The following is a 144,179-nucleotide window of genomic DNA, read 5'->3' as shown; positions in this document are numbered from 1 at the left end:
AATGGTGGTAAGAAGAGTAATTAGACCCTGGTAACATAAAGCCCAGTTTAGGAAACCCTAGCAAAGACCCAAAAGAGATGATGAGGACCTGGACTTAGGCAAGGCATTAAGGGAAAGACAAGTCAGATTCAAGACCTTATTGTCCACACTAGAATCCTCAAAGCTCACTACAGAGGTTGGCAAGTTGCAGTTGCTGAAAAACAAACAAACAAAAAAAGGCTGCCGATCTGAACTCATTTCATTTCCCACCTGCCTGTCACTCAAGAGCTTATAATCCATTTTCAAATACTCCATTTCACTTTATTTCCCCAGACAATTCTATGATGACATTTATTATTATTATTATTATTTATTCTCACTTAACAAGGGAAGGAAAACAAGAGTGAGTTAGGTAACTAAATTAGTCATAACCAATGGGCGGGCCAGGATTCAAACTCAGGTCTTTTGACTCTCTGTGGCATTTTTTCTTAATAAATTATTTTGGGATAAAGGAGAAGTCTTTTGACTAAAAGGTATTAGTAACCCTGCCCCTCCCAAAGCAAGTAAAAAGCATTTTTTAAAAGTATGCAGTGACAGTGGCAGCATTCGGAAGAGCCAAAGCGCAGAGAAGAGGAAATGCTGACCAGGATACAGAACATTCTTACTACCAATCCTAGTCCTATCTATCTCTCCCATAGGAGAGATGCTGTCTATAGAGTCTAAGAGAAAATTATAACTATTTAAAATATTCCCTTTAATTAACAAATCTTACCATGACTGATTCATTATCCAACAAAGCTATGCTCAAAAAAGAGAAAGTAATATGTTGAGAGACAGAGAAAGAAGATTATAAAGCACTCATTCAAGAAACACTTGAGCGTTTACCATGTGTCATGCAATAGTCTAGGGGATATAATGATCAAAACAGAACAAAGTTCTTGCCCTCATAAAGCTAACATCCTAGTAAAACAGATAATAGACATATAAATAAGGAGGCCAGTGTGGCTAGACATTAATAAGAGGGGAAATATAGGAGAGAAGGCCAAAGAGGGACATACAACTATAGATAGGACTGGAGGAACTCTGAGAAGGGAAGTGATAGGACAAAGGAGAACCTGATGTGACTTCTGTTTTAAAAGGATCTGATGGGGATGCAAGAACAGAAATGGGAAGGCCAGCAAAGAGATCAATGCAATAACCAGATGAGAAATGATGAGGACAGGAACCAGGTGGGGATAGTGTTAAATCAGGATTCTGGATGAATTCTAAAGGACCTGTTAATGAATGAGATATAGGATGGGACAGAAAGATAGCAGTCAAGGATGAGGCACAGATCTTACCCTGAGACACAGCAAAGATGGAGTTGCCCTTTAATGAACTGAGGAAGACTGCAGGAAGTCAGGTTTTGGGTAAGATTAGGCGTGTTTAGTTTCTGATACGTTAAGTTTAAGATGCCTACTAAATATCCAAGTGGCATCCTGGGTAGGCAGTTGTGTTACTAGTCTCAGGAAGGGGTCAGAGCTGAAGTGTAAATTTGAGAATCATTAAGTGTTTAGGTGTGATTTAAATCCATGAGCCCAAAGGGGATTACCAAAAGTGTGACTGGAAACAAGGAGGTGTTACACCATTTTTCATAGAATTTTACATACAAACACACATACAGAGAAATACATATGTCAAAACATTAACTTCATCTATAAATGAGTGGTATTATAGTGCTTATATGTTGTTTTTTGGTTAATCATATTTTTCTGATTTTTTAAAAGAAGCATATGTTACTGTTGTAGGCAGAAGCTCCCCGCCCCCCGCAAGAGATGTCCTTGTCTTAATCCCTGGAACCTGTGAATATGTTACCTTACATGGCAAAGCGGAATTAAAGTTGCAGATGAAATTAAGGTTGCTAATCAGCTGACTTTAAGATAAAATGATTATCCTGGATAATCCAGGTGGACCCAATATAATCACCAAAGTCCTTTAAAATGAAAGAGGGAGGTGGAACAGCAAAATGATGTCACGTGAGGAGGACTCAGCCCACCCTTGCTGAACCTCTAGGATGGAACAAAGATGCCTTGATTCTAGCCCCATAAAACCTAAGTCAGACTTTTAACCTACAGGACTCTAAGATGAATAATTCGTGTTGTTTTAAGCTATGAAGTTTGTAGTTATTTGTTATAGCAGCAAAAGAAAACTAATACAGTTGCTATAGTAAAAAAAAAAAACCGTTTTAAAGATAAAACACAGAATTTGTATACTTTTAATAAGAAATGTCTAGTAACTACTCATGATTTAATTTTTACTTTGTCTGTATCTGTAATCTGTAACTTGCTTCCTTCTGCACTGAGATTTCATAATGTGAGAATCAAACCTGATGAGTCCTTAATTTAAAGTTACTATGACCAACAGCATTACATTCAATGTATATTTATATGTCAATTTCTCAATTAAACATAAAATTAACATATATACTCAAAAACCTAGTAAAAAGAATTATTTATGAGGTGAAAAAAGTGATAGTCATATTTTAGCTATGCTTCTGTGCACAGGTTCTATCAGAATTCTCATATTAAGATATGAGGTTCAACATAATATTAAGATATGAAGTTCAACTCTGAAATAATGTGATATATGTGGGCTACTAACCATTTTTGAGGACGGCAGCTTTAAAAAACAAACGCAAAAATTCTATATGCTATAATAAAAATTCTGTGGAATGCTAATTAAATTAGCAGAATGCTTATCTTCCACATTTCTGCTTGACAAACTCCTACTCAGTTCAAACATACCTCTTCTAGGACACATCTTCCCCCACCTTTCCCAGGCAGTCACCTGTTCTATCTGCAAAGCTCCACAACGTTTTATTCATCTTTTCTGATTTATCTATTTACAGATCTCTCCCCACCAATTCTCATCCCTCAGCCCAGCCAATGATTGTCCCAGAGAAGAGACAGTGTCTTATTCTGTTTCCTCGGAATCCAGCACAATGCCAGGCATATAGTAATCGGTTAATTTTTTTAAGGTTCCTGAGTGGACTCTCTACTTATGTTAATCTAATATACTTGAAAGGAAAGTGTGAGTACCTCCTTAACCTGTGTGATCTAAAAACATTCTACCTTGTAAGTTCCCTGTTTTGAATCAAGGCACCTTTGACATCTAACTAATCTTCCAAAACAGAAAGATAAATTTGTAAGGAATCAAAACCCAGTAACAAGAGTTTACTAGATGAAAATATGTCCACTTCTAATGATGCAAACAAACAGTATTCCCTAAATAAATGAGATGAAACTAAAAACTGTCTAATAAATAGTAATATACGTTGCTCTAACATTAGAATAGTTATTTCTTATAATAATTTAATCAAAGTCTTTTTCAGAAAATCCAGACCAACTATCTGACAAGCTTATGGTTTACACTGCAGAGTTTATCACAATTTGGGATTATGAAGTTCTCTGTCCTTTGATGCCAATACAGATCTCAAATGGCTTTTAAGTGACAAGAATCAGGAAAAAGATGATATCCTTTTCCCCCATTCTTTTGCGAAAACCAAAGAGCTACCCAGATGTATATAATTCAAGGTTTTTACACCTTCAAATCTCTGGGGGCTGATTTTCTTGCTGCCCCCAAACCTTCTGGACCATGTGAATAGCAGAGCAGCAGCTGTTACCTTTCACTGAGCGTTTATCATGTGTGAGACATTCCTGTATACATTTCCTCAGCTAAGCCTCACAATAGCAGACAAGATTCTATTTTATAGGTGAAGCTCAGTAAAGTTACACTGATTGACTTAAGGCCTCACAACTAATGGCAGAACTTGGGAAAAACTATGGATTTGAAAAATCAGATCTATGGGGCACCTGGGTGGCTTGGTCGGTTAAGTGTCCCAATCCTGATCTTGAATCAAAGGTCATGATCTCTCGGTTCGTGGGTTGGAGACCTGTGTCAGGCTCTGCTCTGATGGTGATGGTGTGGAGCCTGCTTGGGATTCTGTTTCTCCTTCTCTCTGCCCCTCCCCTGCTTGTGCTTGCTCTCTCTCTCTCTCTCTCGATAAACTTAAAAACATAAAAATAACAATAAAAAAATCCAGATCCATATGAAGACAGGTGGTGTCATGTCACATCAAGAGAACACCAAAAAACCCTTTACATTTAAATACAGCTGATTATGGCAGGCTGTTTATCTTCATTTTGTTTTTTTTTTTTCTTTTTGCTTAAGCCATAATGAAAAATTAGTTTACATCTTCTGTACAAACCTTACCAGTAGGAGATCCCAATAGTATACTAGGTGATAGAATAAGCCAAATTTATACAAGTTTTAAATGTTTTTCACTCCACAAATAACTCACACCTCATAACTCAGTGTATAACATACTTAAACCCATTAATTTAATGAATCAACCAGATTTTGAGGAAGTCCATAATTTCTTTTAAAGCCAGTGTAATTCAGCCTTGTCTGAACAACCCTCCACCATTATAATATGTCACCTACAGAACAGACTAAGCCTCTAGAGTAGCAAAATTATGGAGGTAGGGAAAAAGACTTCCCATCTGCACATGTAACTAAGCATCTTCTCCTGCTTTCTTAAGGAAAGAAATTTTAAAACTTGGCCAATAATCAAATTAAACTGTTTCAATGAATTTTCATGATTCCTGAGAATCTTGGAGGTCTCATCCTACAATTTTAAGCTGTGTACTACCAAAATACAAGATAAATTTTGCAGCATTTACAACATTCAGTGAGATCTCTCAAAGCACTGCCATTTGTAATAAACCAGAATGTCAATTTGTTAATATACAGTGAAAAACACCAAGTGGGCAAAAATACTAAAATGAGTTGGTAAGTGAACCCCCTCTCAAGCAAAAGGTTCACGTGGACAGCAACATTTTAAGAATCACATTTGTTTTCCTCCAATACTTCTTTTATATCCATTCCCTCTACACCACCCTCATTCCCACCCTTACTATAATGGCTTTCAAGCTTTGATCACGGTCCATGGGAAGAAACACACTTACATCAGGCAACAAATAGGAATATAGCTGAAACAAAAGTTTCATAAAACATTTCTTACTGCTAATTCACGTGATACACTCTAATGTTACCTTTTCTATTCTGTTTTCTTTTAATGCAGATTACAACCTACCACAGGTACAACCTTACGCCTGAAAAACGCTCATCTACTATGACCATATTACCACTTATCATCATAATATGTAAGTCTATTATACTCCTCTGTTTAAAATACTTAAAAAGTTCCCTCTGCCTTATCTGTAAAAAAAATAAATAAAAAGTTTTCCTGGGATTCAGCCATTCATTTATTCAGCAACTATTTATTGAGAACCTACTATATGCCAGGCACTGTGCTATACATTGGTATATGGGTCCAACACAGCTTCTGACACCATAAAGTTTATAATCCAGCTAAGACAGTTATTACATAAATAATAATAACACTCTTTATGAGTGCTCTTATCTACCTCTCCAACTTAATTCATTCCCCTCCTCCACTTTTACCACATGGCTATAACTATTCTGATCTGCATGCAGGTCCCAGAAAAACCACTCTTAAACATCTTGGCCATTGTCCATTATGTTCCTTCTGATTGGAATCCCTTCTCTCTTTTAATCATCTCACAAATTCCTCTTCAGCCTTCAAAAATCAACCCAAGTGTCTCCTCTATAAACAGTTCTCTGCCCCTTTCCATGCCCTTTCAGTTGTCACTCATATCTCTTGTCATCCTACGCAGGCTACATCCCTCAATTATAATGCTGGTCACATTGTTAAGTTGTTAGTCTTGCCTAGACTATGAGTTATCTTTGTACCCACAGCATATTTTATTGCTCACAGAATAAAAGAATGTGTACTAGAATTTTGTATGGGTCAATAACTCCATTATGCTGATTACTCAATTAATCAATGTTTGAAAACATACATTTTGCTAGATTTTACAGTAAATATATATTTATTTAAGGATTCTCTTTTTAAGGTCTTATTTCAATATATGGATGTTTTCCTTCATTAAACATTTGCTCAGCAGCAGCCAGTCTGACTTGGGATATTTGTCTTGAAATTGATCCAATGAATATTCTCAATAACTACCCTGGCAAGAAAAAGCATACAGGATTTCCAAAATCAATACCTTAGGTCAGTGTCTGCAGCAAAGCACAGTTCATACAGGCAATGCAGTGTTACACCATGTGTTTCCATTTCTCAAGGGTAATCATTTTTGATTAGAAGATAAACTGTCAGGTGCCATTAATCTGTTTACCATCTCCCACCATCCCCCACAGGTTTTACATTCTCCTTTTCAAATAATCTCAGGAAATTTTGGTAGAGCAGAATGACTTTTTAAACAAGCAACTTTTAAATAGGTCATTGTTATATAAGAGTAATACCGAACACATACGGAACTCATGCAGGAAATACTCTAAGGTTCCCTGTCCACTATACCTTTTATCACATTTCCAGTTACGACTCACATTTCCCAATTTCCACTTTTAGGTTTCAATCTGTTTGGGAAAGTCTATTTTTTAAAATTTCATCACCATTAAACGTTTTCATTCACCCCGATTGCTATCACCCAAGTTCAAATCCAAAATGGTCTTGGGGAGCCCTATGTACATCTATGTATGAGGGACCCACATGTCCTCATACATGACTATATGAGGCAACAGTCAGCTAACAGGCAAATGTTTCAAGCAGTCGCCAGTCCTTCCCATGCCAAATATAGGTTTTCTTTAGTCTTCAAATATCTCAAGATGATATTTACATTTCTTATGGTTACATAACTTTTAGCATTTGTTTTGCCTCTAACAGAACACAGCCCTAAAAATAACTGAATTGTTCCCTTTTTAAAATTCTTACTACCTTGAGCACAAAACAATATTGTTTACTAATAAAAGAATATTTGGGGGGGAGCCTGGGTGGCTCAGTTAGTTAAGCATCCGACTCTTGATTTCGGCTCAAGTCATGATCTCATGGTTCCTGAGGTCAAGCCCCAGTCAGGCTCTGCACGGACAATGAAGAACCTGCTTGGGATTCTCTCTCTCCCTCACTAATAAACTGAAATAAAATAAAATAAAATAATACTTTGTGGACATTGCAGATGACCCAAAATGATTTAGTGTCTTCACAGGCCTCCAAGAAAGTTGATTTCCTACCAACTTGGAAGAGCTATAATGATCAGTTTTCCTATGTATATGTACTAGGGCACAACTCTTAAGAAAGATAATAAAAAAATTTATCATGACATTTTTGCTTAGGTGGTCTTTCATTTGCTAATAAGAAATATAAATTATTTGAATACAGTATGTCTGCTAGAAGAGACTTAGCCCATGCCTTTCCAGAGTACTTGACAAAGTCTAGGTACTCTGACTTTCAGTGTGAACCTACTTTACATCCTAGATTATATTCCATACAAGTTTTAATTTCACTCTTTGATTGTAGCTACACTGGACTATCGTGCCTTTTCCCTCTCCATTCTTTGGTTAACCATTCACCAAGTTTGTCATCGGCAAGGAACCAGCAACCTCACCAAAATTTCCTTACTGTGGCACAACAGTAAGCTCACAAACCTGACTAAAATGATGTAAATTTTAAAATATTGTTTTACAGCGCGACCCTTCCCTTTGAACCAAACTTGCCGACGCCTGCCTGTCAGCACATACCCCGCATTCCCAATATAGCCCAATCCAACAATATTCTCCTTTTCCCTCCCCCACCCCAAATCCTCCAGGAGGCGCCCCCGACGCTGGGGTTGGCCCCCACCGGCGGCCGGAGGCCAGAGCCCAGCTCTGGCTCCAGACGCCTCGCGCAACCCCCACCCCGCACTCACCCTCCCGAAGCCACGGAAGTGCGGCTCTGCCCCACCCCTTCCGCCAGGCACGGTTCGCCCCGCCCCGCGCTGGCCGCGACGCGCAGACGCAGGACCCGGTGCCGGACGCGCGGAGCCCGGAGGGCGGCCGGGGGCTGGAGGGCGGCGCGGGGCGGGACTAGGGTCCTGGCGGACGTGGCCGCGGAATGCCGTCGTGTGCTGGAACGCGTGTGCTTTAAGGCCTGTGGGCCTGCGTCGGGGTGGGGAAGTTGGTCGGGCGCTGGGAATCTGCCGAGAAATGAAGCAGGTCCGTATTGGATCGTTCGCCTCCAAAGCTGGAGAGTAACATTCATACCCTTCCGGCCTTGGCACTTTAGTAGTCCGGGGAACGGAGCCAGGGTCCAGCCCCGGGCGCCCGCGGCGTGCAACGGCCCGCGAGCGCAGACCGCTTTTTTATCTCCCAGAAGCTTCAAATGTGGGGTACACACAAACTGGGCCTTTTAACAGACTGGTGACATCAGGAAGACTCCAAACTCCGCCAAGCAATTTCCAGCCTATTGGAATAACTGTTCAACTGAAATATAACTCAAGTGTTTAAGGCATGGAGTAGCTTTTTCTCTTAAGTTACCATTCGTATTGATTAACATTTTAATTTGTACTAAAATTAGGGACCCACGCTCACTGCCCTCGAAGTGTCACCGACCGGGAAAGGCTCCCAGCTGAAATGGAAATGGAAATGAACGTGCTTAATATTTGCTACCTCACAGCGGGGCCGGAATGGTAACTAGTTTCTTGAAAACCTGTTGGATTCTGTAATAAGTTGTAAATCCTGAGTTTTACCTGCGTGTAAGATTTTTAGGGGAAAAAAGTCTCCCAAATGTATGCTGTAATGTAATAAAGACAGCATCAATAGGCAATAAATAGCAAGGTTCAAATTATGGCAAATAGAAATGGCCATAACGGAGGGCTATGTTATAATTAGTATCTGGAGCCTTGACCCCAGTCTCCCCATATGATAAGCATAATTGCATGCATTTGTGAGAGGTTAGGCCTTTCTCAGCTATTTGTGGGTTCATTCTTGTTGAACATAGAACAATAAAAAAAACGAATTGGTCTTCCTTAGTGTCTTCATTATTATTCAGACTAAAAGACCACCACTTTTACCCCAGAGTAATTGTAATTGACCCAAGTACAATGAATTACAGAAAAAGAAAACTAAGTCTGAGTGAAGTAGAGGGCCTTGTGGAAAACATGGAAGCAGTCAGATCTGGTTTCATATCGCAGCTCCTGAACACACTAAATACAATAAGGATAAAACTTGGTAGAGGTTACTTCATTTCTTTAAGTTTGGGGTTATTCATCTGTCCAAATTTTTTTTTTTTTGATTAGTGTTAAATTTAATGAAAGCTCTGTTTGCTTTACCTAAGGAAATGAGGACTTTGTTAATTTAAAAATGATTTTTAATCCTTACCTGGTTGTTATTCTTCAAACTTAAACACTTTAGTTCATTTCCTTCTTCCTTCTCCCTTCCTCCCTCCATCCCTCCCTCTCTTTTCTTTTTTCTCTTTTCTCTTTTCTCTTTTCTTTTCTTTTCTTTCCTTATCCAGGTGTTTCCTAAACTGTTCTTTGAACATTCGTCCTTTGCAAAACGTTAATAGATGCTTTGTGGAAAAAACGCTTAGAATCATCACTGGGGAAAACACAAACCTATTGCTGTGAGGTTATTTAAATTTCTAGCATTCTTGCGAAAAATGTTAGCGTGAATCTGTGAGGAACACTCAGATAAATTCAGTGTGATTTATTTGGACTTTTCAGTAAGGTCAAAGGACAGAAGAATTTTTTTTTTATTTTTTTTTAAATTGTTTTTTAACGTTTATTTATTTTTGAGACAGAGACAGAGCATGAACGGGGGAGGGTCACAGAGAGAGGGAGACACAGAATCTGAAACAGGCTCCAGGCTCTGAGCTGTCAGCACAGAGCCCGACGAGGGGCTCGAACCCACGGACCATGAGATCATGACCTGAGCTGAAGTCGGACGCTTAACTGACCGAGCCACCCAGGCGCCCCCAGAAGAAATTTTTAAAAGACTGATCTGCATTTAGGGCAACTGAACTGTATAGGATTATAAATTTTTTTTTTTTTTTTAAGTTTTAGAGGAATTTTGTGGACAATTGAGCAAATTTGAACATGGAAGCAAAGTAGATCTATTGTTGACTTAAATTTCTCAGGTATGATAAATTGTGTTATTACAATAATGCTTTTATTCTTAGGAGACACATGCTCAAGTATTTAGGAAAGACATCATGAAATCTGTCTGGGAACTTCCTTCAGATAATCCAGGCCAAAAAAAAAAAAAAAGTGTATATGTAAAGAGAAAACCTGGCACTGTGTTAATTGTGGTTCTAGCTGAATAGTATACAAATGCTCTTTAAACTTTTCTATAGGTTTGAATTTTTTTTTAATAGTTGTGCGGATGGGGCGCCTGAGTAGCTCAGTCGGTTGAGCATCCAGCTTCGACTTTGGTTCAGGTCATGATCTCACAGTTTGGTTCATGAGTTCAAGCTCCGTGCGGGGCTAACTGCTGTCAATGACCCCACTTAGGATCCTCTCTTTCTCTCTGCCCTCCCCTGCTTGTACATGCTCTCTTTCTCTCTCTCAAAAAAAAAACACAAAAAAAACAAAAACAAAAAAAAACCCCACAAAACATTAAAAATATTAAAATTAAAAATTAGAGAAGAAATTGTAGCTAGCAATTACTAGCTTTTACTTTTTTTACGAACTTTTTTTTTAAAAAAATATGCTGGTAATGCTTATTTATAGGAAAATACAGAACTCATTTATATACTAATTTTCTTACAATCTGACCTTAAGAAATGGTGTGCCATGTCTAAGAACTATAGGAAATCACTTGGGAAATGACCTCATTCTCAAGGGTGTGATATTGAATCCATTGAGGCATATTTGCCAAAGTAATGTTCATGTATATCATCCAAAGATCCCTGCTCTATGTTGTGTATATTGCATTAGAATTTTAACAATATTGGTGAATTCTTATAATCTGTTGATAGTTTTTAAAATGTTCGCTTATTCCTACAAATATTTCTTTACTGCTATGTGCCCATGTACTCTACTAAGTTCTAGGGAGAAAGCTGCCATCAATAATGTATAGATAAAGCTCCTGCCACATACAGCAGTACATTTGGGGAGCGAGAAAGAACATTGAGTTTGAGGTTAGTGTTGAGGAGAAGAGCTGCCATGACTTCCAGTGCTTTGACAAAACCTCAGGTGCAAGGCCTTGTGTCCAAGTGTCTGCAATTTCATATTGTTGAAGCATTTGTTGTATCCCTAGGGGTTGCACCTTTCTGTAAGTTTGCTGTGGCCAAACCAAGAAAGAAGGCATATGCAGATTTCTACAGAAATTAGGATTACATGAAAGGTTTTGAGGAGATGAGGAGGACTGGTATCTTTCTGAGTGCAAAGTGATTTGGAATGTAAAGAATTTCTTTGGGTTGAGTTCCGTGGAAGTTTGTCACTGACCTGTGTTCCTGAATATTGGGTTATGGAATAGTTTCTCTTGATAAACAACTAACAAATACTGTGGACAGAAAAACAAAAAGAAACAGTAAACAAGCAAATATGTATCAAATGATAAGGGCTATGTAGAATAATAAACTAGGGTCAGAGGTTTGGGGATACCAGGTAAGGGTGGGGCACATAGTACTCATATAGGGTCAACAATGAAGACCTCACTGAGAAGATGACATTGGAGCAGAGACCTGAAGGAAGTGAAGGAGTGGGTTACGCGGAGCTAAGGAAAGTGGGGTTTGAGAAAGGGCGGCGGGCTTACCATGTTTCAAGAATAGTAAGGAGAACAGAGTGAATGATAAAAAACAGGAGGAGTTGTAGGAGATGAGGTCAGAGAGGTAGCCAAGGCCAGATTATGTAATATGCTTTCAGAGGTGTTTTAGCTTCCTTTTTAGAGAGAGTTACCCAGGAAGCAGAACATAGTAACCCCTAGCTGTTCATATTCATTTTCTCTTGCTGTGATAAGAAATTACCATAAACTTAGTGGTTTAAAAAAAGGCAGATTTATTTTCTTACAGTTCTGTAAATCTGAAGTCCAACACAAGTCTCACTGGGGTAAAATCAAGATATCAGCTTAACTGAATTCCTTTCTGGAGAGAATCCTCTCTAAGGAAAGATCTGTTGCTTTGCGTTTTCCTGATTCTAGAGGCCGCTTACATTCCTTGGCTTGTGGTCCCTTTCTGTCTTCAAAGTCATTAACATTGGTCAAAAAGTCTCTACTTTTAAGGATCTTGTGATTAAATTGGACCCATCCAGGTAATCCAGGATAATCTCTCCATCTCAGGGTTCTTAACCTTAATCACATCTGCAAAAATCCTTTTATCCTTGTAATATTCACAGACTCTGGTAATCAGGGTGTGAACATCTATGAGAGAGGCATTCTTCCTCCCACAGGCCATCCTCTAATCCCCAAAGATTCAAGTCTGTTCACATGCAAAATCTATTCACCCCCTCCCTAAGTCTCCCCAAAGTCTCAACACATTGCAGCATTTCATCTGAATTTCAAAAATCCCAAACCACATCTAAATTATGTATAGGTGAGGCTCTAAGTATAATCCCATCCCTGGCAAAATCCCTTTCCATCTATAGACCTGTGAAACTAGAAAACCAGATGTCTGCTCTCAAAATGCAATGGAGGAGGAGGCTCAGGAGAGCAGTTGCAGCCATTCCCAATCAAAAAGGGAGAAAATGGAAGAAAAAAAGGAGTCACCAGACCCAAATAATTTCAAAGACCAATCAGGCAGTCCCCATTAAGTTTCAAGCCAAGCACTGATCTGTGGTTTTTGTTTGGTTCTGCTCTCTGGGCTCACAGCTCCACTCTCTGGGCACTGGGAATCAGAGTATGGACATCTTTGATAGGCTATATTTCTACCCATCATAAGCATCGTTATCATTAGATTTAGTATTGTTTTTTTACTAATCTTCATTTAGTTGTGGTTCTTCAGCTCTGAAGTTTCTCCATTAGCACCAGTCAAGAGGTTAATTACTGTTACATAAATATACAATCAGTACTTGAGGAACTCACCATTTTAAGGAACTTTATTGTACATCATTTCATGGTAAATGCAAATGTACCATCTAATTTCTCTTAGATGGAAAAGAGTGCACTCCCATTTTTGTATACAGATCATATTTTCTTTATACACAGTTAATGTATTCAAAATTACTGATTTCTAAAATAGACTAAAATAAAAATAAAATTATTGATTTTTTTCAGGCCCAAAAGTTCCTATATTATGCTTCATTTTATGAGATAGGCAAAGTTTTACAGCTTCTAAGGTCATCATTCTTGCCCTTTAAGGACACTGGAAACTCCTGCCTCCCAGCAGGTGGCAGCAAATCAATATTCGATAAGGTCTGGTAAAATTATTATATTCTTCTTGTCCTAATAGATGTTCTGGGTGGTGCAGACTGCGGCTTCCCCTAGCTGCAAGAGCAAGAAGGCTATTGTCACCAGATGGTAGGAATTTATATCAATTTATCAACTACTTGGGAGAGTGTATTTAATTTATGTGACTAAATTTTATTATATCGTTATATTAATTGTTCTTCATTGCTTGTCTCTCACAGAACCAAAAGTCCATTTGTAAGCAATTTTGTTCGAATAACAATAATGATCATATGTTATCTTCATAGATAAATAACTCTCCATAGCCATTATTTGGCTAATATCCATCAACACAACACAGCATGTCAAAAGGTATGGGATACAGATAAAGTATTCTTAGAGGAAAAATGTATACCTTTTTTTATTACTTTATGAAAAAAGAGTAATCAGTGCTCTAAGTCAAGGTCAGTGAAATGGTCCACAGGCCAAATTTGGGGCAAAGCCTGCTTTTGTACACCCTACACAGCCCTTAACAAAACTAATTTAAAAATGGAGACAAATTACCAGTATCTAAAATGGAAAATCACTAAAGATCCTACAGACATTAAAACCCTGGTTCTCAGCTGGAGATGTTTTGTCCCCTAGAGACATTTTTGGTTCTCACAATGGGGGAGGCTGCTACCAGCATATAATATATAGAAGCCAGGGCTGCCGCTATGCACAGAAGAATTCCCCATGGCAATTTTCTGGCCCCAAATAGCAATAGTAATGAGGCTGGAAAATTCTAATTAAAACCATCAAAGGAGAATATTACAAATTTAGCTTAATAGAATTCGATAACTTAGAAGAAATTGATAAATTCTTGGAAAAACAAAACTTAACCAAAACTGACTAAAGAAGAAGTAGAAAAATCTTAGTAGTTGTACATCTATTACAGAACTTGAATTCATAATTGAACACTTTGCAAAGAAAACTCCAGGCCCAGATGATTTCACTGGTGAATTCTATCAATATTTAAAGAATATAAACTGTCAATCTTATATAAAGTCTTTGAGAAGACAGAGGAGGAGAGAATAATACCCCACTAATTTTATAATGACAGCATAACCATGATAGAAATGTCTGACAAAGACATTAGAAGAAAAAGATCACAGACCAATATCACTCATAAATAAAACTGCAAAAATCCTATATAAAATACTAACACATTGAACACAGAAAAAAGGATAAAATACAGTGGCCAATTGGGGTTTTTCCTAGACTGCAAGATTTGCTCAACATTTAATGAATCAAACAAGGTAGCTTGCCATATTAATAAAAAGGAAAAAAATCATATGATCATTTCAATAAACACAGAAAAAGCATTTGACACAATTTATTGCCAATTTATGCTGAAAACATTCACAAAAATAGAAAGAGAACTGACTTAGTTTTATAAAGAGCATCTAAGAAAGACCTGTAGCTACTATCATGCTTAATGGTGAAATATTCAATCCTAGGATTGGGTAAAAGGTGAGAATGTCTGCTCTCACTACTTCTATTCAACTTTATGTCCTCTTAGATATTGCAATAGGCAAAAATAAATTAAAATTATAAAACATGGAAAGATTAGAAAGGAAGAATAAAACTGTCTATTCACAGAGGTCTGCATAGAAAATTATTCTTTTAATGTTTATATTAGAGAGAGAGAGAGAGACAGAGCATGAGCATGAGCAGGGGAGGGTCAGAGAGAGAAGAAAACACAGAATCTGAAACAGGCTTCAGGCTCTGAGCTGTCAGCACAGAGCCCAATGTGGGGCTCGAACTTACAAACCAGGAGATCATGACCTGAGCTGAAGTCAGACGCTTAACTGACTGAGCCACCCAGGTGCCCCAAAAGTTATTTTGAAAAACTATTAATTACCTGTCTTTAGATTAATTACTGTCCATGTAGAAAATCTTGGAGATCTACTGGAACGAATAATTAAAGTTAGCGAGCACAGGATAACAGATCAGTATATAAGAATCGGTATTTCTACATATTAGCAAGCACCAATTAGGAAATGAATTTTTAAATATAACATTTAGGGGCGCCTGAGTGGCTCAGTCGGTTAAGCGTCCGACTCTTGATTTCGGCTCAGGTCATGACCTCATGGTTTGTGAGTCTGAACCCCATATCGGGCTCTGTGTGGGCAGTGCTTGAGATTCTCTCTCACTCTCTCCCTGTTCTCTCTCTCTCTCTCAAAATTAATAAATAAACTTCAAAAAATTATTTTAAAAATTTAAAAATAAATATAACATTTAAAATAGCATTATAAATATCTAGAAATAAATTTAATGAAAGATATATGAAGACTGTACTACTGTGAAACATTGCCTAAATGGATATGTATGTGTATATATAGACAGACAGACAGATAGATACATAGATAGATAGATCTCCTATATATATCTCCTATTTGTGCACCCAGAGCATACACCAAGAAAGATCATATTCTTGGCTTTAGAACAGCCTCAATTAATTTTTAAGGATTGAAATTGTGCAAAGTATGTTCTCTGACCACAATAAAATTAAAATAGAAGTCAATACTAAATTTCTGGAAAATCCCCAAATCTCAGTAATCAAAGGCATAGACTTTCTAAACTGCTAGCCACAGAAGTTCATGTTGACACTAAAGACGTTTTTCTTCTCTCCACAGCCAACTGAATCATGTAGGAATTGATTATGGATGTATTAGTGCCACATTCTAACCAACTGTGCTAACCTGGCAGTGCCCTGAGATTGGGGTATGCTGTGAGCAACTACAGACGGCTGTTATATACTTGAGTATTGCACTGAAACAAGAGTTACAGCATATTTAAAATTCATGAAATCATTCCCATTTCTTGCTTTCTTTCCCTCACAGTCTGAAAATACTGATGAAAAATCTGGGAACAAGACTGTGGGTGTAGTTGACAAAACAGAAAATCTGTTCCTGGACAGCTTTTGATGAATTTAATAAGTAGAAAGATAATGAACATAGACTGCATTTGCATAATGGCATAACGAAAATTCTTTGAACCATGCTAACTATCTGGGAAAACTACACTTTGGAAACTGAATGTAAGATTCTTGTCCTGGCAAGATTACCCATACTATTTAATGGTGTGCATGGTTTTAAAAGGGTAGGGGGGAGGGCATGGCAAATATCCCACATGCTTTATTCTCATTGATCTTAAATAACTTTTCATCCAGTTTTTCTAATGAAATAATTAAAATTCATTTTCAAATAGAAAAATTTCCAGCATCCAGATTTCATCCTAAGTGTATCTCTTTTAAGGACTTATAAGAGCATACATTTTGGGGGCACCTGGGTAGCTCAATTAGGCATCTGACTCTTGATTTCAGCTCAGATCATGATCTTGCGGTTTGTGGGATCAAGCCCTACATCAGGCTCCACAGGGAACCCACTTGGGATTCTCTCTCTCTCTCTCTCTGTCCCTACCCAGCTCATGCTCTTTCTCAAAATAAATAAATAGACATTAAAAAAAATAACCTTTAAAAGGATATAGGACTATAAATTATGTTTAATATTAAAAGGTTTTTTTTTCTACCCTTGAAAAGAATTTTAAGTTACCTCCCCCCACCAATAATTACTTATTTTGACAGTCAGTTATGGTTAATTCAACCAGATAACTTTCAAATTTCACTTTGTAAGAATAATTTAGAAGACCTTACCAGAAGTTTCCTTCCTTTTTTCTGAAAAGACATTTTTTGTGTAAATGTTCTTTCAATATCTACCTTTTGCAGTTTTTAACTTCATGCTACTTCCGATCATTCTGAAAATAATTCTACCATTTTAGCATAATTCTCTAAAATCTCAGAGGAAGTCTTCTTCTTTGGTGCTCTTTCTATTCTGGATTTGAACATAAAGAAAAAATTGAATGTGATGGTTTGTTAACAGCTAATCACAACTGATATTATTGAGCTATTTGATGGCCATTGTGCTATTGTCATATTAGTAATTGTTCCTCACGACATTCCTGTGAGATAGATGCTACTCGTAGCCCCATACTTATGAGGAAATGGAGACTCAAGGAGATTAACCATTGCCATATCATAATAAATGGGAAAGCCAGGGTTTGAGCTCTTCGACTGCAGTGTCCTCATAATTAATCATTGGTGTTTATTAGCTCTCATTTTGCTGTGCATTAACTAAAGTAATAGGATTGTTTCAGATCCCCCACCTTATTATGGGCTCTCCAGTTCCAGTGTTATCTCTATATAATGTGGCAGGTTTTCCACTGTGATACACAGTTTCGCCACATGATGGTGCCAATGAAGTAAGAAGCCCTTGTGCTGCTAGTATTTGACATTAGGCTCAGACCTAAATATAAAAGTCAACAGAAGATAATTAAAGGTGTTAAAAAATAAGATTGTTTTTGAAAAAAGCGACCACAAGAATTACAGTGTAGAATGTCTTTTTAAAACATAAGGAATGAAAAGGTCGTAACTATAAAAAGGGTAAGAGTAACTGACTCATAAAAGTTAAAAATAAGATAAAAGATGAGCCTTTGTATTCATAAAGAAGTATGTGGGACAGATGTCAGAGACTTCCCACAGGAAGGAAAACACCAAAGGAAATGAATTAAATGAGAGCAGGTGACTTAAAAAAAAAAAAAAGAAAGAAAGAAAGAAAGAAAGAAAGAAAAGAAAAAAAGAGACCAGCTGTATAGTGATGTAGCTCCAGGGTCAAATGGATAAGTGTTCCAGTAAGATTCCACAGTAAGCACAAATACGTTAGCAAAAGCCTGTGAGTAAAGATTTTAGAGGCCTTTTAATACACATCAGTATTTCTTTTTCTAATCAAGATAAGTGTTACTATTTTTTCCTCTGCAATATCAATGATATAACTTACTGTGGAAGGAAGAAGCACTGTTTTTAGAAATTTATTGAAATCAATCTGTATACATTCTGTTAATTACAGCTATTCCAGTGACTCAAAATGTCACTGGACAATCAGCATCACCTAAAGTTGTTACAAAAGCAAGTTCTTTGGCCCCACCCCAGACTTACTGAATCAGAAACTCTGGGTATGGGGCTCTTCAGGTGCTTTGAATGCATCTGAAAGATAGAGGTCCAACAGTATTAGTTAAGAAAAATAAAGAAAAAAAGAAAAGAAATCCATCTAAACATTGTTAATGCAAAGATATTGAAAATTATAACATTAAAGGAATATTAAGTAAATAATGGAATGTTATCAAGGCATTTAAACAATTCTGATGGATAGATTTTAATAATGAAAAATATACATGATATAATGGAAAAGTCAATACAAAATCGATCTGAATCATGTAAAAACAGTTCTGGAAAAAACAGAAGGAAACAAGCAAGACTAGTTAACAGTGGTTGCCTTGGAGTGATGGAATTATATGCACCTTCTTTTTCTGCTTCTTTATATTGCAGATGCTGTTTTTAAAATTTCTGTGAGGAGCCATTTTGCAAAAAAAAAAATCTTATAATGATTAAAAAAATAAAAAGAGAAAGAGAGACTTTCTAAAGTCAAAATACTACATACAAATTATATTCTTGCCCATTTGTCCCTATATATATGGTTAATTAGGAAAAAAATTGACACAGTAACAGTCCAAAGCATTAAGAAGAAGCACAGTTGTGATGTTGCTTACTGGAGAGACAAAAAGACACAGAAAGACCACAGAGTTGATGTATTCAGTGTTGAAAGTGGTACAGGAAATTACATTAGAGAGTGTGAGAAAGTAATCGGTTTACATACAATAACCACAAGCTTTACTCTTTCAAGTACATTAGTCAAAATATTAAGCATTCTAAAGTAATGTAAAGGAAAATGCCTTCAAATTTAAAAGAGAGTAGGTTTAAACATGTTACCCCTAAGAAAGATTCCTATTTTATACCTATGTCATTTGAATGAATGGCCGAATAACTCAAGTAGGAAGAAAATGTCTCTGATATCACTATAATTTTAAAGATTAATATCTATGTTTATGTATATCTTGAATGTTAGACCCTACATATTCTTTTTTTTTTTTTTTTTTTTTGACTAGCATCTGCAAAATATATAAAATTGAGGGTTGCCTGGGTGGCTTGGTCAGTTGAGGGTCCGACTTTAGCTCAGGTCATGATCTTACAGTTCGTGAGTTTGAGCCCCACATAAGGCTCTGTGCTGACAGCTCAAAGCCTGGAGCCTGCTTCAGATTCTGTGTCTCCCTCTTTCTCTGCCCCTTCCCTTTTTGCGCTCTGTCTCTGTCTCTCTCTCAAAAATTAATAAACATTAAATAAATTTAAAAATATATATAAGATTGATAAGTATACTAGGCCATTAAATCTTATTAATTTTTTAAATCTCAGTAAATTTTTTGAAAATCTGAAATTAAACAGACCACATTCTCTAAAAATAATAAAATACAATCAAAATCAATAATAAATGATCAAATAAAAGGGAAAAAGGAAACAAAAACTATAGGCCTTCAGAAAAAGAGCATGTGAAATAATAGAATGGGATACATCCAAAATTGAACTAAAAAACAAATTTATAATTTAAATCTTTTCATTATTTGAAAAAGAAAACCTAAAAATAAATGAAATATTCAACTCAATAAGTTAGAATTTTTTTAATGATAAGAAAGCAAATAAAGATAAAAACAGAAATCAAAGAACTATGAAATAAAAACTAATAGAGGTATACATGGACCAAGAGTTGTGTCATTGGAAGAAAAGTACTACAAAAATGTCCTGGCAATTTCGAATTAAAACACACACACACACACACACACACACATTAAATATGAGGAAGGGGACAGAAACACAGGTTGAAAATAATTTTTTAAATTGTAAAATAAAACCTACCTTTTCAATCATGACAGATTACATTATTCAGGCCAACCCTCTCAGCTGGAGGGAAGAACAACTTAAAATAGCACAAAAAGCAAGTTTTTAAAAGCAACAAAGATCTGATGAGACAGTAAGGAATTTCCAGGCCAAAATCTAAATAGAGAAGGAATCCTAGAGATGTTAGCAGAGCACTTCAGTTGCTTTTGCACTAGAGCGTTTGCGAAACTAGGCAAACTTTCACTTTAAGTGGACTTGGGGAGGGTGGACAACAGAAATCAAAGCCCAGGGTTTAACCAAGGTGAAGATCTAAAAGGAAACTCTTCCAGAATAAAGCTAAGATACTCAAACCATATTCCCTCAGTCTAAGGATGAGCCAAAGGTTAACCTACCCCCATTTCTTCAGGAAGGCTTCCTTAGCTCTGAGCAGAGCAGGGAAGGGAAATAAAAACCATCCCTGAGAAAGTTTTAACTAGATGGATGCTTCAGGAGCTTGCATACCATATTCACATCACTGAGATGGTTCCGAACCCCTTAAGCCATGAATTTAAGCTGTTTCTGAACTGATAGTGTACCTATGTATCGGACAGAGGCGAAGATATCTTTACTTTAGGCCAATGGGAATCCTCAAAAATAATTTTCCAAAGGAGAACAAAAAGCAGCTTACAGTCAAAAGTAACAGAGTACCCTGGGGAAATCCTCAAGAATGAAAATCAGCAGAAACAACAAACTACAGAAACAAAAGAGTACGTTGAATTCGACTTTTTCAGGGATAGATAATATAATTACTATGCTCACTACGTTTTAAAAAATGAAAAGCAAGTTTAAAATATCTTCAAAGGATAGGAAACTATAAAATATAGGCTAGCATATTTGCAAGAAAACTAAACAGAACTTCTAGAGATAAAAAAATAATTAAGATAAAAACTCAATTGGAGATTTAGCAACATATTAAGAAATATTTGAATAAAGAATTAGTGCGTTTGAAGATAGGGAAGAGGAGATTATCTGAATGCAGAGATACAAAGAGGTGCTAGTTATGAACAGGAGTTTATGTAACATGGGGCTTAGAGTAAAAAAGTCTACCACATGTCTAAAAACAGTTCCATTTAAAGAGGAGAGAAAAAGAGATGTGGCACAGAAAGTGGATGACAATTTTCCAGAAGTACCCAAAACATTCAAAATAAACCTCCACCTGGAACCATAGTGTAATAGCAGAAAGCAAAATCTTAAGATTATTTTAAAAGAAGCCAGAAGAAAAAAAAAAGACATATTCAAAAGATACTCAGTTAGATTGACAGCAAATAATGAAAGTCACTAGATAGTGAAATATCTTTAATATGCTGAAAGGAAATTACTGCTAATCTAAAATTCTATATCCAGTAAAACCATCTTTCCAAAATTGAGGGTAAAATAGAGACATTTTAAAACAAAAATAAAATGGGGAGAGTTTATTACCACTGCAAAATCCCAAAAAAGAAATTATGAAAGATAAAATTTGGATTGAAGGGAAAAGTGATTTGAAAGGAAGAGTCTGATAGGCAAAAGGAAACAAAGGGCAGAGGAAGGGCTAAATGGTATGAGTGAATGTGAACAAATATTGCATGTTTCAAACAAAATGATAATGTCTAGTGGCATGAAAAACAACTTAGACTTAAAATCTGTGAAAATAATTAAATGTTATTTGGGGACAAGAAGTAAATGGACTTAAAAGTGTGGTAGGTCCTTGTAGATAAAAGTATTAACTTTAGGCTTCAATAAGTTAAGTGTTCATATTGTAATTTCTATGTCAAACACTAAAAAAAATGGGGGAAACTGGAGTGATCAAAATAACTAAATCGACCCAAAAGAAGACCCAAACATAGAGAAAAAAAAAATAGAAGAAACAAATGCAAAGCACAAAATAAAATAAAATGGTAGGTTAAAATGATTTACACAGAGAAGCCCTTATCTATTAGCAATTACATTTAATATAAATGGATTAAATACTTCAACTTAAAAAATTGTGAGACTGGGTTTTTAAAAATCAAACTATATGCTGACCTGAGACACATCTAAAACATAAGGGTACAGAAATGTTGGAAGTAAGAAAACTGGAAAAATTCAAATAAGGTGTGTGGTTAGTTTTATTGCATAAATTTTATTGCATAAATATTAATATCCTCTTTTTGATAATTGTACTATGATTATGTAAAATGTTATAATTAGGGAACTCTTAGTGAATGGTATATGGGAACTCTGTACCATTTTTGCAACATTTCTAACAGTTCAAAATTATGTCAAAATAAAGATGTACATATGCACATGATGCAGTAATGCCACTCCCAGGTATATACCACAGAGGAATGTTGACCCTCATGTGCCTGGAGAAATGTGTGAGAATGTTCATAGAGGCATTATGCCCTAAAACAGAGAGACACAAATGTCCATTAGCAGAGGAATAAATAAATTGTGGTATTTTCAATCTTTTTTTAACGTTTATTTATTATTGAGAGACAGAGAGAGACAGAGCATGAGCATGGGAGGGGCAGAGAGAGGGGGAGACACAGAATCTGAAGCAGGCTCCAGGCTCCGAGCTGTCAGCACAGAGCTCGACCCTGGGTCTCGAACTCACAAACTGCAAGATCATGACCTGAGCCAAAGTCGGATGCTTAACCGACTGAGCCATCCAGGCTCCCCAAACTGTGATATTTTCAAATAATGGAATATATAGAACAATGTAAATAAATAAACTACTGCTACATGGATCAACACTAATGAGTCACAACAACAAAAAATTCAGTAAAAGAATCTAGGCATAAAATATGCTACATGATTCCATTTAAAGTTCAAACATAAACAAATTATAATGTTTATGGATACATATTTGGGTGGGGAAACTAAGGGGAAAAATAGAAAAGTGATTATTTTATTTATTTTTAAAAATTTATTTTAGTTTTTAGAGATAGAGCACATGCGTGTGAGCGGGGGTGGGGGGGAAGGGGAAGAGAGAGAATCCCAAACAGGTTCTGCACTGTCATCACAGAGCCCAATGCAGAGCTTGAACACACAAACTGTGAAATCATGACCTGAGCTGAAACCAAGAATCAGATGTTCAACTGACTAAGCCACCCAGGCACTCCAAAAAGTGACTATTTTAAAAGTCACCATTCTGGTTACCTTTAGGGGTTGGAGGGGGTTGTGTTTGGGAAGAGGAATAAGGGAGCTAAGAGAAGGCATAGAAGCTCGTGTCCCTTACCCATACTCTGCTCTATGCATCTCCTCATCTGGCTGCTGATTCATATCCTTTATCGAATCTTTTAATACACAGACAAACTGTTTCCCCTAGTTCTGTGAGCCACTCTAGCAAATTAAAAGGACCTAAGGAGGAGGTTGTCAGAACCTCCAATCTGTAGCCTATAGGCCACAAGCACAGACAACAGCCTGGGACCTACTTGTCACTGGCATCTGGAGTGGGGAGTGGGGAGTGGGGCACAGTCTTGTAGACCAGAACCCTTAACCTGTGGAATCGGATGCTGTTTCCAGGTAGATAGTGTCAGAATTGAGTGTTTTGTGTGGGGTTACCCCTAACTCATGTTGGACTAGGGTCTGGGGAACCCAAAAATAACTGGTGTCGTTAGAGGCAAGAGACAATGGAAGGAAAACTGAAAGTATAGAGAGGAGATGAACTTATTTAAGAGCCCAGAACAGGAGAGCATCTAACATGTTTACCCAGTTTTGTTGTTATTGTAGTTTGTCCCAGAGAAATCTGTTTCTAAAGAACTCCATTGGTAGATAAACGACTTCGTTCCAGATAAATTTTAAGCAAAGAAAAATTAGGGTTACTGGATTTAGCAAATAAAAATGCAGGGTCTTATGTAATATTCAGGACATATTTATATTCCAATACTAAAAATATATTTATTGTTTATCTGAAATTCAAATATAACTAAGCATCCTCTATTTTATCTGGCAACCTAACCTAAACTGAAATGCATTTTGGACTTCAAGTTTGATGGTTACTTGCCACAATTATTATCTTAGGACAGTGGTTCTTAACTTTGATGGCAGATTATAATCAGCTAGGGAGCTAGTCTCAGGGGTGGGAATCGGGCATTGATATTTTTACAGTCAACCCTCTCTACCCTCCACCTCTCTCCCAACCAGGTGATCCTAATGTGCAAGATGTAGAAAAATTGGATCAATGGTTTCAAATGTTTAAATATTCTCCAGTTTACACAAAATTTCATAATGTGAAAAATCAAATTTCCAAATAGTTACCATAATCTAATTTAATGTCTTTAAATGCATCATCTTAACTTGACAGCAATATATGCAATATATTTGACATGACCACATCACTTTACAGGGATCCTGGTTTTTTTTACTACATTTCTCCGGAAACGTTCAAGCTTCTTTTCCTCTCATTCAGGAGAAAAATTGCTAAAAATTGCTATGGTATAAAAGTGAGCTAAAGGCTCTTCCCTAAACTGAGATGAAAAGCAATTCAATGTATTTTTTTAAATTGTATTTGGTGGTGGACTTTTATTTCAAAGGAGAAAGAAAGAAATTTTTAAAAAACAGGTTATATTAAAGTATGAGAATTGCCTTAAAGCGTAATTCAATATTTATCAAATTGTGTATTTCTGCTGAACTCAGAAGAGTAGCTCTGGTCTCAGAAGACTAATATTAAACTGTTCATGATAAATATCCTTAGTCCCCTTTATACCAAATTCAAATGTTTCTTTGGTTCTTTTTCAATCTCACAAAAAAGGGAGACAAGACTGAACTGCTGAATGATTTTTTTTTTTTTGAAATCTCATACACTATTTCAGCTTGTTAGAATAAATAAGAAATGTCTGTTTATTTAATTAAAGGAACTCCATTGGCTGTGTTAGCCTGTCTTCCTACTGATAGAAAAAGAAACTATACTTATAAAAGGAAAGGATCTAAAGTTGTGGGTTCAATTTCTCTTACGTTTTTTAGTCTATTTTGACAGTTGTTAAGAGTATCAGTCAATGTTTTGAAAATGGTTTATTCTGAGCCTTGAAATAACCATTGCCAACCTCACATTTTAAATCATTATTTCCGGGGTTCCTGGGTGGCTCAGTCAGTTAAGCATCCCACTTCAGCTCAGGTCACAGTGTTATGGTCAGTGAGTTTGAGCCCTGCGTCAGGCTCTGTGCTGACAGCTCAGAGCCTGGAGCCTGCTTTGGATCCTGTGTCTCCCTTTCTGTCTCGGTGCCCCTCCTCCCACTTGTGCTCTGTCTCTGTCTCTCAAAAATGAATAAACGTTAAAAAAAATTTAAAAAAGAATAAATCATTTCCTCCCTAAAGATAGTTGATGGAGTGCCTCCAAAATATCTCATGATTATTTATTAATGCAAATTGCTTATTGCTTACCCTAAATCCCGTAGTCTCATGTAGAAAGCCTGCTGGTCACCCCGACAGGGGTACTGGGTACCTGTGGTCAACTGCTGCACTCTATCTTCAGCCTGGCAGGCTCACACTTGACTTAGGATCTCTCAGGTAGAGACTCATTTTAAACACACTCATGGACACTAATGGGTGTGACCAGAATGCCAATTTATTGATTGGTTATGAAAATACATCAGATACTTGTCAATAATTCTCTCTACAGGCCAATTTCCCTTTGAGGCCAAATTTCAGTCAGAAGAGGAGTAAGATGATTTTAATGGTTAGTGTCATTGATCTATAACACCTGATACACCAGCTTCATTTTAAGGTTTTATCCCCTATATTGTTGATCACCAGTTTTTATCAATATATACTTTTTTATTTTTTACATATATCTAAGCATTCAGTCAGATTACAGTTGAGTGTTGGTGGGCAAGAGTACATTTCTTTATCTTGTGTTATTAATAAAATGATGCTTCATAAGCTTTTTTAATGGCTTACTCCAGAGTTTACCCATCTTTTTCTCTTTTCATGTCTTGAGAGGCATCTCAACACTGAACAAATGCTGTACAAGAACCAAAGTCTTGTCTGTCTCATTTACAACTGTAACTTCAGAGCTTAGAACAGTGCCCGTAATGTAGGTAAGCGCTAATAATAATAGTAATAGAAAGAACAAATGCTGTCTTTAGTTATTTCTACACTTCACAGATGTTCTTAGAAAAAAGAACATGTCCTAAGTACTCATGGCTGATTTCTCTTTGAGGATCTCAAAGGAAATAGCTCACGCAGCACTTGCCTTTGACCCATCAACTTAAATGAGACCTTTCAGCCTCCACTTTCTTATTCTCTCTCATCTTTTTTTGTCCTTCAGCACTTACCACAGTTGGTAGCTTGCAATTTATTTGTGTTTATTTCTATAATCCCCAGAAGGTAAAGACTGTCTGTTTTATATATAGTCTATATCTACAGCCTAACTGTATGCTGTAGGCTTAATGCTATTTTATAACAATCAGCCAGATCTATCTTGAAGTCATGGGAGGAATAATACATGGCTTGGGGATTTGGGATATCAGGCTAGTTGGATGCTGAGCTATTTTGGCAGGTAGCCATCCCAACACCCCAAAGTAGTACCTCCTGGGGAAGTGCTGCTCACAGACAAACCAGGGGTCATTGGTAGGCTCCCGGCCATATATAGAAGGAAAGAGCAAGGGAACAATTTAATGTTCACTTGGTAAATTTGAAAGTTAAGATTAATATTATATTTTCTATAAATCTAGTTGCATACCTAATAATCACTGTGTGCCTGAAAGTTGTTCATCCCGGCTATGGTGCATAGCATAAGCATCCATTCATGGTGCACTTTGCCTCAACTATTGAATTTTATACATTTAAATGCTATTTACATCTGTAACTTTTACATCTTTCACTGCATGCTACGATAGCCAATTCACAGAAATAAATCAAATGCTTACAGGTACTGAAGTGTAAAAGTAATGATGCAATGATAGTGTAAATATAACAGAACTCTGAAAATGTAAACAGTGAACAAGAGCCCGATGCAAAGCTCGAATGTGAAACTGTATATGCGAGAACAATTGAATCTTGATGAATACGTGAAAATTGGATTTTATCAGACCAGCAATCAATTTGCTTCTAGTCTCTATTGCATTGTCTGTTACAAAACTTTGTTAAAGAATGGCAAGAAGCCACAGAAGCTTTTGCATTGCTTTCAAAGTACCGTGACCTTTCTGATAAACCAATTGAGTTTTTCCTGAACAAGCACAAAATAATGCTTTCTAATATGAAATGGATAAATTCTGTCATTTAAAGGTGAAGGGACCCAAACTAAAGAAACATTCGAAATTGCACACCCAAAACCAAAACCAACAACAAACAGATAAGGAAGTCACACTAGTGCAAAAAACTTACGATCCCAACTATGAGGGTAATGATAATTACCAGGCTCAGGAAGAAACGTAAATTAGCCATTGGGAATTTCCTAATCAAAGAGGGCCATTGTGCATCATGTAATATTAATGGCATATAGCGCAGAAGGGCAATGTCTATCACGAGTGCATGCTAGCAGACATTTGGCTTACATTTGGAAAGAATCACAGATGTGCAGAGTATCAATCAACACTTGGCAGAAATGTGCAGAAATGTAGAAAAGGGAGGCGCTCCGGGACTTGTGAGTTTGTTGCTTCACCCTTGTGCTTGAGGAGATTTTTCATGTGCATTTGGCAATTGTTTTGTGAGCCATGATGCAGGCTGGGAAGACACCGACAGCACCAGTAATGTTTTCAATAAGGAAGTGTTTGCCTATTTGGATAAACTGTCCCTTTACCTATTGCTGCATCTTAGAACACAGTCGGTGAACGTGGTTAATGTGTTCAAACTGTGGTCACTGAGTGTTTACCTCTGAAGCGTGCTTTGTGAAGAAACTGGCAGTAAGCACAAGCTGCCTTTTCCACGCAGAAATAAACTATTTATTGAGGTGAAAGTGTTTAGACAAGCTTTTGAAATCAGGGATGAGATAAAAGCATTTCTTCATTACACTAGTAATGCCATTTTTTTTTTTAAAGTAGGTTTTTCAAGTGGCACATTTCAGTGATATATTCCACTTTTAATAGCCTCAGGCTATCATGTCGGAATGTAAATTTTATCATTTTAAATATTATCACTATCAGGATTTCTTAAGAAGACCAAGCTATGGTATAAATATTTTAATCCACAAGTTTGATTTTAACACTTGATTTTTTTCATTCATTGGAGAAATCCAAGATAGTATGGTACTTACCTGTCATGCTCCCCCCAAATGAGATATATAAGAGAAAGTAATCCAAATGCTTTTCCCAAACCTAGAAAAACACTTTTTAGAGCCAAATGAAATCAAAGTGGGGTAAGATTCCATTTACCATCATCTCTGAGGTTGAAAGAAAACATTCCAAGTATTAAGTATGGTGTGTTTTTTTTTTTATCCTAGTGCCTGACTTATCACCGAGAGAGAAATCAGAGCATACTTTCTGGGTATATGTTTGAGCCATATATTTAGAATTATTAGATGGAGGTCCTGAACAATTCTGCCAATCTTGATAACCAATAATTATGGTTAGTTCTATTTCAGTAGAAATACAGTAAGAAAAGACACTGACTGGATGTGAGCTCTAACCTATGCCTCAAGCCTTCCATCTTTTAGACAGTCACAAAAACCTTGATGAAAGATGACGAACAGTATCATCTTCTTCACTGATATAAGGTGATTATTATTAACTGAACACTATCTTGTTCTGGATGAACCTTGGAAACATTATACGAGGTGAAATAAAGCCAGATGCAACCATGCAAATATTTCATGGTTTCACTAATCTGAAGTACCTAGAACAATCAAATTCATAGAGACAGAAAGTAAAATAGGAGTTACCAGGGATTCGGGGGGCAAGGAAGAAGGGCAATGGGGAGCTGGTGTTTCATGAGTTTCTTTTTTGGGGTGATCAGAAAGTTCTAGAAATCGATGGTGGTGATGGTTGCATAACAATGCAAATGTACTTAATGCCATTGAATTATACACTTTAAAATGATCAAAACGGTAAATATTATGTATATTTTACCAAAGTAAAAAACTGCTTTTTTGCTATTTTAAAATTATAATGAAAACATATTTAAATATTCTCCAAATTGTTAGTCTTATGTGTGCCAACATCCAGCAGTGGTCTGTGCCAGCTCTGGAAATTTGTCTCATTAAGGACATTCGAAGCATCATTTCTACAGAATAGAGGAAGTGAGAACCCACTGAAAAGGCCAAGAGGAGGCCTTGAAGAAGTAAGGCCAGGAGGTGAAAGTTGGAGCTCCTTGTACTTTGCTGTGGGAGAATCCACTCTTCTTATCTGAGGAGATAGAGTCCAAAGAGAAATTTAACGTTTGGGTTTCTTCTCATGGAGTACAACTCGGTCCACTGTCAGGCAATGGAAGCATATCAGTGGCTGTTTATTTGATAGTTCTGTATTTATTTTGAGTTTTAACTCAGGCATATTAAACTGAAAGCCTTTGGTTGTGGAGTTCTTCTCTAGGCACAGTAATCAAAATAAGAGGCCTTTGGGACTCAAAGCAAAGGTCTTCTTGGACTTTACTGGAAGTATGGTATTTCCTAAAGTGGGCCTTGGAATGTTCATAAGTGTTCCATGAAAATAGGTATCTGGTAACTAAGCAATTGCTGCCACAGGTTTCTCCACTGCAGAACTTTCCAGAGTGCATTTTGAATCAACAAAAGAGTCCTTTTTTAAATGTTGCTAATATTGCCATAGGTGTTAAAATTGACCTCTTTTTTGTTTTTCACACAGCATTTTGTGGGACCTGTGTTCTGGGAAGCACACTTTGGGAAAGGCTGGTCCTGCAGAACTGTGATATTGTGAATTACAATACGAAAAACATACTTGGTCTGCATCCCTATTTCTGGCACAGAGATCCTAAAACCCTTGGAATTACTAAGTGATAAGAGCAATAAAAGTGTGTTGACATGCATAACAAACCCCTTTCAACCTCACCTAAGTTTATGTTACTGGGGTGACTTTTGGAAAGTACCTAAGGCTGGGTGCTGGTTGCCAAGGGGATCAACCAGTTGATTAGAGTGTTGAAACTTCCTGTTCCATCACACTGACCTCCGGAGATGGGAGAGGAGCTGGAGATTGAATTCATCACCAATGGCCCAAGATTTAAATCAATCATGTCTATATAATGAAACTCCCGTAAAACCCCCAAAAAGATGGGGTTTGGAGTTTCAGGGTTGCTGAACACGTGAAGGTGGTAAGAGAGAGGTGTGTTCACAGAGCATGGAATTTCCACCCTTTCCCCCACACCTTCCCCTATGCATCTTTCCCTCTGGCTGCTCCTGAGTTATATCCTTTTATAATAAACCAGTGATAGAGTAAGTAAAGTGTTTCTCTGAGTGCTGTGAGCTGCTCTAACAAATTAACTGAACCCCAGGAGGGGATCGTGGGAAGCTTTGATCTATAGCTGGTGGATCGGAAGGAAGCACAGGTGACAACCTGGACCTGGATTTGGCATCTGAGGTGTGTGGGTGGGGGAGGGAGGAAGGAACTTTATAGGACTGAACCCTGAGCGGGTGGGATCTGATGTGACCTCCACACAGATAGTGTCGGAATGGAATGGAATGGAATGGAATGGAATTGTAGAACCCAACTGGTGTTGGAGAATTGCTTGGTGGTAGGGAGAACACCCATACATTGGAATTGTTGTCAGAATTAAAGGAATCATTCTTACTGCCATTTCTTTGCTTCTTGCCCATGTTTTACATGATCGCTACAGGTTATCAGCAGCTCAGTTGCTGTCAAATGCCCTTAACACTTTTTGTAATACAGTAGGTTTAAATAACATTTATTGTTTTTTTTTCTTATTAGGAAAGCAATATGATCTTGTTGAAGAAAAATTGGAAAACACAGACCAACAAAAAGAGTAAAATAAAACACCCATGGTCCCACCATCTGGGAGTAATCGCTGTTAACAATTTCTAGGTATCAATTCAGCCCTCTTCTTATTATAAATATACACATCTATTTACTACAAGAAGACTATTCAGTATACGCTTTTTAAAACCTGATTTATAAATTTAACAGTCTACCACAAACTTCTTCCCATGCCAATAAGTGTTTGTCCACAGTATAATTTTTAAAGGCTAAACAAATTCCATCTTTGTAATTGCATAAATGTAATATTAAAATGCAGATCTGAACTATTGGCACAGACTTTGTAAGTTCAGGGAATACATAAACGCCTTCATTTTATCTCTCCTGTGTTGCATTTTAGTGCAATTTTTAAGGAAGGATTTGGTCAGCTTTTCCTAATCCCTTCACAGCTGCATTTTGACTATTTAGATATAGTCACAGCTGATCAAGGTTATGTGTGTCACTAACATATTTGCCTATAATGTAGTTCTTAGATGAATCCTGAAAAATGACTATAATTTCTAGAGACACCTGTTAGCAATTTACGGATATTTATTTATGCATTGACTGTCATCTCATTGCATACTCTGGACTACCAATGGTAGTTAGCAACAGAAAAGCAAAGTTTAAGTTAGGGAATGGGAAAAATGCAAACTTTCTTCTAGGAAAGGGATTTGTCTTTTGAATTGAAATCTATAGAGAAATCACCATCTTTTCCAAAGATGATGCTACTTAAGTATTTCCATGTGCCACCCAAAACCTTACGTGTAATTATGTTCATATTTCAAAGGCCCTCGGAGATCAAAAGGGATGAGGACTGCATTCTGCTGGCGGAGCCACTGTTTTCAGGAAGGAAAGGATATGTCGGTGAAAGGGATAGCCTTTTTCAACAACTCCAGTAAGGCCCCTCCCCACCATGTCCTCATGTCTCCTTTCTGACTGCCTCAACACCACCCAAAGAAGTCATAGTACAGCAAAGTTTTCTGTGAGCTTAACTATCCCACACCTGAGTTCCCCGTCTGACTATGATGAGAAGGACTGCTTCTCTGGTGAAATAAGAAACTCTCTTAAATCTGAGGACCAAGTGGGTCACTGACTTGAAGATCCTGAATGCTAGAGGTTTACTCCAAAGTAAGAATCAAAATTATGAACACAATTAGGGATACTTTGAAATTAAATTCAAAGATGGAAGTGTAGATCTTTATTTTAAAAATATATGGCAATAGGGAAATTATTGTTTCTAAACCATAAGAAATTTTTTTTAATGTTCATTTTTCATTTTTGAGAGAAAGAGAGAGAGAGAGACAGCACGAGTAGGGGACGGGAAGAGAGAAGGGGGACAGAGGGTCCAAAGTGGGTTCTGTGCTGACAGCAGAGTGTGGAACGTAGGGCTCCAACTCACGTATTGTGAGATCATGACCTGAGCCTTAGTGGGACACTCAACCGACTGAGTCACCCAAGCGCCCCTGAACCATAAACATTTCTAATCAAGTATAAGAATAAGCACAAACTAGTAAGAGAATTAAAGATCACACCCTTGGTTTATTGATCACATACAAGTATTCCCTTTCAATTTGCCAAATCACTCAGGCCATTTCTAAGGATATTTCTATGGACCTAGAAAATAGATTTGTGTTTCTGCCAAGGAGGGCTTTTATTACCAATAAATAAACTACCTACACATGCACATGTGCACATGGACATAAGCTTCCATCTAGTTTCATAAATAACATTTCAAGAGCAGTAAACACTATTGTATATTAGTGTTTATATATTATATAACATATATAAGATACTATTGTATATTAGTTCTAGAAACTTTCTCAATTTAAAATGAAGCCAGGTTGGGGCGCCTGGGTGGCTCAGTCGGTTAAGCGTCTGACTTCAGCTCAGGTCACGATCTCGCAGTCTGTGAGTTCAAGCCCCGCGTCGGGCTCTGGGCCGATGGCTCAGAGCCTGGAGCCTGTTTCAGATTCTGTGTCTCCCTCTCTCTCTGCCCCTCCCCTGTTCATGCTCTGTCTCTCTCTGTCCCAAAAATAAATAAACATTAAAATGAAGCCAGGAGCAAAGTCCCAAAGAATCTTTAATTAATGCTCAAAAAATAATTGTTGATTGAAACTCTGTTCAGTCAACATGCCTCTAAGAAAGAAAATATATATTTGCTGACATAGAAATATATTTCTATTTTCACTTAAAATGACTCATCTTACTTGCCTGTGCTTAGTTTTTCTCTTGTCTTTTCTCTACACACACACACACGCACACACACACACACACAATTAGATAATAAGTACTCAAAAGATATTTCTTGAACCAATGATCCTTAGAATTGGAAAGTATATGTAGATGACCTGAGCAGAATTATTTGTTAAGTCAAGACACTCAAGGGAGACAAAACTCTTAATGAAATGTATATATTTTGAGAGACTTTTAGATCGGAAAATGACCTAACAGATCTTTCCATCCAACCCCTTTATTTTACTGATAAAGGGACTCCCACCCTGGGAAGTGAGGTCCAGCCGTCCAAGGCCAGAGAGCCATCTGTTGGCAAAGCTGATCCTCAAAGACTCCAGGACTCCGAGGTCTCCCAATACTTAGGCCAAATACTTTTCACTCCTACTGTATCATTTCTCACCTGGTGTGTACTTAATGAAATCTACACATGTAATAATAATATACATACATGTTTATAAACTATACACTGGCATTTATTGAAAGTTATGCTACTCATAAATCAATTCCTCACAGAAACCTTCACCTATCCTTCAGACTTGTCAAAGCCCCCATTCACTCTCATAGACTAATGTCCCGCTCATTCAAAGGACTAACTCCAGGCATAATCTTACGTTTTCTTGTGTGATCACAAGACTGTTAACTCTGTGAGGGTAGGAAATACATCTATTTTTGCTCACTGTCATATCCCAAGCATCTAGCACAGCGTCTGGCACTAAACAGATGCTTAGTTAAGGGGCACCTGGATGGCTCAGTCGGTTAAGCATCCGACTTTGGCTCAGGCCATGATCTCACCCTCTGTGGGTTTGAGCCCTGTGTCGGGCTCTGTGCTGACAGCTCAGAGCCTGGAGCCTGCTTCAGATTCTGTGTCTCCGTCTCTCCCTGCCCCTCCCCTGCTTGCACTCTGTCTCTCAAAAATAAATAAATAAATGTTAAAAAAAAAACAACAACAGATGTTTAATTATATATTGAGTGAATGGTGATCATTGGTGCTAATGACTGAAAAAAATGGGGAGTTAGTGTACATATGCATGTCTGTGTGTGTGTATACACACACACACACACACACACACACCATTATATATCTACCTATATGTATATAATTTATTATAGGAATTGGGTGACATTGTGGAGGTCGAGAAGAGAGATGTGAGATGAAGAACCAGGAAAGCCAGGGATATGATTTGGTCCAAATCCAAAGGCCTGAGAACCAGGAGCACCAGTGTCAGGCAGGAGAAAATGGAGGTCCTACCTCAGGCAAAACAAACAAATTCATCCTTTTGTTGTTGTTGTTGTTGTTGTTGTTGTTGTTGTATTTAGGTCCTCAACACATTGGATGGTGCCCACCCACATTGGTGAGGATGATCTTCTTTACTTAGTCTATGGATTCAAACGATAACCTCTTCTGGAAACATCCTCACAGACACACCCTGAAATAATGTTTTACCAGCTCTCTGGGCATCCTTTAGTCCAGTCAAGATAACACATAAAACAAACCATGATCATGATGTATGTCAACACTGGGGTGCTTCTAACTCCCTTGTCATTCATGGGCCACTTAAAACTGTTCTTTTATTTTAAGTTAATCCATTTATTTTGAGAGAGAGGCAGAGAGAAAGGGAGAGAGAATTCCAAGCAGGCTCTATGCTGTCAGCGCAGAGCCCAGTGCAGGGCTCAGTCTCATGTACCGTGAGATCATGACCTGAAGTAAAATCAAGACCCAGATGCTCAACTGACTGAGCCACCCAGGTGCCCCAAAACTGTTCTTAATATTTCATATGTATAGGAACCTCATGTTATTTTGTCTGTGGTTATATTTCCTGTCCTTCAAGGCACAATCAAGCCCATTTGCCTCAAGTTATGCTTTTGTGGATTTTCCTTTCACCACATTCTGGCCCACTTTTTGATGTGTGAGAATTCCACAGGAGACCTTATTCAAGATGGCAGACCAAAGCACACACATGGAGCTCCACTCTCCCTTCAGATACCATTAATATTGTCATAAAGTAACCTAAAATTAAAAATAAAATCTCAGCAATAAAAAAACAAATGCAAGGGATCCATCAGCAGATAAGAGAGCTCAACCCATTTCTGGAATTTGTGGGAAAGGATGAAGACTGTGACCATGAGGCTGAGAGGAAGCAGCAGCTGCCTAGAACATAAAAGGTGAGAGAGCTGTAGCTATGGGAAGGGACTGGCAATGACAGACATCACAGCACAAGGAAGAGAAGTGAGGTAGAGAACAGAAGGACTAATATTTAGAAGAGTTCTGTCATCTCCCTCTCCAACTTTTGCTTGCAGAACTGCTTCAGCCTGGCCATTACTCTAAGACACAGAAATTGGAGGATTGTTCCCCCAGCAAACTCTCTGGGAAGAACTGGGGTAGCCACTATGGTCTTGGACTCCAGAATAAAACCCTGCTAATTTTGGCATTTAGGATGCTGCTAACATACAGCTAAGAAGGATACCTGCTGAGCAACAAGCCCATTGCTAACACTCAGAGGGTGTTAGGCTTCTAATTGGCCTTTTTATTGCCTTTTTTGTCAGGATGAATGGAGAATAAGAGGTCAACATTCATTGGAGAAAAGCAAGCACCATGATGTAGAGAGTCCAAGATTAAAAATCCACAGCAACAACAATGAAAACCCAGAAAAATCTATAGCAGGAAAACATTAAACAAGGTATTTAAATTTTTTTCAGAAAAAAAAAGATATTTTGGAAAATAAAAGGTATTTCAGATTCACTTTGCGATAATCTACATGAAAAAAGATACATGTTCTTAAAATAAAAGTATATCCATAAAATAAGAATAGGATCCTAGTGAAGAAAAACAATCAAGAAACAATAGGTCTTGAGGGGCGCCTGGGTGGCTCAGTCTGTTAAGCGTCCGACTTCGGCTCAGGTCATGATCTCACGGTCTGTGAGTTCGAGCCCCGCGTCGGGCTCTGTGCTGACATCTCAGAGCCTGGAGCCTGCTTCCGATTGTGTGCCTCTATCTCTCTCTCCCTTCCCCACTCATGTTCTGTCTCTTTCTCTCTCTCAAAAATAAATAAACATTAAAAAAAAAAAAAGAAATTTATGGTCCAAATAAAAAGTACGCTAAAATCAAATGTTATTTTGATTACACAAAAGGAGAACCCATTTGAAGTTGACTCTAGAAACATTTCCCTCCAAGGGAGGAGGTTGTTGTGATGTTAGAACCACAGAGTCACTTGGCTCTGGACGGATACTTTCTATGTAGTTATAACGTTAATGCTGTTTATTGGTTTGGAACATTTAGAATCAACCTGTGTGCAAATCACAGCAGACTTGATTCTGTTTAAGGAACGCAGTGTAAACGCCATCAACCTTGACATTGTACAAATAGAGGTTCTGGTTACAAGGCCAGGAGGAGAAGCTGAGGGCAAAATGAAGGAAACAAGAATCATGAAATTGCTACCCTGGGCGGAGGCAGGAAGGGGATGTGGGAGCCGTAGAAGTTAGCTACGTCATCTATCACAGGGCGGAATCAATAAAAGAGGTCTAGAATCGATAAATCAAGAAATAGAAGTAGAAGCTTATTATTTAGAGCTGCAGAGATGGCAACAAAAAGAAAAACAATAGCAGATGACAATGGGTGCCTCAGGGCAGCCCAACCGAGAAAAGGGAGAGCAGAAGGGATTGTTGTTTTGCAAGAAGTCTTCTGTACTATTTGTTAATTAATCACAGGAACGTCACCTTTATGAAAAATTTAAACAATCATATTTGTAAACAAAATCTCAAACAAAAACGAAAGGCTGCATGAGCTACGTAAAAGATGCAAGTTAGACAGAGGGCACTGTAGTAATCCTATTTACAACAGAAATTCAAGATTACTATCCAGCCTCCTTCTCCTGCCTACGGCCTCAGTAAGGCCTCCCGAGATTTGTGTTTGGGGGTCAACATTCAGCACCGCGCACACAGCTGGCCTGGCGACTGGGGAAGAATGCTGGAGGACAAGTCAAGTATCATGTGGTAATAACATCTGACCCCTAATCAATAGCACAGGGCATTTCTCCAACTTGCCTGGCTTCTCAGGCCATCTGCCTTTTGGCCACTCACATGTAGTCAGCTCCCATCAAACAGCGGCTTGGCCACTATGTGAAGGAACCCGGAGGGAGGAGACTGTTCTGCCAGTGACCCCAATTCTATTAGAGTGTCACCACACACTGCAGGTGATTAAGGCTTGTGTTGGAACTGTCCCAGGTTTTTTTACTTCCTCGTCGCAATTTCCTGGCAGCTGTGCTCCAAGGCTAGATGAAATCTTGACTCTTACCAGAAGCCACTCTCAATAAACATTTGCTGAATAAATGCTTGCATACATGAATGAATGATTAGAAGCCAGAGGAAAAAGCCTCCAAGAGAGGCTTGGGGCGAGCAGGACAGCAAGCGGGTACTCGGGATCTTTGCAGGTGGGGGAGAGGGGTGGGCATGCCAGGCGGCATGTGGGGGATGTGGGGGCGAGAGCAGGCCACAGACAGCTGGCTTTTCCTATTAGCTTTCTCTTTGTGCCGTTTGCTCTGAACTCTTCTTTCTCTCCTGCCTTGTGCCACTCGGCCCCGGGACCTGGGCTTTCATGTGTCCTCCTGGCCACCCTTCGGTTCTGTTCAGCATCTGCAATGCACATCCTATGTACATAATTCTAATACTTGGCTTCTCCACATTCACAGAATGTTCCTATCATTTCCCTTCTTGCGTTTCTTCCTGCATAGTGTCTAGCCTTTTTTAGGAATTACAACAGAGGGAGGACAGGTTACCCCCTACACACCACTCGCCCCCCAGCTGACTCTTTCATGCTAGATGTACCTCATTGAGCTGTTCTGCATTTGGGAGCTTTCTCTCCCTCCCTCCCCCAGTAAGCAACTCTGAATAAGACTTTTTCAGCAGTAGTTCCAAGCCTCAAGGATAATCACCACAGGCAGTCGTGCAACCTGGGAAGGACCTCCTGTTCTTCAGTATTTAAAAGCCGGGAAAATGGATACACCATAATAGACTGTTCTTGTCACTCTCCACAGCCATTGCATCAAGGCAATAATACTTTTTTTTTTAAATTTTAATGTTTATTTATTTTTTAGAGAGAGAAGGAGAGAGACAGAGTGCAAGCAAGGTTAAGGACAGAGAAACAGGTTAAGCAAGCAAAGTTAAGGACAGGGAGACACAGAATCCAAAGCAGGTTCCAGGCTTCGAGCTATCAGCGTAGAGCCCGACATGGGGCTCAAGCCCACGAACCGTGAGGACGCTTAACTGAGCCACAGGCACCCCAAGGCAGTAATTCTAAAGAATTTTTCATGAGAAAAAAATAAATAACCTTTTTTTAAAATTTTTTTTACCATTCCAAACCAAAGTCCTGTAATGCTTCTCTTCTAAAAGCACAAAAATGGAGTTGAAACCATACTTTTCAAGGGAACTTCTAGTTGTCATTCCCTATAGGGAACGCGAAGTAACAAAACATTGTCCCTGTAAAAAATTTAAATAACTTGGCCCATGTATAAATAAAGCAAGGCATCACAATTTTAGAAACTAAGAGCCTATGAAACTGCAATTTCAGGAGCTCCAACACAGCTCAGTAATTTTATTATAGAATTTGCATTCTGACCTGCAGTACCAATTTGAACAAAATTTAAAGTATCTCCAAAGGGTGTGTGTTGTGGGGGACAAATGAAAGTATCAAATAGCGCTCAGTCGTAGTAGTCACACAATCTGGTGTAAAACAGAGATCAAGTGCAGTAAGTATATGCCTTAGCCCTAGTTTTAAAGTGGTACCCACTGATATTGTATTCAATTTAGGACAACTGGGATACTGCCATCAGTTTAAGAAGCCTTTCTAAGAAAACCGCCGGAAGCATCAGCCCTCTCTGATGGGAAGGCAACATGGGCAAGCAGTGGAAACAAGCAGTGGAGACTGGGTTCCAGGCACAGCTAGGACACTAAGGTGCCACGCAGCCTTGGACAACTCACCCAACCTCCCAGGCCAGAGTTTTCTTTATTGAGGGAGGAAAGTTCATATTGGGCTACATTTATTTTATTTTATTTTATTTTATTTTATTTTATTTTTATTCTATTTTATATTTTATCTTACTGTAGTTTTGTTTTTAAGTGAGCTCTCTATGCCCCCCCATGACCCCAAGATCAAGAGTCATATGCTCTACCGACTGAGCCAGCCAGACACCCCAATATTGGGCTAGATCTTAACCTTTCGTTGGTCACAGATGGTTTTGAGAATGGGGTGGGCCCATCCACCCACAGGGAAAATATACCTCGCTACATACACAAAACATTTTACATGCAGTTTTAGGGGCTCATCGCACCCCCAACCTCTCCATCCCCCCGCCCCATGCACATGGATGTATGAGGGCATGTGGGCTAGATGTTCTCCCTGGTTCTTCAAGTTCTCTCCTTCTTGAGGCTGCTGGGCTGCCTCCCCTTAGCTATTCACCAGGCTGGGCCACATCCTCCACTCTTAGAACCCCCTATTGTAGTCTTACAGTCAACAAATGCCCTTGATGAAAGATGGAATTTCACATCTGTAAATATTAACCTGCCTTCCTGAATCCTCTGTGTTGCTACTGAACACTATTCTGAAGAGGTAGAATATAAGAATTCCAAGGAAAGGAAGCTCAGATCTCACATTCAGACTCAGGGTGAGCCTTCCCTATGGAAAGAGCAAATCATGTTCAACTGTGAAAAGATAAAAATCATATTTAGAATAGCAGTTTCTGAAATATCAGATCATTATCAGCTTATTCCACCAAAAGATCATTAAATCTTTAGGTAAATTCATTGTTTTTTTTTCAGACCAATGTACACTGAGTGTCTATCGTGCTCCGAGCCTCGGGTAGTGCGGGAGAGACTAACATAAGTGAGATACAGTCCTGCATTCAAACAGCAGCTAGTCCAGTGGAAGAATAGGAAGAGAAAATTGCACTAGGAACATGCATCACTTTAAATGGAAATAAGCTGAGGGTGCTATGGTAGCATAATGGCGGAGGGGGGATGGGGTTCCACCACTGCCCAGGACAGTGGCTGTCATGGGTGAGGACAACAAATTTTCCAGAGTGACTAGAGCTTAGGGCCTGCGAGGGGACAGGCTAGCAGGTGGGAGCAGTCAGACTATGCTCTGCAAGTAGGTGGCACTTCTCTGATCTCATTATTATACATGCCATATATGGTGATGAAAACTTACCAGAGGATTTTCATCAGAGTAGAGTGATAACCCTGGAATTTTAGCAAGCGCATGTAGTGGATGGGTTAAAGATGGGGGAACCTGAGGCAGGTTAGTTAATGCTCTTTACACACATCTCTCTTTGGATGCTCTCCTGATGAAAGTTTCATTCGCCTAAGCCCCATGCTTATATGCCGGTTTTTGTAAACATTTCTCCTTGCTCAATAGGTCATCAAGGTTTGCTGGGAGATGTTTGACCCCATGTTCCTCCATCATGATTTTGTTTTTAACCTCAGTTTGAACAAGAAATCACTTATATGGGCTCTTATACCCTGCATATGTGACCACAGATATGTTTTAACTGAGAAATACCACACCTAACTAGAAAGAGCTCACAAATCTATTGTGAATGTACTTGCAGTTGGTACTAATTTGCAGTCTTTGAAACGGTGAGCATGGGTGCTGGCAATGCCACCATATTGGTTCAAATGTCTTAACGTTTTCTTTTAGAATGCAAGCATTTACAGTTTTGTATGTTCAGAGTTATGAATGATATTCATATGTTACCACCAAGATGCTTTAGCTTGCCTCCCTCTACTCATGCTTTAATTCTAGAAACATTTTCTGGGCCCCTACCATATTCTCAGATAATGTTCAATGTTCTGTTGTGTAAGACAGAGAAGGTCCCCGATCAGGTGGTGATCTCTGGCGATGTGATGGAGAGTGCCTCGGGCGAGCAAGGATCCAAGGAGGTAATACCCAAGCAGGAGCCATTGTGCAAACAGCAGGGAGAGGAGCACTGGAGGGAGGGAGAATTAGTGGCTGGTGCAGAGGTACTCAGACGGGTAAGAACTTGGTGTGTCTGAGAATTTGGATTGGTGTGGGAGGAGGTCAGACAGGAGAGGTAAGCCAGAACCAGAGAGCATGGGACACCAAATCTCAAACCTAAGACCCAATGCCTCTTTAAAAAAGAATTGTAGTGCCCCTCCTGCGGCTCAAAAAGGAAATTCCTTTCTATGTTAATTTCACCTTCACTGTTTTAAAATTTAAAAACATATTAAGACTACAAAAGCTATCAAATTTCCCTAGGAACAATAAGAATGGTATTAAACCATGAATTCCTGCCCCTAGTTTGTAGGTGGCCAATGAATTGATGGACCTCATCTGCAATTTTTCCCATGAGAAGAGTGAGACCTCTCCTCCATGGCCCATGTTGATTATTACTTATTTTGTTGTAAGATTGCCATGGTAACCATAGTCTATCATTGGGAAATAATTTTTGCTTCGTATAGAAGTTCCCTCATCTCATCTCTCAACAGATGAGTATCATTAGTTCAAAATTTTTGCTCGTAAGTCCAAACTGGTATCATCAATCAACCATTAATTCCTGTTAAAGGAGTAATTTTAAAAAGCAATTTATAATAAAGTGCTTTGTATTTCAACACGTAAATGTTTAGGCACAACTCCGCTGGAAGACAGAAGTAAGCAGATAATGGCCCACTTAGGCAGAATCAACGTGCATGTGAAGGGATGTTGCAGTAATGATTCAAACATGGTCAGTGGCTCCTTCAGCAGTGAGGAGATTTTCCGAAATGGTGAACATTTCTAGATAAAATTTGGAACAAAACACAGCACATCCTTTTCTATTTTGTACTTAATATGTAATATCAAGTCTGGATCCAGGCTCAGGTAATGATCAACAGGCAGAATGAAGGCTCATCCTGGGGCGCCTGGGGGGCTGAATCAGTTAAGGGTGGGACTCTTGGTTTCAGTTCAGGTCATTGATCTCCTGGTTCCTGAGTTTAAGCCTTGTGTCGGGCTCCATACTGGCAGTGCAGAGCCTGCTTGGGATTCTCTCTCCCTCCCCCGCTCATTCTCTCTCTCTTAAAATACATAAATAAGTTAGAAAGAAAGAAAGAAAGAAGAAAGAAAGAAAGAAAGAAAGAAGGCTCATCCTGTAGCTGCAGGACATCTAGCATACTTACCCCGCCCACTAAATGCCAGTCGCAGCACCCCCTCCCAATCACTATGATAATCATAATCCCATAAAACTCTAATCACCCCCTAGGAATGAGAACCACTGAGGCAGTGCCTCATGAGCCACAGGAGGGTTTGGAATTGATGCTAAGCACCTGTGGGAACTCAGTGAAAGCTTTTGTGCTAGGAAGTGACATGAACTGATTTGCATTTTTATTTTATTTTTTTAATTTTTTTTAACGTTTATTTATTTTTGAGACAGAGAGAGACAGAGCATGAACAGGGGAGGGGCAGAGAGAGAGGGAGACACAGAATCTGAAATGGGCTCCAGGCTCTGAGCTGTCAGCACAGAGCCCGACACGGGGCTTGAACTCACAGACCGTGAGATCATGACCTGAGCCGAAGTCTGATGCTTAAGCGACTGAGCCATCCAGGCGCCCCCGATTTGCATTTTTAAAGGTTTTCCCTGGTGCCATGTGGAGAGTCAATTGTAGCAAGAGCAAGATTAGTGACCCGGGAGACCAACCAGAAAGTGATGGTTGTGGTCCAGGCAAGAGATGATGGTGCCTTAGGCTAGGAAGGAAGGAGCAGAGATGGAAAGAAGTGGAGAAAGATGTGTTTTGAGGGTAGAGGCAATGGGATCTACAGATGGGATGGATGTGGGATGAGAAAAGATTTGTGGCTTTAGCAACTGCGTGAATGATGGTGGTCTTTACCAAGAAGGGGAAGAGCATGTGGGGGTGTGGCATGGGATCAAGTTCAGTTTTGGCCATGTTAAGTTTGAGATGTCACCCATGTGGAGATGTCAAGCAGGCACTTGGATATCTGAGTTCCCAAGGGACGCCCCGGCTGGAGACACATCTGTGAGTCAATGGTATATAGAAGGTAATCAAAGCCATGGGATTGGAGAGTGGAAGAAGTCACCTTGGGAGGGAGGTGTATAAAGAGGAGAAGGACAGCTAGGACAGAGCCTTGGGGCCCTCCAACACCATTAAATGAGGCCTCTACTCTATTAATTATTCCATTAAGAGCAACACTGAAGTTTTTACATTAATTTTAATGGGAATATTTAATGATTAATGACACCAGTTTTGGCTTATGAACAAAAATTTTGGAACTAATTATACTCATTTATCAAAGCATGGAGATGTACTTCTTCATGAATTTCAAATTATTTCCCAATGCATAGAGTATGATTATCATAACAGTCTTGTGATACAAAAGTAGTAATTAATGTTTGGATTAAGGGCAGTCTACATAAGGGAGAACTTGGGCTTGCCTTCTCATGAAAAACTACAGATGAAGTCTATTAATCAATATTTATTGGCCCCCTACAGAATAGGCACTGAGGTTTTTCAGCTTAAAAATCACTTATATATTCTCTAAGGGAATTTGATGGATTCCTTTTTTTTTTAATTTTAAAAATCTTCCTTTTTTATAGCTTTATTAAGATATAACTTTCATATCATGCAACTTTATCGTTTTTTAATTTGAAGGCAGTGAAGGTGAACTTTCAAATAGACACATATAGATTAAAAAATAAATCACCCTGGCAGCCTAACCAAACATAAGTATGGCAACTCCTGTTTTTTGGGCACCAACTCAGGTACCGATATGACAAGCAGACTTGTCCCTCTTCTTCACACATCACTGAAGGGTGTGACTCCCATTTTACAGAGAGAAACCCAGGGTCAAAGGACTGGAGAACTTCACAAGGATCACCAGAGATCACCAAGGGCCAGAGTCTGGATATAGGTCTCTGACTTGGACCCTTTCTCTCTCCCTTACTTCCTCTTGCTCCAGTCTCCTGAAAGACAGAAGCTCCAGTCTGGAATATATATAGGAACCCTCCATCCATTTTAGAGATAGATCAGGACGCCTGGGTGGCTCAGTCAGTTAAGCATCTGACTCTTGACTTCTGCTCAGGGCATGATCTCAAAGTTCATGAGTTCAAGCCCCATTTGGGCTCTGTGCTTGAGATTCTCTCTCTTTCTGCCCCCCCGCCCCCACTCCACTGCTGCACCCCTGCTTGAACTTTCTCTCTCAAAATAAATAAATGAACTTAAAAAAAAAAAAAAAAAGGTTGATCAGTGTCACAACCTATTTGGATTGGTGTCTCAATCATTGAAATTTTAAAGCGTTTTACTGTCACATAGGGGCACCTGGGTGTTTCAGTTGGTTAAGCGTCTGACTTTGGCTCAGGTCATGATCTCATGGCTCATGAGTTTGAGCCCCATGTCAGGCTCTGTGCTGACAGCTCAGAGCCTGAAACCTGCTTTGGATTCTGTCTCCCTCTCTCCCTGCCCCTCTCCCACTCATTCTCTCTCTCTCTCTCTCTCTCTCTCTCTCAAAAATAAACACACACACAAAAATAAAGGCTCTTTACTGTCACATGAGGATTAGCTTTAGAGACATTTCTTAGTGGTGTTACAGTTAATGTCTTATGCTTAAGTAGAATTACATATCCTATAAAGGTTAAATGGGTTTATCTTGTCTCCTTCCTCTCAAAAGGACTATGCAAATTTAAATTTCTAAATATACTTAGTCAAGTGAGGGGATGGAGCTGGAAAATTGGTAGGAACATGAGTTAATGGATTTTACTAGATACGAGTGGGTTATTAATATACGATGACTGGTAACTGGTAGAATCTGCTGTGTATTTAGGCAGACACCCAGGGCACAGTGACTGCCAGTTCACCCAGTTAGGAATCATACGCTTCCAGAAGTAGAATAGGAGGCTTCCATGTCCTGACCAGAGGAGACAGAATTACACTACCAAAATAAATCCTTGCCTACACAGGGATAAACAAGAATTTGGAATGTTGGAACGACACAGAAAAAGAATGGCTAAGGTTGTGGGGAAGGCATACGCTGGATGTAAATTTCCAGTGGGGTGGCCTCTCAGCAGATGGAGGAGACTCTGGGTCAGAACTCTAGAGAAGCCCAAATCCTTTGGGATTAGTGACACTCTAAGGCAGGAGTTACGATTCTGAGACCGGGTTTGGCAAATATTCAAGGTAGAATAACGTAGGATGGAACCAGGAATAAAGACATTATTTTAATATTGGAAAACACAAGGGTAAGAGGTATCCTAATAAGTGGCTAGTCTATAAATTAAGGGTGGATTAAGGAGTAATGTAAATCAATATTTGTAAGTACTCTGAAAGCAGTTATTTAGTAAATAGAATAAAACTGGCAATAGTGTTACATCAAGAATCTTCTGTCAAGAATCTATAGGTGGGATTCTTGTTGGAAGCAGCAGGAGAAAATGGACACGATTTATATTTTATTAACATTAGCTGTGCTATACACACTGGCCACTGCTTTTTTTTTCTTTAATGTTTATTATTGTTGTGGGGATTTAAAAAATTCTTACTGGGTTTCAAATCATCTATGATGTCCCAGAGATAAGAGTTGATTTATTAGGCCTGGGGCACATGGGTGGCTCAGTTGGTTAAGCATCTGACTTTGGCTCAGGTCATGATCTCACGGTTTGTGAGTTTGAGCCCCGTGTCGGGCTCTGTGCTGACAGCTCGGAGCCTGGAGCCTGCTTCGGATTCTGTGTCTCCCTCTCTCTCTGACCCTCCCCACTCATGCTATGTCTCTCTATATTTATTTTTAAATTTTTTTAACACTTATTTTTGAGAGAGAGAGAGAGAGAGAGAGACAGAGTATGAGCAAGGGAGGGGCAGAAGGAGAGGGAGAATCAGAATTCGAAGCAGGTTCCAGGCTCCAAGCTGTCAGCACAGAGCCCAATGCAGGGCTCGAACCCACTAACTGCGAGATCATGACCTGAGCTGAAGTCAGACCCTCAACTGACTGAGCTACCCAGGTGCCCCAAACATTAAAAATTAAAAAAAAAAAAAAAAAAAAAAAGAGTTTATTAGGCCTGTATTGATGAAGCCCTCTAGGTCATCGTCACCATTGTACCCAAGCCACTATTAAGCGCTTACTGTGTGCCTGCTTCTGTGCCAAGTATTTAGTGCACATCACAGCATCACACAACCTGTGAGAGTGTGACTATTATTCTTCCATTTACAGATGATGAGACTGAAGCTCATACATTAATTCGCTTGCCTGAGATGACACAGCTGGAAGGTGACAGAGTCAGCATTAAAAAAAAATGTCTATAATAATTCATGTGCCCAGACTCTTTATCACATCTGCAACATAACTATACATCCATGCAATGGAAATCCATGCAATGGAAATATGGTGGAGGTGAATTTATTCTTTTGTCTCCATCTGACCCAAGACTAGAGGAAAAAACAAAATTTTCTCTCATGTTCTCACAAAATATCTAGTCTTAAGGAATAACAGCAGCTTGATTTCAATTTGTTTTTTTTTTTTTTAACCTTTTAAAAACTTACTCTCCAAGGCTATCTTACTTTGATTTACTTGTCTTTGAGATCAAGGCAGGGGAGGGGGTAATTTACACATTGTCAGCTTTTCACAAAGTCTTCCTTAAAGCCATTCCTGAGCTTTTAAATATAACAGGACCCTGCCTTTTAAACTGCGAATTGCATCTCGGTGAGAATGTATTATGGCTTTTCAGTTGCTAGCACTGAGCTTCCAGATCTTCCGTGAAGAGATTTTCAGTTCCAGTGCTTGGAAACTGTAGGCCTGAGAATTCCCTCCAGCACCATCCTTGGGGACCACTGCCTTAAAAACCACTTAAGAATTGTGCAGATTTTAAAATTACGGTCAACAGACTCAATTAAAAAAAAAGAGTTTCCAGTAAACTGCCTACAATCCCAATTCTCCCAGAAAAAATAAGAAATGTGTATGCAACAAAGAAATCAATGCACATTGAGACCAAACAGCTCGTCTTCTGCGTTGGGTGAAACCTGAGTTTTGAGATCTAAATCTGGTACAGTAATGTGCCAGGCATTCGGCACCATCCCCTCTGAGAAGTCTTCCCTGAGTCTTCGGGTCCAGTTTATACTCCCTTCTGTGCCCTCTGCTGTCACAGCACAATGTTATTGTGTCACTTATCTTCCTTTCTCATTAGAGTGCAAGCTGCGCAGGTAGGGCGGGGGATTTATTCGCTTTTATCACTCAGCACAATGGTTGGCACAGGGTTGGTGCCGATAACTGCTTAACAAATGGAGCCAATCACCTTGATGCTAGTGACTAACCTTTAGACCTGAATTTCCTATAGCATGCCGAATATCTCTATGCCGGGTTGTCATAACCACCTGGTTCAAGGATAAAGTAATTTAATCACCAACGGTTAGTACAGGTGACTTTCAGGTTCTTCCTTTTGTTTTCCTTAGACTTTAAAAATCTTTAGCGAACCAGTATTGTTTGGTTAAAAGAAAATTACCTATAGAAATGGTGTATCTTTAAAAAAGTCAGGTATGGGGCTCCTGGGTAGCTCAGTTGGTTAAGTGTCTGACTCTTGATTTCAGCTCAGGTCATGATCTCATGGTCCTGCGGAGACTGCTTGGGATTCTCTCTCTCTCTCTCTCTCTCTGCTCTTCCCCCACTCCTGCTTACTTGCACTCTCTTTCTCAAAATAAATAAGCAAGCATTTTTTAAAAAGTCAAGTATGTTCAGGGTGCCTGGGTGGCCCAGTCGGTTGAGCGTCCGACTTCAGCCCAGGTCATGATCTCATGGTCTGTGGGCTCGAGCCCCGCATCCGGCTCTGTGCTGAGAGCTCAGAGCCTGGAGCTTGCTTTGGATTCTGTGTCTCCCTCCCTTTTTCCCTCCCCCGCTCACGCTTGGTCTCTCTCTCTCTCTCTCTGTCAAAAATAAACATTAAAACATATAAAAATAAAATTTTAAAAATAAAAAAATAAATAAAAATTCAAGTATGTTCATACCGTATTGCTTAAACCACGTATTCTTGCAGGCTGACAAAAACTCAAACTACATGAAGTGAAAGAGCGGATTAGCCATAAAGATTCTGGTGTCGCAGGATAACCATTAACAGGAATGTGGCAGCGCTTGGTAAGTCCTACACCCTACAGTCTGGATGCCCTTAAAACTCTCTCTTATGTTCTCATCCCCAGCCCATAGAGCCAAAGAGGTGGTAGGGGCAATCCCAAGGTTTACCTTAGCTTCAGCCAGACACAGAAAAACTCTTCTAGTCTCAGCATTCCTACAGAACAGGTCCCTACGGAGACCACCTAATAGTGGCCAGAGGGACTGTTTGATAAATCCCACGGTAATCCTGTAGGTTGGAGGAATGTCTTCAGAAACTGGTGGGCAGATGCCGGGGTGGACCAAGCAACAGGTTATCTGTCACGTATACTTCTACTCAGACTGTTCTCTTGCCCAGAAGTTTCTCCAATTATGAAAATGCTTCCAACCTTCAAAGCTCAACCTTAAATACCACTTCCTCTGTAAAACCTTTATGGATCTCTTTACTCACTGAAGTCTGAACTGTATCTTCTTTCCTTTGTGCTTTTCCTTCTGCCTTATTTTATACTGTTTATATGTCTGCAAACTAACAACAGAAACATATATAATGGAATTAACTCTAAATTTTTAAGTCCTACCCGAATTGAAATTCTGATTCCCAGACTAACTAGCTAGGTGACTTTGGGCAAGTTATTTAGCTTCTGGGCTAGTTTCCTCATTTATAAGAAAAATGACAGGAGTTGAGGATAGAGTATTCTTTTATGTTCTTGTGTGGAAACTGCCTCACAGTGCTTGGCGTGGGAAGCCTTCACAAATCGCTAGCTTTCTTCCGTTGGGTTTCTCTGATCACTAGACTACATACTCCCTGAGGTCAGTCAGGATTCCCCACCATGCTTCTTACATATTTTAAAGGTAAGTAGTCTTCATCAAATGTTTGTTGATTTGAACTCTTTTCTGATTGCTTTCCCAGACAGTGAATTGGTCGTATTATTATCTATTGAGAAGTTCTAAGTGCTTCGCGTGTATTGACTTAATTTCCATGGTAACTCCATGAGATAGGCTTTGTTGCTTCTATTTTATGGGTGATTAAACAGGTGCAGGAAACTTAAGGAACTCACTGGATGTCGGAAACGAGGGAGTGAGGAGCTCTAGGCCCTCCAATTCTAATCATCCCCGTTTGTGGTTTCTTGGTGGCAGGAAATAGGTCTACTATGAAACAGCTCACATTGCTTTTTGTTTGAATTTGTTGAATTTAAAGTAATCCAAACAGTTGCTCTTTTTTTTCCCCCCTTAATCTGAAACTTCCAGGAGACTCAATAGTCTCCTATGACGACAATGACCTCTATCAAGATTTTACCAAAAACACAAATAATTGCACTTGAGCAGGAAGGACTCATTTACCATGCCGCAAATTCCTAGGGTCCCCCCTTCCAGTAGGTTTCAATCTTCTGGATTATTTTGGAGTTTGACCCAGTCTATCTCCAAGCTGCCTACTAGTGTGCTACACCCAGTTAACAATTTGCATAACTGTACCAGCAAGCAGCCATGGGAACTGGGGGAAACAAAAAGTAGCTAACTGCTAGGAAGAGGGTGAGAAAAATGACCCTGGCTCTTTATTGTTGGACAATTTTCAGCGACACTTCGTTGTTGAAGCTCAATAGTTTTAATTTATTCATCTTCTCTAACGTTATTGTATCACACTAATCCCCATCATCACTCCTGATCACCCGTGAGAGGAATGACTTAGGGAAATGGGAAAATAGCACACAGGGGAGGGTTTAACAGTGACTCCCGTACTCACATGCAGTAATGTTTCCAGGGCATTTTCACACCTTTTTCTTCCAAAAGAGCTTCACCTCAACTTTGTGATAAGGAAACAGTGTCTCCTTTTTACAAGTGAGGGACCAGAGGTTCACTGAAGTTAAGTGACCCAGCAGATGCCCATAAACGTGTGCACTAATATAGGTATTCTATCCAGGGCTTTCTCCACTGGCACAATGTTTTTGGAGACAGCAAGATGCAGCAGAAGTTTCTGTTTGGTCACAGTTCGGGGCAGAAACGGGGCTATGGTAAACAACTGTGGGAAGGACGTATCAAAAGAAGAAGGGGTGGCATCGATGTGGCCAAGGGAAGAATCTAAGTCTTCTCAAGTCTGTGTCCTTCATGGGCAAACTGTCTGGGGTTGGGGTGGGGGATGGGAGAGAGGGCAGAGGATTCCCGCAGGAGGTGGATGGGCAAGCGAACACCGTCTGGCTGCAGTTTTGAGCTCTCCTTCCGGGCCAACGTTACACTTGCTTTTTTGTGTGAAGCTGAGATGCTGTAGAGTGTTGTCCATCTGGAATTGTTGGTGCTGCAATTCCTCACATAAACAAGTTTATACGGTTAGGTCTAAAATTCCAAATTTTGCTCCTTTTTTCTTAATTTCCAAAGTTCCACACGTCCTTTTCTGATTTACAGGGATGCTGCCCTCTTCATGATTCAGTTTCCCTGTCTCTGTATTAGTAATTTAGTTTTTTATGTTTGGCAAAGAATTATTTGAGAGAAATCTCTCCGAAGATTCAGAAGTAAATCTGATTGATCCTAAAATCTAGCATGTGAAATAAGGAAATGACAAATTTTTAATCAAAGTAAGCAATAATGACAGGTTTATTTAAAATTTCCAGTAGAGAAAACCCACTAGTTTTGGAATAAAAGTACTCAATGTACGAGAGCATAAGTGAATATAAAAGATTAGCAGAAGAAAAATAAAACCAAACACAGTACAAAAAAAATCCTTAAAAGTTTGAAATGGATTTAAACAGGGATGTTCTTTAAATCCTCCAAATATTTAACAGTTGGTGAACAATTCACTTGAAAATTAAAGCCTGTTTCTGTAAACTCCATAAAAAACTGCTTATTAAATTGAAGCACTCCATACGGTTGGTATTGAGACATATAGGCAGTCGATTTCAGAGTAGCAGGAATTACTCATTTGCTCTCACAGTTACATGAATTAACCAGCTGCACAAATGCTTTTTGGAGAGGATGGGATAGAAGGCGCCCAAAAAAAAAAAAGAAAAAAAAGAAAAGGATAAAATGTCTAAAAAATTGAAACACAGCAAAATTCAGGCATCAGTTTGTTTCTTGAAAGTCACAAACTGACTTTTTACAGTATATTCTACATTTGCAGTTGTCATTTCCCTCTCCCCCACCCCCTCAAATACTAAGTCCACTAGTCTAATCCATTCTTAACTTCCAAATATTCTGTACATATATATTTAGCAAAGAGCATATACCTAACATTATTCTGACAGCAGTATGGTCAGCGTACAATTTTAGAAAGATTACTATGTATATCATCAGGTTAAACTTTACTTAAAAAACAAACAAAACCCATTACTAAACAAATAGTTTTAAAATATTATGAAAACCCATGAAAATAAGACTCAACATGGGTTCTAAACCTGATAAAAACACACTTCAGAAAGACTATTAATGCTAAACTTCTGCCAAACGATGACCTTAAAGTGCCAAACACAAAAGAATCTCTTAGGACCATTTCTCTTAGGACCAAATAGATAATTTGTCCCTGGCTTGGCCATCTCTCCTTTAACTATACAGGAAGTCCTGCTAAAAGTATGCATTTTAGTTGATTTTACAATAGAATGTTACAATGTAAACTAAACAGGTTCTCGATATCGACAGTATGTTACCAAGGCTTTTGTTTTTTTTTATTTTTTTAATTTCTGAATCCAACAGTTGGTCACAGAGGTCAAGTATTATCAAGGCTCCTTTGTCAGTTCTTGATCGTGTCTGACTCATCCATCCTTCAAGTACATGCAAGGCTCAATAGTTTTCAAGAGGCAGAAGCCTGAGGCTGTTTAAGACACAGATGAAATAGGATTGTGAGGTGAACCCATCTGAGTAAGAACTTTATCCAGCCACTGGAGGGGGCCATGCAGGTGGATCTCAATCCAGCAGGGGGTGCTAGTAACATCCTGGCGGTGATATTCTGCTCCCCAACCCTAGAAGACACAGTGGAGGTCATTTAACTTGCTTCACTCCGTGATTAAACTTTTTAAGTAAGAAGAATTCAAGTAATCAGACACTCTTGATTAAAGACACAGATGCCTTCCATAAGACAGATGCTTGTGTGCACAAACACATACAGTATGGCAGGCAGTTTCAGGTGATGGGTGTGTTCTAGGCTCCCTAAGTTCCCTCCACAGAATCAAAGTTAAGAAGCACTGGTCTTGGGGAATGAAAGTTTCAAATATATTATAAGGCTGTTTCATTTAACGAAGGCACCTTTTAACTTTTTATCATCAAGAAAATAAAGAAAAAGTCATGTTAGCCAAACTGACTTTCTGCTTCTTCCCTCCTCAGCCACTGAAGGTCCTCCTACCAACACAGAGCTCTTGATCTTTCAGTCTCTAAGCAAACGGGCAGAGGCACATACATATCCAGAAAGCTATTATGGACACCGAAGCATTGCTTTGAATCAATAGATTCCATTATACATTTGTACAAGAAGGTAGTCTGCCAGACATCTTCAGTATGACTGAATCGGGACACTAAAGTTGCAAAAGACAAAGGTAATTTTGCAACTGCAATGATCAAAAATTCACTAGTGTGGTGGGCAATGGAATATAAAGCTCTGATAAACCCTTGTTTCATGAGGAATGTCAGAGAAGGCTGGGTTCTATTTATCTGATACCTATCTACTCCAGGAATTTCAAGAAGTACATATAAATATCAGAACTCTCAGGAAGAAGGTGTGATATACGAAGTGCATATGTATATACATTCATACATTTGTACAAATATCAATACACTGCTATGTTTAATTTAAAGGTATGTGTGCCTGTTTCCCCCATTAGACAGTAAGTTCTTTGAAGGCAGGGATCAGATCTTATTTATCTTCATCTCAAACATCTAGCACAGTGATTGGCACAAAGCAGAAGCTCTAGAAATGCGTGTTCAGCTGAATGGACTTGGAGTTTTCAGATATATGGGGAATTTACTGTGCAAATAATTTAGAAAATGTATGTTTTAAAGTCCAAGATAATCATCTTCAAAATGGCAAAAAGACTGGCTATTAAAATTAGCAAAATGACCTATATAATTTCTCTAAGATGCTAAGTGTGCAAGGGCAAGGTATAAAACCCTTATGGTTTTAATAAAGAACAATACCATATAAATACTATGCAAACTTGTTGTTGCAAATGTATGATAAGCAGCTGCCCTTCATCATGTCAGGAGTTTTTTTTTTTTTTTTTTTTAATTTTTTCTAACGTTTTTTATTTATTTTGGGGACAGAGAGAGACAGAGCATGATTGGGGGAGGGGCAGAGAGAGAGGGAGACACAGAATCGGAAACAGGCTCCAGGCTCCGAGCCATCAGCCCAGAGCCTGACGCGGGGCTCGAACTCACGGACTGCGAGATCGTGACCTGGCTGAAGTCGGACGCTTAACCGACTGCACCACCCAGGCGCCCCATGTCAGGAGTTTTAAAACAAAATTTGTTCACCCTTAGCTTTCCACATCCAGCTTCCCAGCTATGTCTATTATATCTTATATTAGCCTCCATTCCACTATATATCACGTTATTTTATAATTAAGCATATACTAGGCTGTAAGCATTTGTGAAGCTAGAAACTTTAAGGTGCTTTTTTTCATCTTTGTATTAATTCTCTGGAATAGTGCTAAAAATATTTGCTGAATGAATGAAATCCAATACATTTTTAATGCATATCCTCGTATCATAAATACTTTTTATTAGTATCAAGTTTGTTTTTACTTGTGTGTAAATAATTAAAAATCTATAAAAGTAAAACCATTAAAAGTGACAGGGTAAACAATATGAAATGAGTTTGAAGAGAAATCCAACTGGAGCAGTAGAGTCATAGATTCTTCTTGAGTGGCCCTTCAAGAATAATAGACTCATCAAGGGAACTCTGTAATGATTACCACAGTTCCCAACTCTATCCACCCATTTTAAAGATGAACATGAGGAAGGGCAAAAGATCCCTGTGCCTTAATCACACAGTTAAAATAGCAGCTAAGGGGCGCCTGGGTGGCTCAGTTGGTTAAACGTCCGACTTCGGCTCCGGTCATGATGTCACGGTTCGGGAGTTTGAGCCCCTCGTGGGGCTCTATGCTGACAGCTCAAAGCCTGGAGCCTGCTTTGGATTCTAGGTCTCTCTCTCTCTCTGCCCCTCCCCCCACGCATGTTCTTTCTCACTCTCTCAAAAATAAATGTTAAAAAATAAAATAAAATAAAATAAAATAAAATAAAATAAAATAAAATGGCAGATAAAACTAGAACCTGGGTTTCCTGACTCTTAATAGGTATTCTTAGGCGCCTGGGTGGCTAAGTTTGCTAAATGCCAGACTTCAGGTGAGGTCATGATCTCATGGTTCGTGCCCTGTGTTGGGCTCTGTGCTGACAGCTCAGAGCCTGGAGCCTGCTTCAGATTCTGTGTCTCCCTCTCTCTGCCCTTCTCTCGCTCACACTTTGTCTCTCTCTCTCTCTTTCAAAAATAAATAAACATTAAAAAAAAATAGGTATTCTTTCCTCAATACCAATAAAACAACAAATAAGGGGCACCTCAGTGGCTCAGTCAGTTAAGGGTCCAACTCTTGATCTCAGCTCAGGGCACGATCTCATGGTTCGTGAGACAGAGCCCTGAGCTGGGCTCTGTGGTGACAGCGCAAAGCCTGTTCGGGATTCTCTCTCTGCCTCTTCCCTGCTTGTGCAAGCACGCACCCTCTCTCCCTCAAAATAAATCAACTGTAAAAAAAAAATTAAAAAAAAAAAAAACCCAACAAACAAAAACCATCGCTGGCAAGTCAGAGTCTTCATTTTAAAATTCATTTTAGCCAAATGCAAAGTCAAAAATTAAACCGTGAATGTTAATAGTGCATGAGAAAGATCTTTCCAGTCCCATAGGTACACAGCATATTGGTAAACTTCTTTAAAAGGTAAAAACCCTCCTTTAATACTAACAAGGTACCATACTCAGCCACACACACACATCACAAAACTGGTGAATTATGTTTCAAGAAAACCAACACCAGGAGAAAAAACTCAGAATCTGCTAATATGATTCAAGAAGTAAGAAAAAAATGATATTCAGGGAAAGGCATCTTTGATCTAAAGGATGATTAACAAAGTAAGGTTCCAAAATTACCCTCTGTAATACATACATTACAAAACAGGTTTCACGACAAGTTGGGTGAGCTTCTGAAGAGAGGACATAAAAGGTGATTGCCTCACCCAAATATATAATTAGTTTTGTTTCTCAAGGTAACAGAGGATGAAATTTTATCTTTGAGTATTTAGAGACAAGTCAGTTACTAGAATAAGTTACAACTCATGAAATCTAGTCAGATATTTGATATTTAATTTTGACATCTTAAAATTTTTTTATTTCTTGGAGGTGGAAGAGAAGGGAGAAAGAGATCAATTATTGTGAGCAATGTCTTTAACCTTCTCCATCCTCAACCCTAACAACAGTCTTAGAACGAAGGTATCTACTGATCTTTGGGCAAGGGTCTTATTAACTTCTGAATTATAGGAAAACCATGAGGTTTTACTGGAACCATTAAAAAAACCTGACCTATCACAAATAAACCCCAGCATGGTGAACTTTTATTTAAAAAAGATCACTCATTTATTGCTGAAACAAAAGCAACAAATGTTGTCATCATAAAGGTACTAAAAACGCAGAATGAAAAGGAAGGGGGGTTTGTTTACTGAATTAATCTTTTAAGAAAATCGTGCATTTAAATTATATATGTTAAATATACAACAAAACATATTCTTATGGTATTACAGTAGCTAAAATAGTGCTTATTTGAAGAGGAAAAAGTTATTAAAGCCTGCTACACTGTTGAGATTTAAATACAAACACTCCTATATTCTAATTGTATCCTAGTAACTGACACCCTCACTAAAGTTTAAAAAATGCCTAGGTAATATGTTGGCTTCTATGGACATATATCAAGAGGATATAGATTTATATACTGCGAGAAAGCACAGCAAACATGTTAAAGCCTAAGCAGAGGACTTACTTACTTTTACAAAGCTCATGCGGATAGTACACATTTTAGTGAGCTCATAGACTGTCTCGAAGCCATGGTTCACAGACTGTGCCAATAACTGAGCGAATTCTTGGTTATTAAAAATTTTCAAACTACACCCACTAGGGATCTTGCAAACAGTAGTGGGGTGAAATCCATGATGGTAGTTGCAGTTCCGACTTTGCACAAAGATGCTGCTGTCGCTGAGGCATTCAGCATACACTTCCCCTCCCACATAGTAAAGATGCACTCCTGTAGGAAGACAAGGGACGGGTCATATTCATTATCATTTCTCACAGCTGAAAGGCATCTGTGTCTCTTCAATATATGAATTCGCATGGATTTAAACTTTGGTTTTTCTCTAAATCTTGTACAGCTGATAAAATCTTAGTTAACCGTATTAGCTAATACAATGTCCTTTTGTTAACGTGTATGTCTAAGAGGTTTCTAAGAAATAATATAACAACACAGTCTCGTAAAAATTAGTAGCGAGATATAGCAAGTTCATTTTGATAAGAGTCTAATGCCCTATTTGGCCATGGGTTGAAAGCATATTCTCACTCTAAAAATACAGCACAATAAAGCCGGACTTATTGGATTCTACATATACTCATCATATGAGCTCTCTTTCTTGCATTTATTTTGTAGCTCAGCTCTTTGAAAATGTTAGGGTAGGAGAAGGGAGAATCAAAAGTAAAAGGGCTAGAAAACCACATGGAGGAAGTAGTGCTGAGAGCTAGAAGATGAAGGTCTGGGGGGTGGGGGGGGGGAACTATAAAAATAATTCATACTGTGTGGAATCTGATCTCCCTGAACTACCATCTGCTCCAAACTTCTTCCTGTGACATCTTGGAGTGCCAGGAGTGTTGGAAATTGATCCTACCCAGCCTTTAAAAAAAGGAAACGTGGCGGGGGGGGGGGGGGGGCACGTTTTGACAAAGCCCTACACCATTAAGGGAGATTATTATAGGCCATGCAGCAAACAGAGTCCCACGCCATGTGGCTTTAAACAATCCACCTTGCAGGCAACTCCAGCATGGCTCAGCCAATGCTAAAACTACGGTCTCCAATCCAATCCAAAATATTATGCATTGTGTTTACATGTACACACAATGTCTACGACTTCTGTGGCAATTAAATAGCTGCTGGAGCAGAAGTCCATTTTCCTGCTTGATGTAGAGAAAACAATTTGAGAGAGAGAGAGAGCGCACGCACGAGAAACTGTGTGTGTGCGTACACACACGTGTTTACTTTTTCTCCTGATTATAAAAATGAGGAATTTTCATTTTCAAAAATTTAGAAAGTAAAACAAAATATAAAGAATAAGAAAATATCACCACTTGTTTAGTGATGTAGAGGCAAAAGTTAACAGTTTGATGTGCTGTATTTGGTTTTGACTACTACTAAACTTTCTCTGTAAACATTTAAAGTTATCTACACGATTATATGGATACAACAATTTAGCGATTCTCCCGTTACTGGACCATAGTGTTGACACTAATTTTCTTCTGTTGTAACAATGCCAGGATGAATGTCTCTGGATAATTTTTGATAATATCCTTAGGAGAGATTCCTGGAAGTTAAATCACTGGATCGAAAGCTCTTGATTCACTTTGCCAAACGACTTTCCAGAATGCTTATATCAATTTACACCCTACCGGCAGTATATGAGTGCCTTTATCATTTTGCCCATGCCAGTACTGAGTGAGTTTAAGACAAAAAAAAAAAAAATTAAAATAAATTTTCGCTGAAAAACAATATTGTTTTCATTTACATGTGAGACTGGATATGCTCTCATATGTTTATTAGCCATCTGTGTTTCTCTTACGAACTTACTGTTCATATTTCTTACCTATGTATCCTACTGGGGTTCTAATATTTTTATTATTTTTTTATGAGCTGCAAGTAAGATATAAATAATTTATTTCCTATTTGTTTCCCTATCAGTCCTTTGTCTTTTAATTTTGTTCTTGGTGTCTGCTTTTTTTTTTTAACCTACAGAAGTTTGAAAGCTTTGAGTAGTCAAATTCTCTTGTGATCTTTTCTATTGCTTTTTATGCTTAGAAAATTTCTGTCTCCGATAAAATGTATTTTTCTTCTTGCTTTTTAACAGCTTGCCATTAAAAAAAAAAAACCCCTCAATTCACTAATCTATTTGCATATGTGAAATGAGGTCAGGGTTCCTCCCTACAGCCTCAACTAAAAACTAACTTTGTTACTGCAGGACCATTAGAAGACTACTGATTTGTTATGCTTCACTTAACATACATTAATTTTGAAATACAACATAGTCTGAGTTTAATTTATTCTACCATTTTGTCTATACCCTGACTTAATTGTAGTTTCATAATTAACCTAACATCAAGAATTTTTTCTTTACTCTTCCATTAAAAAAATTAGCTATTTTCACTTGTTTAACCTGCCAGGTAATATTCAGATCATATTTTCCGACTTTCAAAAAATAACACATTGTGATTCTGGCATAGATTATTTTAAACCATAAATTGAATTAGGAAGAAAGGATATCCTTAAAATATTCTCACAATATTAAGCCTTCTCTTTAAGGAACACAGACTGCTTATTTACATATCTAAATTTTCTGTCTCAGTAAAATTTGGTTTTCTTTACCTAATTCTCATGTATTGCTCATTCATATTATTTCCAAAATTTTACGTTTTCTGTTGATATTAGAAGCATGATTTTCCTTTACATTATATTTTCTAACTGGTTATTGCCAGATTAAAGAAAACTGACATAAAATCTCTAAAACTAAATTCTTTAAAGGTTTCTAGATAAACAACCATAACTTCTGAATAAACACAACAACCACGAGTATTACTTATGTCAGTAATACCTACATCGGTGAAAGAAGAAAGGCACTCATCCATAGACTTATGGTATAAGTGGAAATTAATAAAAGCTTTCTGGAAAGTAATTGGCATAATATATCAAGACCCTTGACCTACTAACTTGAGTTCAAGAATCTCTCCCAAAAATATTATCAATTAATCATATCATCTGCAATAATTACAATTTTGGCTTATTTCCATTATCAATAATTCTACATTTGAATACGCTAGTCAAGATATCTGGAACAATGTTAAGTATCAGCATTCCCAGAATCCGTATTTTCTTCCTAATTTTTAATAGAAATATTCTAGAGTACAATGGCTTTTTACTACTTTGGGGTAACGGTCAACTTTAGAACTTAATGAAAAATTTCTCCCTTGATCCCAAATATATGCAATATTGTGTTTATGTACAATTTTCAGGGTTTACAGATCATGGAAAGAGATCTATATGTTATGAACCTAGGTTCAAGCATTTCATCATTAAATGCGGAGTTTAGGATTTGGTTTTTTTCCCCCTTAATCATATTAAGGAACTATCAAGTCCTGTTTTAGGAGGTTTTTTTGTTTCTTTGTTTGTTTGTTTGTTTTTTCCAGGATCGAGTATTGAACTTTACCTCAAATGCCTTTTAAGCATTTACTAAATGACCTCTTAATTTGGTCCACTGTTCTAAATTTTATAGTAGGTCCTTTAAAAAAAAATGTTTACTCTGGAAATAATTTCAAATGTACAGAAACAGAATAGCCAAGAAAAACAAAAGAAGACCCATGTAACCACTATCCTGATTCATTTATTGTGACAATTTATTCTATATTTTTTATCATTCGCACCTCCTTCCCCTCTATTTTTTTCACACACTCTCATATGCATATATGTATATACATACATATGTGTATATGTATACATAAACATATACACACATATACATCCATATATATATTCTGACACAGATTTGTTTTAGATGGATAGATATTTGTATATGTGCATATATGTGTGTATTTCCTAAGAATAGGCATACTCTCTTACATAGTGACAATATAGTTAGCAATGCCAGTATATGTAACATTGATATAATACTCTCATCCAATCTACCACTCATATTTTAACTTTGCCTGCTGATCCCAATAAGGTCCTCTGTGTTATTTTTCCTGTCTGGCACAGATCATGCCCAGGGTCAGCTTATTACCTAGCTGTCATATCACTTTAATCTCTTTTAATTTGGAACATTTCACACCTTTGTCTCTTGACATTGATATTTTAGAAGAATACAGTTCCTCTTCACCCTTTTTAATAACATGTTCCTCATTTTGGATTTGTCTGAAATTTCCCCATGATTAGATTCAGATTTGCATTCTCAACTGGAATTCTGCACAGGTGATGTTACTTCTTTCTCAGGGCATCACATCTGGTGGTATATGGGATCCATCTGTCTCTCACTGGTGATGATAATTTTGATCTCCCAGTCAAGATGCTGTCCAATGTCTCCACTGTATAACTACTCATTTCTATTCTCCCTTGTTACTAACAGCCAGTCTGTGAGGAGACACTGTAAGACCATGCAGATATCCTGATTCTTGCAAAAAATTCTCTCTTTAGTATTCACTGAGGATTCTTGCCTGATGGCTGCAAAATGATGACTTTCAAACTCTAGCACTCACTGCACATTTGTGAACCAGCTTTCCCCATTCATTCCTTATCCTTATCTATGTATTATTGGCACGGGCTTATAAATTACTATGGTTTTTCAGTGGCTTAAAATCCATGACCATACTTCATTATTTTGTTACTCAAACTGTCCCAGAAGTGGCCAGGGGAAGCACCTCCAAGATGGCTCCTGTGACACGCCCCCATCACTTTCATTGGCATCTCTTCACTTTCTGATAGAACAAAATGTTCCAGGCTCAACTCTGTCTACCTGGTCCGGACTTGGGAGTCAGCCCTTTCCCTGAGGAGTCCTGACTCCTCTCAGTGGGAAATGGTGTTAGAGACGATGAGCTGAGAACCAGACGTGTTTATGGCTCCTGGGCATCTTTGCCTGCTGGCCCTTTCAGCAGACAGATCAGAAACTACATGCACGTATGAGCACATCTAAATATGCATACGCATACACACACACATCCACGTGTACACACATATGTACATGTATTATTAAGTCATGATTTCACCCTGATACCTCCACAGGGTGAATTTTTTGCCCTCCTCCATACTTGTATGTTTCTTACTCCACAGTGAAAATCCAGGCTCCCGGAAACATCCACATTCAGTCATTTGCTTAATCTTATAACTAAAAGTTCCATAACTTTTATTCATACTGCCACTAAGCAATCAAAGCCTACTAAAATGAGCTCGGGATTTGTTTACAAGCACTCTACCCTACCTGGCCCAGACTGAAGAAACACAGCCAAATACTATATTCCTAAGTTATTCTGGACTGGTTCTTTCTTTACTTTTCCCAGTGAGTTATGGTACTCATTTGAAACATATTATTTTACTTGTTTTAACTTGCATTTAGTTTTAGGTTGTAAGTCACTCTTTAACAGCTATTTTATTCTGCAGCAAAACACAAGATGGAAGAGTGCCCCCCCCCGCCCAGATCAATATTTCAGCTGGTTAATATCAATTCCTATGAGGTGGCAGGACACAAACACTGCTGACTGAAAAGTGAGTAGCGTCCTGATAATACAAACTGAAAAGCTATTTACAAACAGCAGCCAGTGTTTATTACCTGGTGTTTGCCCTGGTAGGCTGCTCCAGGAACAATTGCGTCAGTTCTAGGGGAACAGGGGCACAACAGACACATATGTGAAAGAGGTTCAAGTGAAAACTCACCTTTTCCAATATGCCGCCTGGTGTTTTCAATAGTGGAATTCCGGTTAACGTTGGAGAGCAGCCCAAGGCAGAAACGGTTCTTATTGTTGGAAGGATCGGTGAAACCATCCACCAACACACTTGTGGAGGAGGCATGGAACGCTTCGCCCACACGATTATTGAGCTCATAGTAGACAATAGAGCACCAGTGTTTTGGTTCCTCATAAGCGACCGCCTGAACATCTGTAAGAAAGAAAACCTTACAGTCAACCTCAGCGAGTGCCTGGGGCTCTCAAACACTGAAGCTGTGTTGTCAAACTGGCTCAGGACCCTGGAATGCAGGTACGGGAAGGCAACTGCTATTAGAATGTATACGGTTTCTCTAGGATATCTGAAACAGGTACTCCTCACCTCACAAAGTGTGACGTCCTCCTTCAACTGGAAAATAATTTTCTCCAATTACTATCAGATAACCAAAACGCCAGCTAAGCAAGCATACCAACAGCATTTGCTGCACACTCACAATATGCTACTTGCTCCGTAATATGCCAAAATGGAAATTACCCCCACCGCAGATGCTGGCTCACCATCTAAAGAAACACAAGTGGCAAGTGAAAAACAAATGGAAAGAGAACAATCGAGGACAGGAAATGTGCCAAAGGTGCTGGCAGAAAAAGGGTGACTTTCAACAAAGCCTTAGTAGGCCTATGCTTTTTCAAAGCAATGAAAATCGGTTTCTAATTATTGATAAGAAGTTCCCTTACTTCACATTAAGCTGCCAATAACTATCACAGCCACAGCTTTGCTCCAGTCCTTAAACTCAGGAAGAAATCTTGCCAGCTGGCCATTTTTACAGAATGAATCATATCTCTCTCATCCAGATTTCATGCTAACTTCCTTATATTTGCTTTAAGTCATGCAGAGCAGGTGTGTTTTGTCTCTCCATTCCCAGAATGGGCCAACAATGGAAATTACCCAACTTTACTGACAGGATGCAGCTTGTTAAGTCAAATCTCTTAAGACTAACAAATCTCCAAACAGAACATGCTTCTAAACATTTGCAACTAAAAGGTTCTAAAGATAAGTTCCTTCTGTAGTAAAACCTCTTTTACCACTGCTTTAGAGATTCCAGGAATATAAACCACGTATGCCCACTGTGCCAATATGTAATGATCTGAGGTTTACGAGGTCCTGAGCATACAAATGTACAAAGAGAAAGAATATCCACATTAGAAGCATAAACTGGACTGTTTAGGAAAAAGTACTTCTGTGTTCGCTTAACAACAACCTCCACAAATATCATAATGCACTTTATTTTAGAATTCGGTAAGGAAAACAGAACAATCCTTAAAAAAATCCACACACACATTAGCTGCTCTATACACTGGATCAGGTGAGCCAAAAACAAGCATACACTATCTTCCCTGCTAAGCAACTATCCCATGTCAATTTACTGTATTTCAAAGAATGAAATTTTAGTGATTTACATAGTGCTAAATCTTAAAAGAAAACTGTAACATCATTATAGAAGGCTTTTATCAGCTATCAGGATTGTTCAAAATACTACTCATTTAGGTCAGAAGATGACAACATTTTTCTGTAAAAGACCAGAAAGATTTTGTGGGGCATATGGTCTCTACTGTAACTATTCAACTGTGCCCTCGTAGTGCTAAAACTGCCACAGATAATGTGTAATGGACATAGCTGTGTTCCCATAAAAATTTATTTACAAAAAACAGGCAGCAGGCTGAATTGGCCTGTGGGCTGTAGTGTGCTGACTCCTGCTTTAGGAAAACCACCAAAGGTAAAAACAGTAACAGAAAGGCCGACATTCTTTCCTCATGAAGATATTAACTGTGAACTTATTTCTAATGGGGAAATTTTTAAAAGCTATTTAAAGGAAAAATTTTAAAGCAATTTAAAGGCCTGTTTCCTGAAATCAGACATTTTAGGCTTAACAACAATAGCTACAGGGTCCACACGCTCATAGCTGTAGAGCAGTCCTGTGTCCATTCTCTCCTGCGATCCTTGTTCCCCAAATACCAATTCCAAAGATGTGTGAGACACAAGTCACTTTCCCCAACCAGAAGCTTTATCTGTTGGTTCATAATTATGTTTGGGAAGATGTTCTAGAGATTATCAGGAACCATCAGATACAGAGCCAATGAAGATGTAAAAATATTTTACAGATGAAAAAGGTGTACATTCAGGGACACCTGGGTGGCTCAATCAGTTGAGCGTCAGACCTTGGCTCAGGTCGTGATCTCATGGTTTGTGGGCTTGAGCCTCGCATCGGGCTCCACGCTGACAGCGCAGGGCCTGATTCAGATCCTCTGTCTCCTTCTCTCTCTCTACTCCTCCTCCCCTCCCCAAAATAAATAAACTTTAACAATAAACAAATAAAATAGGAAGGTGTACATTTCAATTTATTACACTGCACATCTAAAAAAGGTTCTTTCATCATATTTTAAGAACTTAAAAGATGTAAGCAACTCTGACAAAGTCTGAGATATCTCCAATTTTAATAAAGTCAGAATGAAATGAGACCTACACCTAGTAACTAGATTGCCTTATAACTTCAATTTGCATAAAATTTACACAGTGAAGTTTCATGCCACGTGTTGAGTGCACCAGTGAAGCATCTTCCTCCACGAGAGGTTGTCTGGGAACAGTTTTCTTCCACCATTTGGTCATGACTTCCTACAGGTGCTCAGGGATTCTCCCGACACTCACTGCTCTCAGTTCTCTGCTCCGTTAGGCCTACCCCGCTAGCCACTGCAGACCTCGAAACACACCCATCCTCCACCAGAAAGGGAAAGGAATGACCCGACCTGCTTATAGGTTCTGCTTCTAAGTTCTTCCAGGTGAGAACAGGAAAAACACATGCCTCAACCCCTTTCTGTAACAAGGTTAGAAACAAGTAAATATAGCAAGAAAAAAATGTTAGTAGTTCTTTCCAGTTGCAGCTGTGTATGGATAAGGGCTAAGACTCTACCAACAAAGGAACCTTTGGGAAGCCTTGTTATATGAACTTCTAATTTTGGACATCACCAGTGACATCCCCACTTCAGTAAAGTTATGCTCACTGTTTCTCAATACCTACCTTTGTCCTTCACTTAAAAATATTCTTTTATTGCCAATTTAAAATTATTAAGTATTGTGCTCAAAACAGATGACCACACAATTATACACAGGCCTTCATTAGTCAAATCAGTGTGTTTGTTCTTCATATAAAAGACTTACTTGTAATCCAAAAAATTCTCTCTATCCAGCTTCTCTTATTGTGCTTTCTCCAATAGCTATCTTTTTACAGACTAATAAACATTTGTGAGAGAAAGTAACATTTGGACAGATAAACTTCAGACACTAAAAAGGGATAAACAGCAATTCATTTTACCTCCTCTGTTGATTTCTGAGGGCAGTGAAGGTGCCATCATATTTGTGTCCATTGGCTGGGAGCCATCCTGGGTCATGGGGTCCTCAGGAGGCAGGTAAGCAGGCGGGGGCGTATCAGCTACAAAGTTTAAGAGAAAGAAAAGATTTCTTTATCTTTAAATAACCACACACACTTAAAACATAAATTCTGTGAAATTCCTGAGAGTAAACTGCCATTTCAACCTCATCAGAAAATGGACGCTAGACACTGAACTCGGTGTATACTTCCTGAAAATGACCGGCATCTCGTGATTTTGTACAACCGTAGAGAGAATTCAGGGGGAGGAAAAGCACTATATGCCAGTTCCAGAAGTCGTCTGCCTTTCCAGGATCATGCTGTCTTGAAACAATCAGGAGAGCATTTAAACATGTTTTCATACAGTCCACTTTAAGAGGACCTCTGCATTTCATAGTTTCACTGGTGGATGGAACACCTTTGAAAGCTACGTAGGATCTCTTAAGAAAAGGAGCTTCAGGGTTTCTTACTTTAAACCCACAGGCTTTTAGGAATTTACCAACTGAGTTTCATTATCGCCAATTAGTTTACGGATTTAAACTGTTAATTTCCCATGACTTCAAGCAATCTGTTAGGACTACCTTACCCCTACCTGCTTAAATAATCACTAGTTTTAAAACCCCTAGTAGCAGAATAACAGGAAATAAATCAATTTATCACAGCCATCTTCTATTTCAGAATTTACATGTTTCTTCTAGAAAGCTCAAAGTCAGCTGGCAATAAGAGGCAAACAACATGACTTGAAACAAAGAACACTAATATAGGTCTTTTGTGTTTTCTTAAATAAAATAAGGGGTAGGGGTTCCCCACAAATAATCCTTTGTGATCAAAAAACAAGTTCCTCACTGGCTATTGTGAGCCCATCTAGCACACCAGACAGGGCAGGGAACAAAGTTTTACCTTAGGGAACCATGAATAACTTGGAGAAGTAGCCCAGATCACTCAGGGCAACTGCTGAACACAAATAGCTAATACTGCTGCTCCTTCACAGCTTTTCAGAGATTTCCAAAGACTGACTCTCCAGCTGAATTGCAACCCAGTAACTTCCACCATCCAGCGGCTAACAAGCAAGGACTCACGACACAAAGACAGGACTATGGGGACCTTATCTGGATGCCTTTTTCACCCTTTCCTCCAGCTTATTTTAATTCAGCTTCTTCCCTGCAGCTGTAACACAGACTCCACTTTGCTTCCAGCCAGGAATGAAGACCTAGAGCATCCTCCGAGACCAAATCCGATAAATTTCCACAAACGAGCTGGTGAAAATGTCCTCAGCAGCCTGTGGCACCAGCAGCACTGAGAAAGTGCTACCAGCTACCTATGGGTGATGCTCTACTATGCCCACAAGTGCCTCCTCCCACCCTTGGCGGCTTTCTCTTTTCCACATCACTTTTGCTTGGCCTGCGTCTTAATCCCTGACAGCCGGGAACAAAGTGTAAACTCAAGCAATAATCTTTCCGTTTTTCACTCCGGGGGCCCACCCTGGGTTTGCTGCTGCTCCCAAGCTTCTGAAACCATCTCTTCACCACTAACCTGTTTATCAAACCCAACAGTTCCGGGTGAGGGTGGGGGCAATAGGAAATAACCAGACGATACTTAGTTTGATTTCTAAACTAATCTATATTTCCCCCTCCCCTGCCCTTCCCACACACCCACACTGCCCTGTTCGAAGCAGTTTTGGATTGCAAAACAAAACGATGCAAAATAAAAGGCTGAAAACAAAAAAAGTAACAAAAGACAGCACTATCAAATGTGGACGCTTTTCAATTTTTGAGGACATAACCAGCCTGTTGTCAAATTCCCATTCACTTAAACCCATTTCAAGTTGCCTAATAAACTTGCTTGCCCACCCATTTTCCTTTCTTGAAATGTTAATCGATGTTAAGTACATCTTTGTTTACAGTATCCTCCTTGAGGTCTACTGGCAAGGAATTTGGCACTCATCATTTTTTGTGAGATGCTTGCTTCCTAACCTATAATTTGAAAAATATAATGTCCTAATTAATCATTTATTTTGATAAACATTACACCATCAGTTAAGTCTAAAAAAGGAGGATAATTGTTTTTGTCTTTGCTAAGTTAAACAAGCAGATGGTCTCCAGTACTTCTGTTGCATTTCCTTTGTTGCTAAAGTATATGTTTCTTGGGATTACATCACCACTTAAATGAATTTAATTAAGTGTGGGGGGGTGTGATCCCTCAGGAAATATCTTTTCTGAGGCTGCACTTATAACAGGAGTTTTTTTTTCACGTACAACAAATGTGCGCAGCACATTATTTTTCTCTTCCTCTCTTTTATCAAGAGCGAAGACTGTAACAATTATGCCACTCCCAGAAGGATGCAGCTGTTTCAAAAACCCTTCAAAATCAGAAATAAAACTTATTCAAGCATCTGCGCCTGACAAACAGGACATTTGCTTCCTTGACTGCGAGGTCTCCCTTCGCCCAGGGCGGTACCCCCGTCTGAGAGCCAAGTGCCAGGTACTAGAGCCGAAGAGCTCTCTGCGTACAGGTCCGCTCAGAGTTCCCCCGACTCCGCAGCAGCAGGGCCACTTGCGGGAACATCACTGAACTTTCCGACCTACCTGGCATCTGGAAAGGGCTTCCTGGGTCTGAGCTGGTGGGGGAGTGCGGGTAGGTGCCACTGCTGCTTCCAGGAGAGTTGGGGTAGCTGCTGCTGGGGGAGTGAGGGAACGGATGGCTATTGGGTTGCTGGAAAGAATCCGGAAAAGTTGCGTTGAGTGGCATGTGAGGCTCATTTTGTCCTAAGTTACGGAACTGAGCTAATAGGCTGTGCTGAGGATTATATTCACTGTGTCTTGGAACCAGCACTGGAGGAAGAACTAGAAAAGGGGGAAGAAAAGAGAGAGACAAAAATGAAAATGATGAAAATCTGTAATCACAGCACAATGAAGTAGAAAGATAATCTGTAAGTAACAACAAATTATCTGAACCCTGCCCCGCTGCCAACTCAAAAGCATCATGCAAATGAAGAGCCATTTTCCACTGAGGAATAAATGCAGTAACAAGTGGTCTCTTTAGAATCTGCCGTGACTTATGCCCCAGACCTGTAGCATTGACAGACTGCCCAAGGAAAGTCTGCGAAACACCTTTTAAGTTAAAAATGTCCACAAGGTTTCCCCATTCTTAATGTTTTCATTCACTAAAAACCAAAGCACAATTATGAACATGTACCACCACTGACAATTCCACTTTTCCAGCCCTGGTTGATAAGATGTTCCATTTAAGAGTTAATACTTATTGAATGGTATGAATTATTCACCATAAATGTTTTAAATGGACACATTAACTCACTGTGAAACAAAAGGAGGCACAGTAAATAACGTTCAGAGGATAAATACAGTGAGCAGCATAAAATCCAAATGCCATTAAAGGTAGTTAATTAGACAAAATATGATGTTTTGTGGGACAGACTTTATGTTGTGTCCAAGTCGTCCTACTTCACAAAACTCTGTTCTCTGATGATCTTCATGCATTTAACCCACTTTTCAGTAATCCATATTTTGCCTGACAGGCAAAGGAGGAAACAGGTCATATAAACCACATTTTGCTGATTGGATACTCAAGGTTTAAAAGCCAAAAACATACACACCACTAGAGAATGAAAGAAAACAGCTCAAGTCATGCCTGAAAGCTCCATTAGGTACCTAAGGAGTTAATAATTAGCATGGTCTGCAACCTCCAGAAACCTCTAGAGGCAAAGCCACTATAAATTATGTTGCTAATCGAAGTGAAGGACTGGGTAGTAAACCCTAACAGGGTTAGATCCTCAACTTCCCACCACAGTCCCCAGACACCTCCTCTCCAGTAACACGGGCCCTTGGAACCCCTACTATGCTCACAGCCTTGCCTAGAAAAACCACCCATTTGGAAATCTGCTTGGAGGAGAGAGGAGGAGATTTAAAATCTTCTATTGTTGTTGGGAGTTAGAACTCAAAATATATTCTCCCAAAGAAACAATATTTAGTGGTATTAGGAATTAAGTAGATTTTTGAGGGCTTTCCAGGGACTCTATCTATAATGTATACCATTTTTGCAGGAAAATGTGCCATGAACACTTGCATTATCACTTACTTATTCATAAGCTAAAAACTGTTTAAGTAAAAATAGGTTTCTGAAGGTCTTAAATGGTCTCTTATGTTATTATCTTAAATTGCTAATCTGTAGAAATAAGATCTACTAGTTTCTCTAAGCTGATCCCTTAGAAACAAGTCTTTTTAGTATAATAAACGTATTTCCTTTTCTGCACAGCAATGGAATCTGCCCAAATTAAGTCCCCAAAAGCATAATTCCTCCTTCTACCTTTCAATAGTCATCTGAAATGTAAATTATTTTGCTAAAGCAAAAATTCCCAGTTGTCATAAAGGCTCCTCCAATGTCAACAGAAATCTATATTGCAAAATAAACAAAGGCTCTGAAATAGCACAATACCTTTGAATTACCTATGCAATCATCCTTTTTCTTTTAGCTGCTGCGGCTTGAGTTACTACTTCCCAACTTGCCTTTCATGGTCATCTAGTGATAGCCTCATTTCTGACTGGTGCCTTAAAAGCGGGGCAAATACTGGCCTCTAAACCCTGCCCCCAAAATGCAGCACCAGACATAGCACCTTGAATCAATCCTCCGTCTCAACCCTTCGGAGGACCCACCTCCTGCCCTGTCCCCCCCCCCCCCAACCCCTGACTCTCCTTAACGGAGGACCCACCCCCTGCCCTGCCCCTCCCACACTCTCCCTATCGGAGGACCCACCCCCTGCCCTGCCCCTCCCACACGCTCCTTAACCGAGTCCCTGTTTCAGCACCTCTCATTGTCTTTAATTTTAGAACAGAGAATTTGTGGGGCGCCTGGGTGGCTCAGTCAGTTAAGCTTCCAACTTCGGCTCACATCATTGTCTCATGGTTCGTGGGTCTGAACCCCACATCAGGCTCTGTGCTGACAGCTCAGGGCCTGGAACCTGCTTTGGATTCTGTGTCTCCTTCTCTCTCTGCCCCTTCTCCGCTCCTGCTCTCTCTCTCTCAAAAATAATCATTAAAAAGAAAAATAACTTTTTCCTCACCTCTGATTATCAAGATGAATTCTGCCACTGATGACATACGCACAAGTATCTTTTAATAAACTTAAAAAATTGTATTGAGTATCACACATCTATAATAAAATGCACAAGTCTTCATATAAATTATATAATATGTACTCTTGTGCCTGGTTTCTTTAGTTCAACACTATGTGTGTAGGATTCATCCAATGTTATGTATACCATATATATATAGTAAGATGTTTACTCAGTCCCCCCACCTAACCTCCTCAGAGGATAATCAATTTCTTTTGTTCCTCTGGTTTATCCTTGTATTTCTTCTTGAAAAAATTAAGCTGATAAATATGTGCTTTCTTACTTTGTCTTTATTACTAAAAAGGAAAGTAGCCCACTCTATAGACTCTCTTGCACTTTGTACAGCACCATAGTTTATTCAACCAATCTCTTATGTCTGAGTAGTTTACACTATTTTACCATCACATATAATACTGCAATGAATAACTCCATGTATATACACTGCAGTATTGTTAAAGGATTATCTTCGGGGTAAATTCCTAGAAGTAGAGATACTGGGTTTTGAAAATGCAGATACAACTTTGTTATTGTCAAGTACCCATCATGTAAGAGAGCGATTTTCCCCCCACAATCCCACAACTATTTTGTCAAACTTTTGATTTTTTGGACAACTGGATGGGTGAGAAATGATATTTTGGTGCAATTTTTTTTTTAATGTTTATTTGAGAGAGAGTGAGAATGTGAACATGCAAGCGAGCAGGGGAGGGGAAGAGACAGCAGGAGACACAGAATCTGAAGCATGCTCCAGGCTCCCAGCTGTGAGCACAGAGCCCTACCAGGGGCCTGAACTCACAGACCGCCAGATCATGACTTGAGCCAAAGTCAGACGCTTAACCAACTGAGCCATCCAGGCACCCTTCTGGTGCAATTTCAATTTATATTTCTCTTTTTACGGTGAAAGTCCATCATTTTTTCATGTACTTCAGGGGACATTTTAATATATTTTTCTGTAAATGGTCTTCTTGTACCTTTTGCCCATTTTTTGGTCTTTTCATTATATATAGGGACTCCTGGGTGGCTTAGTCGGTTGAACATCCGACTCTTGGTTTCTGCTCAGGTTATGATCTCACAGTTCCTGGGATTGAACCCTGTGTTGGGCTCTGTGCTGACAGCGGGGAGCCTGCTTGGGATTCTCTCTATCGGTCTCTCTCTGCCCCTCCACTGCTTGTAATGTCTCTCTCTCAAAATAAATATTTTTAAAAATATTTAAAATAACATTAAAAAGAAAAAAAATATGTATTGGAGATATTAGCCTGTGTGACATTTTATATGTTACAAATATTTTATTGCAATGTGTCATTTGTCTTTTGACTTTCCTTATGTGAAGAAGCTTATTTTTTTATTTTTGGTAGTCAAATTTACCAATATTTTCCTTTATTGCGTATGCAGTTTGATCATAAAAAGGCTTCTCCTACACCCATAAGGAGGAATTCATCCATGCATTCTTCTAGTACATATAAAGTTTCCTATTTTATTTAGATCTCTGATCTGTTTGTAGCTCAGTTTTATTTATACTACAAGGAATAGATCTAATTTTATCTTTTTCCAAATGGTTGGCCAGTTGCCCCAACACCATTTATTAAAAAGCTCTTCTTTGTTCTAGTGATTGGATATACCACCTTTCTCATAAAGTTCCATATATGTTAGAGTTTATTTTTAGACATTCCATCCGATTCTATTCTAGTCTGTGCCCTGCTACCACTGTTTTAATTATAGAGGCTTTATGTTTTAATATCTGATAGGGCTAGTCCACTCTCACAGTTGTTCTTTTTCAGTGTTCTGCTTGCATGCTTACTCCTCCATATGAACTTTAGTTATTATCTTGTCTACCTCCAGAATAAAGAGATTTGGTACCTTTACTGAGGGTCACATTATATTTATAAATTAACTTAGTAAGAAAATCTTGATGATGTCAGATGTCCTATTTAAAACCCAGGAATGTTTCTTCTTTTGCAAAAGGCTACTTTTGCATCTTTTCAGAGTGTTCCATAGTTCTTGTATTAGCTCAGACCGCCATAAAAAAATATCACAGACTGGGTGGCTTCAACAACAGACATTTATTTACTCAAAGGGTGGCTGGAAGTCTGAGCTCAAGGTGTTGGCGGGCTCATGTCTCCTGAAGCTTCTTACCTTGCAGATGGCTATTTTCTTGTGTTTTCTAACATTGCTTATTTCCCTGGTGTCTCTCTGTATGTCCTTATCCCTTCTTATAAGGACACCAGTCAGACTGGATTAGGGCCCTCCTCAATGGCCTCACTTAAAGGCCTATCTCCAAATTCAGTCATATTCTGAAGGACTTATGATTAGGGCTTTGACATACAAATTTGGGGTGGGGGTGGTGAACAATTCAATCTAAAACACTGCACTTGGTTTTATACATTTATTACATTTATAAGTATTTTATTTTTTCTGTTCCTATTTTAAATGAAAGTTTTCTCTTCCATTATATCTTCTAGCTGGTAACTGTTTTTATATATGAAGGTTATTGATATTGCCATGCTTTTATATACTGCTACCTGGCTGGATTCTTTTGTTGTCTGAGTTAGTTTTATCATTGATCCTTACAGAGTTCTCCAGGTAAATGATCATGTCACTGAACAGTTAAAACACAATTTTCCTTTCCAATTGTTTTCTCTTGTCTAGTTGCATTGGCTAATAGTGCTAATATAATGTTAAAAAGTACTAGAGACCGTGAACTTTCTTGACTTATTCTTGACCTTAGTGGAAATGCCTCTAGTGTTTGTTTCCCCATTAAGATGCTGACTTTAAAACTCTGATACATATATATATTAATTAAGTTAAGGAAGTATTCATCCATTCCTGTAGTTCAGTGTTGTTATTAGGAACAGGTGTTAAATTTTCATTAGAGATTTTATAGCATTTCTTAAGATAGTATTGATTTTTCTTCTTAGAGCTAATTAATATGATTAATTATTATTCTTGCATTCCTGGCATAAAGCCTGCTTGGTCACGATGTATTATTTTCTTAACGAGGGGTGTTTATAGTAATATTTAGGAATTTGAGGCCAATATTCATAAGTGATTGTGATCTAAGTTTCTTGGTATGTTATTTTTATCAGGTTTCGATGTCAGTGTTGTACTTGTTTGATAACTGTTTCTGTGCTCAGAAGAGTTTATGTTGCTAACTAGTCTCTAAATGTTAGGTAGACTTCCCATTAAAATTATCTGGGCTTGGTGCTTTCTTGTGGAGCAGTTCCTTACTTTCTCTATTCATTCCATAGAAATAAATTTAAGCTTTCTATGCCTACTGAGGTTAATTCTGGTAAATTATACTCTCCCTCGAAAATATCCATTTTATGTGTTTTTCAAATTTACTTGCATAAAGTATGCAAAATAATCTTATAGTTAAGTTTCATATCCTCTGTATCAATAAGTATATCCCTCTTATTTCTTATTTTTTTATATTTGTGCTTTCTCCCCAGCTGACTTTTTTTTCTTTGTTCAATTACCTGATCCTTGACCTTTTTTCCCCCCTCCAAACCAGGTAAGATTTGTTGATCTTTTTTTTTTTTTTTACTTCATTATTTTTTGCTTCATCTTTATTATCTCCTTCCTCATACTTCCTTTGATTTACTTTGTTGTTCTTTTCCTAGCCTTTTTGACTGGAAGTTTAAAATTAATCTGTTTTTATTCTTTCATTTTTACTGATATAAGTGTTCAAGACTATGAATTTTCCTCTGGTCACTGGTTTAAATATATCCCATAGATTCTGATATGTAGATTGTGATCGTTATTTTCCAAAAGTCATGTAAATTTTGTTTATATTTGCCCATCCACTTATGGGTAATTTTTTTTTTTTTTTAAGTTTATTTATCCACCTTTTGAGAGAAAGAAAGACAGAAATCCCAGGCAAGCTCTGTGCGCTGTCAGCGCTCATGGGGCTCAAACTCATGAGTGAACTGTGAAATCATGACCTGAGCAAAAACCAAGAGTCGGATGTTCAACCTACTGAGCCACTGGGTGCTCCTCACCTATGAGTCACTTAATAGAATAGTTTTAAAGTTCCCAGGTAAAAGAGCTTATTTGCTTTCAATTTCTAGGTTTATGGTATTGTGATAAGACTGTTGATTACACTGTTTCTAACTTATGTAACTTGATATTTTCTTTGCAACCTACAACAGAATACATTTTTGTGAATGTTCTTTGCACTAGAAAAGAAGATATATTTTCTATCAAGGTACACTGTTAAAAAGTATCTTTAAGAGCTAGGTTATTAATAATGCTGTTTAGGTCTCCTGTAAAAGGTCAGCAACCTTCCTCTACAAAGGATTAGAAAGTAAATATTTTAGGTTTTGTGGGCTATATGGCCTTTGTCACAGCTATTCGACTCCACTGTTGCAATAAGAAAGCCATAGATATTATGTAAAACAAAACAAAACAAAACAAAACAAAACAAAACCAAAACTGGTTGTAGCTGAGTTAGAAAGCTTCACATTTTTGGTTTCTTCACAGAAACAGGGAGAAGAAGGGATTTGGCCTGTGGGCAGAGTCTGCATACCTCTTCTGATATCATTACTTATGTTTTTTCTTCATGACCAGTCTTATATTTAGACTGGTATGTTAAACTTCCTATTATTAGTGTGCTTCTATTTGTTTTTGCTGCCATATCCTATAGTTTCTGCTTTATACAGGAGGTTGCTATGTTGTTTGGTACATATATGTTCATTATGAAGTGTTCTTTGTGTCAATACTTTCTGGTCTGAATTCTACTTTTTCTGATATCAGACTCACAACTCCTACTTCTTGTTTCAATCTGCCTGATATACCCTTGCCAATCCTTTATTTTTAGACTTTTTAATCACTTTTCTTATCTTTTGAAGAGATGGGTCTCTTGAATACAGCACTGACTTCTGCTTTATGAACCAACTTGAAAATCTCTTTACTTGTTAAGCCCATTTATTGATATGACTGATATGCTTGGTCTCAACTCTTGTCATGTTATTGTATACAATAGTTATCGTCATATATTTACCATATTTCTCTATGTGACCTAATCCTTTTCTTCTAGATTTTTATTTTTTAAATGTTTATTTATTTTTGAGAGAGATAGAGGGAGACACAGAATCTGAAGCAGGTTCCAGGCTCTGAGCTGCTGGCAGAGCCTGATGCAGTGCCTGAACCTGAGCCACCCAGGTACTCCTGGTCTTCTATATTTTTAAAGAAAGTTCTAAAGATGGCCTTGTATTTCTGTCGTAGGATTATTTTTGTATTTGTATTTCTGGTGTCTTCAACCTTTGTTCTTTCCTTACTTAGCCATGTATTTTCTAGTTGGTCAGTTTTAAATGGTTATCTTTTGGTTCTCATCTATTATCTATACAATCAATGAGCTTATTCTACTTTCCCCTTTTTCTATTCTTCTATTCCATTTTTAAAAAATGCTTACTTATGTATTTTGAGAGCAAGTGAGGACGCAGGGAAGGGGCAGAGAGAGAGAATCCCAAGTAGTCTCCATGCTGTCAGCACAGAGCCCCATGTTGGCTCGAACCCACAAACCGTGAGATCATGACCAGAGTCAAAACCAAGAGTCACATGCTTAACTGACTGAGCCACCCAGGTGCCCCATCTTCTATTCCGTTTTTAAATTTGCACTTTCTACTTCATCAGAACATCTTAGGTTTACATACTATCACCATTCTTACTTTTGCTTTATCTCTACAATTTCATTGACAATTTTTTTCCCAGTCATCTCTTAGCTGAATAAGGTTACTCCATTAGATTTCTCAGGAAAAGCTCACTGTAACAGTATTCACTCTTGCATATTTAAAACTTTCTGTAGTTTTTTTTTTTTTTTAATGTTTATTTATTTTTTAGAGAGAGAAAGAATGTGAGCAGGGGAGAAGCTGAAAGAGAAGGAGACACAGAATCTGAAGCAGGCTCTAGGCTCTGAGTTGTCACCACAGAGCTCAATGTGAGGCCTGAACTCACAAACTGCAAGATCTATGACCTGAGCTGGTCAGACGCTTAACCTACTGAGCCACCTAGGCACCCCAAAACTTTCTGTAGTCTTGATACCTGAAGGAAAGCTTGGCTTGCCCTGGAATTCCTTAAGTTTTCTGAACTTTTTCCACTGTTGCCAATTTCTGTATGATGTTTTTGAGAAGTCTGAGTTCAGGACATTCTTGCCTTTACAAGCTATGTGCTCTTCTTATCTAGAGGCCCAGGGGACTTTTGTTTTGAAAGTCTAATATAGTTTTACTAAGGTATGTCTCAAAAGTTCATCATTCTAGGTGAATTTTCCCAAGTAGTTGGTGGGTCCTTTCTATATATAAATTTAGGTTTTCTCTAATTTCTGTTCCATGGTCTCTGGGAACTTAGGAGCTCCATTTATACATATATTGGATCTTCTTTGTTTCCATTCCAATCGCTTTCTCTCAGACCTTTTTTACCTCTTTTCAAATCTCCCATTCATTCTTTATTTTCCTGCTTTCTTCAGTGAGTCTTATTACATTTTTAAAATTTTTGTTTATTTTTTTGAGAGAGCAAGTATGAGTGGGGGAGAGGTAGAGACAGAGAAGGAAAGAGAGAAAATCCCAAGCAGGTTCTGTGACGTCGGGGCAGAGTCCAACATAGGGCTCGATCTCAAGAACCATGAGATCACGACCTGAGCCCAAACTGATTAACTGCGCCACCCAGGCGCCCCTTATTACATTTTAATAAGAATCTTGGGGCACCTGGGTGGCTCAGTCGGTTGAGCGGCCGACTTCGGCTCAGATCATGATCTGAGTAGCCTCCTCAGCTCCAATGGTCTCCTTTCTGCATCACCCTCCTCCTCACTCTCCCAGTCTCCCCCCAAGGACCCACCTGGATTCCCCATGGCTCCCCCCAATTTCTTCCTTCCTCCCTCATCTCCACCTGCCTTCCTGACCTTCGCTGGGGTCCTCCGAGCCCCTGGCCGGCTGGTGCCCCCCTCTTCAGCACCAGGAGGCAGCTGAGAGGGATGGGGGGGGCAGATCTCAGACTCATGCGGAGCGACCTCCCTGCCCTGTTGGGGTCAAGCCTCCTGGAAACTGTGAAAACCTCACTCTGCACCCCCCCCCCAATCTTCAGGACCAGGATTTGCACAGAGGCACAAGCATCTACCCATAAGCCCCCTCTTCCAAGCAAAGATATCTTCGCGCCCCATGCCCCCCACCCAGGACTCTTACACCTTTTATCCTCTGGCACCAGGCCCCTGTCTTGAGTTCTGCCCAAATTCCTTCTCCTCTCCCAGAGCTGGTGGAACCAGGGAATCGCCACTCCCCTCACCCCCTCTACCCAGATGGATGAGAAGGGGCAGATGGGCTGTAGCCAGGCACTGATAACAATGTAAATTATTAGGCATTTTGGTTAGATTTCTTTTGTAATAAACTATTTTTGTACCAAAAAAAAAAAAAAAAAAAAATTTTTTTGCTCGTGAGTTCGAGCCCCGCGTCGGGCTCTGTGCTGACAGCTCGGAGCCTGGAGCCTGTTTCAGATTCTGTGTCTCCCTGTCTCTGACCCTTCCCCGTTCATGCTCTGTCTCTCTCTGTCTCAAAAATAAATAAACATTAAAAAAAAAATTAAAAAAAGAAAAGAATCTATTCTCCCTTTGGCACACTGTAATTTATTCTTTACTTATGAAATGTTTTTGTTTTAAAATTTATTTTCTGAGTTCTAGCAACTGTCATTGACTTTCTTCCAATTTTTGTCCATTTATGTAGTTCCCAAATTTCTGATTTTTCCCCCAAATGCTTGTTGGAGGATATTTATTTTGAAGTGTTGTCTTACACATTCAAGCCACAGACTGAAAGAAAATATCTGCAAGTCACATAGGTGATAAAAGATTTTGTCCTGAATATATAAAGAACCTCAAAACTCATTAATAAAAAACCAAATAATCCAATTAAAAATTAGGCAAAAGATGTGAAAAGACTCTACACCAAAGAAGATGACCTTAAAATCATCGAGTTTAGTGAAACAGGCCAGACACAAAAGGGCAAATATTTTGATTCTATTTATATGAGGGACTTAGAATAGGCAAATTCATAGATACAAAAAGTAGAACAGAGGATTACCAGGGGCATGGAGAAAGAAGGAAAAAGGAGTTATTGCTTAATGAGTATAGAGTTTTTGTTAGGATGAGAAAGTTTTGGGTATGGATAGTGGTAACAGTTATACAACACTGTGACTTTATTTAATGCCATGGAATTGTACATTTACGAATGGTTAAAGTAGTAAGTACTGTGTTATACACGACCTACCACAATACAGTTTTTTTAAATAGGATCGACATACCAAGCGTTGGCAATAGGGATTCTCACACATTGCTAGCTGGAATGTAAAGTGGTATAACCACTTTCGTTAATATTTTGGCAGTTTCTTATAAAGTGAAACACACCTACCATTATGATCCAGCCATTTTCCTTCTAGGTTTTTACCCAAGAAAAATGAAATACAGATGTGTATTTTATTTGTGATAGCCAAAAACTGGCAACAAATGTCCACTGACAAACAAATGAAAAAACAAATTATGGTATATCAACACAGAATACTACTCGGCATTAATAAGGTATGAAATACTGATTCATACAACATGGATGAATCTCCAAATATGCTTAGAGAAAGCAGACAGAAAAAGTGCATACCATATAATTCCATGCATATAAAATCTAGAATACGCAAGCCAATGTATGGTGACAGAATGGGATCACAGTAACGGCTGATGGGAGAGATTGCAAAGGTGCAGGAGTAAATTTTTGGAGGTGATGTGTATGTTCCTTGACTGTCATGATACTCTCATAGGTATATGTCAAAACTAATTATATCATACTTTTTAAACATGTACAGTTTATTCTATATGAATTATTCCTCAATAAAACTGTTCAAAAGTAAATGTGAAGAGGCAATTTTAAATTGTCTTTTACCAATTTTTAAACATGGCTAAAATGTTCCATTATCTATTCCTTTTCCAATCCCATCTTCAAAGTTTGGGAACTATTAATCTGAGCTCTCAATAGTATATTAATACCCAACTAAAATGGCTTTACCCTAACATCTTTATTTCTTGAGACTATATAATGTGTATCTCCCAATGCAGAATCCTCATCCAGGAAAGGGATTCCAGTTGGTTATCACAGACATACCAGTTCTAACAGTGAAAACCAACTGAAGATATCAAAAGTAAGGAGCTGCAAGGAAGTTCCATGTTAAAGCGGTGATAACATTTAAGACATTCAATGTCTTGTATGGTCTGTTAGAAGTTAGTAAGAACTGCAAGGTAAAAAGTAAATGGATATCCTATGTACTCTTGAAAGATAACTTTTCTATCAAATTTATCTAAAGTTCCATTTAACTCTCTAACTAATGGCTGCCACCAGTGTTTCAGACTCTCTCACATTACCCTCAGAATCTCTGAGAGACATTTTCCCAGTGTTTCTTACCACTTTTCACCAAAGTAAACAGCAGTGACAGACAGTGAATTCATCAGGGGTCCCGGCAGCTTCACTGGAATTGTGAAATTTCACTGAAAATTTTGTCTTACCAAATTCAAACATATTTTATGCTCTACTCCTTAATACTTACCAAACATAAAGGTGATATTTTAAGTAATTTGGAATCAAGTGAAACTGATACTCCATGAAGACGTGCAGTTTAACCTCTGGCTCAGAGTACCTGGAATGGCACACTGTGCTGGGGTGGGTTGTAGTACCTTACTTTGAACGTATAGATTTCCTCTTTACTCGGTGTGACAATTCTAACAAGTTATTAACTTCTCAGAAAACTTCAGCCAAAAAGTGACTGGTAACAGCAAGAAGGGAGACAAATAATGTACAAAATAGATTCCAGAACTAAGAGCATTTATGTAGAAACAAAGAGACGCTCCTCAAATCAATTTTAGGTGATCACCATATATCACAGAATTTACATTAACACACCACTATCACCACAAATATTTGTTCTAAGCCTGGACCAATGCTGAGCATGTTCTATCCACTTTGGAAATAAGAGTGCTTAGAGGGGTAACTTACCTAAGGTCACACAAGAAGTATCAAGAATTAGGAAGGCACAGAGCACCCTCAACTATGATATTCTACTGCTTCAGTGACCCTAAGTCTCCAAGAATGTTAAATTATGTTCTATATAGTTTAAGAGATGGATAAGTAGAATAAATTCCAGAAGTGTTTCTGGACAAATTAAGGTTAATTTAAAGGGGAAAACTCTAGTCTAATTTAACAAGTTCAGTTATGGGAGACTTCTAACTCCCTGATGGTGCATAATAGATGATTATCAAACCTGATTTGTAGAGTTTGAAGACTTAGAAGTAGGATGTCTATATGTCCTGGCTTGCCTGGGACAAGTCCTGATTTGTATGGGCTGTCCAGTGGAGTTATAATAGGTGACCCATGTCACTCTCAAAAGTGTCCTGCTTTGGACAACAAATTCTATGGGCATCCAAAGTATAAACAGTAACTACTGAAATGCAGGAGGAGAAAGAGCTGGGTCTGGGATCTGAACAGGTGCTACCCCTAGGAAGAAGTGTTAATGGGGAAGAGACACGTGGAGGCTAGTGAGGCAGGGTCACGTCTACATGCACAAGCTCCTCTAGGATAACCAGGCCCAAGCCTCTGTGGCCTGGGTGGGCCCTAAAAGGATAATGCTGCTGCTCTTCTCTCTGATGTCTCTTCACTCTGCCACCCCCAGTCCTTGTTGCTTTCAGTCAGTAATATTTCAGGTAAGGAATGATTAAGATATCAGTTTTCTTCTTCTTTTTTTTTAGTGTTTATTTTTGTGAGGGGGGAGGGAGAGAGAGAGAAAGAGGGAATGAGCAGGGAGGGGCAGAGAGAGAGGGGGACAGAGAATGCTAAGCAGACTCCTCGCTGACAGAAGGGAGCCCAGTGTAGGGCTGGAACCCACGAACTATGAGATCATGACCTGAGCTGAAGTCCAACGCTCAACCGACTGAGCCGCCCAGGTGCTATGTGATCTCTGTTTTCTATTGGGAGAAAAAGGAAAGAATGAACATGCAGGTGAATTATCCATGTGTAAAGGCCCCTTCTATGTACAATTTCTATTTCTTAGGTGAAGGTTGATCAACTAGCTGAAAGAACTAGGATTTGCAAACTCTAGGCCTGACTCCGGTCAGGAACAGGAAGGGAGACAATGAGGAGGGTCTTCCTTTTAATATTTCTTTCCATGTTTCAGACTACTTCTATTTTATGGGAAACAAATATGCGAGCTCTGACTCTTCTGGGGAACCAAAGTTCTCTTCGGTGTACCAAAAAGGTTACTCCTACTTGGCATCTTCAAACAATGACTCACGTTTGCGGCTTCCCTTCAAGAGCTGCTCCTTTGGCTAATTTGAATTTCAAGAATCTCCTTGGAAAGAGGAGCCCAATGGTAAAACACCCTTCCTTACACACACTAATTTTTGATTTGAATAATTTAAAAATCAGACTGTGTTGTGTCATTCCTATAACCCTTGTAAAAACCCTGCCTGGCTCCACACCACCTCCTCAGGTGCATTCGGGGTGGGGAGTAGGGGTGGGGGGAGATGCCTAGGCAATTTCACAATGCCTCCTTCCACCCACTTGAAAATCTCTAATTGCTGTAGATCTTTAAAAGAAGGAAGCTCTCTTCCCTTCTTTTCCTGACTAATCAAGGCGGAGAAAAGTCAAATTGCTGCCTTTTCTTGGAGATGTACCTCCACTCTTCAAATTTTTAGATCTCTCCTTCAGTTAAAACCATAAAATCCCTTTCTCAGTCAACAGGGAAACCAAACTAAGAAAGTTTCAGGAGATATTTTCGTTTCGGGAGACAATTGTGACTCTGCTACTGGACTCAGCTTTTCTGCGTTGCCAAGACACAAGGAAAAGGAATGAGAAAGAAACACTAAAATTGGAAAAGAGGAGCTGAGCTCTGCTAAGCATTCATGCACACCCTCTAGATTTGTAAGCTTTTTCAAGATTTTGAAGTACTGTTTGAAATTCTATCATCAAATCAGTGGTAGCCTAGTAATGAGACTAAGGCTGACAAATCACTACCAAAGTTGTGACCCACTAAATGCTGGTGGTGAGTTTTTTTTAAAAACACACGAGTTCTGATAACAAAGCTGCCAGGCCCTTGCCTACATCTGTTCACATACACATAACGGCTAATAAGCTAGATGCTACCCAGTGGTATATAAATGTTTTTTTAGTTCTGAGGACTTGGAAAAGGCATTCAGGTAACAGTCAAGACATCCGAGTTCAGCCCTGGCTATGATAATAACTACTTTTGTGACTTTGAGCAAATCACTGAAACTTTTCAGAGTCTCAATTTCCTCATTCAAAAGCGCAAGGGATTTGAATTCCAAGGGATCTTCTGGCCCTAAATTCTGCAAGTCTTCTGACTGAAGATAATGCTGCTTTTTATATATCTGGAGCTTCACATGTATAAAATTCAGTGCCAGACCCCATCTCAGTTGGGTCTCAGGACGCCTCAGTGAGGTCACCTAAGGGCAGGAAGGTGGCCCAGAGCTAATGGAAGAATGGCCCAAGAGCAAGTTCAGTGGCTGCGGCTCTCCTGTGAAAACGAGGGACAGCCAGGCTGTTGAAGCAGCTGTGCCCGCTATAATATCTATACTAGACAGATGTCCCTAGATACAGTGTGTGTTCAGTGACCTTCTAAACAGAAACATTTCAAAAGTAGACAGTGGCAGAGAGGGTAAGACCACTTAAAAGTTAATAGTGTATGCATTTATGAAATAGAATTCCTTACTTCAGGATGTGTCAGGGAAACTCTACACTGAAGAAAAGATTCTGAGAATCTTTAATCGAGGTTGAACTTTAATAAAAATATAGCTCCAAATCCCTGAGTACTGACATTTTATCTTTGCTCAGTGGTAGACAGGCAACAGGAAGGAGGGTCTGAAATAATATTAATGTTCACCTAGCACTACATATATACCCAATGCAAGCAAGCATACAAGCAAGGCCCTGCACACGGTACTGTGGGTGCAGAAGTCAACAGGACAGCCACTGTCCCTGCGCATGTGGACTTCATGAGAGCTCACCGAGTCTTCACAACTGATGAGGGAGCAGGCTCAGCCTAGTTCAGTAATACATACAAGGTCACACCAGCTGCTAAATGGAGGGCCAGGCTTTGAATCAAGGCCTACTCATCACTACCAGACTGCATTGCTCAGTCCCATAAAACTGGAAAGAGATCTTGGAAGTTGTTTCCGTTCTTCTGTTTAGTTTTTTGGGAGAACATTTTTTTCTAAAGTTACTATACTTTTACCTAAAAGTAGTAACTTGACAGTATTTATTTTCCAGGAATATATCAATTACCCTAAAGTACCAATACATTAACAGAAAACAAGTAGGTGAACACAATTTGAATATAAGCAGAGAAATGAATTGCATTCAATAACAGTATCCTGAAGCTTAAAACAAAACAAAACAAAAAAACAGGCTCAGGTGGTTGAGCATCTGACTCTTGATTTCAGCTCAGGTCATGATCCAGGGATTGTGAGATGGAGCCCTGTGTCAGGCTCCACAGTGAGCGTGGAGAACCTGCGTAAGATTAAATTTACTTAAAAGTAGCCTAAATCTAACTCAACTTCTGAGAATGAAATTTCCCAGATAATTCCAGGCCAGTGATTCCTTTTGTACACTACAGCTGCTTTCCTTGAAAGACATCTTATCTGTGAGATTATGCACCCAGAATATATCTCCAGTAACCCCATGACCTAGTCCAGATTCCCGTTCCAACCTGTCTTTGGGGGTAGGTGTCCTCCCACACTCTCTTCGCCTAGCTGCCTCATGCTTCTTGCCGTTTCCATCTGCTAGTTGCATACTTCTGTACCTTTTGTTTTTTTAAGTTTATTTATTTTGAGAGGGCGTGCGTGTGCACAAGTAGAGGAGGGGCAGAGAGAGGAAGAGAGAGTCCCAAACAGGTGCTGCCAGAGTGGAGGCATGAGATCATGGAGCTGTGAGATGACCTGAGCCAAAAACAAGAGTGGATGCTTAACCGACTGAGCCACCCAGGCGCCCCCATACCTCTGCACCTTGGCTCACTTGACCATATTTCCAAGTTTCAGTTCTCAGTGTCCTCTCCTTTATGGGGCCCTTCTTGGTTTTTCTACTCACCCCCAATAAAAATGAATTCCTCTTTTCTTTGTGCCCCACTGCTGCCTACACAGACTTCCATCATAAGCCATCTGTAACACTGTATTGCTAATTTGACTTCACCTCACTCAGACCCTAAAACCCTAGAGGATAGAACTGAGTTTTCTTTTCCTTCTGTATTATTCAGTGCACAGCATGTAATAGATTCTTAATAATTAATGTGTTTATGAATTACTATTCTTGGACTGTTTATTATGAGTTGATTAATACAGACTGACCTTTCTCCAAGTCCTCAGACTACCTGCATCTTGAATTAGCAAGACACTTATTTAAAAAGGCAGATTCTTGTGCCTCATCCCACATACATAAAGTCAGAAAGTCTGGAGTTTGGGTGCAGACTCCCTATGTCTCTAAGTAGCTGTGAAACTTGAACTTCAGTTTTCTCGTTTTATATCAAATTTCTAGAGATTATTCCTCTTACCCCTGAAAACTCTATATAGTATCAGTTCTAATTCTCAGCTATACAGATTAAAATGACAATGATATAGAAGAGACCAGCAGGGCATTACACTAAGCTGACAGGAAAATTTATGAAGTGTCCAAAGTTTTGGCCAGGTGGCATGGTATGACAGAACAAGTGTTGGCTTTGGATCAAGACTGCCAAGAGTGCTGGGTGTTGAAGTAGACAGTGTAAGTTCTCACCAGTGTCTGTAGGGATAATGAAACAAGCCCCCCAACAGCTCTGTGGGGCTCCGGTGCTGCAGCACAGGGCAGGCTCTCAAACGCTGGCTCTCTCCCTGTCTCCTCTCTTCCCACCTTTACCCCAGGTACCATTCCGCTGCTGAATGTTTAACTACCACAGAAGGAAGGCGCTATGTTATTAGAGCTTCAGAGCTTGTTAGAGGAAGAAAAACTTCAGAATGTAAACTAAAAATAACAGGAGAAAAAAAAATCCTTCATAAGGTGTAATCAGAGGAGAACAACAATTAGAGGTGGGTTTTAGTTTTAGACTTCTGAAACTGGAACCCCTGCTCAGCTATTTACTATCCAATTATCAGAACTTCACTTCTTACAAGAAAATGGGAATAGTAGTACTTCTCACAGATTTTCTCTTTATTTAACATTTATATGGTGCTTATTATCTAGGCCAAGTGATGTAAGAAAACTCATTTGATCCTCCTAACTGTGACCTACATAGTCATTACCTCCACTTTATACAGATGGATACACAGGTATGGAGATTAACTTGCCTACAAGAATATAACCAGCCACCAGTGGAGACAGGATACAGACCTAGGCATCTGGCTCCAGAACCTAGGCTCCTAACCACTGTGCCATAGCGTCTCTCTGTGTGGCACAAGCAAGTTCCTGGGCTATGGAAGGCATTCAGTGAAGGGCAGTTACAATTACACAAGCAGCTGGTGGGTCATCGATTAGACACTATTGACATGTAAATGACCATCCCTAGGGGTCACACCAGGCTGTGTGGCTTAATTTGTAATTGCAGCTGAATGTAATTAGTTCTCATTATGAGTTCAAATTTGATTCCATTAAATATACTCCATGAAACAGATACTTGTTATCTAATGATGATTACTGACCAATGGGAGATAAACATAAATAAAGCCTCTATACACACCTGAAACACAGGGGTAGGCTCTCACTTTACCATTATGGACCCCAACTTCATGCAGCTGGTAAACAGCTGAGATTACATAGACTACTATTAAAAACATTAGATACCCCTCACCTTCGTTATATTGATTAAAGGGGAAAAAGCTACTTCTTTTGGAAAGCAGTGCAGTGTAGTGTAGTGGTTCGACCATGGATCTTGGAGTTAGACTTCAGTGTGAATCCCCAGATGGCCTGTTACAAGTTGTGTGACAACTTACTTAAAAGGCATCTCGGTAGCCCAGCTGGCACCTCCACAGCTTACAGCTGTGGTCAGTATTAAATGAGAATACATGTGATATGCCAGCACGGAGTCTGGCACAGAGCAAACATAAAAAGTTACTAATTTAATTTTCACTGTTACTATTATTATTACTGTAACTACAAGCATTAATTTTCCAAAGATGTGTTTAATGAAAATGTACTTACATTACAAATTTCATTTTTATTCTCAAAATGTACACGGAAATTATGTTCCTTACTTCAGCCAATGTTATGTTTCAAGAATGCATATACAGCCTTTTCACATTCATTATTTAATTCAATCCTTGCCACAACCCTGGAAAGTAGATACAATCACACCCTATCTCACAGGTGAGCAAACACCAATTCAAAGAGGACAACTAACTGGCCCAAGGTCAAAGATATCAAGTGTCAAAATTCTAGTCCAGGCCTTGTGACCCAAGACTCCTCCTGACCATATTTTAACTTTATAACTAAAGAGAAATAAATATCTGCTTAAAGAGAAATAAATATCTGCTTTAAATGGTCTTATCTGTCCTGAATATCCTAAGGAACTCCACTCCACATTTACCAGTCAGCAATTGGCATTCTACCATGAATAAGAGCCCCTCCCTTTCCCCTCGATTTATTTATCATCAGCATGGATTCCTGTTTTTATCCCTAAATGGTTTATAATTATTTTCAGTCCATAATTATTTTGTTGATCAATTTATCTCTGATTGAGCCAGGGGGCAGCCCCTTCAGACTGACCCCTGTGTCATGACATGCTCCCATCAGTTTGTTGGGTTTTTTTTGCTTTCCATAGCTCATTTTAAAATTAGCACTTCCTTTTCCAATTTAAAAGTTGCAGGTGATACTGTTTCAAAAGCATTTACCCAAAACTGTTCCCTAACTTGACCATCATACTTAAATATCTGTCTGGCACACCACCATACCCTGGATAAATTTCTTAGACACTCCAAGAAAGTGTCACAGAAAAAAATACTGCTGAATCTGTTACAGGGCTAGCTAGACATAACTGTCAGCGAAATGACAGGGAAACATAACGGAAAAAACATACAAGGCAACCCCACTCTGTTGTCTTACATAGGTTTACTTTTACTTTACTAAAAGCTGCCCCCAAACCATTTACAACAATCACAGGTTCTCCTTTTGCCTTACTGTAAGTGAAGATCCCAGACAGACAAGCAGGCAGGAGGTGGTCAGGGAAAAGTGATGTGTGACTCTATAAACAAGACCACTACTTGGATAAGAAATGCCTCCTTCGTGTGGAAGGGTTAAGAACTATGAACACATCTCTTTGAGAGGGATGTTAGAACTGAGGTGGTGAGGCAGAACGTAAACCTGACCTTCTTCCATTGTAAGGTCTCCTAAGATTCCAGGGCATAAAATTGATGATATAAAGAACTGGGGGAAATGGACACCTGGGTGGCTCAGTCAGTTAAGCTCCAACTCTTGATTTCAGATCAGGTCATGATCTCATGACTAGTGAGTTCAAGCCCCACGGCAGGCTCTATGCTGAGCACAGAGCCTGCTTGGGATTCTCTCTCTCCCTCTGTCTCTTTCTCCCCCTCTCTCTCTCTCTCATAATAAATAAGTAAAAATTAAAAACCAAAACAATACAAAGAACTTGGAGGAAAATCTGACAAACAGTCCTTTGTTGCCCTAAATCTTTTTAGTTAAACATGGCCTGTGTTTCCAGACTCTAGATCTTTTATCATGGAAGTTACAGTTACTTCTAGTTATACAACCCACGTCACTTACAACAGTTTTATGAAGAGCAGACTCACATTAGAGTATTACAGGCAGGCTTCGGTGCTAAGGTCACAGGAATGGAGAAATCCTGTTGAGGGCACTGATAATTAGGAATGTGGAAAGGGTGAGCAGCAAGTGAAATGTTTATCTGCCCACCTCCCACACATGGGGAAGAATCACTATTGACACAGTGGAAGCCCAGACCAGACTAAACTCAGGGGAAACAGAAGTCTGCAGCCTTTCAAACCAGTCCTAACACCGTATCTAAGAACTACACTAATCTCCTGCCAAGCTGGCAAATTAACAACATTGGGTGTTGGTTTTTCATTTTTTGTGTTTTTTTGCTTTCCTATTCTTCAGACCCTCTGAGATTTTTTTTTTTTTAAACGTTTATTTATTTTTGAGTGAGAGAGAGACAAAGCATGAGCAGGGGAGGGGCAGAGAGAGAGGGAGACACAGAATCTGAAGCAGGCTCCAGGCTCTGAGCCATCAGCACAGAGCCTGATGCAGGGCTCTAACCCACAAACAGCGAGATCACGACCTGAGCCAAAGTCAGACGCTTAACTGACTGAACCACCCAGGCGCCTCTAGATCCTCTTAGATTTTTCACACTGTGCTCGAGACTATGGTTGCCCAAAGTACCCCAGCTCTGCTCTTTAAAATAAACATCTTCTCTTTCCTTCCCAATCTCTTCCCCAAAGAAACTCACTTTTCTAACTACTAGGACAGAGGTCTAATCATTTGGCTAATTCAAGATTATTAGGCATGATGTTGAGTTTTTCAGGAGAATATTTCCATTTTGAAGTAGAAAAAGACAAAGTGATGAGACATACATTTTGGGGAAAGAAATCTCCAGTCTTCTTTGAGCCTCTGGATATCTAATACCAAGGAGGCTAGAAGTTAACACTGAGATAATCAGCCTAGGCATTAAATAAGCCAACCTTCCCTTCTGTTTCTCTCATGTTTGCAAGTATCCATCAAGAGCAAGAGCACAGGGCACTCCAACATGGGGCAAATCACCTGTCACTCCTGTACCCAACCACATAAAACATTCGCAATCCTACAAAAAAAAAAAAAAAAAAAATCACCCTTTGAAGATGTTCCACATGTGGGGATAAGAAGCCAAAAAGCACAACTCACAGGTCTCATTTTATTTCACCCAAAGCTAGCTAGCCTTCCTTGGAAGCCAAGGTTTTCCTTTTAATTTAAAATATTACTTTCACACAATTGCAATTACTGTATAACTACATCTTTCACTTATTATGACAAACTTTTTATGGCTTTCAAAACTGTTTTTTCTTCATCAGCCATGCTTTTTGTGTGTTTTTTTTTTTAATTTTTTTTTTTTAACGTTTATTTATTTTTGAGACAGAGAGAGACAGAGTGTGAACGGGGGAGGGTCACAGAGAGAGGGAGACACAGAATCTGAAACAGGCTCCAGGCTCTAAGCTGTCAGCACAGAGCCCGACGCGGGGCTTGAACCCACGGACCGTGAGATCATGACCTGAGCCGAAGTCGGACGCTTAACCGACTGAGCCACCCAGGTGCCCCTGTGTTTTGTTTTTAACAACTGCTAGTGGGCGAGTGTTCCTTTGGCCCTATAAACTAGCAATGGCGAATGGGAGAGTGCCAGAATCTGAATGAATCAGAAAGATGTGAAAATACCTTCTCTTGCCCACCTAATGTTGCAGAGACAGAAAAAGGATGAAGTGGAAGATAATGGTCAGGAAAGCAAAAGGATGAGGAAGATACTTTGTATAATCTGTATAGTCGTAATTATTTCCAATTGAAGTGTATTTGTCAACAGAAAATCCCATCTAGAAACAAATCACATAATTGTCCAGTTATCTACCTCAATTTATGTAGTTTTACAATTTTTGTAAAAGTAACCTATTGTAACTGCTCTTTCTTATGTTCATCAATTAATAAATAGCACAATACCAATGCCCCCAAATAATGCACTAAAAACAGTTGCTCAGGAAAAAAAAAGAATTAGATTAAACTTCACATTTTGCCTTTAAGAATATGGAATCTGCTAAAAGATTTGGGTATAAAATCCTATGCATAATTATACTACTTCATCTGTTTCTAGTAAGATGGTAGATGCCAATGATAAAATTATCAAACACAAGTCAAACACCAATGATAATATCTTGGAGAAAAATTCATCATCTAAACTCCATGCCCCCTTGGTTGTGTACTGAGCTTGTACAGAAGCAGAATTTTCAAAAGAGAACTTCCACATGGACAAAAGAATGGAACCCTGAGTAGACTCTGAAAGAGCAACTGCAAAGGCCAGGGACATTCTCCTTGCCCCAAGGTATCCTTCCTGCACACAGCCTCTGCTAAGGGCCTCAAAGTCTCTTCCCCACCACCCCCCTTCACAGGTACAAATGCTTTGCTTTGTTCCTCTTACAGCTTTCAAAGCATTCTTCTTTCACCTAAGCATTATATACATCTCTCTCCTACACCAAAAGTATTACAGAACCACCCAGACTAAGACACAAACATGTAGAAGCTATATATAGCTGTATATCAATCATAGCAACTCTTATGGAATGCATATGTGCTTATTTTCCTCTTAGTCTTGACCTTCCATTTTATTTTGTTTTCACTGGTCTAATACTTTCTACTTTAGTGTATGTCTTCTTATAAGCTGATTTAAATCCTGGGTACAATGAAATATACATATATATCTGCATATATATCTGCACTACCACACAGTCTGGAACACAATGTCAAGATGTGTTAGAGATGAATGAGCTTTTTTATGACCACTCTCAGCCTTTTAAGAGTTAACTGCATCCCCCTGCCCGACTTATACTATTTGATTTAGCAACCTGTGCTATCATCACATACCAGCCTTTCTTGGGCAAACACGGTTCGTGAGGAGTTGTATATGTGCCATAAATGTTTAAATGAAGAATTTAGATGCAGATAATTATAGGGGAAGATGGTTAATTTTAGGTGTCAGCGTGCCTGGGCTACAGGATGCCCAGATAGCTGTAAAACATTTTTCTGGCTGTGTATGTGAGTGTGTCCCCAGAGGAGATTAGCATTTCAATCAGTAGACCGGGTAAAGATGGTTGCTCTCACTAATGCAAGGGGGACATCCTCCAATCTGTTTAGTGCCTGAATAGAACAAAAAGGCAGGGGAAAGGCATGTGTGTGTGTGTGTGTGTGTGTGTGTGTGTGTTTTAGCGTAAACTGGGACACCCATCTTCTGCCCTCAAACAATCAATGCTTCCGGTTCTCAGACCTTTGGACTAGGATTGAGACTTCTACCACCCACTTCCTGGCTCTTCAGCTTATAGACAGCAGTTCACGGGACTTTATGGCCTCTATACTTGTATAAATCAATTCCTATAATAAATCACTTCTTATATGCATATATCTATATATATCCTAGTGGTTCCATTACTCTGGAGAACCTTAATACACACATCATAATGCTTTATTTTAATTTTTAGACTTAATTTTGTTAATTAATCCAAAATCTTCAGGATCGATGATTATATCTTGATATCTGGCTTACAACTTCAGTTATCAGACTCCTATGTATCACCATTCAGATAAACTTGAAGGAAAAGTCAATACTTCTCCTCCACTCCAATCTTCCAAATGAATATACTAACACAACCCTAAAAAGGAAAAATTTTTACTTGTATGTAAGTTTTTGTCATCATTGGCTCAAGTAAAACCACATTTGCAGTATGAAGAGACACAATTAAAAAATTTTTTTCATTTTGGTTTTTTAAAATATTAATTTTATTAAATCTCAATCCTTAAGTATATGTCTTTTTAATAATCTGTGTGTAAAATAACAAGTACACATAAACATCTTTGCTGCATTTACCAAAGTACAATGGTTTTCTTGAGGAAAACCAGTAGTGTGATTGAGTACTGAGGTGAATTAGGGGCTTTTTCACGGTTCACTATTTTTTATTTTATTTAATTTTTTTAAATGTTTACTTATTTTTGAGAGAGAGAGAGAGAGAGAGAGCGAGCGACCGGGGAATGGGCAGAGAGGGAGACACAAAATGTGAGGCAAGCTCCAGGCTCTGCGCTGTCAGCACAGGGCCCGAAGCGGGGCTCAAACTCAGGAACCATGAGATAATGACCTGAGCCGAAGTCAGACGCTTAACCGACTCAGCTTAACCGACTGTAACCCAGTTACATTGAAGTAACTGTAGACTCATTCACATGCAGTTGTAAGAAATAATTCAGAGAAATCCTAACCTTTATCCAGTTTCATCCAATGGTAACATCTTGCAAAACTATAGAATAAAACAATTTCAATATAGACATCAATACCATTAAGATGCATAAAATTTCCATCAACCCAAGGATCCCTCATGTTTTCACCCTTTTACAGTGACACCCACTTCCCTCCTGCCCTCCCCCTTCTCAGTCCCTGGCAAACACTAAATTCATTCTCCATTCCTAGAATTTTAAGACTTTCTGAGATAAAATTTACCAAGCCACGAATTACATGGTGACTGAGGCAGATAAAGAGTCAAAACTCTCATACAGCCAACAGGTGAAGAGGCTTTTAGGTATATTTTAACAGCTGGGAGCCATTTTACCAAAAATGGAAGCACCAGAAGGTTAACTACAGGGTGTTAAAGACTGAAATAGAAATCTCAGAATTTCAAATTCAGGTTTAATATGGCCTTTCAAGTTGATTAAGTTTAAAGTACAGAAAACAGTTTTCAAGAACAATGTGAAAAACATAAAAAACAAATAAGGCTAATGACAGGAAGTCTCCATAAAGGCATGTTAATATCCACAGATAGCAATTGAATGGTCTTCTTAATACCACAGTTAGATGACTTACTTTACGACTGTCAGCATTTAGTTGGGTAAAGAAAAGGAAAACCTATATTTAACCCAACCACTAATAACTAGCCTTAATTCTAAAGGCTACTAAAAGTCCAAATAAACAGTCACCTGTTACATCATCAAGAGGGTCACGGTCAGAAACTGCATGAACTTTCTTTCCTGTAACTGTTCACACACTGTAGAAAAAGAAATCCTTAATATTTTTTTACTTTCCCAAAGATAAATTTTTCAGTGATGGTCAAGGTAGTACCTTTCACCAACAGAAAGGTTCTTTCCCATTTCACACTCTTTACCATTGTTAACTATGATGAATACAAGTCTGCACAGTGCTTGTGTAACTTCTGGTTTCCCCCCACTGTAATTTTTAGACTTCTTTATTTATAACAAAATAAATGACATAGGTTAAAGAAAAAACACAATTCCTTAAATCCATGAAAGTATTTTTGGGGGCGCCTGGGTGGCTCAGTCAGTTAAGTGCCCAACTTCGGCTTGGGTCATGATCTCATGGTTCGCGGGTTCGAGCCCTGCGTCAGGCTGTGTCTCCCTCTGTCTCTGCCCCTCCCCTGCTCCTGCTCTGTGTCTCTCTCTTTCAAAAATAAATAAATATTCAAAAAAATTAAAGAAAGTATTTTTGGTCAAAGGAACATTAAAAGGACAATTCTAAAACCTGCACTGGGCCAAAAACAAAGCATTCACAATTCTAAAACCTGCATTGGGCCAAAAACAAAGCATTCCTTTCTCCTCGACTCCTCCACCTCCTTAAATACACCTTATGACATTTTATCAGAGTGCTGATCTTAATGAATATCAGAGAGAAGGGAAGTCCTGGAAGATCGGGTCAATTTTATATCTGTAACAAAACATGCAAAGTTCAAAATGATGAACGAACAACTTCAAAGACAAACCCATTAGCATCTCTTTTCGATAAAACACAACTTCATCTAGTCAACTGGACTTGACTTGTCTAGGTACCTTAAACCAGTGGTTCTCAAACTGTAGCCTGCATCAGAATCACCCACAGAGCTTGTCAAAACACGGATTCCTGGCCCCATCCCCAGAGTTCAGTTCAGTAGGTCTGTGCAAGGGTCTAAAACTTTGCATTTCTTTTTTTAAATTTTTTTTTTTTTTTTTAACATTTGTTTTTGAGACAGAGAGAGACAGAGCATGAACGGGGGAGGGGCAGAGAGAGAGGGAGACACAGAATCGGAAGCAGGCTCCAGGCTCTGGGCCATCAGCCCAGAGCCTGACGCGGGGCTCGAACTCACGGACCGCAAGATCGTGACCTGAGCTGAAGTCGGATGCTCAACCGACTGAGCCACCCAGGCACCCCAAAAACTTTGCATTTCTAAAAAAGGTCCCGAGTGATGCTGATGCTGCTGGTCTGGGGAACACATACTTTGAAAACCACTCCTTTAAACTAGAGACACCCAGTTTTTGTTGAATTTTTCTCCAGAGATCTCAACAGGAATCTCTGCAGAAAATACCAAGTCTGGGAGACCTAACTAATGCTTAAACTGCTAAATTGCTCTTTGAAATAATTTATCTGAGCTAAGTTGTTACATAGTTCAAAGTAATTCCGTGTAGAGCTGTGTATCTGTAGCTTAGAATTCCAGACCCCTTGAGGTGCCTGGGTGGCTCAGTTGAGCGTTCTACTTCAGCTCAGGTCATGATCTTACTTATCTTGAGTTCAAGCCCCACATTGGGCTCACTGCTGTCATCACAAAGCCCGCTTCAGATCCTCTGTCTCCCTCTCTCTCTCTCTCTCTCTCTCTCTCTGCTCCTCCCCCCACAAGGTGCAGGGGCTGCTTCATAGTGGTCTCTGGAAAAAGGCCATTTGTTCTTATTCCCACATTAGTCACTTTATAATATGAAAAATATAAGCTAAATCCTGATGTGTTCAAATTCAACAGATCTTGGCCTCAGCCTCAAAGTTTTCTAGAACTATTCTATGCATGCCTCACAAGATTTTTGGCTAACAGTTGGGGGGGGGTGAGGGGGACGACAAAATGTCACCTGTAGTCTCAAATGTCTTATTTTAGCTGGTTTTCCACCCATCCCACCCCTGTCCCAACAAACCTTCTATAAGTAAGTTACTAAGAGCAACAAAATCATCTCAGTATTAATTTTTAACCTAAAGAAAAACTTTTCGTCATGTCAGAGGTGTTAGTAATAGTGTTATTTCATTGTTAGTAGTGAAATAAACGAACAAGGGAAGATGATGTTCAGAGGACATAGGCAAGCTGAAAACTCATTTCCAAAAAATGGACAAATGACCATACAAAGATATTACAACCAAAAAAATTTATTGAACTGTGCTAGCTGCTTAAAGTAGAAATGCTAATAATACATATGGGCCCTACCCTCACAGTTTTATTTATTTACTATCTTGCCAGGAAGACTAACAAAAAGACAAGTGTAAGTATGAGGAAAATTATGAAGAAATTCAGATTGCTACAGGAAACAGAGACTACCCTATCAGGAGGGTAGCAAAAGAGGAATCAAGAGAGACTTCTCAGCAAAGCTGAAACCCATTAAGCTTAGAACTGAAGGATAAATAAGAGTGAGCTAGACAAAGAGGGAGGAGAAACGAGTTACAGACAGAGGAAAAGAACAGAGTGTTCCCATATGACTCAAACACACAAAATATGGAAGAACGGGCAAAGAAGCTGGAACAGCAGGCAGGCAGGACCAGAACGTGCAGAGCTCTGTGTACTAGCAATGGGAAACAGGAAGATAACAGGATCATAACATGCATCTTAAAGAACTCTCTGTGTAGTGCAGATATTGGCCTGAAGTGAGTGATGGGTCAGGAGGCACAAGAGGAATTGCTGAAAGGGTGGAGAAGAGTGGCAGGAGTGTGGATGGAGAAGACATAGTGAAACTTAATTGTCTGACACACAGGTTACTTAAATTTATAGGGACTTCAGTTTCATCATTAATGAAGTAGGATTAGAATCTTCCCTGTATACCTCCTTAAAGTTACTATGGTGAATCAAAAAAAATCACACACCTAAATAATCTTGTTTGTACATATTACTTGTATACACTGTTTATTTCTTCTCCAAAACTCTTAACTCCATCTCAATTTCTGGCTAACAGCCCATGTATCTCTGTGTTGACTTTCTGCTTTTTAATTTACCTCACAGCACATATAATAGTTAGTAAAGAATGTCTGCATTAGAATAAGAATTCAGCAGGGGCGCCTGGGTGGCTCAGTTGGTTAAGCATCTGACTTCGTCTCAGGTCACGATCTTTCGGTTTGTGGGTTCGAGCCCCGCGTTGGGCTCTGTGCTGACAGCTCAGAGCCTGGAGCCTGCTTCAGATTCTGTGTCTCCCTCTCTCTCTGCCCTTCCCATGCTAACCATCTGTCTCTGTCTCTCAATAATAAATAAATGTTAAAAAAAAAAAATTTAGAATAAGAATTCAGCAAAGTTGGTGGAAAAAAGCAAATGCAGTCTTAGCAAAGATCAAGTCTAACAAAATGTCACTTTTAAATGGATACAATAAAAACCAACTAGTTATCTAGACATAAATCTAAAGAAAGATCGGGGCGCCTGGGTGGCGCAGTCGGTTAAGCGTCCGACTTCAGCCAGGTCACGATCTCGCGGTCCGTGAGTTCGAGCCCCGCGTCGGGCTCTGAGCTGATGGCTCGGAGCCTGGAGCCTGTTTCCGATTCTGTGTCTCCCTCTCTCTCTGCCCCTCCCCCGTTCATGCTCTGTCTCTCTCTGTCCCAAAAATAAATAAAAAATGTTGAAAAAAAAAAATTAAAAAAAATAAAAAATAAAAATAAAAATAAAAAAAATCTAAAGAAAGATCTACAAGAATTATATGGAGGAAACTTAAAGAAAAAGACCTAAATAAATGTAGAAAATGCAAAATTAAGTCAATCCTTTGCAAATGAAACCAATGAAATTCCAAAAAAATTTCCAGAGGATTTTTCACAGAACTTGACAAGGTAATCCAAAAGAATATAATACAGAAACCACAAAAATATAATGTTGAATGAACATAACAAGTTGTGGAAGGATGTTCCAATATCGGTAACTCTTCTAAACATATAAAATAATATTATGTGTTGTCATGGATTCAGACATACATAATAACAGTATAAAAATACACATGGGAATGATGACATCAAATTTTAAGCAAAAAATTCAGAATAGTTACTGAAGGGAAAAAAACTGAATCAGAGAGGCCAAACCTAGAGTTTGGGTTTTATTTGTAATCTTTTATTTCTTAGGCTAAGTGGATACAGAGGTGTTTATTATTATACTATTCCCTAGTCTTTAAACTCTTTTTGTAGGTCTTAAATATTCCATGAAAAACCAAAAACTTTTTTTAAAAAACCCACAAAAACAGAATGCCTTTTATTTGAGAATGTTACTACATGATCTAGCATAGTAGTTTCCAACACCAGTCCAATAGCTACTCGACACCATCTGAAATATTTGTTAAAAACATGGATTACAAGGCTGTGCCAGAATCAGAATGTCTGGGAGGGGAGCCATGTGATTCTAATGCACAGCTTCATTCAGGAACCCTTGGTAACCACAAATCATTAATAACTAATCCATCAACAAAATGGGTTCCAATCTGACAATGAGATATTTAAGTGCTTAAGACTGCCTAATTACTTTCCAATTGATGCAAACTGTCTAGAATGGGGATTCTAATTTGAGGGCAAAACCATACAAATTTTAACGCATATTATACCCTCAAAAAAGGTCATACACGTAAAAACTAGGAATATCCTCTAAAGTAATAGCATCTAATGATTCCACAGCAGATAGAATTCCCTCATATCCTCCACAGGGAGCAAAATTCCACCAGAGATGATAAAAGATGCTATCTTTTTTTAAATTTTTTTTTTAACGTTTATTTATTTTTGAGACAGAGAGAGACAGAGCATGAACAGGGGAGGGTCAGAGAGAGAGGGAGACACAGAATCCGAAGCAGGCTCCAGGCTCTGAGCCGTCAGCACAGAGCCCGATGCGGGGCTCAAACCCACGAACTGCGAGATCATGACCTGAGCTGAAGTCGGACACCCAACCAACTGAGCCACCCAGGTCCCCCAAAAGATGCTACCTTTAAAAATAAAGTGGTACAAGTCATTAGCAATTGCACTAAAGATGTATTTCCCTCAAGTACACAGGTGGCAACCCCATGTTTCTTCTCTTTCTGAATTTTATTCCTCTGTAATAAAATCACAGCTAAGTTTATCTAGAGAAATTCAGAGGACCAATGATAAACATAAAAAATAAATTTAGAAAGAAAACCATTCATTCATTCATTCATAATTAGAGTTTTCAGTATTGCTATGACAATTTTGCCTTGCTCCTAAGACACAAAATTAACTAGAGAGGACTAAGTCGTTAGAAAGTACAAAATCTTCAAGGGCTAGCACATTTTCCCCTAATATTTAAAAATCACAACTAGGGGCACCTGGGGGGCTCAGTCAGTTAAGCATCCCACTCTTGGTTTCAGCTCGGGTCATGATCTCATGGTTCATTCAAGCCCTGTATCGGGCTCTGTGCTGGCAGCACGGAGCCTGCTTGGGATTCTCTCTCTCTGCCCCTCCCACATGTGCTCTCTCCCTCTCAAAATAAATACATAAACTTTTGTAAAAAAAGTAATAAAAATCACAACTAAAAACATGGAAAGGGATTATTTTCGTATTTTAAACAACACGAATCTGCTAAATACATCAATATAAAAGGACTCACTTACCAGGACTTTCTACTCGCTTATAGTGGTAGGGATTGATGCACACTTCCTTCTGCTTGGAACCAAAAGGAAACTCACAGCATTCCAGTGGTTTTAGTTCATGGTGGCTCTGAAGATCAGGCCAACGCCACACTCGGCAGTAAATGACATGAGGCAGTCCCTTCCGGTGGGAAACTTGCAGCCTGCCGTCCAGAGAGCGGGGGATGGTGACACAGTTACTTGGCTGCCCTGGGCAGCTCAAGGCCTTTTCCAGTTCCTCCATGGCACCTTTCTTTTTCTTCAGTTTTTTCACCAAAGCATCAACAGCTTTCTCTGCCCATTTTTCTTCTTCATCACCCTGTTTCCACCCAAGAAGTCTCTTCACAGCTGGACTTGTGAAGGAAAATAAACTTGTCACGTTCATAATGACCACACTAGTTCTACACTCCTTGTGTACGGGGAAATACAGGAGTCTCCAAATGCAAAAGCACAATGGAAGAGATTTCACTTTATTGACATAGGATTCCCTGTAGCTTCTTGGTTTTGAGGTCCCAAAAAGTAGAAATTACCATGCCTAGTGCTTTAAAAAGTACTCCAAAGTCAGCACCTAGAAAAGAAAAAAGGGGAAAAAAATGTTTAAAATACTCGCTACTACAAAACCACAATTCACTGCACAATTACTATGGGCCAGGTACTATTTTAAGTACTTTTATGTATTACAATATGTTATGGACTGAATCATGTCCTCCCTAAAATTCATGTTGAAGCCATAACCCCCACTGCAACTGTATTTGGAGATGGAGCCTCTAAGGAAGTAACTAAGGTTAAATGAGGTCATAAGAGATGGGCCATGATCTGGTAAGACTGGTGGCTCTACAAGAGGAAGGGCTCCCCCGCTTTGCACACACACTGAGGAGAGGCTATGTGAAGACTCAGAGAGAAGACAGCAGTCTACAAGCCTGTGGCAGAGCTCTCACCAGAAATCAAACTGACCGGACCCTTGATCTTGGTATTCCCAGCCTCCAGAACTGTGAGAATAAATTTCTACTGTTTAAGCCACCCAGTCTGAGGTATTCTGTTGCGGCGGCCCAAGCAGACTAACACTTAGTTTTTTTAAACAGTCTTCACAGTGAGGTAATACGGTCGTTGCCATTTTACAGAGACACAGTTTAAAAAGTAGTAAGTTACTGTTCTGAGATAGAAGCAGTAGACACCTTCGTGCAAAAAAGTCCATGTTATCAACAGTATTGTAATGCTTTACACTCAGATTCATTGAGAAGCTCTAAAAATGTATTTCAAAACAGACCTCAAGCAACAAAAACTGAAAGTGACAGAAAAACATACAGTGGTCTTAACATCTGTTTTTGGTTTATTCTTCAAGTATCTTTATGCTGAAAGAGAAATTAGTTCTATTTCTACTATGTAAACATTATAAGATTTTAGGGTATTTGTTCAGTAAACAAGCCTGTGTCTATGGGCCATAGGACAAGTAAAGTAGGAAATTTGGTTTTTATTGATAGGAAAGGAATGGAGCACATGAACACATACTGTACCAAATTCTTTAGTCCAGCTGTCTCAATCAAGCCTTCCAGTTACTCCTCATCAGACAAAAACAGAAAAGGTGAGAAAGCTTAAAGAGGGAAACTTTGCACAAATTCCAGCTAAGATATAGTAGAGCATGTATCACACCAACCTCCTCCCAAGAATCACTCTAAAAGGTAATAAAATATAAACAAACAAAAACGCCCCACTTTAATTTTAAATACATCAAAGAGCAGCCAAGGTCCTCAGGACTAGAGGGCCAAGATGCTTAGAACAGAAAAGCAATGAAGTGAGCAGAACATTCTTTTCTGCTCCTCTTCTCAGGGCCCTTACCAATGCCTGCACTGTAAGTAGCAAGAGGCCTGGTAGCCGAACTGAAGGGGGCTCAAGAATGAAGCAGAGATTTCAGTGGCCTCATAGGGGGAGACCCCAAAGGGGCATGCTCTAGTGTAAGGGCAAAAAATGAAATGGACCAGTTTTTATACTGAAACATGGCCTGAATTCATCTTTTTTTTTTTTTAAATCATCTTAATTGGTGGGAATAGAGGAGAGAAAACTGTTGCAGAGGCAATGTTTGTAGATACTGGCCAAGGATTTTCCAAAACTGACAACAGACATCTAGACACAGATCCATGAAGCCCTACAAATCCCAACAAGGATAAATATAAAGAAACCCACAAGTTCTGATGGATCATATCACAGTAAAATTGCTGAAAACCTGTAACAAAAAACTTTAAAAAGACACCTTATTTTTCTACAATAAGTACAATAAGGCTGACAGCTGACATTCCAACAGAAACAATGGAAACAAGAAGGCAATCATTAACGTGCAAATGTAAACAAACAACTAGTAACTTAGAATTCTATACTTAGTGGAAAAATCATGCAATAGTGATTGTAAAATAAATGTGTTTTACAACATACAAAATCTGAGAGAACTGACTTCTGACAGGAATTTGTGAAACAGAAGGAAAAAGATCCCAGAAAGAAGCAAGGAATGGAGGAAAGAATGAAGAGCTCCAGAAGGATAAATAAAGGTAAGTCTAAATGAGTACTAACTTTACAAAAACAATAATAGGAATCTCTTGTGGTATTTAAAAAATAGAATTAAAATGCATGGAAAAAACAAAAAGAAACAGAAAGGAGTAAATGAAATTAGTGTTCTATGGTCCCTGTATTACCCAGGTTGTGATAAAGCACTGAATTATTATTGATAAGTCTTGTCATAATAATAATTTAAAAAACTAATGATAGGATAATTTAAAAAACTATAAAAAGGTAATAGAGAACTTATACAATATAGAATTCTTTTTAAAAATATGATTCATCCAGAGAAGTTAAAAAATACGGATTTTTAAAAAAAATATTACTGCAAAGAATTTAAGAGAAAAAAACAGAGCAAATACGTGGGACAAACAGAAAACAATAGGTTTAGATCTAATTCCAAAAGTATCATTAATTATTTAAATATCAACAGACTAAATATGCAAGTAAAAGATGGGTAGGGATGGATGGGGATCATACCTAACTCTACTATGTACTTACAAGAGGCACACATTAAATATAAAGGACAGAGAAAGGTTGAAAGAAAAAGGATGGAAAAAGATATACTATGCATATTTTAACCAAAAAAGCTGCTGTAACTATCCAATAAGAAAGAACAGACTTCAAAAATAAGAAGTATCACCAGATATTTAAAAAAGGGATATTTCATAACATTAAAAGAGTTGATCTAGGGGTGCCTGGGTGGCTCAGGTGGTTAAGCCTCCGACTTCAGCTCAGGTCATGATATCACGGTTTGTGAGTTCAAGCCCCATGTCAGGCTCCGTGCTGACAGCTCAGAGCCTGGAGCCTGCTTCTGATTCTGTGTCTCCCTTTCTCTCTGTCCCACCCCCACCTCCACTGTCTGTCTCCCAAAAATGAATAAACATTAAAAAAGAAATAAAAAAGAGTTGATCTACCATGAATATAGCATAACCTCAAATTTTCATGTAAAAAGTGTCAAAATACATTAAGCATAAGCTGACAGAATTAAAATGACAAACAGACAAACCCATAATCTTAGTGGAAGATTAAAACGATAACTGATATAACAAGTCAACAAGAATCAACAGACATTGAAGATTAACAACATTTGTAAAAAAACTTGATCCAATTCATGTACATAGATCACTGTACCCAATGACTGTAGAATATACTTTCAAATATACATAGAATACTTACCCAAATTGACCATATAAAGAGCTATAAAGCAAATCTCTATACATATCAAAACCAAACAATATGCCTTTGAGCACAGTATAAGAAATCAGTAACAAAAATATCGTTCTCTAAAATAATTACACTTAAATAACTCATGGGTCAAAGAAGAAACTACAGTGAAAACTGAAAAACATATTTAACTTAATGATTATAAAAATATGACACATCAAAACTTGCAGGATGTGGCTCAAGCCATGCTTAAAGGAAAATTTATAGTCTGAAATGCATATATTAGAAAAAAAAGATGAAAACTAATGGTCTATGTATCTACCACAAGAAAAAGGAAAGGAACAGTAAATTAAACTCAAAGAAAGTAGAAATGATAAGAAATTGGAAAAAAAAAAAAAAAAAGCCTAACAGAAAACTTACAAAATCAAAGTTGCTTCCCCAGAAATACTAATAAAATTGGACAAACCTCTAGCAAAACTGGTCAGTAAAAGTGAAGGCACAAATTAGTAACAATAGGAATAAAAGGGGAAATCATTACTGATCCTCGCAAGTTAAAAGGATACGGATTACTAATTGCTGTCACAGCAAATCTGCACATCTAGAGCTACTTTGTGGTAGTCTACATGCGTTCCTCACTACAGCAAAGTGACTGAGGAATTCAATCTTATTATCTTCCTATCCTCAGAGCCAGCACTGTACCTGGCACCCAGCAGATTCTCAATAAATGTTTAATAAATAATTTAGCTCCCTGAACAAATCAGAAGGCCAAGCGTGGAACTCCAACTTTACTCAATAAACTATGAGTAAATATTACTAAATAAAAATATCACTCAATGGGCTGTAGAGAATCAGTTATTTCCTTTTTCAAAGTAAAGAGTTTTACCCAAATTTGCCAGTTCTATTGAAGTTGGTATTAATTTCATTTAACAGAAAAGGAAAGAGAAAACAAAGCCATGCTGCTATCAAAAGTCACACTTGGTCAGAGTGTACCTACTGAAATAATCATTTACTTTTAGATTAGCTTTGCAAAAGAACAAGGACAACTTCTTTCTAGTCTTCTCATAACAAATTACGAAGGGAATGTATTTCTTCTTATTTTATATTGCCTTTTCTTCTACTCCAATAACCGCTTTTTTATATTTTAGCCAATGATTTTCAAATAGAATGGGGTGAGTTTATATCAAAATCACCAGGGGCTATTTCAAACACCGTCAGTGATGGGTTATACAAGGCAAGTATGTTGCGGGGTGAGATTAAGAACCACCATTTAAGACCTTTGTTTTAACTATTCAAACTGACACTCATTCAACAAAGCTATACTGAGTGCCTGCTAAGTGTTTGGCACTGTGCTATAGATATACAGGGACAGGGGCAAAAATGTCTGCATCCTAAAGGGGCTCACAAGCTGAGAAAAGAGCCAGGAAGTCAACAACGCTCTCTGCGGCAAGTTGGTGTCCATGCTAACGCTAAAGGATTGGGTTGAGAAGTGTTAGGCCATCTCCAGGGAGTCATCCAGAAGGATCACACTGTGACTATATACCAACGTAGAACATGAGCACAGGAGTAGAAGCGGAGGCCCATGTACTGTGCATTTGCCCACCAGGAACTAACTAGAACACTGTACGAGAAAAGCTCTAAAATGAGTGCAAACAATAATATATAAGAGAAGAAAACAATTAATTCCAAGGATTTCAGGAAGTTTTCCCAAAGAGGTCTTAAAGGATGAGTAGAATTTTATGAAACAACAGAGCTAACATTTTGAGCTATCGCTACCTGACAGACACTGTTCCGACAGTTTGGATCTACTAACTAGTGTAACCTTTACAACAAACCCTCTGAGTAAACACTATCGTTTCCCTCTTTTTACAGGTGAGGGAAGTGAAATACAGAAAAGTGAAATAAGTTGCCCAAAGTTTACAGACACAGCTGTAGGCCAGAGCCAGGGTCTGAATCTGTGCTCTCTAAGAGAGCCTCAATATTTTAGCCACTTGTCTAAACTGCTGGTTTGAGGGGAGAAAAAAAAAGTTACAAACAGAGAGGGAGGGAGGCAAACCATAAGAGACTCTTAAATACAGAGAACAAACTGAGGGTTGATGGGGGGTGCGGGAGAGGGGAAAGTGGGTGATGGGCACTGAGGTGGGCACTTGTTGGGATGAGCACTAGGTGTTACATGGAAGCCAATTTGACAATAAATTATATTAAAAAAATAAAACAAAGAAACTGCTAGTTCTAACAGACACAAAATAGAAATGCAGGGCTCAAGGTGGCTGGCGATGACACAGGGCTGATAAGAAGGGCAGGGGCAAGACTATGAAGGGCTTGTGATACATCTTATCCCGTAGACAAGTGGAAGGTTTTCTATCACAGCAATGCTGTGATTAGACCTACAGATCTAATCTGTGTTTCACAGAGACAGCCAAGGTGATAGCCTTAATACAGGAAGACTTCTCCATACAGAGAACAAAAAACAAACCGCTACCTCTAAACACTGCAGGAGCCAACTGGAGGGACTGTCCCAATGCCACTTCACAAAAATTAAAAGTGGCAAGATCACAAACCTTTACGTATAAATGTGCGTAGATGAAACAAAATGCCAGCCGATGACTAATATCTGTCTACTTGAGTTAAGTATTTTTTTAATATACAAGTCAAACAAGTCACCTACCAATGAGTCCATGATACTGTGGCCTTGGCAAGACAGCTCATTTTTTTTTCTGCCCGTTTTTGTACTTCCTGCTTTAGTTTATGTCAAAAGCTAAGTGGCCTTATCAGTTTAAAGTGCAAAATAAAAACATGAGTCAGCAAACAGAGATTTCCTTCCCTCTTCTCCAAATACAAACATTTCACACTGACAAAAAAAAAAAAAAAAAAAAAAAAAAATCATTCACTCACTTAGTAAAGAACCTCTAAAAGCCTTAAAAATACTATCTTTTGTTCCAGCAACTTCACTTTTCGAAACTTACTCTAAGGAAATATTCTGAACTAGAAAGGTAAAATGTTTTTGCACAAAGATTTTCATCAAAGCATTATCTTTTTTAGAGGAAAAAGAGAAAAGCTAATAACTAGAAAACAGGTAAGTAAGCTATGGTACAATCCACTCAATAGAATATTACGTAGCCCTTAAAAATTATGTTCATAAAAGCTATGTAATAACTTGGAAAAAACCTTAAGCACAAAATAACATGGGTTATGTAGCATGAACAACTATGTAAATACATCAAAATATTAACAGTGGCTGGATTTGGAAGGTTAGTAATATGTCTCTCCTACTTTTCTAAACTTTTCAAACATTTAATGAAAAACTTTAACTTCTGAATTAAAAAAAAAAGCCTCCATATGCAAATATTTGCAAATTACAAAAAAAAAAATCAATTTTATGAGGTCAAGCCACATACAAACTGCTTTTAAAGCCAGGTTGGACTTAGACTGTGATCTGATTTTGCAAATAATAAAAATACGTTTTTTTAAACCCTGTTTAAAACAGTGTTCTAAATTCAGATTTTTTCCTTATGGAGTGTTGCCCATGAGAAGGATTTCTATTAGCACTGCCAGAAGTCAAACGAGAAAAATACTCTTCTCATACTCCTTTTGACTTGGCTATTTAATTTTGCAACCCATGTACTATTCCTTAGTGTTAAAAGGAAAAAAGCAAAAAAAATTAAAATACCTTTAACTGCTGTGTAACTTGCTTTCTATTTAAAGGAAACCTAATTAGCCAATTGCACAATGGACATTTTCTTTATCTTGGCCTCATCTAGTAAAGAAGCATGTAATTATCCAACTGTGTGAATATAAACAAAATACATTATCTACTATTCAATACCTTTCAGATCCCAGATTCCCACACAAAGTCTTAAAATAATTATTCTAATTTGTATCTGAAAATACAATTAAAAAAGGGAAGAGGGAGAGTAGCTGCCAAGTGGTACAAAACAAGTACCTTTATAAAAGGATGGAGGAGGGAGGAGACAGATCATGACCAAATTAAATCCCTCTGTAGCTTCAGACTAGTGTGGCTTATAATTCTTGCACTTGCATGGAATTCAATGAAGTAGACAAAATAAATGGCTCCATTAAATATTGAGGGAATAATTAAATTATACAATAAAATAAATATAAAATACAGGCTGCAAAAAGTGACTGGGGAAAAAAAACAAAGACTCCTATCCTAGTACCTTAAAAAAAAAAAAAAGGAACTAAATAAAGATAAATGGTCTATTGTCAATGAAGCAAGCAACTTTTTTTTTCACTTCTCATTCTCTGGTTCATTACTTTGTCTTAACTCTAATGGTAAAACAGCATGGCATAAAGATCAAAGGAATTAAGGAACTAAAAGCACAGGGTATTGATTAACTTCACTTTGAAACTGTTTAACAGTTGGATAAGTTATTTAGGAAAAAAAGACAACTTTACAAAAATTACCTTTCTATAAAAATGCTTGAACCATTTTTTTAGGAAACCAGTATTTCCAAGTAACAAGCTGTGTGCATTATTTCCTGACTTATACCACTAAGCTTTCTTCTTAAGCAGATGATCTTGTGAATAAGCAGAAAAAGTTAAAACTTGAGCTCCCAAAGAAGAGCCATAATGGGGCTTCAGAGAAATCATAAGCCAACTGTATGATTTTTGTAGTGCACTAGTTTTTAAACCTAAGATGTTTCATTATATACCTCATTAGAATGCCATGGAGATGTAAAATACCTCAGAGATGTGTTGTACAAGTACTATGGAAATGTACGTGTCATCTATCCTTGCATCCAACTTTAAATAGGATTTAAGGCCTAGTAAGAATTCTTGCCTCCTCTGAGGTGCTTGACTAAATTAAGACATCATAAAGGGCTAAAAAGTGAACATGCCAGAGGATCTGTAATGTAACTTTCACTACTCCATTTTTTTTTAGTCTACCTGATTTCATTTGGGTACCCAAGTCAACTGCATACTCCTACCAAAGGCAGTATTGGCAAAACAGATCATGACTCTCAAGAAGGATAAAACAAAGATACCCTAAAACTTCCCGACACTCAAAGAAACCACAGAATCACAGAAGAGTAGACACAACAGATTACGGTTAAAAATACTTAAAAAACACGAAGGCTGCAAAGAAAAATACTCCAGAGATTCAATGCCAGTAAATATTTTAAACCATAAAGAGCAATTCATCATTAAGCCAAGAATTGCAATGAGCTTTGTTGATGGAAGAGTAAGACAGAAAATTCACAAAATGGCACAAGGGTGGGGGGGGGGGAAGAGAAGGGGATCACAACCATATTCATCAGACCTAAGTAAAATTAGGCTACAGAGTCAAAAGTCCTGAGGAATAGAGAACTTCTAACTTTTGGTAAAACTAAATTACCTGTTACCCAAGAAAGTAGAACAGCAGACAATCCGCATACTGGCTTAGCACTGAAGGAGAAGAAGGACATACACTCGCATTTCCGGGTGGAAAAACAATCCTATGAACAGTACCTGTTAAAAAGTTATGAACGCAGGTAGAGACAGTGCTCTGGAACAAGTAAAATACAACCATAAGCAGCATCAACTCTAAACAGTGCCTAACAAAAGCACAAAGACTATTATACTGCTCATTAAGGAAAATGATACATCCTTATCCACTGTTAAGGCAGACCAGGAAAAAAAACAAGTTAAAATTTGCTATACAAGTATAATGTCATTACAATGAATATAAAAACAGAGATGGGTTTTCTCCATCTATTTTGGTCTCAGACAAATACCTCAGAGTTATAAAGCTCTGTGATCTGGTTCCAAACAAAGATTTCTTTTCCCCAGCTACTTCATTAGGAACTAACTTCGTTTTGAGATATTAGACCTGTAGAAAAAAACAGGTGAGGTGCCCCTGGATTTATTTTTCCTGTTTTAAAATAGCAGTTAGCCCTTGATGTTCAGTTTCAAATGGGTCAAATGTAGCTAAATAAAACTCACACTAACCAAAATAATCCTAGAACAAAAAGAAAGTGAGGATGAATAACATCTCTCTCCAACTTTTGCAGGTTTGAAAACACTTTTTAAACTACCTACTCTGCTGCCAGGAACTCTACTTCAACTGAATCCTCAGAAAACGTATTTAAACAAATTCCTACACAAGAAAGTGACATGAAGATCCACTGGAGACCACAGAAGAATTCTGCTGGTCTTAGATCAAAGCATCAAAGTCCTGCCATTATAAACATCCAGAAGTCAAATTTCACCTTAGTGAGCCTCTTATTAAGCCTTGTTTTGGTTACTTCCAAACACTTCGCAACTTTCTAAGCATGTTAATTAATGACTCTGAATAGTTACGGCTGCCATTTTTTCATTAAAAATCTTTTTTCAGAGATTAATTTTCCAAATCCGGGCAACCGGTGTGTGACAGTGGGAGGGAGGATGAGCTCTCAAAAACCTATTTTTAGTAGTAATGCAATTACGACTACCTTAAAACACAGATGCTAACAGCCAGTCTCCCAGTCTCTCAGGTGCGACTTAGGAGACATGCAAGCAAGAGCTGCCATGTGGTCTGTCACCAGTGTTAACCGAGTGGGAAACTCCGGAATCTAAAAGGACAGGAGTAACACACAGACTGAAGAGCAGCTTACCACTTACCACTCGTAAGTTCATTGCAAGCTGTGACACTGTGGCCAGATAATTTCAAAAGTAGCATCCCTTGGATGAAAGTGAAGCAAGGAATTTATGGATGTCACAATTACATGAGACTCTAAAGAGGACAGCACTCTGGTTTACATATTTAGGTGTGCCAAATATACTATCCGATACATCTCCACTGTGTTGGAAAATTCTTTAAGACAAGAACGCTTTCTGGTTCTGCTCTGCATGCACAAGTCCTTCCATCCTGACAAACCTAGGCTGCTTATAAGACAAGCGGTCAATTATTCTTAGTCACAGACACTCCCTAGAGAATAGCAAGTGTCAGCTCTGTTTTGTTTCATTAGATGATTACTTGTTAAGTAGACTGAAGGCACTTAGGAATTTTCTTACCATCCTCAACTTCCACAAACAAATCTGTCTTATTTGTACATCTCCTTGCCACTTCCTCCAGAAGTTGTACCACTTTCTTTAATCCCACTGAATCCCTGTTCTCCAATTTGTGCTTGTAATGGAAAAATGTCCTTCGGTTCATAGTAACTTCAAGACATCCAGGTCCTAATGACCTCACACTGATAAATTTCATCTGTATTCACCTCAACTCAAAAACCAGAGTCATCTGGCCTGCAAGTGCTCACTCCTTGAACACAGGAGACTGAAGACTGGAGACATTTTAAACTTTCATTTTATTGACAAGAAGAAAAACTCTACCACAGTTGTCTCTTAGAAAAAAAAATATTCTGAGTCACCGTTAACGGAGAAGAGCAGTTTCACGGACTGCAAAGAATGCCAATCGTGGTAAATTCCCACAAGTGGTCAGTTATGAACGATTCACCACCAACAAATGAACAAAATTATTCTAACTGCATTATTAGCTTATGCAAGCATTGTATTGGTTGTGTTTACAAACATTATCTTATTGATTCCTGCAGCAATTCTTCAAGGTATGTATCAGTATCTCAATTTTACTAAGAAACCCGAGAATCAGAGGTCAAGTAACTTTCTCATATTCTAATTAGTGGTAGATCTACATTTTAAGCAGGTAACTAAAACAGAATAGGTGTGTTAAAGTCCATTAATCAGGTTTAAAAAAAAAAAAAGTAATTCACAAGTCAAATTCAGATGAAAATGGAATAAGCCAGAGGAGAAAAAATACCCCCTTTTTTTAAAAAAAAAAAAATCCTGCTGTATTTCATTTTTTTGGAACATATTTCTCCTTCCCCACTGATCTCACAGGTGCGGTTTATGACAACAAACACACATCTGTAGGGGTGAGCTGACACACACAAGGCAGGACAGCCTGAACCCTCTTCCCTATATTTAGAACCTTCTGCTCAGCTCTTAATTGAATAATTTAATCAGGACCCTCTAAAAGGGAAACACATCCATATTCATCACAGGCATCAAAGGAAACATCTTTACAAGTTATATCCTTTTACAAACCAACATATGGTCTCACGCCATTCTCTCAATTGTTGAACTCCTCCTCTGGGAAGAGCATGGAATTTTATTTCTTTTTATCACTTGAAAAAATCACTTCCCCCCTAATTCAGTAAAACTGGGTGGAGGCCACTTCCTCCACAGGTGAGAGAAATAAAACTTGTTGATCTGTCATTGTCAGGAATTTTAAAGTTAACTATTTATTCTGTGTACTTTTAAAATAGAAACAAAAGGCAGACCAAATCCAAAATAAGAAATCAGGGCACATATCCCACACTTTCAAGTAAAGCCTCTACAATTTTTCTGTCGTCTTAAGCTGTTTCTAAATGACAAAACAAGAGCCCTTCACTTGGAAAGAAAAGAGCTAGGCTTGAATGGTAGCACCCACTCAGGAGGTGCCCTCTGAACAAAACACCTCTCTGAGCTTCCATTTGCTTTTCCACAAAACTTTGATTCCACCACCTATCCCGCTGGGTTAAGTATGAATACATAAAACTGCTCTGAAAATCACAACATGCTGAAAAATGTAATATATTTTATTAACACAAGTTTCACAAACAAGGAACCTAATTTAACACCTTGTATATACAAAAAAAGAGTTTCTGTCCTAGCTGTGTCAGTTCTATGAAGTTCTAACTTTGTAAAGGGAGAGAGAGAAAGGGGGATAAAGAAAGAGAGAGAAGGCTATATAACTGCACTCAGAACACAGCACTGAACGAGACAAAAAATAGATTTTTAAAAGCTCATGCCTTTATGAGACCTGCATTCCAGTGGTCAGGTAAGGCCTCCCTGAGAAGATAATATTTATTTTTTTTAAGTTTATTTATTTATTTAGAGCATGTGGGAGGGGCAGGGAGAGGGAGAGAGAGAGAGAGAGAGAGAGAGAGAGAGAGAGAGAGAGAGAATCCCAAGCAGGCTCTGTGCCATCAGTGCAGAGCCCGACACAGGGCTTGAACTGAGGAACCAGGAGATCACAACCTGAGCTGAATCTAAGAGTTGGATGTTCAACTGACTGAGCCACCCAGGCACCTCATGATATTTGAACAGAGGCCTAAAAAGGTGGGAGGCTGAGCCCTGTGGGTAAGTGGGGAAGCACACTACAAGCACAGGAAAGAGCAAGTGCAAAGGCCACCAGGTAAGAGACAGTAGTGAGAGAGAAGATGGGACAGACAGGTAAGGGAGCCAATCCATAGGGACTTCATAGCTTTCATTCTGAACTGAGCCAGGAAGCCTGGGGTGGGGGGAGGGGAGGGGGGAGGGACGGATGTGACCAGAGTTTGAAAGGATTACCATGGGTTGGCCCACTGAAAGAATGGAAGTAGGAAGCAGGAGCAGCGAGGTAGTGGTAGTGGCAGCAGTAAGAACTTAGGAGACAGATTGGGACGCCATAGCAATTGTTGTGGTTTTGAGAGGGACAAAGGTTTGGATCAGTGTAGCGGAAGAGTCAGATCCTGGATATATTCTAAAGGTATGGCCATGAACAAATACGTTTTATTGCTAAAGTAAATAAAGGAAATAACCATAAGGTTGGAGAAATCAGTTTAATTTTTAGACATGCAAAATCCCACATTATAGAACTATGAGACTGAGTCTCTGAGGTGGAGTCCAAGGTTACTGGAGAAGTAGTCCAGGAATGATCACAGAAGCAGTGGGGAGGGAATAACGACTAGAAGCTGAACTCTTTTCGGAATTAGGGGGAATGATGGGGACTGGCAGTAAATCACTAACAAGGAAGGGAAGGGAGTGGTATAATCTGACATGATAGTCAAAGCTGGGTGTCTCTATGGAGGATGGTGGAAGAATGGTCTGACGGCAATGAACAGGGCACCCACTTCCAGGCACTGCGATATGAGGGTTATGAGAGAAAACAGCCACGCCTTGAGACCGTTACAAAGGAAGCAACATCCTCAGATGAACATACACAAAGACATTCATGTTCTAAATAACCCAGATGTCTAACAATAATGGAATGATTAAATAAATTATGGTACATCCGACAATGATGTAACTGTTAAAAAAGAAAAAAAAAAAAGACAGACTTTCATGTCTAACAGGGGAATAAAGCCATACTGTAACCGTTCAGTTTGAAAAAAGTTGCAGAACAATATACACAGTATGGTTCCATTTTAAAAACACAAATAAAAACAAAAACTGTACAGGTACAACATATGTGCATTTTTAAAGGCCTGGAAGGAAGAAACAAAACAGAACAAGTGGTTCCCTCTAGGAGTGAGCTGGAAGGAGAGGAGTTCGGAACATTTTTACTTATAACCAACTACTGTTTTCAATTTTAAAACCCCAATAATAAAGATAAGTAAAAACTGAAGAGGGTAACATTTATTCCACATGGCTCTATAAGACAGTATTATGAACAAGAGGTGGCAAGATTTATCTTTTTATAAAGAAAAAAAATAATTGAAAGTGTTTCTGCACAGGGGCGCCTGGGTGGCTCAGTCGGTTGAGCGTCCGACTTCGACTCAGGTCAGGATCTCGCAGTTTATGAGTTCAAGCCCTGCGTCGGGCTCTGTGCTGACAGCTCAGAGCCTGGAGCCTGTTTCAGATTCTGTGTCTCCCTCTCTCTGCCCCTTCCCCGCTTATGCTCTGTCTCTCTCTGTCTCTCAAAAATGAATGAATGTTAAAAAAAAAAAAAAAAAAAGTGTTTCTGCACGGAGTGGAAATATCACTGAAGTGGGATTTCAAGAGAAATCTATTCCTGTGTATAGTGTTGGAATAGATGACTTGCCTCTGGTGGGAATATGATTTTTTTATTAAGCAATTCAGCCACATGATCAAAAAGTTCAATTTTACAAAACATGTATTATAACAAAAAATAATTTACCTTCTCATTCTAGTCCTTGAATCCTCTTTCCATTAGCAATTCAAATATCCTTCAAACCTTTCAACGCATAAATTTCTTACCAAAAAAAGTTTTGTATTACTCAAGTATCTTCAAAAGCAATTTGGTCCTGTCACTTTTCCAGCATATAAATCTGTTACTTGGGAGAATGAAATGATTTCTAAAAATCAAAGTTTACACAATCCCTGAAACACTGACTCTCTTCCACATGACAATCAATGACAACAGCCTGTTATCCATCTGCCAAAAACAGGACTGGACTTACATGTTTGCCTGGCTACCTCAGAGAAGAAACTGAATAAAACAAGAGCAGCCCCCTTCCAGAACAGTAACAGCTCCCTCCAGTTAACAGCTAAAAGAAACAAATGCAATATGTCTCACTAGGTCATGGAAAAAATGCTTTGGATAAAGGCAAGCATAACCTACAAAATTAGGTGATGTACTTTAAGTCCGGACTTGTTCAGTCCAGTCCTATCTATTAACTTTTCCACAGTGACTTACTTACCAGTCAGAACGCAAACACCTAGTAGAGCTCTCAGAAGGTTTCAGAACCCCAAATCTCCTCCTTTATACATCCAACTACTAAGAGAATGTTAGTCTTCATTAATTCACAACTTAACTGAACAAATTCCTTAATCCCTTACCACCAACATAAAAGTACAGTAGAAAGAACACGGGCATGATACAGTTCCCACCACGACCAAGCTTAGAGTTATGAAGTGTGTCAGTGAGAGATGGGAGAACGATGACGGTGTTAAGAGCCACACAATATGTTCAGGCTGTTTATCTAAGGAGAACACAGGATGAACAACCAACAATCTATGCTGTTTTCTTTGCCACAACTACATGTTACATGCATCCTGGGCTTTGTTACTTACCATGCAATAAAAATACAAACTGAGTTCAACTGACTGTCAACCAGTCACATCAGTATGAACAATAAATGGATAATCCAAAGCAGCCTTAATAAAAAGTAACCACTGTAGGGGCGCCTGGGTGGCTCAGTCGGTTACACATCTGACTCTTGATTTCGGATCACATCACGATCTCACCTTTCATGGGATTGAAACTCGAATTGGGCTCTATGCTGACAAAACGGAGCCTGCTTGGAATTCTCTCTCTCCCTCTCTCTCTCTCTGCCCTCTCCCCAACACACGTGTGCTCTCTAAATAAATAAATGAATAAATAAATAAAACAATAAATAAATAAATAAATATTAACCATTGTAGGCATTTTTCCAAAGACGTACAGATGGTCAACAGGCACATAAAAAGATGCTCAACATCACTAAGCATCAGGGAAATGCAAGTCAAACCACAATGAGATGTCACCTAACACCAGTTAGAATGGTTTTTATCAAAAAATTGTCAAAAAGACAAGAAATAACAACTGTTGGTGAGGATATGGAGAAAGAGAAACCTTGTGCATTGTTGGTGAGAATGTTAATTGGCGCAGCCACCGTGGAAAACAGTATGGAGGCACCTAAAAAAAAATTCCATATGATCCAGCAATTCTACTACTGAGTATCTACCTGAAGAAAATGAAAATGCTAATTCAAAAAGTTATATGCATCCCTATGTTCATTATTTACATTGTAATTTACAATACCTAAGATATGGAAGCAACCTGTGTCCAACTATGGATGAATGGATAAGAAAGATGTGATACACACACACACACACACACACACACACACACACACAGAGATACTATTCAGCCATAAGAATGAAATCTTGCCATGTGTGACAACATGGATGGACCTTGACAGTATTATCCTAAGTGAAATAAGCCAGATGGAGAAAGACAAATACTACAAGATGTCACTTATATGTGTAATCTAAAAAAAAAACAAACAAAACAAAACCACAAAAAACCCAGACTCACGACACAGAGAACAGACTGGTAGTTGCCAAAGGGGAGAAAAGTTGGGAGAGAGGGGCAAAATACGTGGAAGAGAGTAAGAAGTACAAACTGCCACTTAAAAAATAAATAAACCATGAGGATGTAATATACAGCATGAGAGATACAGTCAATAATATTGTACTAACATTGTAAGGTGACAGATGATATCTAGACTTATTGTGGTGACCATTTCACAATGTAAATAAATGTCCAATCACTATGTTATACACCTGAAAATAATATACTGTATATCAATTACACCTCAATGAATTAAAAAAAAAAATTAACCAGTTTTTGGAATATATTATGCTTTATCAAGAAAGGTTTTAACTCCTTTCCACATGTTGTTTACACTAATAATAAAGCTATTATATATACCCTGAGAATATAGTAAATTCTAAAAAAAATTTTTTTTACATTTATTTATTTTTGAGAGAGAAATAGAGGATGAGTGGGGAAGGGGTAGAGAGAGGGAGACACAGAATCTGAAGCAGGTTCCAGGCTCTCAACCGTCAGCACAGAGCCCGATGTGGGGCCTGAACCCACAAGCCGTGAGATCATGACCTGAGCCGGTCGGATGCTTAGCCAACTGAGCCACCCAGACACCCCTTAGAACACAGTAAAGTCTAAAGAAAGGCTTGTGCAAGACTCAAATATTGCTGTGGAAAATCTCTAAGTGGATGACACAGTTAACCAGAATGGTTTTATTCTATATTCTATATTATAAATTATATATGAAATATATATATCTATATTATAAAATTTACCAAGGCAAAACATATTTTATCATATAAATCTCCCCACCCTCCTCTTGAAGTTCTGGCTGTAGGCAAGAAACAGCCTGAACAGAACATCTGAAACACACCAATTTGAAGATTCAACAAACTCTCATTACCATCACTACCAACTGCAAAGGGAGGGAGCGGTCATGCACATGGTTCGAGGGGTGACATTATACAAGAGTGCATCCATGGTCTCCATCAATTTTCAGTACGGCTCAAGTATTCAAAAAGAATCAAAAATTATCCTCTTATCACCACCACCACTACCACCCCACAATGAAGCACCAAGCACTGTTTGGACACTTTATACCTATTAACTCCCGTAATCCTTACAGGAATCCTATAAGGACTATTTTAGAGATGATGAAACAGGTACAGAAATGTTCAGGAGCTTGCCAAGGCAACCTGCTCCTCTTAAATAACCTCCTCCTGTGTCTCATGCATAAAGCAGAAGCCTGGTAATCAAGGATTTGCTTATGGTTTTATTTTAGTCCCTCTAATTCCTTCCCTTCCCAACTTATTTGGTTTCATTGTTCTTTCCTTCTTGATACACTTTCCTAGAACACAGGAAAAACCAAGAGTTTTATCAGGGCAGCAATGACAAAATGAAGTTCATTTTAATCTAAAGAGTCCAAAATAGGCATAAGAAATCATAAGCTGTAACTCAACAAGACATAAGGAACCTGCACGAGGGCTTCACACCAACAGACCATATGTGTGTTCAACTCTTAATATTCTTTCTTTTTTTTATTTTTTTAAATGTTTGTTTATTTTTGAGAGAGACAGAGACAGAATGCGAGTGGGTTAGGGGCAGAGAGAGAGGGAGACACAAAATCCAAAGCAGGCTCCAGGCTCTGAGTTATCAGCACAGAGCCCGATGCAGGGCTTAAATTCACGAGCTGTGAGATCATGACCTGAGCCAAAGTTGGACGCTCAACCGACTGAGCCACCCAGGTGCCCCTTTAATATTCTTTTCTTATGATAAGTCTGTGGAACATTAAAATTAAACTCCTTTTACGAAATGCATTTTCTTTACATTTCCATTGGTTATTCTCAAGAGTCCTTCATGGAAAACAAAACAAATCAAAACTACTGGCTCATTTTTTTTAAAGGTAATACTTTTCCATTCAAGCAAATGTAGAGATGGAGAAAATTTAAGTATAGGTAAAATATTAAAATACTCATCTTAATGGCTAGCACACAGCTGACAATCACAATGCTATCTATAGATATTGGCAAAAAATATTACTCTGCACTCTGGAGGGTGTGGGGGAAGGAAGGAGGAGCAGACGGGAAGATAAAGCAAACCGTGTCTCGGTATGGCAGAAACATCGGCTGGTGGCACTAACACTTCAATTCTTATGTGCCTCCTAATCCCTGCCTTTTCTTGCTCTACTGCAGGGTTTCTTAGCATTATGGGATATTAAGCAGCATCCCTGCCCTCTACCCACTTGATGCTGTTGAATCACTCATGCCCTGCCTCCCCCAGTTGTGACAACCCAAAATTTCTCCAGTTCCTGGCAGAGGAACCACTGCTGTGCTCAGCTATGCTTTTCTCTCCTTTCCTCCTTGTTATCTAAGTGCCTCGGGCCTCAACAGTTTTATATGACTCTACTTCTAGACACTAGGACACAAGGAATTGCTGATCTCTTCAAGAAGGGAAAAGAGAAAGAAGTTAAACATACACATTCTTTCTTCCTCTTTTTCTCCTCAAACAAGAAAAGCAGGAACAAAACAACCATTCCTCAGAATTAACTGGTATGTCTTGAGCGCTTACAACAGGTATCACCCAGGGTCAAGTGCTGCTGGGTATAAAAGACTTAGTTCATACCCACAATGAACTTACATCAAAATGAAAAAATTCATCAAGTACCTACTGTGTGTCAGGCCAATAGTTCTTAATGCTGGTGTACATTAAACTTACTTGTAACACTTTTATAAAAACTCCCCGCCAAAACCCTTGAATAGAATCCCCTAGAGGCAGGTCCATGCACTTCTGTGGTGGTTGCTGAAGTGATTCTGATGTGCAGACAAGGTGAGAACAATTGTGCTAACACAAAGATCATAAAGACACTGCCTGTGTACCTCCAAGTAACTCAGTCTAAAGAGTTAATAGATAACTGTAATAAAAGCAATTAAAACAAAAGCTAGACTAGACAAGCTGGCTTGTACTTTTCCTCAAAGTTACAAGATTTTTAGTGCAAGCCTAACATTTATGACCACCGACTCCAATTTTATCAACTGTGTAGGGGATACCCTATGAAGTATAAATACAGACACAAAAACTGCTGAAGGGCAGGATGCAAGAGCTCTATCAACTGCGTCTTCAGCTTTCTTTCTCAATCTCTTGATTTTGAAAGGTTATCCCAATTGTAAGAGAAATACTTTCAAATTAAAAATACGCAACACTAACAATGATGACTTGTTATTTAACTTTCTTATTTTTGTAGTCTCTTACTAATAAGACTGCTCCTTCAAGTCAGAAACTGACTTATACAGTCCTCATTCCCTCCCCAAACACAGTGGACAGGCAGCAGGAGGGTATGAACTGCTTGCTGAATTGGTTAATATGGATGCCACAACAGGCAGAAGCCCACAGTGAGGATGCACCTTCTTAAAGGAGCCTTTCCCCAAATAGAGATCAACATCTCAGCCTGCACAATTTGACAAAACTCCTCAGTGTCTGAATGCAAATAAATGCTATAAATAGTTTGTGTGCCAATCATCTGAATGTTAATCAGGTTAATTTTGTTCACAGTTAGGAGGAAAACATTTAAAACCAATGAAACATTCCCTGAAGCTTGAACAAATTTCATAAAAACCCTAAGCACACAAACAAAAACACAGGAAAATAAAGAGGTGGTTATTAATCATGCCAGACTGCAAAGCCAGCAATGGGCAAAAAGCAAAACAGGAAGCTGTAATAGAGGGGACGGCAAGCCATATACAACCTGCCATCCTGGGTTTCAACAGGGGCTAAGTGCTAATGCAACATGCACTGCATTATTATTCCCTTTCACGGAAAAGCTACAGTCAGTCTCTGCTAAAATTAAGACCCATTTTGCAGTTCATCCTCCCTTCTCCCCAGCTCAGCTTTTAAAGAGTCTAAGTCTGACCAAGGCATATCAGCTCAGGGTTCTCACACATGCTCACTCAGAACAAGGAGGGGAGGGGATAGGATCTGGCCAAGTGGTAAGCCTTTAGGTGAGATTTCAGTCTGTTTTGGGGCACCTGGGTGGCTCAGTCAGTTAAGCATCTGACTTCGGCTCAGGTCATGATCTCATTGTCTGTGAGATTGAGCCCCACTCTGGGCTCTGTGCTGACAGCTCAGGGCCTGGAGCCTGCTTCAGATTCTGTGTCTCCCTCTCTCTCTGCCCCTCCCCTGTTCACACTCTGTCTCTCTCTCTCTCAAAAATAAATAAAGGCCCCCCCAAAAAAAATTAAAAAAAAAAAAGTCCTTCTTCCCCCCTAACTTTGAAATCTTTTCAGGTCATTTAAAAGAAAGAAGATGGTGAGGCAGAAGATGCTAACAAATTAATTCTATTCTGTCTAGCCCCTAGGGAAGAACTCAATGCTGAGTAAGACTGTACTTCAGTTAGGTAAGGATCTAACCAACAAGCAACAGATGTTTCCTTTACAGGCAGTGTATGAAAGCCTTTTTTTAACACCTCTGATCACTATTATCCTTAGGAGAAAATCTGAGAAATTAAATGCTGATGCCTAACTCTAAATGTTTTTCAGCTTATAAGAACTCCTACTACATGGGAGAACTTTTCTCACTTTAATACCTTATAAACTAATCCATCTCAACAATCAAAACCATATTCCAAGACCACCGGTGTGTCTCCTAGGAATAAGAAAATGCCAGTACAAATAAAACTAATCCTGCAACCCAGGTAGGAGAGAAAGAGGCCCATTTTCACGTACTCTGTGAAGCAATGGTGTCTTTAAGGTTCATCAATCCCATCAGTTGCCTGAGAAACTGCATATAATGGATAACCCCTATAGGGCTGGAACACCTCACATTCCTAGGAGACTCTGACCCCAAATCATGTCACGGAGAGGAGCAGGGTATTATCAAGGAAACAGGACAGAGAAGGCCTGTCTCTTGTAACTCCAGCTTACATATATTGGGTACCTCCAAATAACTGCAGCTTTGCATCGGCAGCTGGGAAATACTGGCTTCAATAAGAAAAACCCAGTTTTCCCAGACGGATACCTCCTGGCACACAAAGAATAACACAATGATATAAAAGACATCATTCCTATTTCAGTGAGGAATCTGACCAGGACACAGGAGAACATTTTTTGTTTCTTAATACTTAGCATTTTATTATTTGTTTTTGTCCTTTGCCAATTTTGTTTTTTACTGGGGGTGTCTTCCTATTGATTTCAGAAGTTTCTTACATAGAATGGTAACTTGCTGCAAATATATTACCTAAAAGGTTGTTTGTGTGAGTCCATGTTTCGTCATTTGTAAGTGTGTATTTGGCCATATAAATGCTGTCACATCTATCAAATCTTCCTTTATGGCTTTTGCCTTTTACATTTAAAAGGTCTCTAGAGGGGTGCCTGGGTGGCTCAGTCGGTTAAACGTACTTCAGCTCAGGTCATGATCTCATGGTTTGTGGGTTCAAGCCCTGCATTGGGCTCTGTTCTGACAGCTCAGAGCCTGGAGTCTGCTTCACATTCTGTTTCCCTCATTCTCTGCCCCTCCCCTGCTCACACTCTGTCTCTCTCTCTCTCAAAAATAAAATAAACATTAAAAAATTAAAAGGGGGGAGGCTCTAGAGCTAGCTATTAATTACTCCCTCCTATCTCTTGATGAAATGGCACAACCACCTCTCTCTCTCCTTCTGTCATTATGACAAGAATCCATGCCAGAATCTTTCTACACTGAGCATGTATTACTCCACCGGAAAAAAAAAAAAAAAAAATTTAACACTAATGAATGCTATAAAAAAAAAGCCACAGATAAATTCGAAATACTTATCTTTAAAAGCTCTGGGCAATTTAAGTAACTTCTTTAAATCATTAAAGGGCATTCTTCTCTTAACTCAATTACTATAGTTTTCTCAAAAGCCTTTATCTACAATTGTCAGGGAAATGCTCCATCTACAAATTCCCAAACTTGATATTTCACAACGTCATCACCAGGATTCCCACTGCTTAACTCTTCTCAATTCATTTAAGTCCATTAGACTCCTTGTAACCCATGACCTCTTATCTAGATTGGACTCAATACTGCTCATTAACATTCTAGACTCTAAAAATCACATTGATTTTTATAAACAGCAATGTTTTCTGAATGCTTACTGTGCACTGGATCCTATGCTCAGTGTAAAATGCACCCCCCCCCCACCGCCCCCATTTTAACACCTCTGAAACCAGGAACTCTACAATCAATGGTATGTCTGACATTGTCCTCAAGTAGTACATGAAATAATGCAATGAAATAATTAGCAGCATCTTAGATTAGATGAAATATGGAAGTGTAACTCATTTCATCTTACTATCAATCTTGAGGCTGTTACTATCATCTCAATTTTTCACCAAAGTGAATGGCACCTCCCCCAAAGTTACAAAAAGCAAGTAAGTGTTGGGGCTTAGACTTTAAACCCAGGCAATCTGCCTCTAGAGCCTCATCTCTTAACTGATTTGCCAACCATTGGCCAGAATCATCTTTACCGACATTTCTCTCTAATCTTGCTATCAGGCCATTAAGTTATCCCAGAAAGTAACAATTACCTAGTCTACAGCCACATCACCCTTCCCATCAGGCTTTGTCCCTGCTGGTTAGATTTTGAATTCTCCATAGATTTCCTGGCACACTACCTACGATAGTTCTTTCAAAACTTTTCCATTATTTTTAAACTTCCAATACCATCTGCTGGTCCGCCCACCTCACCAACCCAGTGAAGGGACCTGCCTCCCATACTACTGGGAAAATCAGCACACGCTCTGCCATCTCCTTTCTTCCAACTTGGACTCCATTGTGCTTCTGTCTCAGACAACTCTCCCTCCTTACCATGGTTATATTTTGTCACCTGCACTTCAGATCACTAACTCCATTATCTTTAATTGCTCTCTGTCCATTAACTTCTTTCCTTCAACCTTTGGAATCAAAACAATCTCATCGATTCTGAAATATAAGTCACTTGAGGGCATCTGAGAATCTATTTCTCATTTCTCAATCTTCTGTGTCTCTTCACAACTACATTCACTTGATTACCCAGGCTTATCCTTCACCATAAACCATACAACATTTTCCCACTCTGAACCTACTTCTGGAATCTCTCTTCCCTAGGCTTTGTTTCACTGCTCCTCTGAGCTCACATGTTTCTTCCAGTTTCTTCCTCTATCCACTTTATTTTTATCTTTTTTTAAGTAGGCTCTATGACCAGCATGGAGCCCAACACGGGGCTTGAACTCACGACCCTGAGATTAAGGCCTGAGCTGAGATCGAGTCAGATGCTTACCTGACTGAACCACCCAGGCACCCCTCATTCACTTTAAATATATGCCTCTCCCTTCTATTAATTTCCAACTGTGCACTTCAGTGGAAGACTCAACTTACTGGCTCTCTTTCATGGTTCTCTCAGAATACCTATCCACCCTTAGAAGTCCAACCATCATCATTTCCAGGAGATGACTCTGGATTCATCACTGTCCTTAGCTATCCCACCTTACCTCAACATGTCAATTCTAATTTATCATTCATACAATCTTTATTCCTTCCACAACCAGTTCTTCCCTAATTTTTAAGTTTATTTATTTATTTTGAGACAGAAAGAAAGCTTGTGTACACGTAAGCACAAGAGGGGGAGGGGCAGAGAGAGAAAGAGAGAGAGAGAGAGAGAGAGAATGAATGAATCCCAAGCAAGCTCCACAACCAGCACAGAGCTCCACAAGGGGCTCAAACCCATGAACCATGAGATCACGACCAGAGCACAGATCAAGAGTCGGACACTTACCCGAATGAGCCACCCAGGTGCCCCAGTTCGTACCTATTCTTAAGGTTTTATTAATTTTCCAGCCACTCAAGTTGGAAACTTAAGAACACTCTCTGACCCCTCTCTCCCATTACTCTATAGCCAAATAACCACCAGTTGGTTTTTTTGCTCACAAAACCCATCTCATATATCACACAGATAATTCAAATACTTTCCTATTAATCTGCTGGCATCACTGCATGTTCACCTTCAGTGATTCCCGATGCTTCCTTATTCTGGCACTGTAAGGTCTCAAATTCTCACTCCAACTTAACCTTTCTGAACGTGTCTCCCACCTGACCACACTGAGCCCTATCAGGAATACCCACAGTGGTGAGGGAGGGCTGCTCACCAGCCTGTGGGTCTGTGCTGTCCAACACGACAGCCGCAGGATAAACACAGCTATGTCTAAACATAACTTAATTAAAATTAAAAAAATGCAACTCCCCTCAGTTGCACTGGCCACGTTTTAAGTGCTCAGTAGCCACTTATGGCTGGTGACTTTTATCCTGGACAGTGTAGATACAAAACATCTCCATCACTCCAGAAAGTTCTGCTGGACAGTGCTATACAGATCCTCAGCATACATGCTTACCTCTCTGGTCTTCCATACCACCTCTCTGCCTAGAACACTTCTCTCCTCTCCCTATGCAAATTCGCATGTCCTCCATACCACAGTGGTCCTCATGCAAGTTGTCTGCTCAACCTCTTCCTGTATTACCCTGCAACAATTCTTGCAGTGTTGCTGCATTTAATTTTTCATTTTTGTGTGTCTTTTAATTATTGAGCCACTCAGAACTAATAAATATTCAATGGAATAAATGAAGTACATACGGACTATAATACTGCATCAAAATTATCAAATAATGGTATATGTAATACCCCCTCTCTATTAAAAAGACATGTTTTCTTTCAATTTAAACAAAAGATCTTGCATTTAGCTAACTAAATGACTTAATTTAATGCCTAATTATAATACTTGAAAGATAATTAGTTCCCCTTTTTTTTCCTTGTGGTGTTTGACTCTGAAAGAAAAAAAAAACCTTAAAGGTCTGAAATACTTCCACTTTGCATAAGCACACCGCAAAGAAACCACTAAAGATAGACAAGGAAAAGAAAATGAATGAACAGTTTGAGTAACTATACCCTAACTATCTGAGATTATAGGAAAAAATATCTATAGTACAGCCACCCTAAAATTAAGGAGAAACTACAAATAGAGCATTTAAAAATTATAAAAATTATGTATATAAATGGTTTTGAATCAATAGCTAAGACCCCTCTTTCAAATGTGAAATCATGAATATTTACATTCTGAGCTCAAAAACGATACAGATGCATAATTAACTGTTATATATGTATGTGTTCCTTCTTTATATTCAGGATTATTGTCTTAAGAAAATTAGTTCAGAAATGGATCCACACTATAGTTCTGGGTTCTTAACAAGGGAACAAGTCTCCTTATCTGAACACTGGAACCTGAGCAGAGATTTGGAGGAAATTGCCAGGTTAAGGATTCACTCAGACCATCAAGAGTTACTTTAAGAGGGAGTCTCCCCTGAAGTTCTGATTTGAGCTTATAACAAAAACTACAAAGATGTAAAACTCCTCAGATACTGTAGTTCCCAGTACCTTCCTAAAAACTCTGATATAATCGCTGTAGTTGAACTATTTGTGAAAGTTTTGACTTTTTTTCTCTTACATAAATGAATGTTCTACAGACCCTGGTCATTCTGCAAATCAGCCAGCAATAGCTGTGTTACTGTTTTTACCTAATAGCACTTGTACATCTCTAAAATTGACATCTCTAAAAATTTTTAAAGTTATTATTTATTTTGAGAGAGAGACAGTAAGCAAGCAGGGAAGAGGCAGAGAGAGAGGGAGAGACACAGAATCCCAAGCAGGGTCCGCACTACCAGTGTGTAGAGTTCGATGCAGGGCTCAAACCCGCGAACCCGTGAGATCATTACCTGAGCCAAAATTAAGAGTCAGACGCTTAACTGACTAAGCCACCCAGGAGCCCCTAAAACTGACACCATCTTAATAATGCACAGCAAAATCATTTTAATTTAGATTTTAAGTAATTATATTCATGCTAGTTTTGCTTTTTTTTTTTTTAATAAGAAAGTTACTCCAGAGTATGTGTTAAAAATACTTCAGTATTTTTGCTGCAAATCAGATGACAGATCACCAAACTGGACTGAATATGTGCACTACTAGGTAACAGCAGAAAAGGAATATAAAGAGCCAAGAGATTTCACTTCAGAGAGAAAAGGTGATGCCCCTATTTGTTATCAAAGCATACCCTGCTAATCTTGGCACAAAAAGTAAAACCAGAGCTTCCAGTTGCTGAACACAAAGTGCTAGGAGAGTGGCATGCCCGGAGAGGACACGGGAGCTCTGCGCCCCTTCTTCTGTACCCTGCCCTGTGTACTTCCTCCATCTGGCTGGTCCTGAGTTGAATCCTTTATAATAAACCGGTAATCTGTTGGTAAAAGGGAGAAAGTAAGGGTGAAAGAGAGAGACGGAGAAAGAGAGAGAGGAAGACAGAGAGAAAGAAAGGGAGAGAAAACAGTAAAACCACACACAGAAAACACTGAAATGACATACCTTTATAGAGAACACTTCATCAGCCTCACTTTATGACTTAATATCAAGTTTCTCTACTTCTTTGTATGTAAACTATCCTTTTTCTTTTCAGATCTTTCCAATTCTCTCCCTAATACCCCTTAGCACCTTCCTTAAATACCCCAAACTTTGGCTTTTGGTTAAAAATGTGATTTGTTTTTGAGAGTCAAGACAGAAAATTCATACAGAACTGTCTGAGTTAACTTGAACTTTGTACAATCTTGGATCTCTCATTTTCTAGTAAGGTCCCATTGATTGAGACACAGGGCTTTTCTTTTCCATTTCTAAAATGAAAAAAAGAAAAATCGATTTTAATCTGTAAAAAAAACATCTCTCTGAGGTTGTCAGACTTGATTCCTACTCAGCTCAAATGATGTTAGGTACAAAAAGTCAATACCATGCCAAAAATTATCCTTTCCTTCCCTCCCCAAATTACAGTGGATTTATTCAGACCACAGCCTTAGGAAACAGTGAGCATGGCAGCAAAGGATAAACAAATGAAAACTCAACAGCAAAAAGAGTGACCTGGGTTCTGGCTTTGCCTCTTCTAGTCACTTAGAAGAGTGGCTCTAGGCAAGTCAGCTGTCTTCTCTGGGCCTCAGATTGCTCAGCCTGATACGAAACCAACTGGATGAGAAAATCTTCAAAGCAGCTTTTAACACTAAATATCTCTATTCTCTGCAGAGGAAATTACAAATCTTAATGTTTATGAATGCACTTGGCAAGGCTGTCCCATCATGTCCTTCACCTGAAATATCATGCAATTTGGGTACTTGTGTGTATACAAGCTCACCAGGGCATATAAACATCTTTGGATTAGAGGATGGGAATGAGCAGACATTGGATCCATGGTATCATTAGATTCTTAAACAGCCTCACCATTAAAAAAAAAAAAAAAAAAAAAAAAAAAAAAAATCACTGCAAGACTACACAAAAGTAGACAAATGTGGAAAAAAATTCCAGAATTTGCAATGAACTATTTTCATTTCAAAGTGTAGTGTTTAACAGCTAAGAGAAGGCTAATTTTGATGTCATTAAATACTAGAACTTTTCACTACCATCAGCTTGTGATATTACAAGAAAAACACAAGGGGAAAGTGACAGGAATTATCTGAAAAACAGAGAGGACAACAATTCAGCTTTGAAATGCATTGCTTTTTTGGTCATATTTATTCTTCCAATTATGTTCTGCTTAGATATGTATAATATAAACATTATATTTCTTCTTAAGTACTTAAAAGAAGACAGCCCAGAAAAGCAAAATAGAGGGCAAATTTGTCTAAAAGTAAAGTCATGTCTATACTGGAATAGCAAATCAGAGCAGAACAAGGATTATTCAAATATTCTAAGCAAAAAAAGTATACATATAAATACAAACTAAAATATATAAAATATATAGTCAAACTAAATATATACAATATATATTATATAATAAATATATTACATAACATTTGTATTTTATATATTTAATGCATATATAGTTAAAAGTGAGGCTCCAGAGTCAAACTGCCTGTTCATATCCCAGCTAAGATTATAAATCATAATCACTCACTAGTTATGTAGCCTGAGGCAAGATACTGAATCACTCTGAACTCAAGTTTCTTTGCCTGTAAAATGTGGTAACAACAGTACTTAGGTAAGTTTTGGGGTTTAAATGAGGTATGAGTATTAAAACTAAGCATACAGTAAAAACTCAGAAAATATTAGCTACCACTATTTATCTTATCCAAAGCTCTAAATCAAATTAGGGTCTATGATAAACATGACCCATAGAAAAGTCAACCTCATCTTATCCAGTACTTGTTACTTCCAAACTGCGTTTATCTTATCAAGAGCCAACTAGAAAGTAGAAAAATTAATGATACATCTCTTTCTTTTTTGACCCCACAAACTGACTAGTAGAAGTAAAAAGCAGAAAAGTAGCTGAAAGAAGGAAAAGGAGAAGCAAAGGTGCTACAGCAGCACTATCCAGCAGAACCTTCTGCGATAACGGAAATGGTCTACATACACTATCCAATATGGTAGCCACCGCCACATGGTCATCCTCAGACGACCCATAAACTGAATACGACTGCCAGAAATTTAAGTAAAAAAACAAAGGTCTTCTCTTCCTGAATTGTTCATATGTTCAATTCAAGTATCTTTGTTTTCAGTGGAGACCTGATAACCCTGACTAGTTAAAGAAATAACATGCCAGCTGATACATCAATACGGTGCAACTTAGTGCTAATGAAAGGATCAGAGATAAGAAGTATGTGGTCCTCTGATGTTTTAGAAGGTCCCTAAGGCCAAGTTAAATTCAAGCTCACATGAAGCATGATTCAGTACACAGATCAGAGCTGCAAAGGTCCTTATCAGCAACCCCAATGCATTTGTTCCTCCACTACCAAATAGAAAGCTACTTAGGCAAGGCAGACTGAACATCCCTGCATTTATCTTCAATTTCTTTGGAAATTCAGAGTTCTGTAAGCCTTTCCCTCTTTCAGAAACACTAGCGTTCCTGGGCTGCTCAGCTTTTCCACTATAAACAAAATCCATGAACCACCCATATCTGAAGTATAACGCCAGACTCCTGCTTAGCTGCCCCTGTAATATGGTTTAATTATGATGACTGAACTAATAGGCTGACATCATAGACTTTTACAGGCTGACCCCATGTCATCCTGATGTATCATTTTGCACCAGTTCAGTGCTGTAAATCAATTTAAGATCTCAAGCAGGTTGAAAAGGCTGGTAATGATGCTTTCTCTGCTGTCTCTGGAGACTCTACATTATACACAACTTACATTATTTATAAAGCCTCAATGATGCCTCCATTAGCCTTGTAAGACTACACAAATGAGATCTTTTATACACACACAACTTGGCCTTGATTATGTAGGCGACTACAGCTTAAATATACTCATCTAATTACACTCTAGTTTCTTCTTTTTCCGATCTAACCGAGTCATTACATTTTTATCTTTAGCCCAGAATTACTATAAATCAAAATCACAAACCGAAATTTAGTTTTCTTAACTAATAAATGTATATGGGGAAAATGGGACTTACTTAATGCTTTAATGAACTTAGTAGGAAAAAAATTACTTAAATTCCAAGAGATGTAAGAGGTTAACATTTTTAATTGCTTAAAAACGGTCATTTCTCTAAAGCGCAAAGGTCATCAGCTCTTCAAGGGTATAAAACCAATGGATACTGCAAAAAGGAAAACTGTATTTGGTTACATACCTATGGTTGTAGGGGTCAAAACTAAATCAAGGACAAATCCCTACCCTCAGAAGAAACCTGATCCTGCCTGGATCCTCCAGAGAGGCTCTGGCATCACCCACCTCTAGAAAATCATCTCTCACGACCCTGGTTACAGTTTCCTAAGAATTGCAATATCACACAAATGTACGCCACCTGCAGAGAAATATCAAATAACTGCAAATGGGAAAGAGGGAGGGAGAGAGGAGGACAAACACTTTAATCAGTTCAGCATACTCAGGCCTGGCACCTACATCAGAACAGCAATGATGCAAAATATTTATACTCCTTGAAAATGCTGAGGCCGTGAACATTGGTCCTGCCTCGACTTTTTTGAAATAGTGGTTCCAATACAACTCACCTACCTCCAATAAAACGTAAAGTGGTAATTATAAACAAGATCAAAAATCAACATGGGCAGAGAACAGTTTTCTCATTGTGTTACTGAATGCAGGCATGTTATCCACACACGCAATTAGAGCAAACGTTCTGAAATACAGGCATTCTGTGATCTAGGTGCTAAGAGTTCCAGCAACAGGATGGCACACTGCAATCGTGCAACTTCTCTATCATTCCACATACTCTGAAACTTCAGATACCATGCCAAGAAGAGAACAGGAGGAGAAAGGCAAAGGCCGGTTGCCACAGCACTCACGGAAACGATGGTTTCTCAAGGAGATGGTTCTGAGACGCGCCTCAATTTTCAGAAGGGAAGCGTCTTACTGGCTATCTTGCACAGTCTATTTAAAAGTCGTATGCACCTCAAAATAAACAAAAGCCGCAGCTACTGGAGTTGTAAGATCCGGCAGGCATTTGTTCCTCCTCCCTTCCTAAAGTACATCAAGGAAACGTTCTCTCTTTAAGCCTACATGTATATTAAGCAACTAGAAAAACAAGCCCACGTCTGTCTATCTCACACCCACTACCCCCCACCTTACTACAGCAGCAACCCCGAGAAACACTAACAAAGACAGCGGAGTAAATGAACAGTTGTTCAACAGCGAACTCACAAATACACATGGAGTGAGGCAATCGAATCCGGTAAAGGGAAAGGAATGAGACGACACTTGGGAGACGCACGGGGTGTAGGCGGAAGAGGGGGAAAAAAAAAAATTACGCGCCGCCGCCAAGCCTTTGAATAAATTAGAGGGAATTTCGGTGCGAACTTTCCTTGACCTCGACCCCCAAGAGGCTCGTCGGGGCAGAGAAAGGAGCCCGTCCGGGATGCGGAGGGGAACAGGGCACCGGGTGTCCTCCTCGCGCCAGACCCGCTCCGCGAGGCGCCGACGGCGTAGAGGGCAGCGCCTGCGGCTGCCCAACTCCCGCAAGGGTCGCTCGGGCCGGCGCGGGACACAATGGGCCCGCGGGCCGCGCGGACGGGCCTCGGCCCGGCTGCGGAAAGGGAAAGAGAAACGGGGAGCGGGCGGAGGGAGAGGGTGGAATGGGAGGTCCCGCCGCGGCCGGGGCCGGGGGCGAGGCTCGGGGCCGAGGAGCGCGGCTTCCCCACCGCAGACCCAACAAAGGCGCTAGGAGAACCCCGGCCGAGCCCTGCCTGCCTGGCCGCCTGGGCGCCAGGACAGGAGAAGGTAGCAGGTTCGCTCCTCGGAACGGCCGGGAGGCGCCATCATGGGGGGGGGGGGTCCCCGGTCCGCCCCACGCGGGGAAGAGCCCCCTCCCCGCCGCGGCCCGCGTCACCGGCCCCGCACGACCGCGGCAGCCCGGCGGGCCCGCGCCTGCCCCACAAGAGGCGGCGGCGGCGCTGGAAAGCCCAGGGAGCCGAAGGAGGGCGGGGACGCGGCAAAGGAGAAAGTTGGGCTCAGGTCTGTTTCGTTTTACCGGGTTGGCGGCGCGCCCGTCCGCGCGGGCGCACGAGTGGCCGGGCGAGCGGGGTCCCGCGGCCCCGGTCCGGCCGGCGGGGCGCTGCCCTCGCAGGGTCCCTCCCCGCGCCTCGGCCCGGGCTGAGCCGCTCGGCCTCTCCTTCCTCCTCCCGCCCGCCCGCTCGCTCCCGGAGCCTGGATTGATCTGGTCGCGCTGGCGTCAGGGAGTCGGAGCCGCCCAGCCTCCACTCCTCGGCTGCCAATACCCGGCGCACTCGCCCGCCCGCCCGCACGCTCGCTCGCCTGCTCACACGCGCACCCGCGCGCCGCCGCCGCCGCCGCCGCCGCCGCCGCGCGACCAGGGATCCTCTCCAAATTCCCCGCCGGTTAGCGCGAACGCGGGGCCAGCCACCTCCCCCCGCCTCCGGCCCCACGCCCCATTTATTCCGAGGAGAAAAAACAACTTTCCTCCTCCTGCTTCCTTTAGTCCGGGTGGAGCGGACTTGGTGCATTATCCTCAAATGAAGTTTGGTGTTCAGTATTTATTTCCTGAAATGTTCATCACCCGTCCACCGCGCCCTCCGAACGGTACCGTAAACGTGGAGTGCATTTTTGACAATTATCTTTCAAGGCTCTCCTTTTCCTGTCTAGTTTCCATTGCCCTTCACTAACTTTCCTGTTTTGCAAGCCCCAGAAGTTGCTTGTACCCAGAATTGGATAGCCTAGTTCTGTTGCGTGTGCTTACACCAAACCCGGAATCAGTAGTGTTTTGTGCCAGTTCGGGATCTAATGATTCCAGTAGCTAACCTAATTGTTTGACAGCTGCCACAATGGAACTCAACTTTTGATCCAATTTCTACAATTTTTTAGATGACTCCAACCCCCTAAAATAAAAGCAAACTGGCTCTCATCTACCTGATCTGCAAAGACGTTGAACATATCTTTTTGTAACGATTAATTTTTCCCTTGGCTAGCTCTCTGGAAGCTGGCATGAAATCTTGGATAATCACCATAATGTTGAGTTATGTTTAGAGAGGAGTAATTACTCTGAGGAATAAACTGCACATGAACCAAAAGGATCGCTACCACCAATATAAGGAAAATATCGGAGACCGAAATAATGGCACTCTCCAATTGCTCATGTGCGATTACATGTCCACATTTTATTTAAAATTCTTACTTATTAATTTGTTTCTGCATCCCATGTGTAATTATTCAAAGGATATGCAATAAATCCCATGAAACACATAAAATACTGTTTATAAATTATAGATCAGAATGTTCCAGCTAATTTCTTTGTTAAACTATTTGAGCACTTTCTGGTCAGTTCTTGGGCCTCATCTCATTTTCCCTAAAAGCAGCATTTGACACAGTTCATCATTCTCCACTCCTTGGAACAACAGCTGGAGTGAGCCTTGTTAAATGCCACTCAGATCAGGTCACTCCTCTGCTCAAAACCCTTCCTTGATAAATAGGATGTGCTATACATACAATGGAACATTATTCAGTCATTAAAAAGAATGAAACACTGACACATTCTACATGGATGAAACTTGAAAATACGTTATGTGAAAGAAATCAGACACAAAAGAGCATATATTGTAAGCTTCCATTTATATGAAATATCCAGAATAGGAATATCTATAGAGACAGAAAGTAGAATGGTAGTTGCCTGTGTTTGGGGAAATAGGTTGTGGAGGAGTGATAGCTAAAAGTTCTGGAGTTTCTTTTGGGGACATGTGTGTGTGAAAAATGCTCTAAAATTAGTTTGTAATGATAATTATACAACTCTGTGGATATACTAAAAGTTATTGAATTGTACACTTTAAGTAGGTAAATTATAGGAATTTTATTCAATACAGCTATTTAAAAAGCCATGACAACTAAGAGCAGTGTATGCTCCTTGACTGGATCCAGGATTAGGGAAGAAGCTACAAAATGACATGATAAAACTTAGTTTTTATATTATAAAAATTATAGAATTATTAAATTTTAAGCTATAGATGACCTTTCCTCGCGCAGTCATACCTGGTAGCTGCAAATCATAATTATTAATTCTATACATGCCATGCAATTTGATTTTGCCCTTTATGCAAGTTCTTTCTTTAAATGGTAATAAAAAATTAGATACTTTTTTTTAAAGGACATTATTGGGACAATTGTCAAAGCTTGAATATGGCTTGTGTATTAATATCATTGTATCAAAAAAAAACTTCCCGTGGCTCCCCATTTCACTCAAAATAAGGGTTCTCACAATGTGCACAAACCCCTACCTAATCTGCCCTCTTGGCTCCCCTTTACCGCTCCCATCTGGTCTCCTATTCTCTCGGTTTCATACTTCCTCAAGTCAACTTAACCTCCTCACACGTCCTGGAACAACCCGGGTGCAATCCACCTCAGGGCCGCTGCACTAGCTGTTTCCTCCTTGGAAAGCCCTTTCCACCATGGGCTGCTCCCTCACCCCCCTCAGGTCTTCACCCAAGTGTTTCCCTCTCAATGAGACCCACCCTGGTCACTCTAAAATTTTGCCCACCTCTCCCAAACACACATCCTATAATGCTCTTTCCCTGCTTGGCCGTGGATGTTTCACTTATCACTACCTAACTACTTGCTTAGCCAAAAAAACAGGATTTTTTTTCCTGTTCTGTTCATTGCTATTGTCTCAGAGCCTAGAGCAGTACCTGTCCCCTAATAGAAGCTTATTAAACACCTGTTGAATGAATGAATGAACAAATGAGTGGAGCACTGTTCTAATTACAGGGCATATAATGGCAAACTATGCAGATTAAAATCCGTGCTCTCATCAAAGAAGACAAATAATGAATAAACACACAAATACGCTAGCGGGGTTGGGGATGGAGGGTGGAGGATGGTACACGGGATGGAAGAAACAGGGTAGGAAGGGATTAGGAATGGGGAAGGTTGCTATTTCTAGGGCTAGGGCAAACTCCCTAACAAGAGGTCTTGTAGGAAAAGACAGGGCATGCCACTGACCTAGGAGGAGGGTCTCCAGACTCCCAAGCAGAGTGAAGAGCAAGTGAAGGGCACCTGAACCTGAGTCTACTTCACCCATTCACAGAAGAGCCAGGAGGCCAGAGTGCTGACCAAAGGAGAAGCTAGACATAGGAGGAAAGACAGTGTGTGGGCCCAGATGTACCTGGGCTGGTGGCTGTGGAGGTGGGAACATAGGGAAGGTCTCTTCTACTGCTTCTCTTATCCTAGTGAAATAGCCACAGACCCTACTTCCTGACAATGGAGAGGGTGGGAGAGACTATGGAGTTTGGAGAGAGCAGCAGATATGAGTTATCTTCTGGGAGAGTTTGAGAGCAAATGAACTACGGAAATGTGGTAGGATTGCCAGGCAGTGCTATTAAGTGCCCATTTGAGGTTAGTGGTCATGAATTTAAAGCAGGACCAGTCAGCGTGGCTGTGGATTTTTTTCCCAGCCTCGTCAGCCTAAGGGGCAAAGCTAGGATTTTGCAGGTGGGTGTGATGGAGGGAAAAAGGATTAGAGAGAAGAGGGTGTGGGAAGGAGGGAGGTGAGGACATACAGGAGTAAAGGACAATGGAAAAGTAACAGGATCAATGGATTGGAGGTCCCAGTGGAATCTAAGAATTCCTGAAGTTGGGAACCACTCCCAAATGCTGGAGAACAGTCTGAGAATGGGATGTTTGAAATGATGGAGCTGGAGCAGTTTGGGTAATGCCGAGGTCTAGCGGTGTGACCAGAGACAGTGGGTGGCTGAGGAGGATAAGCTCCTCAGAAAAAAGGAGGTATCAAGGAACTGAAGGCAAATTAACTATGCTATTGAACTAGCTTGTTTAAAATAAAAAACAACTACTAATTTACAATAAGGGAGAGCCCTGAAAATTGGCTGCAAATACTAAATATACAAAATATGAACCCCAAAATTTATTTTAAAAGATATGACTCTACTCAATATAAAAAATGTAATGTGGGTTTTGTGTCACAGACCTTAAGTGAATTTGAATGAATCAATTTCCCTGGAATGAGCCCGCCAACGATCCCTGGTGTGGTATATTACACATTAAAAAGGAATGTTCCAGTGATCGGTATAGTTGGGGGAAAAAGTGCAAATTATGAATTAAAAAATTTTTTTCTTAATGTTTATTGATTTTTGAAAGAGAGGGAGAGAGAGAGAGAGAGCACAAAGCAATAGAGAGGCAGGGAAAGAAAGAGACACAGAATCTGAAGCAGGCTCTAGGCTCTGAGCTGTCAGCACAGAGCCTGATGCAGGGCTCGAAGCCACGAACTGTGAGATCGTGACCTCAACAGAAGTCAGATGCTTAACTGACTGAGCCACCCAGATGCCCGCAAATTATGAATTTTTGATGTTGAAATCCCTCTATTCTCTCATCGCACCTTTTCCTCCAGAGAGTTTTTGGCTGCTTATAATTAGGAATGTGTTTAGGCATGCTGTTGAATATCCGTGGGAAGACCCTACTTGCCTTCTAAGTACTATGAGGGTGAGAACTATGTCTAGTTGTTTCCCCACTGCATGCCCAAAGTTTGCACAGACCTATCACAGTAGACACTCAAATATTTGCTGAAGGAATAAATATCTAATTGAACTGCTGTGAAAATTCCAATTGGTGTTTTTCTTAAAGGACAGCATATTTTTGCAGTAATGGTTCTTTCTCATGATTGCCTTCACTCTCAAGTCTGAATTTCTAATTTATTTATTTAAATAAATATTTATTTTACTTATTTAAATTTCTAATTTCTAATTATAAATTCCAGGAATTTGCAAAATGCTGTTAGCCCCTTTCTAAGAGTTTCATAACAGTCTATACACTATGAGTTCTGTGTCAACATTTTATAATAAGTATTATCGTGACAGTAGAATTTTATATGAATTCCCACAGTTTCTGAAGTTTGTGGATGTTCTGTAAGCTTTGCTTAGCAGAATTGTTCTCTGGGGCCCCATTTCCAGGCGGGGTAGTGCAGTATTTATAGCATCTAGACACAAGCCTTTAAACACTATTTCTTCCTCCATTTGCCTGCCACAAAGAACTTCAATGTTGTTATTCCCCCAAACCTCACAATGAGTATCAGTGCTACTGAATTCCTAAAATGTAATATATCCACAGCATTTTCTGCTTATCTGACGTCTATTAACTCAACCATTATTAACCAAGACTGATCCTAATGTTATGAGTTTACGACCTATTGTTCAAGCTATTGTTTCTAAATTCACCTAACAAATGTTCAGCCCCAAGCTTGTGCCTCTTGCTAAACTGCTGAATTGTCACATCTACTCCTTGCCAGTTAAATCATACGGGGAGAAGTTTCCATGGGTTCATTCCTTTCCTAAGATGTTCACATCTTTCTTCAAACTCGCTCACGTCCTTCCTTTTCCATGCCCCCAGGTACTTGGATCTCATGCCTAGACCTCTGTGGTGGTCTCCAACTCTCCTCCATGCATTGAGTGAAACTCATATCATTCTAATTGGTGAATAATCTCCCAAAAGGAGTTGTTTGTCCATGTCATTCCCCCCGACCAAAAAGTTCAATGGGTCAGCAGTGCCTCCCAAAAGACTTCTAACTCTGAGGCCTGGTACCCAAAGTTCCTTGAAGTATGACCCTGACCCATGTTTCCTGCCTGGTCTCCTTCATTCTCCCACACGAGATGCCTGAGAGGCATCATTTTCCAGCTTGAGAACCTCCCCATGAGATAGATACTATTCTTCTCATCTGCTGATAATATCGGTGCCTACTGAATAGGATTAGTGGGGGGATAAGAATAAGAATAAAGGTGATAGCTAATACTTATTTAGTGTTTACAATTTGCCAAGCATTGTTTTCAGCACCTTACATATGTTTTTAACTCCTTTATCCTTCAAAAATTCCAGCGATATAGCTATTATATTATCTCCATTTTATAGATGAAGAAAATGAAGTGCAAGATGTTAAGTGACTTGCCTAAGGTCACACAGCAAGTATGCTGATGCCTTGAATGTGCTTAACTTGGTATCTGGTATATTGTCTATGTTCAGTAAAAGTAGTCAATTTTCTTTTCACGGTGTTCACAGTGCCTGGTGTGTGTTGGGCACAACTTCTGGCTCCAAAGTCAAGTGTTTTAGGTAGACTCATACCAACAAAATATTTAGTGGACTGGTCAGCTTTTAAGTTGTAACGACTATCTGATTTCCAAAAAGAAAAAAATTCTTTTTTTTTTTTAATGTTTATTTTTGAGAGAGAGAACAGGGAAGGAGCAGAGAGAGAGAGAGAGAGAGAGAGAGAGAGACAGAAGGACAGAGGATCCGAAGAAGGCTCCGCACTGACAGCAGATAGTCCAATGTGGGGCTTGAACCCAAGAACTGTGAGGTCATGACCTGAGCTGAAGTCAGATGCTTAACCAACTGAGCCACCCTAGCACCCCCAAAAGAAAAAAACTCTTAAATAGTGTTTCTTCTGGTGGCAATTTCTCTTCACTAAGCCGGCATCCATTGACAAATTTAATTGAAAGACTAAAATGGTTGCCTTTAACACAAAAGCTAAATGACAGTGGCTTAAGCAATAAAGGAGCTTACTTTATCTCTTGTTAAGAGAAGATCAAAAATAGGAATTCCAGGGGTGGTGAGGCAAGTCAAAGATGTCAGGGCCAAGATCTCTGTGATTTCCTTGTCCTCTCCCTCATTGGTGATTATAAAATGACTGTTGGAGCTCTAGTCATCATGTTTGCATTCCAGGCTGGAAAAAGAGAAGGACAAGGACAAAAGGGGTAAACTGAGTCTGAAGTCCTTTAAGGAACACACACTACCACCACCATCTGTGATAGGCCATTACTACTACCATGACATGTGTCTACTTCTCCTTAGTAAATATTGTCATCTGGCCTCCTCTCTTTGCAAAGATGGCTGGCAAGTGTCAATTTTTTTGTTCTTAATCCTAGAAAATTGCCACAACAGATGGTGTTTCTGCTGGTGATGGAGAAGGAGAGGGTGAATGCAGTGATGTGCTCCGAATGGCTCTGCCTGGCTTGTGAGAGCCGATAGGTAAATTTTCAAGATTTTTACAAGCTGGTTGTTAAACACCTTGGTAGCCTGAAATTGGTCACAGTGGGAGTCTTTACACCACAAAAATTGGCAAACACCACAAATTAAGGCCCTTTAAAAAAAAAAAAAAGAGCCAGTTGTCAAACATTTACCAGCATACCACTGAATATTGGATAGGTGACTAGGAGTTCCAGAAAGTTTTTTATTTTGCCTTATTATATTTGTCACTTATTTCCAACTAGAACGGTTGAGACCCATGAACACTTAGGCAGGCAATCTTTTGAAGATCTTGGTATATTAATACTCCCCTTCTCTTTATTCCATAAAAATGTTAGGCATATGCATTTATATTGTGTTTTGATATTTCCTCAGAGAATGTACAAGTTGTTCTTTGGTAGTAAGTGAGGCATGTCATGAAAATCTTATAAATGTCTATTCAGGAACTTAATAAGCTTTGTGTAAAAAATCATCTGTTCTAGTAAGAAGTGCAGAAATACGTGTAGAAACAGCCTCTGTGTTTGTAGTTGAGGCAATTGTTAAATCAGGTCATGCCTAAGACAGAGCAGCTTTTCCAAACTAAGGTATATGACTTTACTGAGGCACAAATAATCCTTTAAAATAATGTCTTCTTCCAAACTTTCTTCCTGGGAAAAGAGTAAAGTGGGAACATTTTCTCCGGATGGTTATGAGAAAGAATCCATAGTTTTTCACTCTTAAGGAGTCAATTCCCTAGGTAGGTCTTTTTTGCTTTTTAATTTATTTTATTTTATTTTTTAACATTTATTTATTATTGAGAGACAGAGAGACACAGAGTATGAGCAGGGGAGGGGCCGAGAGATGGAGAGACACAGAATCCGAAGCAGACTCCAGGCTCTGAGCTGTCAGCACAGGGCCTGATACGGGGCTCGAACTCACAAACTGTGAGATCGTGACCTGAGCCTAAGTTGGACGCTTAACCAACTGAGCCACCCAGGCGCCCCATTTTTTTTTTTTTTAAACACAAACAGGCACTTAAAAAACATAGCACTGATAGGGACAAAGAATGCATTCCCTTTGGTTTGGAGGGAGGCAATAAGAAAAATGATTTCAGGAGCTGAGCCAAAAAATGAGAAGAAAACCTCAGGGGCTTGTGAACATGACCCCACCCAAGGGCTCTTACCTGCAAAATAGAATTTAGGTTATTTAGAAATGAATACCAGAAACAAAGTCACATATGATTTGGAGTTGCAAAATGTATCTTAGCTTTTTCTTTTTCTCTTATTATGATAAATGGACAAGAAAAAGCCTTTGAAATTTTGCATTAAACTTTAAGTTTTTATCTCTTTGGATACTTCCTTCTAGGACAGGAATTTTTAGTGTTGTTTTGTTACCTCTAAAGTCCATTACATAACTGAAGATAGTAAAAATTTTTTTTTGTTTAAAATATTTTCTCTTTTAAAAAACTTGCTGTGTAGGATTTACCTTAGTGAAAACTTACCTTGTAGAAAACTTATCCAACCATAGCGGTTGTGATGAGGAGTCTAATTTGAAAATAAAAACAATGATCAGTAGTGATTAATCTAGAAGGCTTGGGTATCCAACTGAGCCAACCACATGTGAGCTCTGTCTGTTCAGGAATTTTTGGAAGATAGTCAGTAAATAACACCTGCTTCCTGTCCTGAGTATGGAGGCAAACCAGAACGAAACCCAGAAGTCAGACAGATGGAACTCAAAATATGATCTTTGCTAATTAGAAAGTATATGGTAACATGTAGCCATAGAGCTGTGGCCAAACTGACTTGCTAATATTTTACCTCCAAATTAGAAAGTCTCACGCATTAGCATAGTAGAACAGCCACAGACTGCAATTTATTTGTACAACTGTGGATCAAAAGGGTCATTCCCTCACAGAGAATCCTCTTCTGGTTTCCTAGAGGATTCTTCCACTCTGCATATGCCCAGTTAGCTCATTTTTCAAAAGAAAGCCTAACGTTGCCCTTTTCCACCTGAGAACAGGTGATCAGGGTTTTTTTGTTGTTGTTGCTTATTGTTTTCTTTTGTTTTCCTGATTAACCCAAGAATACTCCACTTTGCCTAACTAAAGTTGCCTGAAGTTTGCAGTTTGTTTTTATGGAGTCCAAACCCAAATGTTATCCATTTCAAAGTTTCTGGAGTTGTATTGGCCCCCAAAACTGTAACTGCTAACCTGAAATGCCTTGTGTAAAACCAAAGGCAAGAAAATAATAGGTAAAAGATGGGAAGATTACAAAGAACAATATTAGTTCAGTCATGAAATGTTTATTGAGTGCCTACTATGCGCTGGGTATAGTTTTAGGCACAAGGTCATAATAGTGAACAAGTAGCTTTTACTTTTGGTTGGCACATATTTTAATTGGAGAGACAGACAATGAACAAGGGAAGACTAGGCAAGTTATGATATGATCATTTAAGCTGTGAGGGCATGAAACAAGGTAATGTGATAGTGACCTTCATGGAGTGGGCAGCGTTCTATTTTAGATAGGGTGGACAGAGAAGGCCTACCTGAGAGGAAAATTTTAAGCTGAGATGTGGACAATGCGAAGGAAGCTGGGAAGAAGTTACAGAGCCTTTGTAGCCCCTCATAAGGATTTAGGATTTTATCCAAAGTGCAACAGGAAGTCACTGAATAGTTTTAAGCGGGGAAGAGACAGGATTTGGGTTACATTTTCCGGCTTCTCTATAGAAAAGTAGGAACAACAGAAGAATCAAAAGGGAAATCAGGTAGGCCATGTAGGATGCTGCGACAGTGGTCATAAGAGAAAACAAACAGTAGTTTGGACTAGGAATTAGTGACAGTGATGGACCAGAAGAGAGAACACTGTGAAAAGGATAAACACTTCTTGTACTATGAGCTTCAAGAGGACAAGGATTGGGCCAGGGATATATATATATATATATATATATATATATATATATATAATGCTGGTCACACATTTATATTTTCCAACCACACTCTCAACAACCTCAAGAGTCTTCTCTTCACAAATAAAGAATTCTAGATTTCTCCACCAGCAATATCTTTTTTCCCTCTTGTTTTAACTTTTCTTCTTCATGGCCCCTTCCCCCAAGTAATAAACATGCTCTAATATCTGCTGTCCTAAAAATACAACTACACAAACATTCATAAACATACAAAAGAGAGCCACTAAAATAAAACCAATCCTGTTCCCAAATATTTCTCTAGTTATATCTATTCTATGTCCCTTCTCATTCAAACTTCCTGAGAAAGCAGTTTATATTTCCTGCTGTCTCTTATTTCTTATATCACATTCACTCTGTGACCCGCTAAGATCCGATTTCAGTTTGCACCATGGCATTGAAACTATTCTTGCTAAGCTAGGGCCACTGCACATTGCTGGGTTAGTTGTGCATATACTACACAGTCCTCGTTAAGATTTCATTGACCTTCATATTGCCAAATCCATTGAATGCTTGTCTGTCTTCTGTTGGATGGTTCAGATTCATTGGACACTACTTATCATTTGTTCATTCGCAAAAACTTCGGCTTTGTGAAAGCCTGGAAATGATGCTAACATCCATTCCTGGAGAACTAGTTGAATTAATATGATGGAGTACTTTGGAACAGTAATAAGGAGTTAGGATTGTTTTCTATATTCTGTATGAATGTATCACCAAGATATATTGTTAAGTGAAAAAAAGTAAGGTGGAGAAAAGTGTGTATAGTTTTCATCTATGTAGGTATGTTATCATCTATTTTAAGAAAACAGAGGGATAGGGGCACCTGGGTGGCTAGTCTGTTAAGTGTCCTACTCTAGATTTAGGCTCAGGTCATGATCTCATGGTTCATGAGATTGAGCCCCGTGTTGGGCTCTGCACTAACAGCACAGAGCCTGCTTGGGATTCTCTCTCCTCTCTCTACCCCTTCCCTGCTTGCTCTCTCTCTCTCTCACACACACACACAATAAATAAACTTAAAAAAAAAAGAAAATGGAGGGATATGAATATATCTCTCTATATATTTGCTCATATCAAACAAAAATGGAAGGATAAACCAAACCTTTTTTTAACAAGTTATATACAGGGGAGAAAGAGAATAAAGTAAACAGAGATGGAAACTAGATTTCTCTGAATATATCATGTTTGTGGATTTGACTTTAGAACCCTTAAAATGTTTTACCTAATTACAAAGCAAAGGTAATTTTTAAAAAGAAACAAAAAGCAAAAATCAAAATGAACAAATGAACCGAACTGGAAATCAAGCCTGTAATATAAAAAAGGGAAATATTTCAAATGACAAAAAAATACAGCAATCTGACTGTAAATACCTAGTGGGATATAATCTAAGGACAAAAAGAAATTTTAAAAAATTCAACTATTTTCACAAGTCACATTGTTAGTAATAACATTTGGCATTTTTTTCTGAAGTTGTAATAAAAATATATAATAAAAATAATTATTTAAACATTGTTGCAAACCAAGACTTTCAGCATAGGAGAAAAGCAATACAAATATAGATAAAAATGCTTTAATCTTATTTTTGAATTGGAAATATCAGTATGAACTCATGATGTATTTTGTTTAAAAAAGGCTCTTTTGAGGAAAAAGTTCTACAAATAATTACCAACGTAATAGCAACGAGCACCTCCGGCTCCCAAACTGTGGTCTCTGAATACCATGCCCCATTAAGGAAACCAGAACTTTTTTGAGAAATAACTGATTGTGGATCTGTACTAAGAAAAACATAAGATGACTATGAATCATCCTATCATACTAGAAAGCAAAGGAAGCTAGCAATGGTTACTGGAGTTATTTCAGAAAACTCAGAAATGGACTCAAAGAAGCCCCTGTAGGGGTGCCTAGATGGCTCAAGAGTTCAGCGTTTGACTTCATTCAGCTCAGGTCATGATCTCATGGTTCCTGAGTTCGAGCCTCACAATGGACTCTGTACTGACACAATGGACTCTGTGTGGAGCCTGCTTGGGATCCTCTCTCCCTCTATCTCTGCTCCTCCCCCACTCACTCTCTTAAAATAAATAAATAAACTTAAAAACAAAAAGAAGAATCTCCTGTAGCCAAAGATGGGACAATTTGTGTATCAATAAAATAGTTGCATAGATTGAAATACACAAAAATATTTAAATAAATGACTTTATGATAATACTTTGAAAACATCCATTTGATCACATTGGTTGCTAGGGAACCAACTTATATTGAACACTGGTAAATAAAAAGAAAGGATGATGCATTATTTCTTATATGACTATACTTCCAGGTAACCAAATAAGTGATATGGGGATTTCTCTTTATAATGTATTTGCATTAACAAATGAAAAAATGATACATGAAAAAGAATGATAGAATCATACTACTACTATAATTTCTAGTCAAATAATAGATCTAGGTAATAATCATCAATGACTGCCCTATCACCAAAAGAAAGATAACCAGAAGTGCACAATACCTCCTGTGAGGGTATTCTTGCCAAAAAATGGAACATAAATTGGTCAAGCCTTGCCTCTAGATCTAAATTACCAAAATATGGGAAATACAGTAGATAAAGAATATATTAAATGACACAATGGAGGCATTCAGCAAAGTCCAGAATGTGGGAAATTCTACAGAACCCAGTTTCTTTAATAAATAAATAGCCAAAAAAAAAAAAAAAAAGAAAGAAAGATAGGAAGTGGGGGGTGGGGAGGAACTGTCAGAAGAGATCTAAGAGACATATTAACTAATTGCATCGTGCAGATCTTATCTGGCGCCTGCTTCAAGCAAACCAAATCAAACCAAATCAAACCAAACCATAAAACCAAGAGACAATTAGAAAATTTTGGATATTAACTAAATATTTAATGATATTATGGAATTGTTAATTTTTTTGTTGATATAATGATATTGTTGTGACATTTTCAGAAGAGCTCTTATCTTTCAGAGATGTCTACTGAAATATTTGCTAATGAACCAACATGACACCTACTTTGTTTCAAAAATAATGCAGTTTTTGGTAGAAAGGCATGGTAGAGATACAAATAAAATAAGATTGAAAAAAAAATAAGTAAAATAAGATTGGCCATGAGTTGACCATTATTGATGGCTCTATGGGAAAATATCATACTATTCTTTCTACTCTTTGTGTTTCAAATTTTATATAATAAAACATAAAACAATTAAATAAAAACCCTTGGCTCCCATGGCACTGCACTCCCCAGTTCTCTTCTACCTCTCTGACCATTTTCTTTTTCCTCCTTTCATGTGTTCCTTCTTCTTTGCCTGTCCCATAAAATATCGTGTTTCATTTTTAGCTCATTGCTCTTCGGACCCCACCTACCCCCCCTTGAGTGATTTCATTCAGAAATCTCCTAGCTCTGAGTACCACCTATCTGTTTACCAGAGGGTTCCAAACTGGTATCTCTGGCCCAGATCTCTCGCTCT

At 39.0% G+C, this 144,179-nt stretch overlaps 2 protein-coding genes and 1 long non-coding RNA gene across 10 annotated transcripts in view; 1 reads left to right on the top strand and 2 right to left on the bottom strand.

Annotated features, from left to right (window-relative positions):
* Window positions 1–7,850, bottom strand: part of MMAA (metabolism of cobalamin associated A) — a 27,152-nt gene extending 19,302 nt beyond the window's left edge. The window contains exon 1 of the mRNA XM_049631206.1: window positions 7,806–7,850. The gene's annotated coding sequence lies outside the window, so the exon portion shown is untranslated. The remainder of the gene's footprint in view (window positions 1–7,805) is intronic.
* A 23,879-nt stretch (window positions 7,851–31,729) lies between these two features.
* On the top strand, window positions 31,730–39,087 carry LOC125923986 (uncharacterized). Its single transcript, XR_007458213.1, has 3 exons — window positions 31,730–32,010; window positions 35,659–35,792; window positions 38,917–39,087. It is a non-coding gene; the product is annotated as an uncharacterized LOC125923986 (long non-coding RNA).
* A 12,088-nt stretch (window positions 39,088–51,175) lies between these two features.
* On the bottom strand, window positions 51,176–131,223 carry SMAD1 (SMAD family member 1). 8 transcript variants are annotated; one of them, XM_049631202.1, is made up of 7 exons: window positions 131,068–131,223; window positions 98,759–99,341; window positions 67,891–68,148; window positions 65,252–65,368; window positions 61,876–62,097; window positions 56,192–56,448; window positions 51,176–52,137 (listed from the first exon to the last, which is right to left on the bottom strand). In XM_049631202.1, the coding sequence occupies exons 2-7, from the start codon at window positions 99,156–99,158 to the stop codon at window positions 51,994–51,996; spliced, it is 1,398 nt and encodes a 465-aa protein (XP_049487159.1). In that variant the 5' UTR covers window positions 99,159–99,341; window positions 131,068–131,223; the 3' UTR covers window positions 51,176–51,993. The 8 variants fall into 8 exon arrangements, with proteins under 8 accessions (XP_049487159.1, XP_049487162.1, XP_049487154.1 ...); XM_049631205.1 differs by having other exon boundaries at window positions 131,060–131,084; XM_049631197.1 differs by lacking the exon at window positions 131,068–131,223 and adding an exon at window positions 130,768–130,854.
* Between the last annotated feature and the right edge of the window lie 12,956 nt (window positions 131,224–144,179).

The sequence above is a fragment of the Panthera uncia genome, chromosome B1, assembly GCF_023721935.1.
Source record: "Panthera uncia isolate 11264 chromosome B1, Puncia_PCG_1.0, whole genome shotgun sequence".
Taxonomy (NCBI): Eukaryota; Metazoa; Chordata; class Mammalia; order Carnivora; family Felidae; genus Panthera; species Panthera uncia.
The sequence above is the reverse complement of the archived record's forward strand: the minus strand, read 5'-3'. Positions and strand labels throughout refer to the sequence as shown.

Coding starts and splice junctions, on each gene's coding strand:
- SMAD1 (XM_049631202.1), bottom strand. CDS start 99,158: ATGAACGTGACAAGTTTATTTTCCTTCACAAGTCCAGCTGTGAAGAGA. Junction 68,149..98,758: donor TAAGCGAGTAGAAAGTCCTG/GTAAGTGAGTCC, acceptor CCCCTTTTCTAG/TTCTTCCTCCAGTGCTGGTT. Junction 56,449..61,875: donor CAGGCGGCATATTGGAAAAG/GTGAGTTTTCAC, acceptor GTCTTCCTACAG/GAGTGCATCTTTACTATGTG.